The sequence below is a fragment of the Odontesthes bonariensis genome, chromosome 13 (genome assembly GCF_027942865.1).
Source record: "Odontesthes bonariensis isolate fOdoBon6 chromosome 13, fOdoBon6.hap1, whole genome shotgun sequence".
NCBI classification, from domain to species: domain Eukaryota; kingdom Metazoa; phylum Chordata; class Actinopteri; order Atheriniformes; family Atherinopsidae; genus Odontesthes; species Odontesthes bonariensis.
This window is the reverse complement of record NC_134518.1, coordinates 2,119,781-2,263,959: the sequence shown is the minus strand read 5'-3', so window position 1 is coordinate 2,263,959 and position 144,179 is coordinate 2,119,781. Positions and strand designations below refer to the sequence as shown.

The window sequence follows — 144,179 nt, the reverse complement described above, 5'->3', positions numbered from 1 at the left end:
ATGAAGTGGAGCTCCAGCAGGGTGCTGCTCAGCAGCTGGAAGTTCCCACCTGGTGCTGCTCCACCACCTGGTGCTGCTCCACCTGGTGCTGCTATCCTTTCACTCACACTTTTCCATGAAACAGAAAGTCAGATGAGTGCAGCAGAGCTTACGGTTTGCTGGAGACTGTCGGCTGTGCGGCAGCGGTGCAGCAGCAGCAGCAGGAGAGCCGCCAGGAGGAAGCTGCTGAACGGGGATCCTCCAACACGCCCGGATACCCGCCTCATGGTGCCTGGAACACGGCAGAGCCACACCAGCATCAGCCTGTCAGCAGCCACTGGCTAAAAGGTTACCGCGGCTGGGGCTGGAAACAGTTAACAAAGCGAGCCGTTAGCATCACATGTACGGCTGAGCAGAGAGGAGCCGACCGGTCATATGACAGGTAAACACGAACCCACCTGTGTCGCGAGGCAGCGCTGATCACACCTGAGATCTCACACCGCCTGAACGCAGCGAGCCCTTCCCTCTCGCCTCTCATTGGTCCACGTACAGCGTTCTCGCCTCTCATTGGTCCACGTACAGCGCTCTTCTTTTTGACGGCCCTTAGAAGACTGCTCACCAACACGCCTGCTCCGTACTGCCACCTGCTGGTGTGGGTGTTACCCGCCCGCGGACAGCCTGAATCAGGCTTCCACCTGGAGCTGACACTATATATTAACATTATATTAACGTTCTGTCTCGCTGTCATTACAAATACTTTGTACATATTTTTTAATTTTTTTACATTTATTACTTTATTCTATTATTATTACATTTTTTGTTCTTATGGCACCAAACAGACCAGGCCAAACTCCTCGTGATGTAAAAATTACTTGGCAATAAAACCTTTTGAGTCTCTGCTCTCAGCAGCCCGACGTGTTGCGGGCAGAGGCTCACTGAAGCAGTCTGCTGTTTCTCTCTCTATTCAGAGTCGGAGGAGCAATGATCCAGAACTCTTCTGGAGTGACAGGTGGAGCCCTGTGATACCAGCAGCCCTGCTGCTTCTCTCAATGGATGGTGTCTCCATGCCAAAACTTAACAAGATGTCTGAGCTTCGAAGAAATAAATGTGGATGTCCGAGTCTGGCAAAGTTTTAAAAAAGTATTACAGGGAGACTCAACTCCACTACCAACTGCACAGAGGATGAAGAGTCGTGTCAGCACATGGAAACATTTCCAGCTTTATTCAAAGTTCAATCACTGTTCATCCATTTGTGTTTGATTACTGAGTTCTTATTGTGTTACTTTGTTAAAACACAGAAAATAGAAAGAAACATATTTCTGAGAGCAAAGGCTGAGTAATTATAGAACATGAGGAGCAATCTTTGCTTTTCCACAAAATGAAACACCAAACCAGAACATGGAGTAGATCAGGTTATACAGGCACACACACACTCTCCCTACTGGGCTCTACTGCTGAGCACACTCCCTCTCCATGCTGGTGTTGGAGCCCACATGGATGGGCTCGACTGTTCTTGGCTTCCTTCTCCTCTCCTCTCCCTCCTTCTGTTTGGGCTCAGTCAGAGCAGAGCTGAGGGCACAGCAACAGAGACACAGTTACAGCTCACCTGGCAACGCTTTCTGAGTCCAGCTGTGGTGCTGAACGGAGTTCATACAGAAAAGAGCTTTCATCCTCATTCACACGAGACCTCTGTGGGTAACACTGACCTGAAGCGCGCACACACACACACACACACACACACACACACACACACACCTGGGGTGGGGAATCACAACAGGCTGGTCCTCACTGATCTTCACACACTTCGCAGGTCTCGGCGCTGCTTCTGAACCTGGGTGAATAAACAGTTCACATGAAGCCAGCTCTTTATCTTCTGCAGCCTGACAGCAGGGACTTAACTGAATGTTACTCACCGGCAGTGTCAGCAGCTTCTGCGGAGGCCTTGGCCTCATCTGCAGGGCAGCTGGGAGCCTCACAGTCTGCCGTCACCTCCAGCTTCACAGCAGCCAGCTGCCCACCCTCATCATGGGTGGTCTCCTCAGAGGAGATGAAGTCCACAGGAAGTTTCTCTTTCCTTCTCTTCTGAATGCAAGGATTCTTTAGCTCTGCAGACCAAGCAGCAGCAGTGTTAGGAAGAGGAGGCCCCGCAGACTCACAGCTGAAGTGTGCAGTTGGCCGGCTCGTTACCTTTGGGCTCATACTTGTGTTGCAGCTCCTCCACACGCAGCTGCAGCTTGATCTTGTCGCTCTGAGCCTGCAGGGTGAACAGAAAAGTTCAAGCAAACCCTAAATCCCAGCCTTCTGTCCAGGCCGGGCAGCGGTCTGAACTCATTCCAGGACAACTGCTGCCCACACACAGAGCTCTGTTTCTGGAACTTAGGTTTGGGTTTGCACAGAAAGCTTAGCACTGAAGAAGGGCTACAATGGACATATGCATCACCCAATCTCCTCTGTCACATACCACCTCTGAAAATGTGTTTCAAAGCGATTCAAGAAAAGAAGAGCCGGTGTTTAAGAAAAGAAGAGCCGGTGTTAAAGAAAAGAAGAGCCGGTGTTTAAGAAAATAAGAGCCGATGTTTAAGAAAAGAAGAGCCGATGTTTAAGAAAATAAGAGCCGGTGTTAAAGAAAAGAAGAGCCGATGTTTAAGAAAAGAAGAGCCGGTGTTTAAGAAAAGAAGAGCCGGTGTTTAAGAAAAGAAGAGCCGGTGTTTAAGAAAATAAGAGCCGATGTTAAAGAAAAGAAGAGCCGATGTTTAAGAAAAGAAGAGCCGGTGTTTAAGAAAAGAAGAGCCGATGTTAAAGAAAAGAAGAGCCGGTGTTTAAGAAAAGAAGAGCCGGTGTTAAAGAAAAGAAGAGCCGGTGTTAAAGAAAAGAAGAGCCGGTGTTTAAGAAAAGAAGAGCCGGTGTTAAAGAAAAGAAGAGCCGGTGTTAAAGAAAAGAAGAGCCGGTGTTAAAGAAAAGAAGAGCCGATGTTAAAGAAAAGAAGAGCCGGTGTTAAAGAAAATAAGAGCCGGTGTTAAAGAAAAGAAGAGCCGATGTTTAAGAAAAGAAGAGCCGGTGTTAAAGAAAAGAAGAGCCGATGTTTAAGAAAAGAAGAGCCGATGTTAAAGAAAAGAAGAGCCGATGTTAAAGAAAAGAAGAGCCGGTGTTAAAGAAAAGAAGAGCCGGTGTTAAAGAAAATAAGAGCCGGTGTTAAAGAAAAGAAGAGCCGATGTTTAAGAAAAGAAGAGCCGATGTTAAAGAAAAGAAGAGCCGGTGTTTAAGAAAAGAAGAGCCGGTGTTAAAGAAAAGAAGAGCCGATGTTAAAGAAAAGAAGAGCCGGTGTTAAAGAAAATAAGAGCCGGTGTTAAAGAAAAGAAGAGCCGATGTTTAAGAAAAGAAGAGCCGGTGTTAAAGAAAAGAAGAGCCGATGTTAAAGAAAAGAAGAGCCGGTGTTAAAGAAAAGAAGATCATCAGCATCTATAAAACGGACCATTCCCTGGAAAAGTTCAGAAATGACCGGGTCATGTGACAACGTGTCATGCAGCAGGCACACAGCTGTGCTCCAGAGGGAACAGGAACAGAAGATTGTGTTGAACCTGGTGACACACACACACTTCTCACAGCAGACGCTGATGTGTTGCAGTCTGTATTTTCTCACAATAAAATCATTTCTGAAGCTGGAACTCCTCCGTGGAGTCCAAGCTTTACACACATGCAGTCAGCACTCAGAGGAGTGCCTGAAACTTTTCCACAGTCCCATTCTTAATCCAGAGGGTCTAACATGACGTCGGCCCACCCTTTGCAGCTATAGCAGCTTCAGTTCTTCTGGCCAAGCTTTCCACAAGCTTTAGGAGTGTTTATGGGAGTTTTGACCATTCTTCCAGAAGCTCATTTGTGAGGTCAGACACAATGCAGCCAGACCAGTACCGTTCCCCTGGCAACCGCCAAACCCAGACTCCTCCATCAGGTTGCCAGATGGAGAAGCGTGATTGGTCCCTCCAGAGAAGGCGTCTCCACTACTCTGGAGTCCAGTGGCGTCGTGCTTTACACCGCTGCATCCGACGCTTTGCATTGCACTTGGTGATGTATGGCTTGGATGCAGTTGCCATGGAAACTTCATGCTTCAAGCCAATTGGAATTCAATTAATTGAATTCCAATTGGCTTGAATTGGACTTTATTATTTAAGTGCCTTGAGATGACATTTGTTGTATTTGGCGCTATATAAGAGAAAAAAAAGAAAGAAAAGAAACCCATTCTATGAAGCTCTCTGCTCTTGAGCTAATCTGAAGGCCACATGAAGGTTGGAGGTCTGCAGCCACTGACTCTGCAGAAAGTTGGCAGCCTCTGCACATTATGGGCCTCAGCATCCTCTGACCCCGCTCTGTCATGTCACATGACCTCCCACTCCTGGCTGAGTCGCTGTGGTTCCCAAACTGCCCAGAGACAGCAACAGAGGACAGTGTGTCTGAATGGACAGCCTTTTACCTGCTTCAGCAGCCGCTCAGACGTGAACAGCTTCCTCTCCAGCCCCAGGGCTCTCTGACTCTCTGACAGAGACTTCATCCTCTGCAGGGAAAGCTCATCTCCCAGACGCTCTGCATCCTTTCTGAGGACACGGACACACCACTGTTTCTGGCTCCTCTGAAGCACACTCAGACTAAGACTGATGAGGCTGGATGAAGCAGCTCAACTTACACGCTGTTGCTGAGCTGCATCTTAAGCAGGTCGGTGTAGTAAGTTTCATCTTGGCCGTCACCTCCCTCTGCCTTACTGGGATTGGCCGGCTGAGCCTTCAGCAACATCTGCACACAAAAGGACATCAGGTGTGAAACCAAGTTAAACACAGAAAGGGGGATGCATTGTTCATGTATTTATGAAGATAGTTCACTCCATCATTTATGCTGCTAAAAGGGCCAAACCAGTAAAAAGCAGTTGTGTGCGGAACTCTGAAGGCCTGGAGTCCAGTTTGTCCCTCTGAAGGGTTCTAGGTCAACTTAAAGAACTACAGTCAGAGATGATTTACATGAAGGAACTTGATTTGTTTGAACAGGACAGCAGAGGCCAGTGTACCTGAAACACCTTAAAGTGACCCTATGTAATATATTAAGTCATTTATTAGCTCAAATCAACATATTCATTCATAAATTAGTCCTCGTTGGTGTAAAATTATCTCTGTCAAAAATCTCACTTATCCTCCTGAGTGAAGAATAACTTGTCTGTATCTACATAGAGCGGGCAAGCTCTATGGAGGCTGCCATGTCCTTCCGGTCTATGAAAAACGACGAAGTGCCGAGAGGGACATAAAGCACTTCGAATCGCGTTTTCCCCAACGCCAGGCCTGCAAGCGGAAATGACGTCATGTCCACCGAATGGCTTATCACTGGCGCTAATGGTAAATAGATTTTATCTCATAAATTATCCCACTGATAATGCATTGAATGTTACCAAACTTCTGCCGTAGAACACATAGGCTCTTAACTCACAAAATGAGGCATTAGAAAGTTTGTAAGTTTACCGGGAGTTTATGTAAAAGAACACTTTCCAGATAGCAACTACACACTGCTGCTAACGCTACGTCGACGTCACTTCCGGTAACTCCCGGAATTTGACTAATTGCATTGGTTGCACACCAAAGGCTATGTCAACTTATGTTATCTGACATGTTATCTGTCATCTATATTTATAGTGTTGTTGTATGTGTGTTATGTAATCCTTTGTACTGTGTGTCTTGATGTCTTTTTGTTTGTATGGACCTTGAGTCTGAAGCTATAGCTTCTTGAATCTTGACACATACCGCCTGCCATAGTTCAAGAAGTTGCAGCGCACATTTGAAAACACGAGGCGCTAGAGAGCAAATTCATTCGACTTTGCAAAATAAAATTCCACCACTAGATGGGGGAATAAATTACATAGTGTCCCTTTAAGTAAGGAGTTTCATGATAGTTTCATGTGGCGCCACCCCCCGGCCAGCTGCCCCGGGTGGAAAACACGAGAACCACATTTGTGAGGTCAGACACTTGGCACAATGCAGTCATTCAAGGTAAACACAAGAAACTTGTGCTAAAGAAAAAATAAATAAATAAATAAAAGGACCAGACTCAGTGAATAATTCCCTATACTCCCTATATAGACCAGTGAGCAGTGCTGACCAACATATCATTGGGGTCATCAGGTGGGAACCTCCTTTCATCAGTGTGTCGTCTAGTTGGGCCCATGAGACCTCCAGGAGGCTAGACAATGACCACTGGCGTCCCAGAGTCACCCCCCTAATGCCAGCCAACACTGCTCCTCACACCACAACAACCATCTTTTACAGCCACAAGCTACCTCAGCCTCTCACCAACTGCACACCAGTCACAGCGGGGTGGGGATGCAAACCCTGGTTCGGGTAGGGGGTAATGAAAATATAGAGGGTGTCAGAGGTGGAGGCAGGACAAGACACACTAGCAGATTCAGCAGACAAACTCACCTAAACAGTCCTATAAATCAGCAAAAATGCCAGCAAAAACTAAGCCATACAACTCTCTCAAAGCCAACTCACCCAAAATGGCCGCCTGATTTCAAAAGGATCACATGGGCCAAACCCTCCACTTAAATATCCTGAATTTCTTCTTTGCTTTTTCAAAAGTCTGTTTACCCTAAGTGCTCCCCCTGCTGGGCCCCCAGCTACTATTGCTTCTTCTTATCCAAATCCACTGACTGGATTTTACTGCTTCATCTGACAGCTCTTTCACTATTTTCCTCACATTCTGTCCACTTACACCCAGCTCCCTTAACAATGAGACAACAGACTTTGCAACAAATCCTCTACATCCTACTTCCATTGGACATATTCTAACCTTCCATCCTCGCTGCTCTGCTTCTGCCCCCAACTCCACATACCTAAGCTTTTTCCTTTCATATGCTTCTGCTACTAATTCCTCCCAAGGAACAGTCAGCTCTATGAAACAGACTCTCATTCTACTCCTAGACCACAAAACTATATCAGGCCTTAGATTTGTAGAGGCTATCTCCTGGAGAACAACAAGCTTATTTCCTAAATCTACCTGCATCTCCCAATCACAAGCATCCTCTAAGCTGCCTGGCCTCCTTATCGTCTTATTAACTTTCTCCCCCTCTTGAACAAACTGAATTGCCACTCTCTTCACCTTAGACCCTCCTAAGTTTACCTGCCTTCGTTTATCTTCAATACCTGCAGCTAAGCTTCTTAATACTTGGTCATGTCGCCACGTATACCGGCCTTGTGACAGACTAACCTTACAACCTGACAAAATATGCCTTAGAGTTGCAGTACCTGAACATAACGGGTCTCCATTTACCCAGAGTTTTAGGTTCTGGGGAGTTGGCAATACATCATATGTTGCCCCTATCAAAAATCTAATACTCCTTTCCTCCATACTCCACAGTTCTTTCCAACTAAGCTTTTTCTTCTCTACACCTTCCCAATTCAACCACTGTCCCTGCTTAGCCTGAGCCACTGCCTTTGCACCCCTTAACATTTCCTCCTGTCTACGAACCTGCTCAACAGCTAGCTTTCTCTTCTCCTTGGGACCTGCTCTACTCCACACTGGTTTGCCTGGGCCAAGCCCCAAGCCTCCCCGGCCTATTTGAACATTACCCACAATCTCTGCATGTTTAAGAGTTGCTTCTGCCTCCTGAGCTTCCATTCTTGGTTTCCACTTCCTCCCCTTGGTTGGGTTTGGAACCACCTTACTAACTACCACATCTTTACTCCCAGCTAACAGGAGCTCTGTCCTAACTTTAGTACATTTAAACTCCTCTACTAGACTAGATACTGGGAGCTGAAGTATGCCTTTCCCATACAATGCCACAGTACTTAAACATCTAGGAACACCTAGCCACTTCCTAATATAAAAACTAACTAATCTTTCCATTTTCTCTACAACAGATAATGCAATCTCATACACAGACAGTGGCCACATCAACCTAGGAAACAATCCAAACTGCAGACACCACAGCTTCAACTTTCTGGAAGCTCTGATTTATCTATTCTATCCAGTCCCTCAGCAACATCTTTCCGAAACTGCACTGACTGCTTTCCATCATTCATGTCTGCCTGGTACCACCTGCCTAAACTCTTTACTGCCTTTTCCCCTAATTATTGGAATGTTTTCTTCATCTATTACAAACTTTCTATCACTTAATTTCCCTCTACTTATTGAGATACTTCTAGACTTAGTAGGTTTGATTTTCATACCAGCCCACTTTAGATTTTTATTAAGTCTCTCAAGTATTCTCTTCATACATGGCACTGTTGTAGTCACTAACATCATATCATCCATGTATGCTCTAATTGGCGTAAGGCGCATGCCATCCTGACGTCTCTCTCCACCTACAACCCACTTGGAAGCTCTAATAATTATCTCCATCGCCATTGTAAATGCTAATGGAGAAATCGTACACCCTGCCATAATGCCTATTTCTAGCCTCTGCCAACCTGTTGTGAAACCTGCTGTACTTAGGCACAGTCTAATATCCTGAAAATATGCTCTGACTAAGTTAACAACTACTACAGGCACTCTAAAATAATCAAATGCTTTCCAAATAAGGCTATGTGGCACTGAACCAAATGCATTTGCTAGATCAAGAAATATAACATGCAAGTCTTTTTTCTCAATCTTGGCTGTCTGAATCTGATGCCAAATCATGCTAGTGTGCTCTAAACACCCTGCGAAACCTGGTATTCCTGCCTTCTGCACAGTAGTATCTATTAAGCTATTCTTTTCTAAATAACTAGCTAATCTCTGTGCAACTAAAGCAAATCTTCCCCTCTACATTTAGGAGAGAGATCATCCGGAACTGACTCAGGTCCGAGGACTCTTTCTCCTTTGGAATAAGAACGCCTCCTGCCCTACGCCATGCTCTAGGAATAACCTGTTTCTCCCAAACTATTCTTAATTGCGTCCACAAAAACTTTAGGATATCAGGTGCACTTTTATAAACCTGGTAGGGGACTCCATTTGGCCCTGGGGCCGACGAAGCCTTTGCACGCCTGACTACCTCCTCAACCTCCTTCCACCTCGGTGGTCTAACATCCATATTATGAGCTGTCTCTCCTAATGGTGGCATGTCAGGTGGAAGGCCTACTACTCTACGCTGCTCAAGATCTGAATATGTATTTCTGAGATATTCTTCCACCTCTGACTTTGTTGCCTTAAGCTGCCCTCCCTTTTCCTGGTTAAACAATCCTTTAACAAACTTGAACGGGTCCCTGTAAAATGCCGTCCTTACATATTCGTCAGATAAGTACTGCCTGCATTCTCTGATTCTTTCAATCAGAGAAGCACTTTGATCATTTTCTTATGGAAGGACACCTTCTTAAGAAAGGCCCAGCTAAAGTGTCATTCCCCTATGCTGCTGTGCAACTGGGCCCAGATCATATTCAGAATACCATGTTCACCGTCCTGACGCGTGCTGTCCAATAAACCTGCTGATTAACTCATTGGCTGCCAGCCATTTTCAGTGCAGAGAGAGCCATACTGCCAAGTGTTTTACAGTATTTTGACTGATTTTCCAAGACCCACATAAAAAGTGTCTTATGACTATGTACACACCGAAATTACCAAACGAAAGAGTAGACTCTCTTCTTTCATCAGGAAAAAAAGTTTGTTTCTACCATTTTCAGTCCTTTAGTAATAACATAGGTTGGTTTCACCAAAAACAGCTGTTTGACCAAAAAAACGGAGAAAACAAGCTTCTTTTTTTTGTGCAAAGTGGCACTGCTGGCACCTTGCGGGTAATTTTGCCAGTATATTCTCTGTTTAGTGTTTACAAGCCTAAGATTTAGTGACAAACTCCGCTAGATTGTCCCCCAGCCCGCTCCGTTAAAAAACGCAATTGCACCGAAAGAGTTAACTGACACATCTTTCTGCAACTGACAGATCTTCACTCAGCCTTTTTTCACCTCCACCCTACAGCGCCCTCCCTCCACTGTGCAGGACGCTGTAGGTTGGAGGCGGTTGGGGGGGCTCACCTCCACCTTCTCCAGTCTCTGCAGTTTGGTTATCAGACTCTGGATCTCCCCATTCTTCTCAGAGAGCATGGACTGCAGCCTCTCCAACTGGGCAGGGTCAGCCCTGGAACCTTGCAGCTGCATCAGGGTGGCCATCTGGACCTGCACAGCACAAGCTGATCAGCATTGGTGATTACCAGCATGCTGAGAGGCAGTGAAGCACGCAGCCGTACCTTCATGCGCTGCATCTGCTGTTTGCTGAAAGCGTGGATTTTCTGCAGTGACTGGTACTGAACCTTCATGCTGATGAGCTGTCGTTCCATCTCAGCTCTCTTATCCTCCAGCTGCAAAATAACACAAACACCTGGAAAATGCTCTCTGCCAGCGTTGGGCCATAAAATCCACACCAGACTGTGCTGTGGAACATGCATGGGTGGGAATAGGAGCTTCTTTACCTCAGCAAACAGGGAGTTCCCTTTACTGTTCGGATCGTGGGCCTGTTGAAGAACCTGATCCAACTGGATCTGGAGGTCTCGGTTCAGCTCACGAGAATTCTGCGTCAGAGAGAAACAAATTATTTAAAAACAGATTTTGAAAGGGCGAAAGGATCAAATAAGTCCATTTCAGGTAGAAACTAGTCTTCTGAAAACTGATTCATATGGAGAACTACATTTTCTGTTTACATTTACTCTCAAGTATCATATATTTACATCAATGAATTCTGTCAGACATATTCATTTATCTTTGTCCGTACAATACATGACGGGCAGAATCAAGTCAACTGCAGATGCTTTTTCAGAACCTCAACTCCACCCACTTCTTCAGAATACATACATACATACATACATACAGATACATATGGGAAATGGGACTAAAGCTGGTGTCTGACAGTTGAGCACACAGCTGAAGTAACCACGCTCACCTCCAACGCATTGAACAAGGACACCGCTTCTTTCTGGCTTCCCTCCTTCTCCTCTGTAACTCGCTGTAGGTGGCGCTGTAGGCTGCTGGTGCTCAGCTCCAGCTGCTGCTCTCTGTACTGAGAGTCCTGCAGCGCCTGCTCCATCTCCACCTGGTGCACAAACACCTGGTGGTTCACCCCACTTACAAACAACTCCTGACTGCAAACAGCAAGGACGCTCCTGGGATTCAGCGCGCAAACACGCAGCATCATTGCTTAAAACCAGGTTCTCCAAAATAAAAGTCAGATGACAATCCCAGCCCAGCTTTGCTGAGATGCATAAATGAAGCCTTTGCCACCTCACCCTCATGTTCTCCAGCTCCATGATCCTCAACTGTACTTCCATCATCTCAGACGTCATGGAGCTTTGGGTGTTCTCATTCAAAGCTCGCAGCTCCTCCATCTTGTTGTGTAGGGTCTCCGTCTGCACCTCCAGTTTGTGTTTCAGCTGCTTTTCATTCAGCTGGGATTCCTCAAGAGCCGACTGTAGCCCCAGCACCTGAGTGAGGAGGAAGGGGAAAGAAGAAAGGCTTCTGTAGCTTCATGAGCATGGACGATTCCTGGCTGGATTCAACAACAATGAGGCTGAACACAAGAAGGGACAGAGCAGCCTGCTTCTTCAGGAAGCTGCAGCAGATGTCTGCTGTGCAGCACCAGAGCAGAAACTGATAGAGAAGGGGACTCCCTGGAGCTGAGTGCTGCACATGCTAATGAACAGAAGGAACAGCAGACCACCCTGCATGGAACATCAGGTTGAAACCAGAGTTTGTTCAGTTTGTTCATTCATGCTCATTTCATTCCATAGCTGTACAGACACAGCAAAGCTCCCATGATGCATCTCTTTCTGCTCATCTCCCAGCACGGCTGTGGCTACGCTGCAGCTGCAGCTACAGACGTCCATCCGTAGCAGCTACGTCACCTGCAGCTCTCTGGCAGGGTGGGTAGCTCTGGAGCGACTGAGCTGATCTCTCCTTAATTCTTTATTTCAGCAGAGATGAGATCACCAAATAAAAGTCATTTCTTTTTGCTCTGCTTCACTGATGAGGGTCTCAGGTTTAGACTCAGTAAAACTCATCTTGTTTGACTAAGAACCACCAGCAGAGCCCGTCCAGCTGGAAGGAGCTGGACCAGGTTTATAAAGACCCAACCCGTAGACTTCAGCTGGAGCTCTTATAGAAAGTGGCTCGACGGAGGAATGGTTTTTATTCCATCTTTTTAAAATCATTTCACTTCATCTACTTGTACCACTTTGTGCATGTGCCTGATATCCAACCCAACAACGTTCCCTTTTCAGGTCATACTGTAACACACAGATTACTGCGGCTTTGCCCTCATGACGCTGGGGAAAAGGCACTTTTTTTTTCAGTTTTCGGTCTAATGCAGAGGTTCTAAGACTCCTGACCTCGTATTCACTTTTACTCTCTGAGAAGGATGTCTGACTCTACAAATGCTCCAACTGTGTTCACACTGCAGTATGCTGGTTCATTAATACTGAACTGTGTGAGCTTCCCAACACTGAAATGCAGCCTCACAAGAGCTTTCAGAATAAACATCTTCATGTTCCTTCAAAACATCTGGATGGGTAAAAGGAAGCTATCCCTTTTCAAAGCAGTTCAAAAATATAAGCCAAGACAATAACGCACACTCGGCCCATTGAGTGCCACTTCAGCACAGCAGCATGAACCTGAACCTGAACGCAGTCAGTTCCAGCTGTTTTCCCCACATCTCCCTTTGTTCCCAGACTCTTTGTTCCACACGGCTCTACCTTGTTGTGAAGCTCACTGAGTGCCACGCTGTGGCTCCTTTCGAGGTTCTCTCGTTGTTCTTGAAGCCGTTGTTTCTGCTGGTTCTTCAAACAGTCATATTCTGACTGTAGTGACTCCAGTACCCGGGTCTTTAACTCCACGGCCTTCTGTAGTGAGTATTTGTCTTGTTCGAGGGCCTAAGACACACATCATAAGAAAACAGGTGGACAAGTTTGAAATGATGTCACACTTTGTCTTGAATTACATCCACAGGTTACACTGAAACTAAAGTAAACTGCCTGATATGGAGATTAGAGTGCAGAATATTCAGAAGCGAGCATCTCGGATTGAAAACAAAAGAATGAAACTTTCTACATGGTGCATTGTTGGCGCAGCTTCACACCTCGAGTGCGTTGGTCATCTCTACTCTTTGTTCATCCAGCCGACTTTGAAGCTCCACCTGCTGGCTGAGAAGATCCAAACCTGCTTGAGCAGCCCGGTGGACCTCCTCCTCCTTTTCCCTCAGCTGGCTCCTCAGCAGCTGGACCTCCTCCGCTGCCATCTGACACCAGAGGACAGACACATGTTTGCATCATGCCAACAACTCCGCCTTTTGTGTAATGGAATGCTTGCAATTAAAAAAAATGTCATATATCCTTCCATACAACTGTGAGAACACCATCATCATCAAAACATAATGAAGGAACATCTGATGATCTTATTACATGCTTTCTGGCTCTTGTGCTAAATGGGCTGTCTATGATTACTTACCTGGATCAGAACCAAATGCCTGCTCACATACTTTGTAATCAGTCACTTCTGCATCATTTACAGGGGACCACTGTGTTAACCCTTTCCACTGCACACTCCTGTCATGTGGTGCACCTGATAACATTTCAGAGCATGTTTCCAGGTACATGTGAGTATATAACCTCTCACATCGCTGTCATTTAGCTGCACTGACCGCAGCACAGCTCTTGGAGTTGGCCACTTGATGCCATAATCATGGACACGGTGTTAGTGGCAGGTCCACGTCTCTTAAAGGAAAGCCAAAACAGTTGCAGTTTCCCAGATTCACATTTTAGTTGAGTTCTCCATATTTACATCAACTGCTAACAGCTCAACAAAGCGAGCCCCAGGTAGGTTATTCTCTTCCAAAAATAGTTACACATTATCCATATTTAAAACCGCGTTCAACAGCAACACAGCAAACAACTGCTGCAGACAAAAAAACAGTAACAGTAACTATAAAAATAAAATCCATGTTTTAGCTAGCTAAAGCTAACGACGGTATCCAAACGGCTATCTATATACTCTCACTTAAAGCTTAAATGGAAAATTTCCCCTTGAGGCGAACAGTCGCATCATTGAAATGTTTTTAAAACAGTTGTCAAAATAAAACAATACAAACAAGGAGACATTTTGTACATACCTTTTCAGAAATCTGTCGTCTGTCACCGCCACCGTTTGAATCCAGTTCCCACGACTTATCGCGACAGCTTACGAGAGTTTAGACCGACCGTTGGCGTAGTGCGACGTCTCACAGGAAAGGTTCCGTTTCTTTTTACAGCGCTCTACTCTGGTGTGGCCGGCTCAGCATCACATAAGCTTTATGGTACGCATTACATGAATAGCCCCATCTCTCATTTTGCCGATTACCCACAGTATCACAAATTGCTGTGCATGTAGAGTTTTAGAAAGCAAAATGTCAAACGTTCCTGTCCCTGTTAAGCCCAGGTAGCACGAGACTTCCCGTTGTACTGTTTTCCGTGTCCAAAGTTGTAATATTTATGAATTTAAAGCATCCAAACACGTTTTACTGATCAATATTCAAATTCATGTATGGATTTTTTTTTTAATCACCTTATTACAAAGTACACACAGCTGTGAAAATAGCACCTTGGTAGAATTGAGACTCCTTTAAGTGAGGAGTGGCTGCTGAGATGAAATTCTACACTACTAAATGCTCTGCTTGTCCCTCATTAAAAGGATCCTTCACTTATATTACTGCCATGAGGGCTGACTTTCATTTGAAAGAAGGTGATTGTGTGACATTCTACATGCAAAAATAAGATATGGCCAGTTTACATCATTTCATTATAATTAATCCTTCAACACATTAAATTATTGTATTACACTTCACTCAAAGTCCCATACAGCTCATGTCAGATTCATACATGATTTTCACTGCAAAATGAGCAACATGTCATCACTTTAACTGACAGGAAACAAATGTCTCCTGAGCTCAATTTTACACAGCAATCAGACACAAATAGTGTTAATAATGACATCTGTGTGGAATCATACATCTAAAACAACATACACAATGCTGTTTTGTTCTCGTATTTACAGGAAAGTTTTATTTTCTCCTCAAGCTGCAGCAATGGAGGCGTCATCCAGCTGTCGACCCTGAGGCTGAACACAGAGAAACAGACTTGGGTTTAATATTTCCTCTTGCAGATAACACTGAGGGCTGGCTCAGAGTGTGCATCCAGCTGTTACCTTTACGAAGATGCGTTGTGGCAGGAAGCGTCTTAGTGCAGGTGTGTTGGAGGCGGGGCAGCGTGGCAGGCAGATGTTGAGCTGCGGTAGTGTTTGGTAACCAGCCATCAGAGGGTAATAATTGTACAGCATTTGTTGTTCTGTACCCGGAAGAATTCGGAGACGCACCTATATACACACACACACACACACACACACACACACACACACACACACACACAGAATTGAATGTGTATTTTCAGTTTGTGCCACTCTATAGTCTCAGATAAAGCCAGGCCAAGTTAGGCTTTGAATGATACAACTTTGGTGAGCATAAGCAGGAACACACAATGTGTTTGAGTGTTTGCTTGGAGCCGCAGCTTTATTCCAGGATGCTTATTCTGGACCATCTGAAGAACAGGGTCATGACCTCAAACACACTGCCATGGACATTTTCCTCAGTTTGAAAAATACTGCATCTCCATCCAGAGGAGGCATAGCAGAAAACTAAAAACCCACTGGGGCCAGCAGGTGGCGATAATGTCAACATTAATGATGTAAAAACACACAGGAAGAGCAGCCTGCGCATGCCGACCGAGCCGATTCTCTCCGGTGGAAACTTCAGAACCAAAACAGTGATTCATGCACTGACGAAGCTGAAAGACAACTGAGTGAAAAAGAGTTGTTGCTCACCGTGACCTTACAGCACAAGGATATAGAAGAAATCTGCCTGTATACATGCACTGTTGGTATGGTTTCCAGTGCATTGTCATTATACAAGGAATGAGGCATTTCTACCTCATTATGTAAATGAGGGGGCGGTCTTTCAAAGTCTGTCATGGGCTCAGCTATTGGTTGATTATCGGGCTGCTCAGACTGTTTAAAAAGCTTGTTCCTGAGACCAGAGGGGGCAACATGGAGCCTCCGGTACCGAAACTATGATAGAGATGGCTTGTTGATTAAAAGACCCAAACAGTCCCTGACCGGCCTGCTTAAAGGGACAGTTCGCCTCTTTGACATGAAGCTGTATGACATCCCATATCAGCACCATCATTTCTGAACATCTTCTTACCCCCTGCTGCGTCCTGTGAGCAGAGTTCCAGCCTCGTTTTGGTGTTGATGAAGGTAGTCCGGCTAGTTGGCTGAGGTTTAAAAAATAAAGCGTTTTGCTTCTCAAAACATTATGCTTTCAAAAGAGTAATACATTTGCATCACAAAATCGTTCTCCAGGAAAAAGTCAGACCTCACAATCGCTTGGCCCCATTTTCTCTCCCTTCATATCACTGCCTGCTGCCGCCTGCCAACAGCCGCGCCTGTTACGGTGTTTGCTGCTCGGAAGCAGGGCACTGCTCGGTCTGCACTTCGCTCTGCACGGTCTACACAGCACGCAAAACGAGGCTGGAACTCGGCTCACAGGACGCAGCAGGGGGTAAGTCAATGTTGATGCACGATATTGCTAGTATGGTATGTCATACAGCTTCATGTCAAAAGAGGCGAACTATCCCTTTAAAACATAGCAGTTGTTTTTAAAGTTTGAACAAAAACGGAGGCTGCATTTAGGCTGTTGTTCGGACTGAAAGAGCTAGCTGCTCGCCGTAATTAGCATAGGAAAATCGTACGGAGATGTGCAATGAAAACAAATGGGGGGAGAAAATGTGCTGCGGAAATAACAGAAGTAAATACATCTGGAAATAAAATTAATTTAAAAAATAAAGAAAAAAAATGTATGGTGACATCAAAATAAAGAAATAATGTAAAGGAAATAAAAGGATCAATTTAATGGAGGGGAAATAATAATAAAAACAATTAATTCCAATTAAATGAACAAATTAAATTTAAAAGTGAGAGTTAAAGTAAAAAATAGCTAAATTAACAAGCTTAAATGAATGAAGTTTAAAATGAAAGCAAAGCATGTATTTATTTTACATTCTATTCAATTATTTTAGCAGAAATTATTTTGTTACTCATTTCAGTCGCATTTATTATTCAATAAACTTATTGAATTAGTCATTTCTACATCTATTTCAGATTCTGAGCTCATAGAAAGAGAAGTGCAAACACAGAAGAAAAAGACCAGGACCTGAATCTGTTTCCAGGATAAGGGGGTTAGGGTTATGAGCAGAAATTCAGCATCTCATCAGCACTCTTTTCCATCATCTCTGTTAGAGACCCCACTGACCCCAAAGTGCTTCAAACCATTTGTGTTCGTTACTGTCTGATCCACAAGGAAGAGACTTTAAGCAGGTTTGTGATCCTTCCATTTTTTCCAATTACTTCCTCATTAAACTGTCAAATAAACCCAGATGACAAAGAAACCATTCACCTGTCCTTAAATGCTCCCCATACAAACTCTCGTTTCATCCTGGCTTGTCTCATCTATGCTCATTCCTGGATTATGGGGTCCAGATCGAGTCATTCTCCCATTTTTAGTACACAGGAATTAGTTCTGTTTAGGGATGCTGAAGCACTTTTCTCCTTAGCCTGTTAATGCTTTGGCATCGTTATATACATCTTCACGAAAATGCAGTTTATTTGTGCTATTTAAGGCACTAAATCCATACATTTCAGGGATCATGACCTATGAGGTGTCCATTATCAGGAATAATGAACGCTGGCAACATGGGCAGCAGCGTGCAGTTTTGCATGAGCCACAATGACATTTTCCTGCTGCTTTTTCCAGTCAATGAAACCCCCCCCAGAAGACTGGAATTCAATAGAGACGCTCCAGTGCTGTTGAGTGCTCCAAAAATTAAAAAAAACCCCGGTCGTGTTTTTGTCCACTTTGAGAAAATGTGAGCAGCTGTTCTTCTTCTGGAAAGGCAAAAATAAAGAGAATGGTCATACCTGTTTGAGTCCAGAGAACATGAAAGCATCTGACGGGTCAACGGCCATCTCCACCTCCTGCACCAGAGCCGTTCTGTTCTCAATGTGGTAACGGACCGGAAGGGACTCTCTGACCCGCCCAAATGATGGTAGATCTGCACCAAAGCCAAAGCAGGTCCAATGACTACAATACAACACACCTGGCTGAAAGAATGACTATAAACATAGTGAGATCAGGAAGAGGAACATAAAGCACCACATGCCACAAAAGGTCAACTCTAATGGCGCTTTTCCACCAGCTCGCTTCGGCTTGGCGCGCTATTGCGTGTTTCCACTAGCACGCCGTACCTGCAACCGGGACGATTTTCCGTATCACCTCAGCCCTGGTTCCAAGCGGGCCGAAGCGTTACTAAAACGTGCCGTCAGCCGACTGCCTTCCACTGATTGGGCGATGAGTGTCGTCACTGGAAGCGTCATAACGCGGATAATAAAAGCTAGCGTTAGCAACCGTTAGCTAACCTCCAAACGTCGTCTTTTTGAAGCTCGTAACAAAACTCTCCGGTACTTTTCAATACTGTTTTGTCTGGCGGCCAGGAGTCTTCTCTGGCTCTCTTCTCTTGCCTTCTGTGCGACAAAAAGCCACAGGGTGAGCAGCAACACGCGCAGCCGTGTTACGACGACCCCGCCCACGTCCAGGAGGCACGAAGTGTAATGGAAACACAACCGTGGCAGGCCGTGGTGAGCTGGTGGAAAAGCGCCATAATAGTCTGTACTGACCAGCGTATATGTAGAGAGGAACAGGTTCCAGGATGACGTGAGGTAGAGTGACCGTGGTCTGGATGAGAGGACTGTCAGAGCTGGAGGACTCTCTGTTGAACAGATAAAGACCTTCAGAAGCCTCTTCCTGTGTGTCTGTGTGAGTGGGAGTGTAAGTGTTAGGTGTGTGTGTGGCCCTACCTCCTCCATGAGATCAGGTACTGTCCTGTAGCCACAGTGTTGCTACTGTTGCTCACCGGTGGACATCGAAGACAAAAACACTCGCTGGCACACTCGCCTGTCTGCAGAACCACTGAACACACACACAAAATGTGATCACGTCCCAGCCTTTACCTCTCACTGGATTTCACAGCTATGTCACACAGGGGATCAGGCACCTTGTTGCAGCTGGGACTGAAGTTGTGGTGTGTTGCTGCTTATAGTGAGCAGCTGCAGAGAGGAGGAGGCCAACAGGAGGGGCCACGGAGAGGACGACAGGATGTCCGTCATCAGCAGGAAGGGAATGTCCACCGCCACCTGCTCCAAGGGCTCAAACTGCGGAGATGGTGGGCAGGATTACTACCCCCCCCACAGTGTGTGCTCCTGCTCCAACATCAACCAACAATGTAAATGTGTATGTGCCAACTACAACAGGGACAGGAGATTAAGTTTGGCTGTTTGAGAGCATTTGGTGCAGAAGGGAAGCATGAGAACTGGTATGAATCACTGGTACTGGAAGTGGAAGCAGAAAAGATGCACACCTTGGTGGAGACGAACTTGACTGACACCTCGAATGGGACGACTGTCTCTATAGTCACCGTCTCATCCTGGAAGACAAAAGAAAAAAACAGCTCCTCTTTAAACCGAGCAAACACCAAAATGTCAACATGAAAAGAGATGGTATGCAGCTGATCCTTCTACCTTGTGGCATTTACAGATGATCTGGCATCCTTCCACTACGGTGTCAATGCTGTAAGCCACGTGGAACAAGAAGACTCTGGGTCCGGTCGACACACACCTGACGTATACGCAGCTCTCAAACTGGAGCCCAAAACACAGCACAAAGACAGGAAGTGATCTTTCTGCTGCGGGGAAGCTGCAGATGATGAAAGTGTGTGTACCTTCTCCCCCGGCTTCAGGTCTCCCAGAGGTACGTCAGGGAGCAGAGCAGGTGCGCTGTCGTCACAAACCTCCGAGCCATCAAATGTCACGTGGGTGCTCTGGCCTAAGTTGGCATCCTGGCCTAAACAAACAAATCAGGATAAATACAGATGGAGATTTAAAAGAAAACCAATTTCTTCCAGACATCCACTTTCTATCCCCACTTCATCCCCTTCAGGGTCTTTGGGGGGGTGGTCTTAATCATGACTAAGCAGAATATAAACCAGAGAAGCCTCCACTGCATTTAAAGGTTATGAAGCGAAACGCTCTCTGTCCTCTCAGCAGGTGTCCTTGGCCTGGTGTTACGGTGTTTGTTGTCCCCTCCTTCCTGGCCTGGTGTTACAGTGCTTGTTGTCCCCTCCTTCCTGTCCTCTCAGCAGGGCTCCCTGGCCTGGTGTTACGGTGCTTGTTGTCCCCTCCTTCCTGTCCTCTCAGCAGGGCTCCCTGGCCTGGTGTTACGGTGCTTGTTGTCCCCTCCTTCCTGTCCTCTCAGCAGGGCTCCCTGGCCTGGTGTTACGGTGCTTGTTGTCCCCTCCTTCCTGTCCTCTCAGCAGGTGTCCTTGGCCTGGTGTTACGGTGTTTGTTGTCCCCTCCTTCCTGGCCTGGTGTTACGGTGCTTGTTGTCCCCTCCTTCCTGTCCTCTCAGCAGGGGTCTCTGGCCTGGTGTTACGGTGCTTGTTGTCCCCTCCTTCCTGTCCTCCCAGCCCCCAGCTGGTGGAGGCAGATGGCCGCCCTCCCTGCTTCTGATGGAGGTTTCTTCCTGCTCAAATAGAGTTTTTTCTTTCCACAGTCGCCTTGTGCAGCTCAAGATGGGAGATTGGAAATTTCGGCGCCACCTGTTTGTCTCCTGAGTTAGGCTACTTGTTTTTAATTGGCTCTGTGTTCATTCTTTCCGTGTAGAGTTTGAATGTTCTCCCCGTGTATGCGTGGGGTCTCTATGTGTTCTCCAGCTTCCTCCCACCGCCCAGAAACATGCATGTTAGGTTCATTGGTGCATTGGTGGTTGGTAAATAATTCTCCCGAGCAGTGAGTGTGTGGTTGTGTGTCTGGTGTGTCTCTGTGTGGCCCTGTGATGGACTGGCCTGTCCAGGGCTTTCCCCGCCTCAGGACAGGCTCCAGCCCCCCCCCTCCAGCCCCCTGCCACCCAGAGTTGGATAAAGCGGGGATAGAAGATGGATGGATTGTAATTGGCTGGAATTGAACTGTGCCTCTGTTGTGATTTGGCTCTTTATAAATAAATCTGAACTGAATTGAAGTGAAGTTGTGAAAAGCTTAAAAGAACATTTTCTCTGCGGGTTAAGTATAAAGATGGAGAGCTAATTAGCTGAGTATTAGCTGTATAAACAAAGTTTTTCCCCTGCCGTATCCGTTTGAGTGTACCTGGTTTGAGTCCCGCTGTCAGGCGGACATCTTTAGCCACAGCCTCCTCCTGTGATTGGACAGTGAGGCTGATCCGGTACATTTCGTTGCTGAGTGCAGGAGGCTGATGAATCAGCTGAACAGAGACCTTTGGGACTCTGGAGATGATCCTACACACAGCAGAAAGAAAAAGGAGATGTTTTGTTGCAGTGCTCACAGTAACTTCCCATGTAAAAAGCCATCCAATGAACTTACATGGTGCTGTGCTGCAGTGTCAGACTGTCCCAGTCCAGCTCCTGACGGGCCTCGATGCAACGCCCCCATCGGCGTGAGGACCTGCTGGCCTGCAAGGCTTCATGGGCCGAGGCGGCATCCCCACCCGCCCCTCTCCAGCTCAGGAACACACAGCGGCCAGTGTCGCTTCCCAACATCACCTCAATGCCCGTCATCTGCAGGAACACACTCAGTTAATCCCATTTCCTCTCTCTGCCCCTCTCTGCCCCTCTCACTAACACACACCCCAGCTTACCTCGATCTTCTTGCCAACGTCCTCCGTTTTGGCCACAAAGCTGAAGGTGTAGCATTTGGTTTTTCCTGGCATCAGGCTCATACTCTCCTGGCCGGGCGCTTCCACCACACACCACTGGTTGTATTCCTGAACACAAAAACAACCAAAGCTAACTCTTACAAAGTCTTTCAAAGTGGCTGGCAAATCCATCTCTGGCCACAGGAGTCATTTGCCCCAAATCCCAGCGAGCGCAAGGCAGGTCTGCATCAAACTGGACTAACACGGTACTAACACGGTACTAACACAGTACTAACACAGTACTAACACAGTACTAACATGATCAGATCACATTGTTACAGAACTTGGGCGTGAAAAGGAAGTTTTCAGCATGAGAACTAAACTACAGTTTACTGTGTTTACTGAGGGCCGTGGTTCCTAGTTCCTGTATGTGCAAATGCGGGAAAAAACGGCCCCGTGGATTAAAAGGTTATAGGAACTGCAGAAGGTTCCTACAGTCTGAATGGGCCTATAGTTTCTGGGGGAACTACTTTGCAACGCTCTCATCTTTCCCCTGTATTCCACTGCTGCAGAGTACCTGGTTGCTGAGGCTGACAGCCAGCTTGTGGAATGACACAGGATGAGGACAGTCGGCTCGGAGGAAGACCTGGACCTGGATGGGCTGGTCTACGTGGAAACTGGGAGCCTGGAATTTGGCCTTGCACTGGACTGAAGTCAGGAGGGAGAAAGGGATAATTAACACTCAATAATGCACAGGTGTATTGTGCCTGATAGATACATGTACTGATATACACTGTTACAGTACTTGGGGAACATGTGTCAAATATAGCAATGCAAGATAGTCCAGAAGTCACTGAACATTTTAGAAGAATGGAATTGCAATGATCAAAAAACTAGTTAATCATGGAAAGCCAGATGTATTAATATTCACTATATTTGGGGTCATGTGATGATCTTAAGCCAAACATCTTTATTTTTAATGTGTTTTCCTCCCTCTCATTGAAATGATGAAGCGTGTGTGTCCACTGACTGAATGGGATGTAGTCCTGTACTTCCACTGTCAGCTCATTTGATCCACACAGGGCCATGCGGTCGCTCCACAGCGACCTGGCAGCACTGACCGAAGACGGGTCGCACTCCGGCTCGCACTCAGGGACCTCATTCTGAAGAACACCAGGAGAAAGCAGATTAAAACAGAGCACACTGCATGCAGCTGGCTGATGCTGGGTGAGTAAACACTCTGGGATCAGCATGTGGGCCGGCCCAGGTTTATGATCTGTTCAAACATTGCTTCAAACTGTAATCTATGTTTTATCCATTTCAAGAACAGCCCAACGCCATCCATGCCACACAAACAGGATGATCTGATGTTGAACCGTTTGATGCTGTGTTGCATCAATATATGCTGTTACTGACCGACAGCACTTTGAAGAGATTCTTCTCAATCCTCGACTTTTGCTCCTCCTTCAAGGTAGAAGCTGGAAGACAAAAATAAATCCATTTGGTTTTCATGGCAGTATGCATCAGAAATGCTCCACTCTTATATGTACACAGAGGGAAATGCAGCCCTTCCCTGCATTCATACACTACTGAACATATTGGGAGCCCATCAGTGCCCCCCCGCCACCCTGCAGCTGGAGGATGATCGTGGTTACCTCTGCCCAGCAGCTCCATGCAGTAGATGATGTAGTCCTTCACACTGGCCATCAGATAAGCGCAGCGCAGGGCCGTGGTCAGTATGGCTGTCAGGAGAGCCCACCACCGCTCTGTGCGGTAGTCGCACATCACATAGTCCAGGAGTCTGACGAGGATACAGCCAACATGAATCAGAAAACTCTGAAGCTCACAAAGTCACTGATCAGTGCAGCATCTGACTTACTTCAGGGCTTTAGTGTAGTCTTTAGCATGGTAGTACTCCTCCCCCATCTGCACCACTGTGACACAGACATGAGGTGCAATTCAAACCTTCTGGGCAACAAAAATACAACTTTTCCAAAGTCATGATGTCATCATGGGACCACAGTTCTTATATCCTGCACGGGAAGCCAAGGCTTCACCGAAGAGTTTACCTCTCCCAGATAGAGAGAGACCCTGACAGTTTGAGAAAAACATCGAGCAACCATACGCACTCAGGTGACTCTTCATTCGAGGGCACTTGTACTTCTTAAACTGGGCAACAGCATTACTGAGGAGTGCGATTATCAGCTCCTGTGGGGCAGACACAGACAGAGAGCTGGAATACACAACCTGACAGCAGTCACAGACTGTTAATGAGCTGTTAGTAACATCTCACACACACACACACACACACTACAGAGCTACTTACTGAATGTGGCACATCTCTCTCCTTAAGATGCAGGGCCATAATCCCCGTCTTCTCCTTTTCTGTGTCTGGTGGATCAATACCTGGAAAAGCAACAGAGGTCAAGGCTTCCATGCACCTGCTTCTCATCCCATGCCAGCGGCTCCATTATCAACCACACATGAGCCACATTTCATCCGACTCTGAGGAAAAGTCTCATTCACTGGCACTGCAGTCAGTGCTATAACATCCTACCAACAGAAGTAAGAGAAGTCGGATGAAATGATGGAAAAACAAGGAGGAAGAATCTTATAGAGGCTCTATGGAAATATGGCTTTCTGTTTGAGGTTGGACACAATGTTCCAGTTACTAAACACTAAGTCTTTGTCTGTGTGTTCATGTGTGTGCATGTGTGCTTTCATCCTGTGTGTAATCTGTTCTGCTTCCAAATCAGGCATGTCCACATCCGGTCCTGGAGGGCCGCTGTCCTGCAGGTTTCAGATGTTCCCCTGCTCCAACACACCTGATTCAGATCAGTGCATCATTAGCAGGCTGCTGCAGGACTTAACAATCTTTGGAAGGGCTCCATTTCATCTGAATCAGGTGTGTTGGATCAGGGGAACATCTGAAACCTGCAGGACAGCATGTGGACATCCCTGTTCTACATCAACAAAACAAAGACATATCCATTTAGCTAAAGGGTGGTCCGAATAAATTCACAAGCAAGACTGATAGTTCACACTGATGTTAGTTAGTCATTGTAGCAAACCAATTCCTGAGAAAGATGGCCTGGAAGTGTGGCTGAGAGAGAACATACTCTGGTGTCCTTGTCTCCAGGGTCTCTGGCCGTAGAAATCCAGTCCTCCACATGTGGTGTCCAGTGGGTCGGGGGAGGGATAGCTCCCTTCAGCCTGGAACAGCCAACCAATCAAATCATTAAGCTTTTATTGGCAACACAAAACCTACAAATAGAAACTGCCCATTAGAAATCAGTGTGAAGACAGTAGCTGGGATTAATGCCCGATCATAAGACCATCAGCAGCCTCACCTGACAGAGCTGCTGGGCCAGCTGCTTCCTGTCCTGGCTGTAACAGGCAGCCTGCTGGTAGTAGAAACCAGGGTTCTGGGTCTGGATGGCCGTCAGACCCAGCTTTATGGCCTCATCAAACAGCTCCCCAAACGACTGGAACCTGTCAGGAGGTGAAAGGAACAAGTCACAATCTAGGATAGTCGAAGTAAAAGTACTATGGGGGTGCTCGGGTCATGAGCTGTAAGGAGCACGCCCCATGTTGGAACATTTGCTGTGTGTCTTTCTCCCTTTCCTGTCCCTTCCACTAACCTGCCCATTAAAGGCAAAAAATGCCACACAAAGTTCATCAGAGAAGAAAAAATCTACCTTTAGCACCTTTATAATGTGTGCTCCTTTGAGAAATGGCAAAGATTGCATGATGGTTAAAGTAAAAGCAAATGTCTCCTGATCCAGTTTCATTCCAAGTTCCAATCAGGCTCCTATTAGGTCTTAGAAACTGGGATAAATACAGCCTCAGAGGAAAGCAACACACCACATATTACACCGTGTGAGAAACTAAGTGAACCCCTGATCCAGCAGCTGGTAGCAGCAGTGAGTGAGAAACTAAGTGAACCCCTGATCCAGCAGCCGGTAGCAGCAGTGAGTGAGAAACTAAGTGAACCCCTGATCCAGCAGCCGGTAGCAGCAGTGAGTGAGAAACTAAGTGAACCCCTGATCCAGCAGCCGCTAGCAGCAGTGAGTGAGAAACTAAGTGAACCCCTGATCCAGCAGCCGGTAGCAGCAGTGAGTGAGAAACTAAGTGAACCCCTGATCCAGCAGCTGGTAGCAGCAGTGAGTGAGAAACTAAGTGAACCCCTGATCCAGCAGCCGCTAGCAGCAGTGAGTGAGAAACTAAGTGAACCCCTGATCCAGCAGCCGGTAGCAGCAGTGAGTGAGAAACTAAGTGAACCCCTGATCCAGCAGCCGGTAGCAGCAGTGAGTGAGAAACTAAGTGAACCCCTGATCCAGCAGCTGGTAGCAGCAGTGAGTGAGAAACTAAGTGAACCCCTGATCCAGCAGCTGGTAGCAGCAGTGTGTGAGAAACTAAGTGAACCCCTGATCCAGCAGCTGGTAGCAGCAGTGAGTGAGAAACTAAGTGAACCCCTGATCCAGCAGCTGGTAGCAGCAGTGAGTGAGAAACTAAGTGAACCCCTGATCCAGCAGCTGGTAGCAGCAGTGACTGAGAAACTAAGTGAACCCCTGATCCAGCAGCCGGTAGCAGCAGTGACTGAGAAACTAAGTGAACCCCTGATCCAGCAGCTGGTAGCAGCAGTGAGTGAGAAACTAAGTGAACCCCTATAATACGTTGTTGCATATCCTCATTGTTAAGACCTGCTAAGGAGGAGATTATCTTTTTATTTAATCCTAATATGTCAAACATTAGAGATGAAAGAGAGTATATTTCTTTTGCACAAGAAAGTGTGAAAGATTGGCTGACCCTGACACTTTAGCAAGTGATGCTACAAAATAAATGGAAGAGCAGGGGAAGGTCCAAATGTGTGAAAAACAGTCACGAGTTGGATGAAGGGATTCCAGCCCCCTGGAACTTCATTTTCAGCTATTCAGATTCAAAGTGATGCTGTATTTATTTCATTTGTAATCCTGTCTTCTGTCTGGGATGATATATCACTGGGACGTATGATGGATGTATCCGGGGACACTTGTGAGGCCATGTGAGAAACATACTGAAAAATCAAGACTGTAATCATATATATTAGATGGACAATGAACATTAATCAAACTGTGGGTCACTTGTTCTTCCTCTCGTGTCTCCTTTTTACACCCTGGGGTGTTGAGCCCAATAATATTGAGCCTTATGTGATGGGAGCTGGAATATGGCTGGGACTGGAAGGGACTCGAAGGTTTTGGTGAATAAAGGGAATTCTACTCTTTGTTCGAGTATTGAGAGCAAACATCCTGGCAGCAACTGATACAATGTCATACGCACTTTATATACGAGAGAATGGTTCATTAAAGATAATAAACTCATCAAAACTACATCACTAAGGTTATTGGAATTGATAAAAGTTGGTGTACACTGACAAAATGCACACAAACATTTAGAAAATGAAGTTAGAACTAAAGTGATGCAGACTAAAAGCTGCATAATGTTCATAATGCACACTCTGCTCATCTGTTCTCACCCTGGATTGTACTCCTTCAGGGATACACAGACACCATTCATTCACTAAATGCTTTATGGTGTGGGTCTCAGGAAAGAAATCAAACTGCCATCAGTCAGGGTTAGCAGAGTGATGCTTGTCCCCTCCCATCCCCAGCATCCAGGTGTGTTAACACCTGGATGCTGACAAACCTCGGCTTTTATAGAGGTGCTCACACCTACTGGTTAATCAGAGCATTGAGCAGCAGCTGCTGCTGCTTCAGGTTTTCTTCCATAAATACTGACATGTGGTGTTGTTGTTCATCTGAAGTTGGATTTACTGAATTTTGACACCTGCTGAGGACCTGATTCTTTTTTTTAAATGTCCCGATTAGTAAAACTTTAGAGTTGTTTTATTTGTAACATCTTTCATTAACACATTCATTCCTCATACAATATGTGTTTATTCGATTTTTTAGCTTCAGATGTGCTTTTAATGAGCTAAAAGTGTGTGTGAGCTACAGAATCTGCCATGTTATTTCAGAGTGTTGGGAGAAGAAGAGCGTCTCACTGTTTGGACATCCATGCAGAGTGTTCAAAGGCCAGTTCAGCGCTGCCGATCTTCTTTTTACACAAGTCAATGTGCTTCCGGAACTGAGCGATAGCATCCAGAGGAGTGTTGTGCTGGAAACACAGGCGGCAGATCTAAAGAGAAAAAACACATCCAGCCATGTGGCTTCGGGTTAACTTTCTCTGTAGAACTCTTACACAGAAAACATCTCAATCTTATCTCATCTTCAATTTCTGACTAATATTTGTGGATTTTAATCTACATGGGTGGATATCTTCAAGTTTTTCTTCTTTTGGTTAAATTCTTATACTGTAAAATTCCACTTTCAGGGGCAGTCCAAGCCCAGAGCGATAAGCATTACAACCCATACAGATGTGAGCCGCCACGCTGCTGAGCGATAGCTTCCTGTGAGCAGGGCACCCACAACACCTCCGGACCACCTGCTCCTTCTGCAGTATATAAGAGTTTGGAGAATCTACTACTTTGTTACAAGATCCATCTCCTTTTAAGCAGCGACTTTAACTCCACTGTATTTTGATGATTTGTGGCTTCGCCAAAGCGGACGTGAGTGAGGAACAAAGGCCAGTGGCACAGACTGCTTCCAGCCATTTGATGCTTCTTTACTGGTATTTACTGACCTAACACCGTGTTAGCTGAGCAACATCCCTGAGCTCACATGAGCGATGGAAGGAACGGCCGACACACACAGGGGGAAAGCGTTGATTTGGCTTTAGTTTTCCCTTTAAGGAATGGGAATGATAGCGAGACTGCAGCGTGAAGCTCAGCCCTGCAGCTGACCATCAGCACCGAGGTGCAGAGAAAGGATCCCATTTTTATTGGCTAGCAATTATTTGATCATTTATGAAAGCACTCTGAAAGAGATCCCAAAGACAGTGTTTGCCACAATCCCAGCTGTTCTAGTTGTGTTCAGGAAGCCATCAGCAGCTGGAAGCGGAGCAGTATCTGTTCATAGTGATGCTAATAGTTGTGCTGTGCTGTGGACGGCCTCGTCACCGTCTCCAAATGATTCATCCACTGGGACTGCATCAGAGAAACATTTTCACCAGACAACCACAGAGGGACGAGCAGAAATGTACCTTATAGTTGATGAATCCAGCCATAGTTTTGATCTCCAACATGTTGGTCTCGTGCGCTCGGAGCTCATGCACAAGGCTGTATGCAGTTCTGTAATATCTGCAGCCCCAAGAACACAGAGAGAAACAGCTCAGAACAAACTGGGGGGCTCTGCTCACTCACTTTCATCTTCTGGCCCTTTCACACAAGAGGAGCACTGCTAAACTACTGCAAGGACATCATCACAGAAAGGACATTTCCATGCTTTATTTGACCATTTCCTCTTTTCCTTTAACACACAGCAGCTGCTGGGCTCTGGAGTTTTTCTTACAATGTTTAACAGATTCCAAGCACAGCGAACAGCAAGCAGATTTAGCATGCAGTGTGAATGTGTGCACTCAGACTTACTTTAGGGCATTCTGGGTGTCCTGTTTCAGTTCACTGAAGAAAGCGATCTTAAACTGGTGTCTGACGAACAGCAGCTATCAGCACGAGGAGAAAAAAGACAAAGAGCAGCTTCAAAGTAAAGTCTTTGATCTGGAGCAGAAATACAGCAGCTGCAGTTAAACTGCATCAGCAACAGCACGAGATTAGACGACTGTGATGGTGGGGGCCTTTCTACCTGATGCGTGGTCTTGTTGAGGAACTCTTTGTGGGATTTCACACGACGGATCTCTGTGTAGTAGTACGTCTGAGCATGCTCATAGAAGGCATTCTCCAACCTTCAGAATCACATTGACAGCACATGACATGCAGGTCATATACCCACAGTTTCCCTTTCAAATCACACGCTGCGGCTTCGGTCAACAGGTTTACCTTATAATGTAGCCCACCAAGTGGTCCGTGTGTGGCAGAACAAAGAGGCTCTTGCCAGACAGATCACAGGCATTACAAAGGGCTGATGCTCTCTCGGATGCCACCAGGTCCTCTCCTGCACAAACATGTGGATGGCAGACGGGTAATAACAATAACAGTTAGAATAATACATTTTATTTATAGGCGCCTTTCAGGACACTCAAGGTCACAGTACAAAAGACGAGATAAAAAGAATCAATCATTTATTTATTATTAATCACTTTGTAAGGTGACCTTGAGTGTCCAGAAAGGCGCCTCTTTAAAAATAAAATTTATTATTATTATTATTTAGAAGAAAGGTCAGGAAAGACACATTCCAGGAAAGTCCAAATCTGGTCTGTCTTCTGTTGTAAAACAACAACTCCCGAAGCTGTGCGGCACACGCACTTCCTTTAACGGATAATATCCGGAAAAGGCTTTTACCTGGAGGCAGAGGGGTCTTCTTTTGGATTAAAACCACGGCCACTTTGGTGTTCCTGCCCTGAAGGCTGGTCCTGCAGGGAACCAAACAGCACACAAACAGCTGGGGATAAAACTGATAAGCGGAATGAACAGGTCCAAGCTGCACCAGATTCCATCACTCCTACTGGATGTTACAGTATTCCGACTTCACATAGTTTGGGTTAAGCAGAAGTAATCATGCTGCCATCACCTACCTGACTATTTCCACTTTGGTGGCACATTCAGACTGCTTCTCCTTCCACTGCGGGTCGTCCCAGTCCAGCTCGTAAAACAGCACCACCAGAGCAGGGACCAGGTTCAGATGCTTGTTCATCCAGCCTGTTTTCAGGACGCCTTTAGGAATGTACCATTCATAGGATGTTCGCTGGCGGAAAGGAAAAACTGAGTTTTCAAATGATAGCACTGATGTGGTTACTGCATCATCTACAAACATTATATTACGGTCATTCTGCAGACGCTTTTAACCAAAGCGACTTACAATAAGTGTGTTCCACATCGGTAGGCAAAAGAACTTCAGGTCACAAGAAATCACAAGTGCATTTCCTTCCAAAACCAAACAGCTAAGAACATAACTAGTGCTAGAGTAAGTGCGATAAGTCAGGTACCTAGACAGATGGGAAGACAGTTTAGCAAACAAATAAGTGCGTAAGGAACTAGGACGAAGCAGGTGATCTCCTAAGAGGGCGGATCAGGGTAGTGTTTCCTGAAGAGATGGGTTTTCAGCCTGCGGAGAAAGATGGGCAGCGACTCAGCTGTCCTGACGTCAGTCGCAAACGGTGCGTTTCAATCCTTGTGATCAGTCAGAAGTATGAGGAAACTAATTGTCTTGTGTAGGCTGAGAAAACTCAATCGCTCACCTTAGTGCGACATTTGGGATACTCGTGGTCTCCCGGGAGCACCTTGAAGGAGATGGGGACTCTGTCGGCGCGCCGGTTGGCACAGAAAGCGTCCCAGATGGCACGGTGCACTGCATTGTACACCACATCCAGACCAGTTAAAGCTACAAAAGCCATGGGCCGGCAGCAGAGCTCCGGAGGAAGCTCCCACTGGGAGCCTGCCATCATGCTGCTTCAAAGGGAACACCTGCACAGGAAAGAGCAACAGGACAGGCACTTTGGTTGTGCAAACACGCCTTTCCACATGGCGGTGGCAGTTTATTCTCACTCATGTAGCTTTTAAAGCTGCAGTCTGCAACTCTTTTTCAAGCATAATGCCTGGAACAGTTCTCATGTGTTTTGATGGGGCGGGACAGGAAGTTCAATAACTTTTTATTTTTCGGTTAAAAAATAAGCATTTCTTGCATTTTGCGACTACGGAGGTCACCGTTTTCAACTTCAAGCGTTCTGATAGATCATGTAAACTCTTAAAATGCCAAAAATTAGGACTTTACGTATGACAACAACAAATCCTGCAGACTGCAGCATTAAGAAACAACTAAAAACATGGCTTACAGATAACCAGGACTGTAAACATGAAGGGTGGTTTTATTTAACATGCAATACTAAAAATAAATTGGTAGTAATTCTGTAATTCTTAAAATTAGTTGGCACTTTATTCCGTGCACTTTAAAAATAGCACTCTACTCCATGCACTTTAAAAATAGCACTCTACTCCATGCACTTTAAAAATAGCACTTTAGGATAAATGCACTTTAATATAGTACCAGATGCACTTTAAATAAAGTTATACTTGTATAGGAGGGTAAAACATTATTTGCCAATCAGATGCATTTTAATGTCTGAAACTACTGTGCGACAAAATTGTGTTGATATGGTTTTTCAGTATGGTATTCGCACCATAACAGGTCATTTGTTGTATATCTTGTGATGTGGTTAAGTGATATGGAATGTTGTACGCTTTGTATTCTTCTTTCCTGTTTTTGTTTTTGTCTTTGTCTTGTCTTGATTTTAGTGTGAACAGCAGGACTGCAGATGGAAATTATAGCCTTGGAGAGAAATCTGGCATATTTACATTATGTGTTTATTAATATGCATAGTCCTGTCACAAATAAACAAATAACTAACTAAAATTAGCACACTTCTACACAAATGCGCACGTCTTGAGCCCATTTGGGCGTGAATCTACATGGAAAAAAAGGGTTTTCAAAACTAATTTCACTCGTTTACAAGAGAAAATTAATGCACTGGTGAAAAACCCAGCGGATATCAGAATTACAATGTCGAGGCAATCGGAAGACCGAGTATGATTAGTCAGAGTTTATCAGAAACAACTCACAGGTCACAAGACCTGAAGGTTAGCAGAGCTACGCGGATGCTAAAAGCAACACTTTGGTTGTGTACGCTGTCGCTCAACCAGCTGACTCCCGCTGTGTCTACATGTTTCAGGACATGGGGATGTCTGCCATTTATGTGGAAGTTTACACAACATTTAACAAGTCCCAAACTGACAATCATTCAAAAGCCCAAACGATCAGATGAAAGCGGAACTAAGTTAACCAGACTGGGCTGGAGTCAGGACTGCCATCTCGTTAGCATCCTAAATAAAGCCATAACAAACATATAGTCACATTTATCTCAGTATATATCTTTGAAGGGTGGCATACCTCAGCTGCATCACTTCAGGTGAACTTGTAAAGGCAATGCTTCAAGCTTGGGGGAATTCGCTAGCTGCAGTTCAGCTGTTAGCGGATCAGTGGTGACAGGCTCTAGCTAGCTAGTGGGCGAGGTTGCTAATTTCCTTTGCAAGTATATATGTCGAATCAGTTGTAATTTTAGACCTAACTAACTTCGTTCTTGCTAATTTTAGCTTTTGGTCGCCATCGGACAACTTGTCACCAATTTGTCAACCTGGACGAGACAAAAAAATTAAAGCTAATTTAGCAGCGGTTGCTAAAGCAACAACAAGCTGGTTAGCTGCCTCTAGTGGAACTGGAGGAATACATCCGGTTCAATTTTTCAAAATGGCAGAGCTATTGAGACACTACATGAGTATGGAAGTTTTTCTGTGCCATCAGTTTGAATACGAATTTCTAATATCGAATTTTTACAGCATCAAGATCAGACTTTGAATTTGAAAAACCAACAGTGGAAAAAAAAAAAATCAGTGGAAAAAAATTCAACTTCCAAAAATTCAGTGGAAAAAAATTCAACTTCCAAAAATTCAGTGGAAAAAAAATTCAACTTCCAAAAATTCTGTGGAAAAAAATTCAACTTCCAAAAATTCAGTGGGAAAAAAATCAACTTCCAAAAATTCAGTGGAAAAAAATTCAACTTAAAAAAGAACCAGACTTAACATCCAGGTAAACAGGGAGAAGCAATTCATCCAACGGCAGCCAATCAAGTTACGCTCCATTGGACAGATCAGCCATGTCCACCAACGCGGGTGATGGTGCTTCGGTGAGTAAGTTTACTTTATTTGCCATTTGTGTTAATAAAATTGAGTAATAGATATTACTCAATATCTATTGAGCTGATCTGATGAATTGACAGGGATCGATTGCTTCTCCCTGTTTACCCGAACGTTAAGGCTGTGTTCGAAACCGCCTACTACATACTACATACTACATACTTGCAAACTGCATACTCATCGATCAGACAGCATGCAGAGCGTTTACACACAGTGCACTTCACTCCTGCCCGAACCGAAATCAGCCGGCCTGAAAAGCTGATTTCGCTTAAGTTATAAACTCTGTAAATATATAACTTTAGCAAGATTTGAAACATTTTCAGGCAAGAAAGTAGTCGTTTAGACCCCCAAGGTGTTGAAAACGTGACAAAATACCGGCTATTTACAAGTTTTTTCCCACGAATTCGGCGCCACTAAAGCTAGCCGCAGTGAGCAACGCACTTCCGGTTATGCCGTTTTGACTGCTCTCGTCCCGTTAACGGAATTTCACCGTTCAAATGGCTATGGGCAACGTTACGTTGCATCTTGGGTAGTTTGAGTGTGACAAGTAACCTCATGATGAATACTCAACATTTCGGCGAATCTAGTATGCATCTAGTGTACATCCGGGAACTTAAAAAAGTATGACTAGTAGAAATAGTAGGAGAAGTAGGCGGTTTCGAACACAGCCTAAGTCTGGTTCTTTTTCCACTGAATTTTTTTCCATTGAATTTTTTTCTATTGAATTTTTGGAAGTTGAATTTTTTTCCACAGAATTTTTTTCCACAGAATTTTTGGAAGTTGAATTTTTTTTTTACACTGTTGGTTTTTCAAATTCAAAGTCTAATTTTGATGCTGTAAAAATTCGATATTAGAAATTCGTATTCAAACTGATGGCACAGGAAAAACTTCCATACATGTGTTTAAAAAGAGGAGCAAAATTATTAAATATATCCTTCATGGTATCAACATAAAGAGATACTATCTATTAACAGGAGAAATACAATGCGAAAGATGACTTACAAAGTTTGGAGGATGATATATTAAAAAAGAGACAATGTGCCTGCCTGTACTTCCATTGCGCTTTAATAGTTGGAGGATGGTTAAATGTAAGTTATTGACAACAATAATTCGGTCGCCGAAGTTAACAGAGACAAAATAGTAATAAAAATTGTGTATTTTTGTATTACTGACCATAAGACACATTCTACATCGACCTTACATTGACCCCGTTTAAAGACCTGCACTCTGCAAGGATTCTCCTCTCCTCTAGTTAGGGTTAAGGTTGGTTAGGGATGGTTAGGGATGGTTAGGGATGGTAAGGGATGGTAAGGGGTGGTTAGGGATGGTATGGGATGGTAAGGGGTGGTTAAGATGGTTAGGGATGGTTAGGATGGTTAGGGATGGTTAGTGATGGTAAGGGATGGTTAGGGGTGGTTAAGATGGTTAGGGATGGTAAGGGGTGGTTAGGGATGGTATGGGATGGTAAGGGGTGGTTAAGATGGTTAGGGATGGTTAGGATGGTTAGGGATCGTTAGGGGTGGTTAGGGGTGGTTAGGGATCGTTAGGGGTGGTTAGGGATGGTTAGGGATGGTTAAGATGGTTAGGGGTGGTTAGGAATGGTTAGGGATGGTTACGATGGTTAGGGATGGTTAGCGGTGGTTAGGGATGATTAGGATGGTAAGGGATGGTTAGGAATGGTTAAGATGGTTAGGGGTGGTTAGGATGGTATAGGATGGTTAGGATGGTAAGGGATGGTTAGGAATGGTTAAGATGGTTAGGCATGGTTAGGGATGGTAAGGGGTGGTTAGGGATGGTTAAGATGGTAAGGGATGGTTAGGAATGGTTAAGATGGTAAGGGATGGTTAGGAATGGTTAAGATGGTTAGGGGTGGTTAGGGATGGTAAGGGATGGTTAGGATGGTAAGGGATGGTTAGGATGGTAAGGGATGGTTAGGAATGGTTAAGATGGTTAGGGATGGTTAGGGATGGTAAGGGGTGGGTAAAAATAATAATAATAATAATAAATCAAATTTGTAACGCACTTTTCATTAGCAAAAATCTCAAAGTGCTACAAAGTACAACTAAAATCAGGGATAAAATCAACATCATAAAAATCATGTGGCGGCAGAATAGGCTTGCTTAAAAAGAAAAGTCTTTAAGCCTCTTTTGAAGTCGCCCAGTGGTTGCGGAGCTCTCAGATAGACCGGGAGAGAGTTCCAGAGACGGGGGGCTGCCACAGAGAATGCCCGATCTCCCATGGTCCTTAATCTGGATCGAGGAAGGTGGAGGATGTTGCAGTCTTGTGATCGTAGAGATCTGGTGGATGAATGTGGAATGAGAAGGTCCTTCAGATAATCTGGTGAGGTTCCGTTTAAGCATTGATGGGTGATGAGAGCAATTTTGTACTGAATTCTGTTAGGGATGGTTAAGATGGTTAGGGGTGGTTAGGGATGGTTAGGGGTGGTTAAGGGTGGTTAGGGATGGTAAGGGGTGGTTAGGGATGGTTAAGGGTGGTTAGGGATGTTAAGGGATGGTTAGGAATGGTTAGGGGTGGTTAGGGATGGTTAAGATGATTAGGGGTGGTTACGGATGGTAAGGGATGGTTAGGATGGTTAGGCATAGTAAGGAGTGGTTAGGGATGGTTAGGATGGTTAGGGATGGTAAAGGATGGTTAGGGGTGGTTAGGGATGGTTAGGGGTGGTTAGGGATGGTTAGGGATGGTTAAGGATGGTTAAGATGGTTAGGGATGGTTAAGATGGTTAGGGATGGTAAGGGATGGTTAGGGATGATAAAGGATGGTTAGGGATGGTATGGGATGGTTAAGATGGTTAGGGATGGTAAAGGATGGTTAGGGATGGTTAAGATGATTAGGGGTGGTTAAAGGATGGTTAGGGATGGTTAGGATGGTTAGGGATGGTTAGGATGGTTAGGCATGGTAAGGAGTGGTTAGGGATGGTTAGGGATGGTAAAGGATGGTAAGGGATGGTTAGGATGGTAAGGAGTGGTAAGGGATGGTTAGGATGGTTAGGGATGGTAAGGGATGGTTAGGATGGTTAGGCATGGTAAGGAGTGGTTAGGGATGGTTAGGATGGTTAGGGATGGTAAAGGATGGTTAGGATGGTAAAGGATGGTTAGGGATGGTTAGGGATGATAAAGGATGGTTAGGGATGGTAAAGGATGGTTAGGGGTGGTTAGGGATGGTAAAGGATGGTTAGGGATGTATGGGATGGTTATGGATGGTTAGGATGGTTAGGGATGGTAAAAGAAGGTTAGGGGTGGTTAGGGATGGCATGGGATGGTTAGGGATGATAAAGGATGGTTAGGGATGATAAAGGATGGTTTGGGATGGTATGGGATGGTTAGGGATGATAAAGGATGGTTAGGGATGGTAAGGGATGGTTAGGGATTATAAAGGATGGTTTGGGATGGTATGGGATGCTTAGGGATGATAAAGGATGGTTAGGGATGGTATGGGATGGTTAGGGATGATAAAGGATGGTTAGGGATGGTAAGGGATGGTTAGGGATTATAAAGGATGGTTTGGGATGGTATGGGATGGTTAGGGATGATAAAGGATGGTTAGGGATGGCAAGGGATGGTTAGGGATTATAAAGGATGGTTTGGGATGGTATGGGATGCTTAGGGATGATAAAGGATGGTTAGGGATGGTAAGGGATGGTAAGGGATGATAAAGGATGGTTAGGGATGGTATGGGATGGTTAGGGATGTTTAGGGATGGTAAAGGATGGTTAGGGATGGTATGGGATGGTTAGGGGCGGTAAGGGAAGGTAAAGGATGGTTAGGGATGGTATGGGATGGTTAGGGATGGTTAGGGATGATAAAGGATGGTTAGGGATGGTATGGGATGGTTAGGGATGGTAAAGGATGGTTAGTGATGGTATGGGATGGTTAGGGGCGGTAAGGGATGGTTAGGGGTGGTTAGGGATGGTTAAGGATGGTTAGGGATGGTTAGGGATGGTAAAGGATGGTTAGGGATGGTATGGGATGGTTAGGGGTGGTAAGGGATGGTTAGAAATGTTTAAGGATGGTTAGGGAAGGCAGCGTGTCAGCCAGTAACTGAACAAAAGATGTAGGCATGACAGTTGGAGCACTTGAAGCACTTGTCATAAACAAAACTTGAAATGTGCAACCAGGTGCAGCAGCTTTTTGTGTTTTCTGACATGACAGAAGAAGAGTGTTGCCTCAGATGGATAGATATTAGGGAGATTAAATAAACTCAAAATGTATGTGTTTGTTTTTTGTTTTGTTTATTTTATTAAACGGTGTCATCCACCAAAAAGGTGCCCAGCCCGCATGGGCTTACGAGACACACCACAAGCAACAAAAAGCAATCGTCAAAAGAACATCTTCATAATTGATAAACCAGCGTACACAGTCCTCAGTAAACAACAACCCCACTCAAACATAAAGCGCTCTCCTGCGCTGTTGGTAAGCTTCCAACACATATTGGGCTAAATAAAACACCTTCTCGCTAAACAAATATGTAAGTCTGCACTCATCAGACATAGAAAATAAATCATCACATTCCAAGGTCAATTTAAGGAGGAGCTTAAGTCTAAATACATGGTAAAAAGGACAGTAAAACACAAAATGCATCTCATTTTCCACCTCATTTAAGTCACACAGGTGACAATTTCTGTTCTCCTCTGGGATTGCATGGAAATGTCCAGTTTCAACCGCCAGAGGCAAGATACCACTTCTCAATTGGGCACAAACGGACCTCTGCGCTCTGCTAAGGTTCAGGGTGACATAGTGCTCTGGATGGTAGACAGACTTTATCAAACAATACATTCTAAGTTTAAGTTTGTACAGAATTTATTCTGCCCAATTTTATTTATAGTTTTCAAATAATATTATCTTAATTTGTTTAACACTACAGGATAATTTATTTCTATATATGTATTGGAGACCTACTTCATGAAATATACTGGAAAGTTCATTTGTCCAACGCCCATTTTTTGAGAGGTTCCACAAAAAAATTTGTTTGACAAGTCTGTTGTCAGACATGTTGATGAGTCTATTCCACAGTCGCACCATGTCACCCTTAATCCGCACTTTGTGCACTTTGGACCACAGATAGTCGCCAACAAAAAGAGGAGAAGAGGCAGCTGAAGAGCCTGTTAACAACAAAAGAAAGAGGAGTGTGGAAAGAAAAGCTGCCTGTTAACCTGCATAATCCTTGATTCATACTTCAAGACCTAGAAAATGCATTTCCTCAGAATGTAACTGTTCTGAGGAGAGGAAAGGAACAAGATGACTTTCTGCAGATGTAGGACATAAAAACTGCAGTTCAAAGCATCCTCCAAAAGTGTTTTCTAATTTGATCCATTGTTGGCCTCAAAGCAGTCGATGTGTCACAGGCCCTTAAATACACTTGTATATCTGGTAGCTTGTACTTTTTCTCCCGTCAAGACAGTCCTATAATGCATTTAGTAAATGCTGACTTTGAAAAGTGCCCTTTAGATGTCATTTGAGCAATGAAAAGCATTTATAAAAGCTTTATAAGAAAAACAAAATTTATATAACAACGTTATATAACAGATTTAATTTGAATTCAATTACTGACCCCAATAAATACCTTCATCATTATTGAGTTCATTATCCTACAGTCAATTCATCTAGAGACAAATGACCAATTATACAAACCAAATAACAACTACCCCACTGCAAAGTGTGGTAGTTGTTATTAGAATGAATAGAATAGAATAGAATAGAATGTATCTATCTAACTCTATGCAGGCAGGAAATGTGTATATAAAAAAACATTCTGGCTTTACATCTTTTATTTTTTATTTCCCCTGAAGTTATTGGTTATTGGTTGTGTGACCTAATGGTCACTGCTGGGAATGTTCCCTGAGGGTAGCAGACCATGAAACTTGTAGTGAATCTTCATCTCGGAAGATTATAAGGTGAGAAGTTTGTGGGACATTTAGAAAACTCTTGGGGAACTTTTAAAGACACAGACACAACATTCCATGAAGGTTTCTCGGTTTGAAACAGTTAAGGAGTCATGTTATTGTGAGCCGGGTCATTAAAGTGATCAACCATGCGGTTTCATCCTGCTCAGACATTAAGTGTGTGAGCTGAGCAGGCAGGCGCACCTGGTGGGTCGGAGGGTGAACACCCTTTCATGAAAAGACTGACGCAGCATATCTGATGGCGGTTTAGCTGACTCTGTCTGGATTCACAGAGGTTAAATTCAAACTTGCAGCAGGGTCAGATTGGAGCAAACAGATAGTTGCATTTCATCTTGCTGTCACTCTGCGCCCTTCAGCAGCCGCGCAGTTCCGGCCAGAGGACACGGAGAAGGCTGCAGCCATGGGAGTGGGACAGCCGCCCAGCAGCTGGAACACCAGGACGGAGCGGCCCGACTGAAGGTGAGCATCCAGGTGCTTGTTGCGGGGATCCGTCACCCTAATAACCGCATCCTTGTGTATTTAACCTTGACGATTAATTTTGACAAGCACGGCTGTGTGTCTGATGCTGTGTGCTGGCATGAGGCTGATGGGATGGAGAGCTCCGTTTGATGATGCAGCGAATCAGCGCAAACATATGATGATAGACACTGAAAGGGACCCGAAACGTCGTGTAGGCTATGATGAAGGGAAAGGGCAAAGCGAAAGAAATGAGCACGGTTAAGGGTTTCCGGTTGTGTGGAACACCCATTCACACGGATACAGTGCGAGTCGTTTAAGGGCGGGGGGACTTGCCTGATCAGCTCGGCTTGGTCTGATCCAGCACCGCCCGCTGAGGTGATGGATGGAGCCGGGAGGGGATCCGCGCCTCAGTCCTGCAGAGGAACGCACCTCGGCCTGCCTCAATCTGCGTCCCAAACCCTGCAGGAGTCACCGGTAACTAAAGGAATGGAGACGTTTTAATTAAAGCCAAACATCACTTCATTTTCCCGAAAGGGTAAAATATGTTTTTTTTTGTTTCTGTTTTTTCTTTTTTACTTATAATGACATTAACATCAGATAGAATTTCCAACTTTCCTACTGAGTCGTGTGAGATTCTGATGCAGCCACTTAAAGCGCGCCATGTCCAGAGCCTGAAGCAGCTCCAGACTTCATGATGTCAGGATGAGAGCTGTGTGAGACCCCAGTTTCTACTTAGTTTTTACTTAGTTTTTACTCAGTTTTTACTCAGTTTTTACTCAACTTTGGATGTGGTGGATGGGACCGTTTTCGTTGCAGATAGAATTCGCCTGTCCCAGAATGAAGATGAGGGAAAAAGTTCACGGCCTTCCCACAGGAAGTTAGAAAAATATTTATCAGATCGCCCTCATGTCAGTCCTGTTGATAAGATGCAGGCTGAATTGTATATTATTTAGCCTAATATGTGTTGGAAGCTTACCAACAGCGCAGGGGCGCGCTTTATGTTTGAGTGGGGTTGTTGTCTACTGAGGACCGTATACGCTGGATTTGCAATTATGAAGATGTTCTTTTGACTATTGCTTTTTGTTGCTTGTGGTGTGTCTTGTAGGCCCATGCGGGCTGGGCACCTTTTTGGTGTATGACACCGTTTAATAAAATAAACATAACAAACAAACAAACATGTATGTCACGTACAGACGTATTTCCAATATGAATGAATGTAAGAATCTATAGAAAACGGTTTATCCTACAGTCCTTTACTCTGTGTGTAAGTGTGTGTGTGTGTGTGTGTGTGTGTGTGTGTGGGTAAGGCCCACAGATGAACAATATTAAAATAAGATGAAGAATACTTTAGCCAGCACTTTATTAGGTGTACACTTCTTTATGTGTGCAGACTCTCTACTGTTGTGGTAGCAGAGCAGAATTTGATCTGAATCCAGAAATCTTTTGTGTGTGTATGTCTGTGTTGTGCTTATGCTCACTACATTTTTATCATTCAAAGTTTATGAAACCCTATAGGCTACAGGCCAGGCGTTATTTGAGACTGAAGACTGGCACAAACTGCAAGTACACATTCTGTACAGTACAAAGCATTTCTGACTGTACTAACCAGAGTGCCCATGATTTCAGCCATATGGCAACTGCAGCAGGTGGTGTTGGATGCATGATTCCTGCCTTGTCTGTGGTCCACGCTGGTGCTGTTGTGTGTGCACTTTTTCATTGACAAGGTCACTACTGCAAGGGCTCTCATCTCCACTCCTGCATCTGACCCCTCTGACCCTGTTCCTTGCTCGGCTGTGTTTGACTTGTTTGAGCCTGTGTCTCTGAAGGCCTTAGAGCAGGGGTTCTCAACCTTTTGCAAGCGGGGCCCCCCCTAAGACGGTTCATTGCAGTTGGGCCCACATTATTATTATTATTATTATCATTATTATTATTATTATTATTATTATTATTATTATTATCAGTAGGGGTAGGTAGGCCTATCATTATTACTAGGCTATTGTTATAACTGGCAGTAGCACCAGACTTCTAATGTGAGCTTGCAGGCATTATTATTATCATTATTGTTGTTGTTATTATTATTATTATGGTTATTGTTATTGTTATTATTATCATTATTATCAGTAGTAGTAGTAGTAGTAGGCCTATTATCATTACTAGGCTATAGCTATATGATATGAGGTTACATGCTCTTATTATTATTATTATTATTATTATTATTATTATTATTATTAGCAGTAGTAGTAGTAGTAGTAGGCCTATTATCATTACTAGGCTATAGCTATATGATATGAGGTTACATGCTCTTATTATTATTATTATCATCATCATCAGTAGGCCTATTAACATTACTAGGCTATTGCTATAACTGGGAATTGGCACTAGAACTCTGATATGAATTTATTCTTAATTATTATTATTACTAGGCCTAATAATAGGCATATCATCTGCATGTTTTACAGAAGCTTTAATGTGAGACCTGAGCCTGCTTTGCCTTGCAAAGATCCTCAATACTTGGTGCAGTGTTTGACAAACACAGCCTCAAATCATCCTCGATTTGTGCACGATTGCGGTATTTCGTCTTGAGTGCAGTCATTTTTGAGAATCCTGCCTCACACAAATATGTGGACGCGAAAGGGAGGAGAATCTTTAAGGCGACGTCACAGAGTTGAGGGTATTCCTGCATCAATGATGCCCAGAATGACGACAGAGGGCAGGAGGTAAAAAGTTCCCTCAGCCTACTGTCACTCTTCAGCTCAATAAGCTGTTCCTGCATATCAACTGGCAGCTCCTTTGCTGTGCACACAAATGGATCTCGAACCCACGCAAAAGAGCGATAATCCTCTTTAAAATGCGTTGCAAATTCTTTCCTCATTGCAGACAGGTGCTCCGACGCTGACTGAAACAGAGACGAGAAATTGTGTGACGTGCCTGCATCAGTGATGAAGTCTGCAAGGCTGGGGAACATGTCGCAGTTCCCTCGACTGATGCGGCCATGCCAGAGCTCAATTTTTTGTTTGAAGGCGTCCACTCTGTCTGCGAGGAGCAAAATATGAGTTTCGCGGCCTTGCAAAGACAGGTTGAGGCCATTCAAACGATCAAATATATCGACCAAATAGGACAGAGACGCAAGCCACATAGTGTCATCCAGATGCTTCGCCAGATCTGATTTGATATCTGTCAAAAAACACTTCACCTCCTCTCGCAACTCATACAACCGCTGTAACACCCGCCTCCTAGAGAGCCAGCGAACTTCAGTGTGCAGAAGCAGCTGTTCGTACCCTGAGCCCATCTCCTGGCAGAGGATCCCAAACAACCGAGAGTTTAGCGGCCGTGATTTAATAAGATTTATCATTTTCACGGCTTGGTTCAGCACGGAGTCAAAGAGAACAGGCATTTTTTTGGCAGCTAATGCTTCGCGATGGACCATACAATGTGTCCATTTCACAAGAGGTGCTACTTGCTGAACGCGAGCAGCTAGGCCACGCTCGCGGCCCGTCATTGCCCGTGCACCATCCGTGCATAGGCCAACGCATCGGTCCCAAGTCAAACCATTTTCACGGATAAAAATATCAAGAACATTGAAGATGGCTTCTCCTGTAGTGTGCGACTGAAGAGGCCGGCAAAACAGGACATCCTCCTCAATCGCCTTGTCCCGCAGATACCTGACATAGGTGAGGAGCTGTGCCTGCCCAGCAATGTCAGTGGATTCGTCCAGCTGCAGCGCGTAGTAGGGACTCTGTTTTACTAACTCTATGAGTTGCTCTCTGATGTCATTAGACATGTCTGAAATCCTCCTAGCTACTGTGTCATTGGACAGTGGTACTGCACCGAGTTTGGCAGCTGCACTATCTCCTATCATTATTCTGCACATGTCTTGCGCAGCCGGCAAAATGAGAGTCTCGGCAATTGTATGCGGTTTACCCAGTTTAGCTATTCTTTTAGCCACTACATACGATGCCTCCAAACACTGTTTAGACACAGTGCTCTGCACTGAAATGGTTGCCTGTTGCTGATGGAGCCCATCAAGCTTTCTTTTAAAATATTCTGCCGGTTTATCTTTAATGGCAGCATGTTTTGTTTCGAGGTGCCTTTTAAGTTTGCAAGGTTTCATGCTGTCGTTTGCCAGCACTTCGGCACACACGACACACTGAGGTCTCAGATCAGCCGTGACTGTAAATCCAAACTGCAAGTAAGCTTCGTCATACCTTCGAAGCTTTTTTGCAGCTGGTGGCGCGTCTGCCTTGTTGGCCCTCACTAGAAATCTCTCCATTTTTGTTAGGCTAATTTGGAAGTGTGGATATGTTGAGAATCTGGGACTACTCAGACGGAACTTTTGTACGTTCCTTAATGCAAGTGTTTAACAATTTTGCAGGCAATAAAGATTTTATTTTAAGATATAAGATTGTAGTGAGTGAGTGAGTGTATGAGTGTCTTTTGTCGCGTGTCATGTGTTGCAACACGGTTAAAAAGCCAGAGGGTATGGCTACCCTATTAGCTAAGTGCACGCCTAGCAGTTAAAAAAAATAGCTAGGGCTGCGATTTGGATCATTTTTACAAAGGCTATTTGTGGTATTAGTCTTTAAAAAGACTGTTTATGTTTAGTAAAGTATATCGATATCAAGACTGATAACAGATAGACTAGCGAGAGCTGGCACAAGTGAACTTGGCAAGAGACTAGACTAGAGTAGAGTGAAGCTTGACGTTTGTGTGCGGATGCTTATATAGGTTACGTTACGTGACGTCGCAGGCTCAAAATACTACCCCCTGGTAAATTTGAAATGAAACTAGTCAAACAATAGTCCAACTTCTTGCATTTTCGAGGAGGGAATTTTCGTGATTTATTATTTTTTTTTTCAGATTTTTTTTTTTTTTTCAGATTTTTTTTTTTGCCCTCATCCTGTAGTCTACTCGCGCCCCCCCGGGAGAGTGTCCGCGCCCCCCCAGGGGGGCGGGCCCCACCGGTTGAGAACCACTGCCTTAGAGGATGTGGTTGGCCAGATTAAGCCTTCAGGTTCTCCCTGTGACACTGTCCCGCCTCACTTTTTTAAAGAGGTCTTCCCTAGTATCGGGCAGTCGGTTCTGGACATTATTAACAGCAGTCTGTCTTCTGGTGTTGTCCCCCAAAGTTTTAAACATGCTGTGGTGCAACCCCTGCTTAAGAAACCCAGTCTTGATCCTGGTGTGCTTGACAATTTTAGACCCATCTCCAAACTTCCTTTTATTTAAAAATTTTTGGAAAAAGTTGTTTACACTCAACTAAAATCATTTCTGGATTAGCATGATGCCCAGGAGGTCTTCCAGTCCGGCTTTAAAACACTGCATAGCACAGAGTCAGCTTTATTAAGAGTTTTTAATGATATCCTCCTGGCGAATGACTCTGGAGACTATCTGACTCTTATCCTCCTGGACTTAAAGGGATAGTTCGCCTCTTTTGACATAAAGCTGTATGACATCCCATATTAGCAACATCATTTATGAACATCTTCTTACCCCCTGCTGCGTCCTGTGAGCGGAGTTCCAGCCTCGTTTTGGCGTTGACGAAGGTAGTCCAGCTAGTTGGCTGGGGTTTAAAAAATAAAGCGTTTTGCTTCTCAAAACAATATGCATTCAAAAGAGTAATACATTTGCATCACAAAATTGTTCTCCAGGAAAAAGTCAGACCTCACAATCACTTGGCGCTATTTTCTCTCCAGCCGCGCCTGTTTCACGGTGTTTACTGCTCGGAAGCAGGGGACTGCTCGGTCTGCACTTTGGTCTGCACGGTCTACACAGCAGGCAGTGATACGAATGTTTTCTCCCCAGAAATAGCCTTTAAGAACAGAAATGGTTCTATGGATACCTGGGTGGCAGGTGAACCTAGCGGTATGTGCCCAGTGGAGAACAGCGGAACGGTTGAGGGAACATATCGACGGTCAGGTGGACACATACCAGGGTTGGGTTAAGACTGCAGGGCCTGTTGGATCTGGTCCTCAATTTCCCAGGTAATGCTTCCAATGTTGCAGGTAGGTGGCAAAATGTCCGGTCCGGAGGTTTCGTTATCTGCAGAGAACTGTTGAGAGAGAGCATCAGGTTTAACATTGTGAGAACCAGGATGATAGGTAATTGAAAAGTTGAACCAACCAAAGAACCAGTGGGCCTGAGGGGAGTTAAATTTTTTTGCATTCTGTAGGTAGGTTGGGTTCTTGTGGTTGGTCCAAACCACAAAGAACTGCTGGAGCATTTGTGAGCCCAAATGGCATGACAAGGTATTCAAAATGACCCAGAGAAATGTTAAATGCCATTTTCCACTCATCTCCTTCCCTGATCCTGACTAGGTGATAGGCATTGTGTAGATCCAAATGACAAACATATAGTAGGCGGGGTGGTCGGTGGCGTAGTGGGTTGTGCAGGAGCCCCATGTACAGTCCTCAACACACCTTATTGAGATGAAATGGATCTCTTCCAAAGATTGTTAAGTTCTGCACAAGCATAGTAATGATGCATTGATCTGAATCAGGTGTGTTGAAGCAGGGAAACATCGAAAACCTGCAGGACAGCGGCTCTTGGGGACCGGATGTGGACATCCCTGGATTAAAGGTTCCAAAGAGATGTTGAGCTGGTTAGCCAATGCTAGCATCTAGCAGGTTCTGTTCTGCACCTGAGTCAACTAGTCTCAGAATATGGTTCAGGTGACGGTGAGGAGGCATCTAGGAAGACTGTGTCGCAGCATGACTGGAGAGAGGTATAGCTTGAGGTGTGGTGGCTGAGCTTGGCAGTGGCTTTTCTGAAGAGGAAGGAACAGAAAAACAGGCAAGGTGGACTCCAGCAGAACACCAGAAAAAACACCATTTGTAATCCTGTCTTCTGTCTGGGATGATATATCACTGGGACATATGATGGATGTATCCGGGGACACTTGTGAGGCCATGTGAGAAACATATGCTGAAAAATCAAGACTGTAATCATATATATTAGATGGACAATGAACATTAATCAAACTGTGGGTCACTTGTTCTTCCTCTCGTGTCTCCTTTTTACACCCTGGGGTGTTGAGCCCAATAATATTGAGCCTTATGTGATGGGAGCTGGAATATGGCTGGGACTGGAAGGGACTCGAAGGTTTTGGTGAATAAAGGGAATTCTACTCTTTGTTCGAGTATTGAGAGCAAACATCCTGGCAGCAACTGATACAATGTCATACACACTTTATATACGAGAGAATGGTTCATTAAAGATAATAAACTCATCAAAACTACATCACTAAGGTTATTGGAATTGATAACAGTTGGTGTACACTGACAAAATACACGCAAACATTTAGAAAATGAAGTTAGAACTAAAGTGATGCAGACTAAAAGCTGCATAATGTTCATAATGCACACTCTGCTCATCTGTTCTCACCCTGGATTGTACTCCTTCAGGGATACACAGACAGCATTCATTCACTAAATGCTTTATGGTGTGGGTCTCAGGAAAGAAATCAAACTGCCATCAGTCAGGGTTAGCAGAGTGATGCTTGTCCCCTCCACATGCCAAGGTATTAGAACTCCACAGGTACCCCTGAGTGTAGGCCAACACCTTGCATTGCAGCTCCACCCTCGCAGATATGTGTGAGTGTGTGTAAGGACAAGGCAGCAACACAGTAATCCACTCAGGAATCACAAGGGTTTTAAAAGTGCTTCGTCCATTTACCATGGTTGGCCTAAAACCTTCACTGTAATATGATCTATGACAGAATACTTTGTAAGGAAAATTTCTAATAAAAGATTTTGAAATCTTTAGGTCAAGAGGATTACAATTAAGGTAAAAAAAAACGTGACAGAAGGAGAAGTCTCAATTATGTGTTCTTAATACAAACAATTGCAGCAAGAAAGCCATAAAAGAGTGATACACCGTATCAAGTAGCATGTGATATGGACAAGCCGTACAGTCTTTGCATGATTGGGCAGATAATTGGAATAATTCATCACTATACAACTAGATCAGTGGTGATTTACACTGTAAAGGAAGGCTAAAAGTGATGCTGTTTGGAAGATGTTGTGTGTTGGTTGCTGATGATATGGGCTATCACTGCTTAACCACACATTTCAGAGGGAACAAGTGTGTGTGTGTGTGTGTGTGAGGGGCGTTATGAAATGCTGATAAGACAGCTGGAGGGCTACGCTGATAAGCTCTAACATGTTGACCCGTCTACACCATGTGTAAGCAGTTTTGCATTACGTGTTTACATTTATGAAGCACAAATATGTTTTTCCACATATCCTTGTTTACAGTAAGTGAGAGTAAAGCTCGAAGTTTGTATTCCACCTATCCAAAGGTCTACTGAAAATGTTTTCTTTGTTTGAAGGATGAACTTCCTCACTTCATTTTTTTCTGCCTCCCTCTCACACACTGTCTGCTTGTCTCTATCTTTCTGTAAAGATAGGCAGAAAAGGTGGGGCTGAGGGGAGCCCACACTGGAGGGACAAACACTGTCCCTGTCTGCTTTTAGTTTCCTATGCAGTGCACACATTTTTACATTTCGTTGACCAAATGTCATTGGATGTTGAGCTGTGTTTTATTGGCAGGCTTTATAGTGACCATGCAGACTTTAATGTGTGGATGTGTGGATATGTTCACTGTCGTCAAGCAGGAAACTGGTAAGATTTATTTTGCTTTGTACATGTGTAGATGATACTATTGATTTGGCAAATTATGAAAAATGCTTAGTTTCTTTGAAGCAATAAAGATGGAATGGGTTGTACAGTCATATAGATATATTCTAGCAATCTTGCCTAAAGGTTTTTATTGTAAACAAATGAAAGATTAAAGTTTAAGTTGAGCTTATAAGCAGCTCAGATGTCTGGAGGGGACCAGTTCCAGTCTACATAATATGAATCATTGTTATTGTCTTTTACAAGGTATGCTTCATAGATAATAAAGACAGGATTCCGACATTACTGTAGGATTGTATTATTATTGAATAGAAATAATAATAATGATAGCACAAGCCTATGGTTATTCGCTTCGTCATAGTAGCTGTTGAAAATTTGTATTTCAAACTATTTGCGGGCAATCATTCATTTTTTGAAGAATGTCTAATAGAGGCAGAATTTGTCAAAATGCTGCCCACCTCCCTCTTTATCGTTTGTGTCAACTTTTTAAGCGAGATTCTGATCTTCAGAGATCAAGTTAACCCCAAAGCCTGTATGTTTTCTCTCATTTTGCTCAGTCTCACAGAAAAATTTGAACAGAAAAATTTGTATTAGTGCCTTTATAAATTAAATCTGGTTTTCACTTTCAAAGTGATGTATTTCAACAGGACGTGTGGTTCATGTGTCTAACAATTTCTGTGTATTTAGCTGAGGGGTGGGACTCATAGATGGAAAGGATGTGTTATTAGAGCGTCACTTTTATTGTAAGCCATCATGTTTTCCTAACTTTAAGTGTCATGTTTTAAACATCTTCATTTGACCAAGTCAATGTGTAAAACAATGACAAAACAACAAATGGAAGTTCCAGAAAACAGTGACTGAAGGCAAAAAGGACATTTACAGTAAAGTTCCATGTGGTCAGGATGTGTCCTCCTCCAACCCTCCTGACCCCCAAATCCAGACTTTTTCTCTCATTCAATGTGAAGCAACATTTCACAAAATGCTGTGACATTGTTTTATTTTGTGTTATTTTCAAGTCAAACATGAAAAAACTGTGAAAATCGTGTCTGTGGACAGGGATCAATAGATTCACTTCAGGTGTCTGTCACGTTTTGCTGTGACAGACACGTATATTTACGCTCACGTTATATGCCTCTTGCTTTAATTGATGTGACAGTTGTTTCTGTAATAGCAACAAAAGCTGTCCATTTCATTCTCATTAGCGGTCTGCTTTGTTCCAATACTTTTTATTTTTCAGTTTTGCCTCCCAAAAATATTTGTTGAACAAAAACCACAAGACATGCAAACATGACACTTCATGACAGTCTTAAATATCTCCACTACACAGCCTCCAAAATTGAGAAACTACCCCAATGACAATCATCAAGTTTACACTTTCACAATTATCTTTTGGTGGTAAAAGCATTTTATTGTTTTAGTTTCTGAACTCATTTACATCTTTTCCAATTTGTATCCTGCTTGAAAGATACACTATTTTGCCAAAAGTATTCACTCACCCATCCCAATAATTAAATTCAGGTGTTCCAGTCACTTCCATGGCCACAGGTGTATGAATTCAAGCACCTCGGCATGCAGACTGCATCTACAAACATCTGTGAAAGAATGTTTCTCTCTCAGGAGCTCAGTGAGTTCCAGCATGGTACCATGATAGGATGCCACCTGTGCAACAAGTCCAGTGGTGAAATTTCCTTCCTTGCTAAATATTTCACAGTCAGCTGTCAGATATTTGTATTATAACAAAGTGGAAGTGATTGGGAATGAGTGAATCGCTACAGACCTCCAAACTTCATGTGGCCTTCAGATTAGCTCAAGAACAGTGCGTAGAGAGCTTCATGGAATGGGTTTCCATGGCAACTGCATCCAAGCCATACATCACCAAGTGCAATGCAAAGCGTCGGATGCAGCGGTGTAAAGCACGCCGCCGCTGGACTCTAGAGCAGTGGAGACGCGTTCTCTGGAGTGACCAATCAGGCTTCTCCATCTGGCAACCTGATGGAGGAGTCTGGGTTTGGCGGTTGCCAGGGTAACGGTACTTGTCTTACTGCATTGTGCCAAGTGTAAAGTTTGGTGGAGGGGGGATTATGGTGTGGGGCTGTTGTTCAGGAGCTGGGCTTGGCCCCTTAGTTCCAGTGAAAGGAACTCTGAATGCTTCAGCATACCAAGAGACTTTGGACCATTTCATGCTCCCAACTCTGTGGAAACAGTTTGGGGAGGGCCCCTTCCTGTTCCAACATGACTGCGCACCAGTGCACAAAGCAAGGTCCATAAAGACATGGAGGAGCCAGTTTGGTGTGGAAGAACCTGAATGGCCTGCACAGAGTCCTGACATCCACCCGATAGAACACCTTTGGGATGAATTAGAGCAGAGACTGTGACTCAAAAACTCCCATAAACACTCCTAAACCTTGTGGAAAGCTTGCCCAGAAGAGTTAAAGCTGTTATAGCTGCAAAGGGTGGGCCGACGTCATATTAAACCCTCTGGATTAAGAATGGGAGGTCACTTAAATTCATATGGGTGTAAAGGCAGATGAGCCAATACTTCTGGTAATATAGTGTATGAATTCTTTTATTTTCATTTACTTTTTTTCTCAGTTTGCTTGAATACTTACTTTAAGTTTAAAACACTAAACCCCATTCCATTTTACCTCGAGGAGGTGACACAAATGCGAAAAGTTTCTATTTTGTAATCGCTGCATTGATCTGCTTTTTGTTATCTGTGATCCAGGCTCATGACCCAGTCCATAAAACTCGATGGTGATGAATTAAAGGGGACGTGGCATATTCAAATTATTTCAATTTCTAAACAACAACATATTTAGCTATTTTGTTGGAACCCCTGTTGTCACTTATCAATACAGACTGTAGCTTTTAGCATCAGCTTTCAACAGGCCAGGTAAACATACTGAAACATTAGATTTCAACAGCATAATCTGATGCTCTGTATGATGGCCACAGTCTCCTCCTATGTATATGTACATAGAATCTGTAAATGGTAATCTGACACTGACAGCAGATTCATGCAGATCTGATCAAAGCCTGATCATTGCTGCTTGTGAATCTATTTTTATCCTCCTTTCCTGTGTACTCAGAGTTGGAAATGAGAATGTGTTGAAGGCATGAAACCCTCACAGCCTTTCTGCCCAGAGAACCATTAGATACACTGATAATTCACTCTGTATAGATTTGATCTGGGTAGAAATTCAATTCAGTTCAGTTTCATTTTTAAAGCACCAAATTACAGCAAATGTCATTTCAATGCACTTCAGTGATACAGTCCGATTCAAGCCAATTAGCCCAACTCATAATCCAGTAATCATAACCCAGTCAAATCCAAATAAAAAAACAATGTGTTGTGCATGGTATTGGCAGCACTGTGCACGTGTCATTCTCAATCACACAACATAGTGTTAAATGGCATTTTAGCAAATAAGACTTACATATAATATGACATCATGTTCCTTCCTTTTCTTTTAATCTAATGTCTTACTTAATTCTCTTTTAATAGTGACATGGGTTTCTTCATGTCAGCTTTATGTTGTGGCCTCTTCACGAAGTGCCAGGGACAAATTTACCTGACTCCCGCCCTCTGGTATTCGCATACCATCTGGGACGAGCCCACAACCGACATGATTTCAAATGGGGCTATTTTTTCTAAAACTCGTGCATGTGATTGGATGAAGAATCTGTCCGTCATCTTGACTGACACGCCACTTCAGCCACTCCCAATGACTCAACCCGTGACGTAGCTCAGAGCTTACCTGACTCCCGCCCTCTGGAGCATGAATGGGCGGCCATAACGCCGCCCATTCATCCAAAGTCCCACCCAGAGATTAATGATTGGCTCTGATTATTTTCTAATCGGACGAAACACATATGACTCCCAGGCTCCTCAGATGGCTGTGTGAGGAAAGGCAACGCCCCCGCGTGTAGTTGGTGAACGCAGCCAGATGATGTGAGTCAGGTTAGAGACAAATGGCCTCGGTTCCCAAACATTTATTCTGGACAAGTTGAAACCAAAAATGACAGAATTATAGTTTGACAACATTAACAATCCAAATTCTGTCTTACTCTCAGGTTAAAGCCACATTATGACTGAATTAGAAGCGTCAGGAGTAGGGGAGCCTCCGCCCTACATGATCTTTCTGGTGGTCTTCTTGTTCTTCCTGACTGGACTGCTGGGCTTTCTAATCTGCAAACTGCTGAAAGAGAAGGGCTACCGCTGCCGAACCGGAGACGTGGATGATGAGGAGGAGGAGGAGAAGCTCGGAGAAAATGAAGATGGTAGGTTGAGAAGAAAATCAATTCTGGGATCTGTAATTTAATTTATTAGTTTAAAAAAAACACTATTTAGCATAGAGTGCATAGGTGTGGTGGTTAACACCGTCGCCTCACAGAAAGAAGGTTCTAGGTTTAACTCCCGGCTGGGGCCTTTCTGTGTGGGGTCTGCATGTTCTCCCCGTGTATGCGTGGGTTCTCTCCGGGTACTCCGGCTTCCTCCCACCGTCCATAAAGGGAGGATGGTGAATTGGTGTCTCTAAAGTTGTCCCTAGGAGTGAGTGTGAGGGTGTGTGGTTGTTTGTCTCTGTGTGGCCCTGTGATGGACCGGCGGCCTGTCCAGGGTGTACCCCACCTCTCGCCCAATGACCGCAGGGATAGGCTCCAGCTCCCCCGCGACCCGACCGACGGATTCAGCGGGTATTGAAAATGGATGGAATATTTAGCATGTGAAGACAATGGTATAACAATACTCATGGACATCTGGGGGTCTCATATTGTCATCAGCTTTCTGAGAAATTTATCCCAGTTGTTACAATATAATATAATATAATATAATATAGGCAAGGCAAGGCAAGGCATCTTTATTTATATAGCGCATTTCATACCACAGGCAACTCAATGTGCTTTACATAAAGACAAGGCATTTAAAAGAACAGCATAAAAACAAGCAATTTAAAGAGAAAAAAATAGAATAAAAATTTAAAAACACAGTTAAAAGCAATCAAAGAAAAGGGGAAAAAGAAACTCAACCATAAGCATACAGAGAAGAGAAATGTTTTTAACCTGGATTTAAAAGTGCTTACTACAATATGATAGAAAATAATAGAATAGAAAAGAATAGAATAGAATAGAAAAGAATAGAAAAGAATAGAAATATGCAGTATTAAAGTGGACCAATAGCAGTTATTGAACAGATGTACAAATAAGCAGTATGTTTAACAGATGTGTAAAAATATGTCTAAAGTGCATATAGAGAAATAATGAGCAATGCTTTCAGCTTTTATTGTACAGAGTGATGGCATGTGGCAGGAATGGATTCCTGTATCCGACCCTTCTACTGAAGCGGCCGGTGTGAGAAGGTGCTCCGCTGTCTGACCACAGTGTGATGTTTATTATCCATAATGGACAACAGCTTATTCAGTGTCCTCCTCTCCACCACGGTCTCAAAAGACTCCAACCTGAGACCGAGTGCAGAGCCAGCTTTCTCAATGATTTTGTCCAGTCTGTTAGTGTCGCTGGCTCTGGTGCTGCTGCCCCAACACACGGCAGCAAAGAAGATGGTACCACTGCTAACGTATCTCCAACATCTTGCTGCACACGTTGAAGGATCTCAGCTTCCTCAGGAAATAGAGTCTGCTCATCCCCTTCTTGCACACAGCCTCAGTATTAGGTACCCAGTGGAGTCTGTTTCCGATCACCACTCCCAGTTATTTGTAGTTCTCCACCACCTCCACCACCTCCACCCCAATCCTTAGTGGCTGTGAAGGCGTCCTCTTCTTCCTTCTGAAGTCGATCACCATCTCTCTGGTCTTGCTGACGTTCAGCCTCAGGTGATTCTGTTCAGAGCACTCCACAAAGTTGTCCACCAGTGTCCTGTACTCCCCCTCCTCTCCATCTCCTATACACCCAACAACAGCTGAGTCATCAGAAAACTTCTGTAGGTGACATGACTCAGAGTTGTACTGGAAATCAGTGGTGTATAAGGTTAAGAGAATGGGAGAATCAGACAGGACACTGCCCAGTCAGACAAACTGCGGCCTGCCTGTCAAGTAGTCAGTAACCCAGGAGATCACTCAGTGGGGTCACATGGCACTGAAAGGATCGGATAATTGGCTAAATTACAATAAGACTGAGTTATTTAGTTCATGTAGACACCTTAATCTGACAAGAAACTGGATCGGATTGGATTCAGACCCCGAGATAACTGGGTTGAAACTAAGTCCCCAAAGTAGCTCAAGAAACACGCCATTAAAGGCAGCACAACTTTCCTTCTCCCCCACACATATATCTAGCCCAAAACTCCTTCCAGACCAAGAAAAGTCCAACCCACCAACTAATATATCTTCATCCCTCGGACAAATTGCTAGCCCATTACAAGCCCAATCTCCCTCAATTGCTGTAGCTGCTAGCCCAATACTTGACACCATGTTATTATCAACAAAAAGCCCCTCTTATACAGCAGCTGAGCCAAACCCACCATTCACAAGTTCACCCTGTCCTCCCATGAAGTTATCCATAACGGAACCAGCTTTAGGAGACACCATCCCAAAGACTGAAAAAAAGAGAGCTGGAATTCTAAAAACAGCTAAACTGTCAGCAGTTGCAACGGAAGAGTCCAGAAGTTCTGGCCTTTCCTCTCCCTCTGGTCAGCTTTTTAAAGATAGACCGAGCAGTTTATCACCTTCAAGCCCGTCATCCCCGTCCTCACCTCAAAGGAGCAGGATAACTAGTGTGACCATCGTTAAAGTCAGTCCTGACAGCAAGAGAGAGTTCCCTGTTGTCACTGTGGTCGAGAAAGAAGAACCATCTTCTCCAATGAAAGGTCAGAGAGGAGAGACTTCTGAGCATGTTTTTAAATTAGGAAAAGAGGAAAAGAGTCCAGCTGTTTGTGAACAAAGAGGCATCCCTGTTTTCAGTGTTGGACAGTCAGAGAGTCAGAGCAGAGAAAGCTCAGGTATAGAGATTAGCCCAACACTGAGTCAGGAGAAGGATGTCATGATGGAGATGGAGGATATTAAAGATTGCAGAGTGGCACAAGAGGATAGAGCAGAGGGGTCAGAAGAGGAGGGCACGAGGATGATGCCCACTCAGCCTGAACAGGACCAAGAGGTGAAGTCTGAAGATGGTAAAACCTTTAAGACGTTCTGTGATGAAAAAGAAAGAAGCGACACCACACAGTGAACTATAAGAAAAGATAAGTTACTAAACTAATGACCTATGATAATTATGATTACGCTTATAATCATTTAACCACAGCACTAAAGATGTTGCAAGGAGACTGGATCGGTTGGTTCACTCTAAACCTGCTGGTAGACGCTGAAGCTCGTGGTGAATCAGACTTTGCGTTCTGCGCATGCTCCAGATGTTTTCCCGGGGTCGTGACCCGGAAGTCAAAGGAGACGATATTCCTGTTGTTGTCGCCGTCAGAAAGAAACAAACAACGCGATGGAGAATGCTCCGTTGGGCATCGAGTTTGTGCAACAAGCAGCTCATCACAGACCAAATGTAGAGGGACGTAGCTTCATCTTGCTCTGCGTTCTCCATCTTTCTCCAATGCCTGAGTTTGTTGTTGTTGTTGGTGGTGAAGAGGTCAACAGGAAGTGGCTCTATTAGCAATAGTTGAAATGGGTACAGCGCCACCTATCATACCGGAGTATGACACGCTTTGTTCCTCTGATCCCATTCATTGGAAGGCACTGGAGAAATCAAAGAACGTGATTCTCACAGTGTTTCCTCCACCATTCAAGTGCATGTGGGCTCGCTGCAGCAGGTACATGACAGCGTTATAACCTAAATGTGGCAAATTGCAAGGGGACCAGAAGCGTCCTCACCTGTGGCCTCAGCTGGGTCAAGACCAGTCTCTCCATGACCTTCATCACATGAGATGTGAGGGCGACTGGTCTGTAGTCTGCTGGGTCGGATGGCCTCGACTTATTGGGGACTGGACTGGTTGTTAGAGCAACACTATAAATAATTTTGATCTATGTTTGTTTTTTTCTAATTAATGCTAAGTAGACTGCATTTGTTTTTCACTTTTCTAGTCTTGTTGACTACCAAGCCACATTCCCCTACTCACACACATGTTCAAATATAGTTATTTTATAAGGCACATATAAAGCAATCCCTGTTCAGCAAAGTGCTGCACAGAAGAGAACAAAAATAACAAAAAATGAAAACATATAAGCAGACAGATTGCAAAAGTAAGAAATGAAATAATAAAAATGCTTAAGAGTGATGGAATTACCGAGAGTGTTGATGCAGTTAAAGGCCAAGGGGAACAACTATGCCTTCAGCTGTGTTTTAAAGCTGTCAGAACAGGGGTGGTACTTTTCTGTTGTGAGTCCTGCCGCTAAATTCTGAACCAGCTGCAAACTTGCTCAAAGAGACTGACTGATGTCCAGGTACAAGCAGGTACAATAATCCAGCTTTGAGGTGATTAAAGCTCTAAGGACTGCCTTTAAGTGATTACAGGAAAGGATGGATTTCAGTTCAGCAACTTTTCTCATTTGGAAAAAAAAACATTTTTTACCACTGAATTTATCTGGGGAGACCAGATATTATCTATATCCAACATTTACCTCCTGAAGCCAGTTTTGGATAGAAGTGACAGCTGTGGAGTTCTCAGGATTTATGGGCAGGTCGATTTGTGTATTATCTGTATAGCAATAGAATGAGATGTTATATTTTTGGGAAATGTAGCCTCAGGGGAAGCAAACAGTGTGAAAAAGATTGGTCCCTAAATAGATCCTTGAGGAACTCCTCTAATGACTGGGGCTGTTGAGGAGGACTGATTTATCTTAACAGAGAAAGTCCTGCCTGTTAAATAAGAAGCAAACCAGTCCACCAGTTCCCAAGGACACTTAAATCTATGGAGAGGGAACGGTAGAGGTTGGGCCACGGACCCTCCAAATGGCAGACAAATACTCTTCCTCTTCACCTACAGCTTCCATATCACTACTGTTGGTCAAGTTACTTAGACATAGTAATTAGTTACTGATTGCTTCTTCGAGAAAGTAATCCAGTTACTTTACTGATTACTTATTTTCAAAAGTAATTAGTTACTTTAGTGATTACTTTACTTAGTTACTTTTCAAAAACATGATGCACAACCTGAGTAGCTATAAACAATAGACCTTTCAGCCTAATTCTATTCTCTCTGCATATTCCATCATATAGAATTGATATAATAGAAAGCTATTATTATTTATAAGCTATTATCATTTGCAGATTGTATCCTGCAAATGAATTTTTTTGCGGTATTTGACACCGCTTTTGGTCGGTATTTTTTCTATGATGGGTCGGAATGATTCAGAGTCTACAGTGGAAATGGGCAATATGTCCTCGACAATACAGCCAGCTACTAGCTTCTTCAGTTCAGCGGACTGTTTTCACCTGTTCAGCAGGAGAGCGGCCGTCGGCGGTTTGCCCGGTGGAGTTGGATGTGGTCGCCGCAGCGGTCATGTCAGCGGGGGGTTCAGGGGGTTTCTCAATGAGCTTCACATTCCTGTGCCGGCTTGCTAGGTGCTTGCTCAGACTTGAGGTGGAATTTTTTGTTGTAGATAAAAAAAATCTCCCCACGCAGTGTACAGCGGACGCTAATGTTTTTGTCACTTTTTACCGAGTCAAACTCAAAGTACTGTCGGTACTTCCAAGCATTAAACGCTGGTCCTGCTCTCTCCCGCTCCGTGTTATCTGATGTTCTACACGCACTGACGTTCATACGTGATGGTCACGAGACGCTCTCACAAACAAAATCAGGGTTTAGTAACGCAGCCTGCTTGCTGGAAAGTAACAGTAACAGTAACTTACTTTACTCGTTACTTGATAAAGTAATCGGATTACAGTAAGGGCTTACTTCTAACGCGTTACTACTCATCACTGCATATCAGCTTCTTTTTAACCAGTTCCTGCTAAAAATATTGCAGGCTTTTTAGCTGCAAAAACGTCCACTCTGTTCACAGTTGCTGTTTGATGCTGGTCAGATGGTGCACAGCGGCAACATCAAAGCTTTAAATTAAAAACAGCAGCCTTCTATTGAAATGAATATAATGCAAGAATAATATGTCGCCTAAGAAAACCAAAGCAATGAGAAGAAAATTACTTTATCAATCCTGGGAGGGAAAATATGTTCTTACAGTTTAACAAATGACTAATGCCTTGAATAAAAATGAACAGATTAAAAAATAATAAGAATATGAATGCATAATCAATATAAAGGGTTATTGTGTAAGGCTATTGCTATGGCTCCCCTAATGTCCTGTGAATGTGGAGGATGGTTAGTGTAGTTCTTTATGTTAGGGGGCTCCAGAGCAGTCCCCAGCACAGAGCCAGACTTCTTTATCAGTTTGTTCAGTTGCTTTGAGTCTCTGCTCTGATGCTGCAAAGCAGACTGCACTCTCCACAACAGACTTATAAAAGACATGCAACATCACATACAACATAAACTATCAGGTATCTGTAGACTTACACCCCACAATTGTGGAGTCATCGGAGTATTTTTGGAGATGACAGGGCACTGCAATGGTCCTGTTCTACCTAAATGAGGCTAAATGAAAAATTCTGTTCAGCGAGGTAAAACTTTAGAGTAATGATAAGTAATAATTCAGTTCATCACAAAGTAAAAAAAGCAAAAATGTATGCGTACTTGATCCTTTTTTACAATAAGAATATTCATCAGTGCAGCTTTAACATAAGGGGTCATGTGAATAATCTAGATTCAGCTGCTTTGGAATCTGTTTATGTTTTCCTCTTTCTTCATCTTCCTTTTCTTTCCATCCCACTCTGTTTTCCATCCACAGCACTTCCCCAGAAATACACAAACACTCACTAAAATATGTGGTCATCTTTGAAGTGTGTATTACAAGCACTCACATGCCAAAACGTACTCTCACTGTGATACATAGAACTGTCTATGAGAATGTAATGGCATCACACACATGTAAACACGCACATAGACATGCATAAAAAACTAAATATGCAGGACAAGATAGATTAATCTGAAATGCACAATGAACACTTGGAAAATCCCCCAAAGGACCATCTCAGGAAGTTATTTCTTTTATCAGCTGAAACTATGTAAAATTTAAGATCATAACAGCAAGATGTCTTTAAAGACATTACTATCCGGTACACTGATGTCACAGTCAACTGTTTCCACTCCAGCTATTCTGAACCAAAGAAAGTCCCTGATGGACACCAATGGAACTGTGGAGGTCCAAAGCAGTATCTAAAAGCTGTGCGTTTCATTTGTTTGTGTGCTTTGCTTTGCTGCGTTTCAGATGAGAATGAGGACAACCAGGATACAGTGGAGCAGATCCTCAAGTGCATCATAGAAAATGAAGGTAACAAGCATCAAAACAATCTTAAACAGTTGTTTGAATTTGATGCTGGGAAACTTGGCTTTGATTGTGTTTAGTTTAAAGCTCTAACAAGCTTCATTTATTCCAATCATATTTATGTCTGATAAATTATTATTGGCTGTTCTCTGTATTGTTGTGACTGTGATATATCTGGTTCAAATATTTCTGAAGGAAAGCTGTCGTTGTCATATTCAACTATCTTTGATTTGACCATTTTCATGCCACAGATACATAGATAGGTAGAAGGTCCACATATGTCGTCCTTTTGTTGTTATTAGAGGCAATCAGCATGTGTCAAAAAGTTAATTTAACTATAACTCAAATTTGGATTTCTCCTGACACCTCTAGCCAATATGGAAGCCTTCAATGAGATGTTGGGAAACCACAATGTCTGTGTGCGCCATGATCCCAGGTAAGATCATTCAGACAAGCCCATGTAACACATTCAGTCACCTTTGCCTGTATGTTAATGTCACAATGAAACAGGATCTGCTCTTCATTTGTGACTGAGATCTTTAAGAATATACAGTTTGTTGTAACAATGAGCTGCTAAATCAACAAAATCATTCCCATATTTGACCATACATTATTTTCAGTGTGATAGTCTTTGAAATGAAATCAAACAGTTCTGTAAACATTGATGCATTGTGTACTTTTTTTTATAAACATTGGCACATTTCAAGGTGTGGAATACATAAAGATATAAGTTCAGTCAGTCCTGGTAATCAGTGCGTTGGTAAAAGCTGGAAAATAGGCAGGTGTTAAGACTTGAGAGGCCAGATGAGGGGGTCAGTTTTGACTTCCTACCAAAGTGGTCCTAAAAGGAGCAAAACATGAACATGGTGTCTGGGAATGTTGCTCCATAGAGTACAGAGGTCTTCAGATGTTGGCGCCTTGGCAGATTGGAGCTCTTAGGACTGCATCCAATAACTAACAGCATATTTGTTAGGTGTGTTTGTGATGTTTTGCTAAACTGTATAAAAGTAGTTTAACTATGAAATGTAATCTAAAAATCTTGTTGCTATTGATGTCCAGGTTGCGTAAGGAGTCCATTGGTGGTGTTCCTCCACATCTCCATACAGTCCACTCAGGCACTGACCACAACTCCTGCCACCTCTGTGCCCAGGTTCGGTCTAAAAAGGGTCGCAGACAAAGCAGAACGCCTCGCTTCAAGCAGCGTCCTCGGGAGCAGACGGTCTTTTCTGTTGGAAGGTAACAGCTCACGATTTTGCTCTTTTGTAAAGTACAGTATAGATAGGCAATGTCAGCAAATGAAAGGGAAAGATCAAAATGCCATTTCAGCGTATCACTATCCCCACAGATTCCGGGTGATACATACTGATAAGAAGCTGCATGGAGGTCCTAATGCATTGGCTGTCTCAGGGGACCAGCTGGACGAGTCCCAGGACAGCGAGGACAGGAAGGAGGGAGGGTATAATCTGAGAAGCATGTTTAAAGAAGCCCGACCCCCTTCAGAAAATCCAAATGGAGTAGCTGCAAATGTGGGGAAGCGAAAGAAGAGTATAACTATATTTGGGGTGAGGCGGAGCAGTGACCCGATTGGACTAAAAGTAAAAGAGGGGACCAGGAGTGAGACCGGAGGGATAAAATTTGCTACTCAGCAGCCACCTCCAGTGCTGGAGGAACCTGTACAGGCAGAGAACATTGAACCTGATCCTGAATGTGATACAAAGTCCAGTTCCAAGCCTGAAACTGAGGCTGCTTTAGCTGTTAATTTGCCATGTGTCCAAAGTAAGAAACAGGCTTACGACTCCAGCCCAGGCCCTCTAGAAGACTTTAAACTTTCGCCAAGACCTGAACCCAAGCCTTCCAATGAGAGAGCAGCAGCTACTGCCCCCACTTCGCTTTCTGTTTCATCTGAGAGAACATTAAATGTTGATAAGATAAAAATGACTGAAGAGGTCTACAATCCAGGACCAATACAGACCTCAACACCCATCGCCCCCATAATGGCATCCATCTCAGGTGGCATAACTCCTGGTCAGTCTGAGTCCTATTCTCTCCAAGGCTTTTCAGTTGCCCAAACTCCCCCTGACCCAAGCTCCAGCCCAGATCTGGAGCCAGGAATTGGTGCTGGCCTAACTTTAATAAGTTTAGGTTCATCCCCTAGCTCAGCCATTGCAGAGTCACTAAGTCCCCAAAGTAGCTCAAGAAACACGCCATTAAAGGCAGCACAACTTTCCTTCTCCCCCACACATATATCTAGCCCAAAACTCCTTCCAGACCAAGAAAAGTCCAACCCACCAACTAATATATCTTCATCCCTCGGACAAATTGCTAGCCCATTACAAGCCCAATCTCCCTCAATTGCTGTAGCTGCTAGCCCAATACTTGACACCATGTTATTATCAACAAAAAGCCCCTCTTATACAGCAGCTGAGCCAAACCCACCATTCACAAGTTCACCCTGTCCTCCCATGAAGTTATCCATAACGGAACCAGCTTTAGGAGACACCATCCCAAAGACTGAAAAAAAGAGAGCTGGAATTCTAAAAACAGCTAAACTGTCAGCAGTTGCAACGGAAGAGTCCAGAAGTTCTGGCCTTTCCTCTCCCTCTGGTCAGCTTTTTAAAGATAGACCGAGCAGTTTATCACCTTCAAGCCCGTCATCCCCGTCCTCACCTCAAAGGAGCAGGATAACTAGTGTGACCATCGTTAAAGTCAGTCCTGACAGCAAGAGAGAGTTCCCTGTTGTCACTGTGGTCGAGAAAGAAGAACCATCTTCTCCAATGAAAGGTCAGAGAGGAGAGACTTCTGAGCATGTTTTTAAATTAGGAAAAGAGGAAAAGAGTCCAGCTGTTTGTGAACAAAGAGGCATCCCTGTTTTCAGTGTTGGACAGTCAGAGAGTCAGAGCAGAGAAAGCTCAGGTATAGAGATTAGCCCAACACTGAGTCAGGAGAAGGATGTCATGATGGAGATGGAGGATATTAAAGATTGCAGAGTGGCACAAGAGGATAGAGCAGAGGGGTCAGAAGAGGAGGGCACGAGGATGATGCCCACTCAGCCTGAACAGGACCAAGAGGTGAAGTCTGAAGATGGTAAAACCTTTAAGACGTTCTGTGATGAAAAAGAAAGAAGCGACACCACACAGTGAACTATAAGAAAAGATAAGTTACTAAACTAATGACCTATGATAATTATGATTACGCTTATAATCATTTAACCACAGCACTAAAGATGTTGCAAGGAGACTGGATCGGTTGGTTGACAGAACAGCCGATTGGAGAAACATTTTTTTCTAAACTTTTTTTTCATAATTACTATGCGACTACTCTATTATATTATACTATATTACTATATGATTTGCAAATTCCGAATTCTTTAAATGTGAGCAGTCCCTGACTTTGCTGCTAACACCACTGAGGTTTTCAACTGGTGTCACGATGTTTGGATATGTATGCATGAAAACGTTTGTTCAGACATTCCCCTCAAGATGAATCATTACACATATTAAAGACTGCTTTTCAACTGCAGTAGTGCTTAATAGTTTGTAACATTTCCTCTAGATTTGTGCATGAATATAATCTACAGGATCAGAAAATATTAAAGAGACGTTGCTGAACAGAGGCATTGAGAATATTAGACTTTTTTATTTGGATAAATGATCATTTATACATATCTTTGAGAGGAAAATGTATTTGGAGCTTTGTTTTCAGTATCATTTTGAGGGTATGACTCACTTGTGCAGCAATAGCAGCAGCTAAATCATTCTTCTAACTGTTGTAATGTCCTGTGCATCAATCTTCTTTATGAAACAGCTGCAACTGGGGTGTTCAGAAAGTTTCTCACATGAACTGTTTGTAAACTACCGTAATTGTTTAAATTGAGCTTCAGCAACTCTTTGCCTGAGAAACCTGCTTAGTTCCTGCTATGATACACTTCTGCAAACAGGATGTGGAGATCACTCAGATAAGATCCCTGTTCTTTAACAGGACACCACTCACACCTGATTATAATTCCACTGAACATAAACTTCTCACTCTGATTTAAATCAGTTGCTAATCATAAATGTTCACCTACTTTTGCCACTCACAGATATATAACATTTTCCCAAAAAAATAAATGATCAAATGTTGCATTTTCTGCTACTTTGTTTGACAAGGTTCTCTTCAACAGCTTCTCAAATTCTGAAAGCTTCACAGACTTTCAAACACTCTTATGTTTCCATCGTCAGGTCACAATAGTTGGCTACTTGACTTAACCTTTTTAATCACTGTCCCATTAGCCTTTACTTTAAAAATGGAACTAATTAATACATTTTAACACTCCACACTAAGTTATATACCCCATACCAGCCCACAGGTATATAATGATCTTCTTTTATCAATAAATACAATATTGATTACTGCGAAACATTACTATTTTCATGATAATGATAATTATTATTACTGTCTGTCTGATATTGACTGACTGAATGAGAGGCCAACAAACTGGACAAAATCTCTCCTTTTGCACACAACATCAATACTTGCTGTTTATTGTGAATAAAGATACGATCCCAGGCCATTTGAGGATTTCCCTGCTTCAAAAGAAATGCTTAAGAATGGATCAAAATCTGAATATATTGCTTTTCAATGTGGTCTACAAATTAGTAGTAATTATTTATTGTTAAGTAATTGTATGGATTCCCCCCACGCTGCAGTTGTAATTTTAGCAGATACATAAAAACATAACCAATTTTCTTCAGCTTGTCTGATATCCTGTTGGGGATTTCCTGCTGAAAGCAGAGAGAAGAGTTCCCTCTCAAATTAAGTGTACTGACATCAAAATGTTGCTCAGAAGTCAGAGATATGTCAGTCACCAGTTTGCAATCACTCCAAAAAAGAAGTAATATAGAATTGGATTTCCATTGAATGTTTGATAGTGATAGGCTCCAGCCCCCCGCGACCCGACAGCTGGATTAAGCGGGTATAGAAAATGGATAGAATGATGGATGTTTGATAGTGATGTTTGACTAGCTTCACAGTCAACTGGCTAATTGACAAGCTAAGTGCAAGGTGAGGTCTGACTTGCTTAAATGTGAATTGTTAACTGGAGCAGTGTTATCAATGTTTTGATTTGAAAACACTGCTTATCATTGATTGATGTTAAAGGCAAAAATGGATGGCAGTCTCTACTCAGATCTATTGATCTGTGTATTTGCAAATCAAGATTAACAGTAGAAACACACATTGAGAAAGAGTGGGCAGATGGACTAATGAAAACGTGGAGATCCATTTAATCAATGTTTTTGTCCAAAATGTATTAAAGGGGAACTCCGGGGCATTTGAAGCGCAATCCCATTGCTAGAGGTTGTCAAATACTGACAGTAGGACACAGACTGGTGCAAATCGGCGCTCCCTGTGCGGAGATTGCGCTGTTTGCGCAGCCTGTCATGCGAGGCTAATACGTGGTGGCCAAAGGGCAAGTGCTAAACCTTCCACGTAAAACAACAACTTGCACACTGCAGAAACGTCACACCACTTTATAACCCATCCGACAATAAAGTCACAAGCCTTACCATGAAAACCATATGCATGGTTCTCACATTACTGGCATGGGGACGTTACAAAACAACTTTATAAACAGCATGTCACTTACCGGTTGTTGGTATGCTCGCGCATGTGAAAGCCCAAAAGAGTCAATGGACGAAAATCCCATATACAAAACAATTATCTTCTCTAGAAAAACTGCGTTCAAGTATTTAAAACATTACAACAACAGCAAACAGCGCAATCGCCGCACAGGGATACATGCCCAACAATGCACAACAATACATGCCCAGTAATATTGTTGTAATGTTTTAAATACTTGAACGCAGTTTTTCTAGAGAAGATAATTGTTTTGTATATGGGAGTATCGTCCATTGACTCTTTTGGGCTTTCACATGCGCGAGCATACCAACAACCGGTGAGTTACATGCTATTTATAAAGTTGTTTTGTAACGTCCCCATGCCAGTAATGTGAGAACCATGCATATGGTTTTGATGGTAAGGCTTGTGACTTTATTGTCGGATGGTTTATAAAGTGGTGTGACGTTTCTGCAGTGTGCAAGTTGTTGTTTTACGTGGAAGGGTTAGCGCTTGCCCCTAGCCACCACGTATTAGCCTCGCATGACAGGCTGCGCAAACAGCGCAATCTCCGCACAGGGAGCGCCGATTTGCACCAGTCTGTGTCCTACTATCAGTATTTGACAACCTCTAGCAATGGGATTGCGCTTCAAATGCCCCGGAGTTCCCCTTTAACTTAGTGAATTTCCATCAAGGTCTTGGTAACACATGGTAAACACATTAGTAAAAATTGCCATTTCACTCATACTGCCATTGTTGCAACAGTTAAATCTGTGTGTGTGTGTGTGTGTGTGTGTGTGTGCGTGTGTGTGCGCGTGTGTGTGTGTGTGCCTGTGTGCGCGCGCGCGCGTGTGTGTGTGTGTGTGTGTGTGTGTGTGTGTGTGTGTGTGTGTGTGTGGGCAATTTTCATCATGATGAATTTCAAGTTTGCTTTGTTAATGTTTATGAATTTGGCAGCCGCTTTTATCCAAAGCGACTTACAAAGGAGGATATGACAATGCAGCTAACATCAAAGCTAACAATAAGCTACATAGATGGAATACCACTAGTCAGACTCTGTCAGAGTTGAATGCAGGCATAGAGGGAAGTACCGAAAGAGCAAGTGCAGTAGAGGGGGTAAGTACAGGGTAAGTGCTAGGGTAGGAGATGCTCTCTGTAGAGCTGGGACGCCCCTGTTCTGGTAGCGCTCGGGACATGTTTAGTAGCTGGTATGGGAATAATCACCTTGCATGCAAGACTTAACATGCAGTAGACAATGTGAGAGTGTTTAATTCAAGGCCGTCATTTTTACCAAATATAACTATATAGCCCAAATACTGAGAGAAAACAAATGTGAAATTTAAAATGATATGATATGTAACATCTACTAGGTTGGATAGGAGATGAACCCAAGTTACCTTCTATATAATCATGTGTCACTCCACCACCTTTCAGTTGGTAATGACACTCTGAAACATTTTATGAGATGAGTTAGCTCATTCCTGCTGGTCATACCTGTGAAACAAGTAGCATTGTTATACAGTTGCCTGTAGCTTCTTTCATAGTTACAGGGGAATTGTGTAAGAAACCTCACATTTCTGATCCATCATTATCGGGCCATTGTCAGGAAGAAAATCAGCAACTAAAAAGAAAAATAGTCACGAAGAAGGCTGTAAATAAATCGGTCTGATCTCAAGATATTTTGTTTCAGATGCGAGCGAGTTTATTTTTTCTTTATTTTTAACATATCCAGATTCTCAGTTGTCCATAAGTCTCAGTATGTATATGCATACTTAAGTTCACCATGAAAAGTGGTGACATGCCCCATTGACCTTGCAACTCTTGGACTTTTTCTGGTTAACCTTTCATGTCAAGGACCAATACAACTGACAAACAATTCAGCTGGCAGCAAATTGTGACCACGTTGAGAGACGAGTTGGGCATGTTAACAGCTCTGTGCACTGTATACATACAGTTCGCATAACCTTTTTTTCTACAAATGAGATTAATTGTTATTGAGTGGGGTTTTTCTCTGTTGGTCCTGGCTTCTTTTGTTACTTCTGGGTCAAAGCCTGGATTAGGAATTGTGGAGCTTGTGCAAAGTGCCATGGCCAGTGTGGGTCCAACCACATTCTGGATGTGTAAGTCTGACTTTGGAAAATTCCTCCCCAAAATGTGACATTAGTTCATGCAGGCAGATGCAGGCAATAATTTCATTCAAAGAATATGTGAACGCTAGTGGTTGTAAGAGCAACTGCACACCAAGGGTGAAAATTGTGGGCAGCCCGGTAGAGTCACATAGTACAAAGAATGTATTTTCATGTTAAACATGATTGTTTTCTAACCTTACCATAGTAATGTTCTTGCCTAAATCCAACCAAGAAGTGACCAAGGTGTTTTAGTAAAGTGTTGTTGTTTTATTGGCTGAACGTGTTTATCTTGATTTTCATGTCACACAAAGGACCATGGTTAAAAACTCAACATTTAGCTGCCCCACCAATCCCTCATTTTCCCTCCTTATGATGACTTTGTGGCTTTTTAAATGAAGGAGAGAGAAAAGAGAATGACATCAGCTCGGATGTGGAAATGCTCACATGAGCTGTGTTTCACTTCTGCTGCTTGTAGGGGCGTGGCTTTGCAGGGCGTGGCTTTGCAGGGCGCTGCTATGTGTCCTATTGAGGAGTACGAACAAATGACCATAGGACCATTTCAGTTTGAGAATTTGTATTTCTACCAGACTAGCTTGTTCACTTGAATCTTAAAAGTCTTATTTCAATCAGACTAACACAGTAATTGGATATTTTTAATTTTTATTTATTGTCATGTAAACCTTGTGACCTCATTCCCAATACATTTACATCTAAATCTGCCCAAAGAGAAAAAAACAGTGTAACATCTATAAGGACAATTCTTAAAGGGTAAACACTGGAACAAAAACAGACAGCCAAAAAGCATGATTTAAGTAATCACATTTTGAATTGTGATCAGCCACCACACAAACAACTGTAATAAAGTAATATTCTCATGAAAAAAAATGAACAAGTCCATATATAATTTGTAAACTGTACTGTTCAGAGTTGTGTTTCTGCTCAGAGTCTCATATCTTTTGGTCATAAGAGTTGGTGTTTATTTACTTTTTTTGGCACTAAGCCCAGTATACATTTGTGCCTCAGCCCCTGAAGACTGCTCCACCAGAGAGTAGGACAGAACAGAAAGAGTTTAGCAGACACAGTTCAGATTTCAGGTCAGAGCTCAACATTATTTCCTAGCCTCTATGGGAAACCAGCCATGAGGTCTGCAGCCCTTTTATTCAATTCAGCTAATTCTCTTCCCTCCATTTTCTCATGAATTCCCATTCCATCCATCTTCTGATTAGCTGATATAGAAGCATCTATTGTCTTTGTGAAATGTAAAACAAAACTCTGATTCTTTATCTATTTTCCATTTCTGTTGATATTTATTACTTAATATCGTTAATAAGCATATCACAAATTCACATGTTAAAGTGTTGAGCTGTATCACACACCTTCCACCATCACAAACTCCTGTGACATCTTAGGATTCTAATTTTCAGCACAACATGTGTTAACCTGCTGAAAAGAAAACACGATCTTGTAGAACTGACTCTAATAAAGAATGTTTGTACAACAGGGACCCTGTTTTTTGTTCTTTGTTACTTATGCTCTACATGGAATCCATTTAGACCCTAAACAAATGACTGAACAAAAGAGTGAATCTTACACAGTGCAAATTGTCCATTGCAAACACAAAATCATGTGTACAAAAGTAAATTAGATGTCCTAATGGTGCAGTTATAAGAAGCCATACTGTTGGACACTTTATGTGAATCTATATTTTTCTCTCTTCCAAAAAAGGGCAGCTTGCTGTGAACATTGCATTTACGTGTCTCCATCTTTTTTTTAAATTTCAATGACTGAGGTCAACAGGCTGTCCTGCCAGCTCGAGAGCATAGAGCTGTAAATAAGAGCAAATATCTGTCCTATTACTCCAAAGCAACTGGAAACAATTTGCAGAGATAATTACAAATTATTCTACTATGAACAGCAAGCAAGTGACTTTATGGGAGAAGTTAGTACATTTAGTACAGGATCAATGAATCATTTTAATTTTAATTTCAGTTTTTTTTTTGCAATATCAACAAGTCCATTTGCAACTTGTGCATCATGCAACTTAAGTTTTCTGTGGTAAAACTAGTTAATTTTCTTGTGTTTCTTGTGCTTGCTTTAAATTCAAATCTAGCCTAGCGAGTGATTGCTGTGAATAGGGCAGCTGACAGGAGGCAAAGACCCCAAAGGTGCTGCCATGGGCTAGCAATCCATGGTAGCAGTAGCGAGGCCTAGCAGCTTTGTTACAACCAGCATAAGCTACAACTAAATGAAGGAGAATACCCCTAGGGTCAGCGAGAGCAGGGGCGGAAGATGACTCACAGGCAGACTACATGGCAACTGACACTGGAACGAACATGACTATGAGCTGGAGATGTGACTCAGTGAAGGATAGGAGCACCGACATATTCTTTAGGGCTGGAACTGGGCAGAATAGTTCACAGAGCAAAGAGAGTGTAGCTGGAGAAAATAAAAGTGGTAGGCCAGAGGGAAATAAGCTCCAGGTTTGTCCTTGTGGCTGGCAGAAAGTAACATCAGTTAGAGGCCTTAAAATGCATCAGGGAAGAAAGAGATGTGTGGTAAAGGAAGGGCAGTGTGGCCGTATCGATCAATACTTTTCAGTCAATCGAGTAAGTCGGATGAAGTCCAGCGGCAGGTGGAAAACCACAGTCCAAAGGATATTACTAACACAGCTACAGAGGTGGAGAAGAAGATTCTAAGAAGGGCTGCGGCTGATACTGAGGTGAATAGGCCAGTTAGAGAGAGAAATATGGAGCAGAAAGCTAGAGTTAAGTGGCCTAGGGCAAATAACAACAAAGAATGGGAGGCAGTCAATAGAGATTTGTCGATAATATTAGGTAGGTTGGGAGGAAATGCAAGCGATAGGCTAGAGAAGATGGGAGATATAATTTACTCCTATGATGTAGAAAGAGTTGGGGTGCAAGATAGAAAGAGGGTTGAAAGAGTACATTTAGTTAAGTCTAGACGGCAAAGAGAGATGGAGGAAATGGTTAAGGGAAGAAGAAATTTAAGAAAGCAGTGGAAAAGAGCTACAGAGGAAGAGAGGGAGGTAATTAATTTTTTGCAGGAAGAATTGAGAAGCAGGCTAGCAATACTCAGAAGGGCTGAATGTCTTAGGAAAAAGAGAAAGAAAAAAGAATATGTAAGGACTGCGTTTTACAGGGACCCGTTCAAGTTTGTTAAAGGATTGTTTAACCAGGAAAAGGGAGGGCAGCTTAAGGCAACAATGGCAGAGGTGGAAGAGTATCTAAGAAATACATATTCAGATGTTGAGCAGCGTAGCTCATAAGATGGATGTTAGACCACCTAGGACCTAGATGGAAAGAGGTTGAGGAGGTAGTCAGGCGTGCAAAGGCTTCGTCGGCCCCAGGGCCAAATGGAGTCCCCTACCGGGTTTATAAAAGTGCACCTGATATCCTCAAGTTTTTGTGGAGGCAATTTAAGAATAGTTTGGGAGAAAAAGTTTATTCCTCGATCAGGGCGTAGGGCAGGAGGCGTTCTTATCCCAAAGGAGAAAGAGTCCTCGGACCTGAGTCGGTTCCGGATGATCTTTCTCCTAAATGTAGAGGGGAAGATTTTCTTTAGTTTAGTTGCACAGAGATTAGCTAGTTATTTAGAAATTAATAGCTTAAAAGATACTACTGTGCAGAAGGCAGGAATACCAGGTTTCGCAGGGTGTTTAGAGCACACTAGTCTAGCGAAATAAAGTGTGGAATTATACCAACTTAAACTTAAACCTTTGGAAGATCCAAACATTCCTGTGGGGGGATGCTTTTCTGGGTAGGGACCAGATGTGGGAAGTCTACACAAAGGAAAAGACTGAGAGACTAATTTACAACAACCTTATGAAATCTTTTGGGAGTGGATTCAGACATTTGCCATAAAACTTATATTGGGACGCATAAACAACAGTGCTAACTTAAGCTGAACACACGAAGGACCCTCTTAGGAGAAAATCGGAGGAAAACCAGAATAAATCACTCCCTACCTTATCAGGAACTAAATCATAGGTGACAGCTACTTTCATCAGCCAGATGGGAGACAGAGTGGAACTGGAAATGACTTTACTTAAATTCACTTTCAGCCGAAACTGTATTAAATGTGTTTGATATCTTTGTACAAGTTCTTTCAGGTTCTCAGCAAAATCACGAGCTGCATTTTAAGACTCTTTTCATGATCTGCTAGTGTGTCTTGTCCTGCCTTTACCTCTGGTACCCTCTATACTTTCATTACCCCCTACCCAAACCAGGGTTAGCTATGACTGGTGTGCAGTTGGTGAGGGGCTGGGGTAGCTTGTGGTTGTGGAAAGATGATTGTTGTGGTGTGAAGAGCAGTAATGGCTGGCATTAGGGGAGTGACTCTGGGATGCCACTGATCACTGTCTAGCCTCCTGGACACTGATGAAAGGAGGTTCCCACCTGATGACCCCAATGACATGTTGGTCAGCACTGTTCACTATGGATTAAAGGGATAAGGAGGTTCTGAGCCAGTATTAGAAGTTTAATTGATGAATTTAGGGAATTATTAACATAAAAATAATTTTTTTTTGTAACACAAGTTTCTTGTTTTTACTTTAAATTCCTACTGAAACACCACTAAAAGCTACAAAAGCAAATAAGGCCATAATCTCTACGGATACTAAAGTTGTAGATGGATGGATGTGTTGCACATATAAACTCAGCTGTTGGGATTTTAAATGTGCTGCTTGTAACAACATGCCGTACAAAATATGTCAAACTGAGATCTCGATATGAATATTCATAATGTTCCCATTTATCAAGCCTTTCAGAAATCTTGATTCTTCTTCAACAGTAAGAGTTGGGAAGTGCACACAGTACCAGAAAGAGACTTGATTCCTCAGCTGGCCAATAAGAAAGCCTGATTGTTATGCCATAAAAGGACACAAACCAGGGCTCTTTTGGCAAAATTAGGTACATGTTCCTGTGAACTTCAACAATCACTGGATTCCGCATCTCACAGCTGAGTTGAAGGTTTCTGTCTTGGAGGAGGAGGAGGAGGTGGCGCTCGACACTGAAATAATAAAAGGGGAGTTGGGAAGATTAGTCATCACTTTTCCCTGATAGCTCAGGTATTCAGATAAATCCTTTTTTCTGAAGACAGGCTCTTATTCTCAGAAATACAGACACTGCTCTTACCGGTTTTATTCGACCACCAGGGAGCTCCAGAGGAGTGTGGCTGCTAACTTCAGCCACTGATGGAACAACAAACAGCCAGCATTAGCTATTAGCACCTCAAATATCACATTTTAGAGAGGAAACACTGACACATCCCTGTATAAATAATCTCTTGCCTGCCAGCATTGACCCTCCCAGGGGAAGAGTCTCATGTTTGTCCTCCACACCACCAGTGGAAGTAGCACTACATGCTGAATTACCACCAGAGGCTGAGGATATTGCAGTGGGGGATGAAAAATGAGGCATTGTTGGAGTTTGAAGTGGCTGGAAAGAAAAATGTACGTAAGAAAATCAGTTACTTGGAGACAGTTTTACATCAGGAAGCTGTGGGGAAAATCTAGTCTCATCTCCTCTTCCTTTACCACCTCCTTTTCTTCATTATGGAGAAGCTCTACAACCAATGAGGGGAAGACACCAATCCGTCCATCTAGCTCTCCTTCCCAAAAGCCATCATCCACCTTAAAGACAGCATGCTTAGGGTGATAAGTCACACTAATTGTCAATGTAAAAACTGGAAAAACCAACAGACAAAACCCAAGACCACTAATTAGGCCCACTAGCATTTTTCAAAGCAAGGCCATGAGATCCATCTCACCAGAAACTGCAGTTTATGCCACCGTAATACTTCAGTTACATATTGACAACTTATCAAACTTTATCAAGAACTCTAAAGATCTACTCAAAGCCTGAGTGAAAAGCAAACAATCAAACCAAGACAGGATTATAGCAATTGTTGAGAATGTACTTTTCCAACTAGTCCTCATGTGTATCTTTGAGTTTGGGATCAGTGAAGAATGTTGTACATTTTGTATGAGGGCTGGAAAATCCTGAGCCAGAAAACTAAGGACAACTTGGGAAGATGGAATAGACTTAGTCTAGTTACACACCTGAGAGCTGAAGCTGATTTTAACATGTCAGGTGGGTTAGCTTTGCAATGTTTCCATGACATTACAAGCTAACTGGAATTAAGAGGATGGCTATGGAACAAGTTGTCTAATTTAAATCAATACAAGAAAGAAATCTTCACTCTAAGTAAATTTATTTGTTTGAGATCTACCCAGAGCCAAGTTTTAAATTTCAATACAGCATAATTATGTTATGAAATCTTGTTTTCCCGCATTAAGTCTTTGTAAAACAAAAAAACAAAAGCAGAAGTGCTCCTTTTGCCTTGTAAAGATGTTCTGTATTGCGTCCTGCTAAGAAATGTTGCTTCCAGTGAAGAGCTGTGCACCTGAAGACAGTGCCACGCATGCCTCAGCCTACTTTGTTCCCACTGTGCAGAGACGTCAGAAACGTGAAATCAGCTTTAAGGAAACATTGGATAGATATTCCAATACACACCTCCCCATGTTGACAGCGTATCAGGTTGATTAGCTCCCCCTCCTGGAATGAAAGCTCGTCTGCACTCTGAGCTTGGTATGAGTACAGAGCTCTGGCCACACCTTACACAAATAAGAGTGAATTATGAGCCCACACTTTTGTGTGTTTAGATCATCCTGTTAAAAAATTCAAATAAAAAAAGACAGAACAGCAGTATGAAAGTACTTCATGTGGGCATTAAACCTGTTTCATATAACCACAGGTTAAAGGCTACAGTGCAAACTGTTCCTCATATATTCACATGGGTGGCATGTTGAAGTTTCATTTACAACCTACATGATAAAAAACAACGAGCATAAAAGTGTGCACCCATGTCCTCATAGAAGGGTTTTCCTTTGATCTGAAAACATTGCTACAAACTGAACTTGAAATCTATCAATTATAGACAGCACTTACAGTAACCATCATGGACACTACAGCATCCTGCAGCATCTGCTTTGAGCTCAGTGGGACCATCTTAGCATGTTAGCAGGAGAAAGAGCCAAAAAAAAGAGAGGTGAGACGACTTAGGCCACAAAGTCAAAGAAAAACCAACAGCCACCAGCTAAGCTGAGCCCTACTCTTCTGTCTTTACATTTGTTCCTGTGATCGTTTTATTTTCTAGCTGTGATGTGTTGGTCTGGCAGTAGAAATGAGACAACACTGAATGAACATGCGTGCAAAGCTTAATTGAATTAAAAAAGATGAAAGTTTGCTGCAGGCTAAAGGTAGGCACATTTAATGCCCCCACTCTCCAGCAAAGCTTCTTCTTTGAGCTAGAAGACGCTGAGGACCACTTCATCTTGTCTTGTTTATCATTTGATGAGTTGAGGGAAAATTATTCTTCCTTTGGTTGGATGAAAACAGACTTCAGATTAGGACTGAAGGCTGTTTGTTCATTTCATGCCACTTGAAGTATATTTATTACTTTCAGAATATAGATTCATCTTATGAAGAAGAAATGGATGGGGTTGAGGGTCTGTGTAGTATTTAAGCTTAGCTGTATCAGAACTGTGTTCATCATCATATGCCCACGTCAGTTTTTGTCTGTGAAACTCTGAAAGTCTTCTAAAGTCAGCAGCTGATCCCTGAAATGAAGCTGCTTAAAAGTCATTAAATATTAATGAGTTAAATAAATAAATATGACTTACCCCAGAAATGTTCTGTGATGGTGCAGACTCTCTCTCTCTCACACACACACACACACACACACACACACGCACATGCACGCACACACACACACTGACCTCTGCTCCCTGCTGTTTCTTTATTCCCGGTGGATGAGGTGGAGCTGAATGAACCGTCCAGCGGAGGGCTGCCCTCTGCTGACAGACACAGGAACTGCACGTAACGCTCAGGAACATACCCCACCTGACCGCAGGAGTTACACACCTGCGATGACATGAGCACATGAGCACTGACACATCGACTGAACACTAGAAAAGGTAGAAATGAATGTCTGAACTGTTGGTAGCAGCAGCTGTAGGCCACATGCAGCCCACCCAGCCTACATTGAGGGACACTTTGTTCATGTGTTGTGTATTCAGAGACAAGTACACTTACCTTCAGCCAGTCCTCCACCTCTCCATCCTCAATCATTTGAAGCTCCTCGCCTTCTATGATTGAAAGCTCATCTGACTGGCTGGCCTGCACATGGGAAAACATTCTCACAAATAAATTCCACCTACAGGATGGTAAAGTGCAGATTACATCGTGAATGCATTATTTTTCTACCTGCTTTCTCCTCTTGACATTGACAAGTTGATGTGCCACAGATGAGGTTTGCTTTAAATGTTTAAACAATACAATTCAAAACAGAGATGAAAGAAATAAAGAATCAGAGGTTCAACAAATTATTTCTGAAAGATTGAACTGTTTTTGAGTTTACAGTGGTTTGTAGAACTACTGAATGACAGTGTAAGAGCCAATCAGGGAGTCATGCTAAAAATGGCAAAAATAGTGAAGATAATTTAATCAGAATTCATAGTGATTATGTTTGTTAAAAGATACATAAGTCAGCAATGTATGCGTTCTAAAAGGATTTCTCTACTTTGAGCATCTGGTAGATTCATCGCTAGTAACCAAGCGGATGTGGTTGTTTAGCTTTGAAGCCAGAGATGGTGGAAGCAACACAGTTTTTTACCAAGTCACTAAGAGTTCTACCCATGTATAATTTTGTGTTTTTTAGGTAAAAATTTAAAAAGAAGAATATCTGGTCTCAGTCGCGTTTCAAATACTGATTGTTAGACTGAGGTCAAAAGGTGGTGCAGAAGAATAAAACCGAGTGAACTCAGAGGGTGAGCCAGTTCCTGTCAGGCTGTGGTGAAAGGCTTGTCCATGTTTAGGTCAGCAAAGCTTCCAGCTGATCCACACCAGAGAAACCATCAGCTCAGGTGTTCCGGGGGATTTAGTGCTCGGATCTGGGAGCATCATGGTTAGGATCTTTATGAAGGTTAACCTCTGATACTTGAAACCCGCTTATGGCTCTGATGTGCCATCCTTTGCTAAAGTAATGAAACTTCACCTAAACTTTGAAAGAGTTTCATGTTTCCCAGTGCAGGTTTGACTGTTCCTTTAGCGCAATTTGGTGCTATGCTACCAAATATGTAATTCAATAACATTCAATTAGGATTCATTGAAAATAGCTCAAAAGGTTTCCTTGTGAACATGTGTCTCGTTTTTTGGAGCATTTAATAGTTTTCATGTCATCTCTGTAACTTTCCACCAATATTTGGTAATCTTTCTCAAGTGGCCATTCTGGAATGGATTTTACAGTTATTTCTTTCTCGTTTCTCTTCATTTTACTCAGCATTTCACAAGTGGCTGGTCTTTATTTGTGGCTAATCTTTTTTCTTTCTTCTCTTTGTTCATCACAAGTCCTTGATTTTCTGTAGAATTGAAAGTATTTGGAGAAAAGAACATTGAGTTTTTGGATAAATAGTACTGTTTGTGCCACCCAGCAGTTCCTTTTTCAGTTCCAACGTTACATACAGCGATCCAGTCCCCCCTATGTTCAGACAGGTAGCTCCAGCTCCAGAGTAACATCTACAAGAATTATTCTTGCACAGTTTTCCCCAAAAATGTTTGAAGTCGGCCCTCCAGGGCCTTGGTCCTCCAGGGCCGCTGTCCTGCAGGTTTTAGATGTTGCCCTGCTTCAACACACCTGATTCAGATCAAGACATCATTAGCAGGCTTGTGCAGAACTTAACAATCTGTTAAAGAGATCCATTTGATCTGAATCAGGAGTGTTGAAGCAGGGCAACATCTACAACCTGCAGGAACGTGGCCCTCCAGGACCGACTTTGGACATCCCTGGCTTAACCCTTCCTGACGCTGAGAGGCTCATCCATGCCTTACCTCCTCCAGACTGGACTACTGTAATGCAATTCCCATCAGGATCCCAAGTAAAAGCATCCAAAAGCTACAGCACACTCCAAACAGTGGTTCTGGTTAGGTTCCTGATGAGTGCTCATCAGGACTCCTGTTTGATATGTTAATGTGTAGAATGGGGATTCTGTGTGCTCGCACACATTTTTTATTTTCAAAAGCTCAGATGGTTGACATCTTTAACTGTGTTTAAATGGAACGTGGTGGTGTTTCCAACCTGATAGCTGTAGGTCACTCTGCAGGCTGCAGGGTAGACACACAGTCCAGAAGCTGACACTGGGTCTGTGAAAATGTCTCCATTCTCATCGTAGTCCTCAAAGTCAGTCAGCTCAAACTCATCCTCCTGAAAGAAACAGGACATACACAATAGTTCCCTTTCAGCAGAACAATGCCCATGAGAATTCTGCACAAACAACACTCGTATGGTTGCAGGGGAAACATTTCAGTCTGTTGGAATGGCCTAATCAAAATTCAGACCTGGATCTAAATAAGATTTTATGGTATGGTTTAAAGATTTCTTCACACCAGCAAAACCCACCCAACTTGAAGGAGCTAAAGCAGCTTGCAAGTGGCTAAATGTAACAGATTTGATGTGAGAACCTTTAGATTACAATGTGAGTACTTGCACAACAAAAATGAGTGAGGGTGCTGGAGATCGAGGCCTCGAGATATACATATATTTATATTTATTCAAACATCCATATACATATATACACACATTGTCACAACCCAGCTTAGCAGGCCGTAACAAAAAAACAGGGAAGGACACGGAAAATGCAAGCAATATCATTTATTGTATAAAAATATCGGTTTTATCCTGTTTAGGAACCAAGACACAAGGAGAAGACCAGCTGGATGAAGACGTTATAGCAATATCATTTCACAGTATATAATTAGGAAACATGCGGTAGAATCTTTGTTTAAGTGGCACCACATCCCCAACATCAATGGCATGGTCAATCCAATCAGTGCGTGAAGGAACGTCTCCAAGTAAACTAGGAAAGTGTTAATCAACTTAATGAACTCTTCTCGCTGAGAATCAGAGATATGAGACAGAAGCTTATCCATGTTAGGCAGAGATTCTGATGACAACAAAGGTTCTGGAACGCCATCATTCTCAGGTTCTGGAGAGACAGTGAGAGCAGGATGCTCAGCATCCTGAGCACACAAACAACTGTGCTGATAGTAACGTTTCAGCAGATTAACATGCTACAGCTGTTTTCCTTTTTCTGTTTTTATCATTTATGTAATCCAGGTCAGATACTTTTTCAGCCACATCATAAGGACCAATATATTTAGCCTAAAAAGGACATCTCACCACTGGCGTCAGCGAAGCACCTGATCGCCAGGGTTACATTCCTGATGCTCCATTCTACGATCATAAAGCCTTTTTATTTTCCTCTGAGCCTGACAGAGTTTCTCTTCGGCTGCAAGCAACAAACAAGCGATGTTAAAAAACATTTGAGTCTATCCCATTTTCTGATGGCTCAACCTATCCCACTTATCGTTTAGCGCAGACAAATGTCTCCTCACAGAATGACCAGACACTAATGCGTTGGGATTAAACCCTGTGCTTTCCACAGCCTCTGGCAGCCAACAGCAGCTATGGGAGTCCCTCCTCCCAGTCTCTGCCAAGCTCCTGCAACCTGCACGCAGGAGAGACTTCAGGCTCTGACTGAACCTTTCCAAGGCACCGTGACTTTGGGCATGATATGCAGCTGACTGATTATGGTTAATGTGGTTTATGGTTTACAACTGGTAAACATCTGAGAGGAGACATTATCAAAATAAGGGAAAAAATTGTTTAGAGTTAAAAGTTAAGAGTTCTTGACAATCTTTTTATAATATAACCCAATATTATTTATACTTCTTTGATTCTGTCCTCATGGTGCTTCCTTAGTAAAACAATTTAAAAATGAAAGGACCTCCGGCTGAAGGCTAGTATGTGTTCAAGTATATCTCGCTGTCTCTCTGGGATGGTAGTTTTCACTTTCAGTTTGAGTTGAACTATGTAGCCTGTCATGCACTCAAACATGCCTTAGATGTCATTTTCATGTCACTCACAGAGTTTTTTGCAGTCTGTTGCCTCAGAGCACCCCTGCAGACTTTCTTTAGCTTCCTGAGACAACCTCCTCAAAGTCTTTTTTGTCACAGGATGCTGCTGATCAAAGGGTGTGTAGGTGGAGCTGACGGTCAGGTTTTCCTCATACGAAACAGGCAGAGGATGTGGATATATCTCTTACATTTGCTTGCAATGAATACATTTTATTTTCTGTGAGGGAGCAATTTACAAATTGTTGGGAAGTTCAATAACTCGATTCTGCTCTCATGCATGTATAATCTTACAGTGACAGTGGTCCAGCCAAGCAATAACCATAGCTCTACTAAACTGTAACCAAGCAGAGTGGAAGTTTTGGATCTAAGTTGAACTAAAAACAAATTGGACACATGTTAGTTGCCATCAATAGGAAGCTCCATGCTGCAGCAGGTCAGGAGGAGAATCAAGGCTTCATTCTGATTGTTGGCACATTGATACCTGAGGGAAGAACTAACTTTAAAAGGTGGAGGAGTTGGTTTCAAGAATCACCAGCTTAACACCTACAAAGCAGCCTGAAAAAAGAAAAGAAAAAGATGATTCTTATGCCACCTGGCTTCCATTCATCACAAGCAGGTGACGTGAGTGAATTAGCCCCCTTTTGGCTTTGCATGCAGAATATCATGATTGTCAGTTCAGCTCCCATGAAAACAGATTAGAACATAAACCCTGGCACACAGGTGAGGGACATACATGCCTCAATAATGGATCAAACCGCTGCAGCAACATGCCATCCATAGCATGAGTTTCGTGTTTATCTTTCAAACGGGAGGGGAGCGTCAGGGCTTGGAAAGTTTTCATTCATGGCTCAGTTTCGGCTCTTGAAAAGCCTCTTTGCTGGAGTGCATGTGAGTGCATGTGAGTGTGTGTGTGTGTGTTTCCATACTGAAAAGTCTTCTGTTGACTTCCTCTGTTCACTAAGACGCCTCTCTCTCTCCAGCTCCTCCTCGGCCTGGTTCATGGCCTTGTGAAACCAGCGTTCAGTTCCTGTGACGCTCTCTGACAGCAGAGCCAGGCGAGCCTCAGCCTTCACCCTGCTGAGCTGTGGACCCAACATGTGTGGGGTTAGATGGACAGATAAGATATATTCAGGATATCGCATCACATAAACTCTTTAAAGTCTCCGTCAATTAAATACTGAGCTCTTTTTTCAAACTTACTTAATGAGCATTACATAACTTACACCAAGTTTAAAGATGAAAAAGCATATTTACTCTGAGTTATGAGACAATGAATCTGAACACAGAAACGTAACATGATTCATAAAGTAATTTAGATTCAGTTTGACTTCCATTTTCAGGGGATATCATAATCTCCAAACATCACGAACATGCAAAAAATAACACAATTGTAAACCACATAATTTACCTGTATTTTAATGAAACTAAAACTATTACAATGAAGAAATGCAAGAGAAGTTCGAGCTTTCAAACGTAATCTAGAAAATTTGGGGAAATATTTTCTCTTCTTTTTATTGTTGTAAATAGACAGTGTTGTGGATTTTTTTGATCAAAGTGGGTAAGAAGATTACTCAAATAATTAATAAGAGAAAATCCAGATTTTGTCTTTCTTTATATTTTATTCAAAGGCACATAGCGTTTGAATAGTCTCCTGTCTGCTCAAGTCAGGACAGAGAGCCTCGAACAGAATCAACACGTTCATTTTATACTGCAAACAGGGGGGTTATCTTTGGCCCCCTGTCTGTTCTGAATCTGAGATAACACAGTTTGCGAGGTGCCTCTTTACAACCCCCTTCAGCTAACCTCCCCAGAAAGTGTCAACCATAAACCTCCCCCTGATGGATTAAAAATCTGCTTTCCCTCAATGACCAACAGTTGGGTCATCAGGAAGTCAACAGACGTTTCAAGACAAAAGGGACAATTAAGAATTTTTCCATCTCAACAGACGTCCTAAATACAGGACTTCCAGCCATCCATTCATTTTCTATACTCGCTTAATCCAATTCAGGGTTGTGGGGGGGCTGGAGCCTATCCCAGCCATTATTGGGCAAGAGGCAGGGTACACCCTGTACTGGTCACCATACCATCACAGGACCACACAACCATGCACGCTCACACTCACTCCTAGGGACAATTTAGAGTCAGCAATTAACCTAACATGCATGTTTTTGGTTGGTGGGTGGAAGCCAGAGTACCCAGAGAGAACCCAGAGTACCCAGAGAGAACCCATGCATACACGGGGAGAACATGCAGACTCCACACAGAAAGGCCCCAGCTGAGAGTTGAACCTGGAACCCTCTCACTCTGAGGCAACAGAGCTAGCCACCACACCACCGTGCAACCAAACACTTCACATGAAACGATTGAATATTTTATTAATGAAATGATCCAACCAGTCAAGCATAAAATCCTGCAGATGCATGTCAGCAGCTCGGATTATTCAAGCACGTCAAAGATTAGAATGGAGGGGAAAAAAATGTGATCTCAGTGATTTTGTGGGTTAATCTCACTCCCATAACATTGGACAACTATAAGCTTCCCTCCTGTTCTTTGTACAATGGTCAGTGGATATAAATATTTAAGAAGACAGCAGTTACACCGTTGTCCTTTTTGTAAAACAAAAGATATGTTGAATGTAAAAGACAGCAAGTTAAAGTAGTCTCTGCTAACCTGCAACGTTTCAGTTGGTATGATAAATTGTTCAGACTGTGAGTCAGTGGGGTCACATGGCACTGAAAGGATCGGATAATTGGCTAAATTACAACAAGACTGAGTTATTAAGTGCATGTAGACAACTCCCAGATAGCAAACGGACTTGCACACTGGAATGGATCCGGAACAGATCCAGATCGCGGACCCTATCCGGATCCACACATGAAGTGCCACATCCGGCCCGGATCCGTTTTGGATCCGTTCATAGAACACATCATCCGGCCCGGATCCGTGTATGATACTTATAACGGAGGTGGACTCATTTGGTCCAGAACCTTTATTTATTATGAATTTATTAAGAAAAGTAGATACAGATAAAAACTTGCTTACCAACTAGAAATGACTCCATAAAAACCCCACCAGTTTAGCCTTATACATCTGAAAATGATTTATTGTGAAGCTGCTAAAGACCTAAAATTGGGTTATTATTACGAGTAAATCTACAGTTCTGAGGCTGCACAGTGGTGCAGTTGGTAGCACTGTTGCAGGTGTTAGAATCCAGCCAGGGGTCTCTCTGTATGTGCTTTGCATGTTCTCCCTGTACATGCATGGCTTCTCTCTGGGTACTTCATCTCATCTGCTATCCATTGTGCTGTACTGCTCTCCCTGCCTCCCTCATCCTCCATACCAGGACAGTAACCTCCACCAACCTCCCTGGAGATATATAGGACATTAGGCTTCTGCCATCAGACCTCTGGAGCTGGTTCAGAAAGCTGCTGCTCGTCTGGTGTTCAACCTCCCCAAGTTCTCCCACACCACTCCCCTTCTCCGCTCTCTACACTGGCTCTCTGTAGCTGCTCGTATCCAGTTTCAGACTCTGGTGCTGGCCTACAGGGCAGTGGAAGGAACAGCTCCTTCATACCTCCAGGCTATGGTCAAGCCCTACACCCCCGCCCGACCACTTCGCTCTGCGGCCACCAGGCGCCTGGCTGCCCCGTCACTCAGGGGTCCCTGCGCACGATCGACACGGTCACGGCTTTTCTCTGTTCTGGCCCCCCAATGGTGGAACGATCTCCCGACTGATATCAGGACAGCTGAGTCGCTGCCCATCTTTCGCCGCAGGCTGAAAACCCACCTCTTCAGGAAACACTACCCTGATCCGCCCTCTTAGGACATCACCTGCTCCGTCCTAGTTCCTTACACACTTATTGTTTCCTCCACCACTGGCACCCTCTATATTTTCATTACCCCTACCCGAACCAGGGTTTGAATCCCATTCCCGCTTATCTTACCTCTTTTATTTCTTCCCCTACCCGAACCAGGGTTTGCATCCCCACCCTGCTGTGACTGGTGTGCAGTTGGTGAGAGGCTGAGGTAGCTGACTTATCGCACTTACTCTAGCACTAGTTTTGCTCTTAGCTGTTTGGTTTTGGAAGGAAATGCACTTGTGATTTCTTGTGACCTGAAGTTCTTTTGCCTACCGATGTTGAACGCACTTATTGTAAGTCGCTTTGGTTAAAAGCGTCTGCAAAATGACCGTAATGTAATGTCATATTAGAGTATGATCCTTGTGATCATATGATTGGTTGGATACAACCAATTAAGTGGAACTGAGTTCACTTAAAAGACCTGGCACAAACACCAGATTGACCAACACATCACTACAAGTGGCTAATAAGATAATGGACACAAAAAAACATGAAAGAATGTGATGGAAATCACCGGAAGACGGAAGAGACGATGTTACTGTTGTTGTCGCCGTCAGAAAGAAACAAACGATGGAGAATGCGCCGTTGTGCACCAAAATGATATACCTAATTACGTTTTATTTGGTTGAGATTTTGAAAACCATAACATTTGATTTTCACTTGAGTCAGCAGAGGATTTCGTAAGACTTAACTCTCTGGTAGATTTGTAGTTTCTTTTCAATATTCTCTTTGAAAATGTAAAAATGAAAGGGAAATAGAAGCCTTCTCCCAAACACTTATGTTTTATCTTGTCCACATTAGCGTCAGTGAAGTACAGAAAAGTGTGAGCAGAATGATGTAAGACTGGACATTTAAGAATATCTACCTTGGCTTTACGGACACTCTCCTGAACATCTGCTATCTTCTGCTCCACACCGAGCCCCGTGTCCCCCGACAAGAGCTTCACTCGACTCTCTAACGTCTGTAAAGCCTGAGATAGAGAGACGCACAGACGGAGAAACAAAGACAGACAATGCATTCATCAGAATACAATAAAAATGTAAAAACTCATTTTGAGAGTGATAATTTGAAGACAAATTCATCAGAGAAGTAAAAATGTCTGATTTAAAGCAAATATAAGGACTTTAGCAACAGAGGCAAAACATTCCATCTCTATTGGCTTCAACTAGAGTAGATCAAAAGTATGGAGAACAGAAATGTCCATAAACCTATAACAACTATAATAATCTAATTTTCAACTATATTAATTTAATGTTATATCAATAGCCTTACTAACTTGCATCTTTAATGCAGCGATGTGTCAGTCAGCTGCTGCAGCCTCTCCTCTCTGTGTCACTGTGTTCTCAGAGTCTTCATTGAAATTTATAGACCTTTCTTGCAATGACCTCCTTTCTCCCCCCACCTTCTCTTCCTTTCTTCATACCAACAGTGGATCAGGTGAGCATGCAGCTTAGAAAGATCAGAGCCGAGAAGGTCACGGGTCCTGATGGCATCAGCTCCAGACTCCTCAAAGATTGTGCAGACCAGCTCTGTCAGGTGGTCTGCTACGTCTTCAATCTAAGCCTGAGATTGGAAAGAGTTCCTACCCTATGGAAGACTTCTTGTGTGGTCCCAATCCCAAAGACCTCGTGCACCAAGGAGCTATACCCCTTCAGACCCGTGGCTGTAACCTCTGACCTGATGAAGGCACTCGAGAGGATCATCTTGATGTCTTTCCCAGACACTGCCATCGTAGAATGTGTGTCAGGGGGAAACGACTGTGAGTACAGGAAGGCCATTTGTCGACTGGTGTGAGCAAAACCACCTGCAAATGAACGCCAGCGAGACAAAGTAGATGGTGGTCGACTTCCATAGGAAACCTTCGAACACTCCACCGCTGAACATCCAGGGACTTGACATCAAGAGAGTGAGGACATACAAGTACCTGGGTGTTCACCTAAATAACAAATTGTCCTCACTCTGTTGAGGTGGTGGGGAGAGGAGGGCTCTGGCCAAACTGTCTGCCATCATGAACAACACCTCCCACCCTCAGACTGTGAGTACCTTAAACAGTGCCTTCAGCAACAGACGTCTGTTCGAGTGGGTGTATGTAGCTCCTAAACTAAAATTGAATTGGTTAGTTTACTTCACCAGGTAAAGCAAACCCTAGCTAACTAAAAATGAGTATGCAGACTTTTAAACAGTCAAATCTGGTCGATATGTTTGTCAAAAAGAGTAGAAATGAAGCGAATGTTGTCGCTTCACCTACTCCTCCTCTGAATGTCACGGACACAGCAGCTGAACCGGTGTGCTTTTTTCATTTTTTTGTGCGCCATGCCATGTGGGTAAGATCCTGACCGTCAGGTGCGATGTTGCTGGTTTTGGGTGCCACGCGCATCGCGTGCCTGTGGCCCGTATTTGTGTGGGTCAGGTGCGATGTTGCTGTTTTTGGGTGCCCTGCACATGATGTGAGTTGGAGTTGTGTTTGTGTGGCTTAGGTGCGGTAATGGTTTTGTGCATACCCTCCGATAAAATTCTGCAGGCGTCCCTGACTGTAACCATTCATACCCACTTACATACCCAGTCTAGCTGACAACTCAAAGCGCTTCAACACTACATGCCTTCACACACATTCATAACTATGTGCTTCCTACTCATTCACACACATTCATACAGCGATGGATGCATCTGTAGGTGCATCAGTGTCTTGCCCAAGGACGCTTGGACATGTGGAAGCCGGAGTCGAACCCCCTTCTATTTGGTGGGCGATTGCTCTTCCTCCTGAGCTACAGCCGCTCCTATACGACTATAGTTCATTTAAAACCTTGAAAAGGAAATTTATTATGCCTTTCTGGCCCAGGTAAATCTTCCAAAGATCTCAGATGAACAAAATGTAAAATTAACATCTAAAATAACAAAGGAAGAAATTCAAACAGCGACTAGGAGAATGAAAGGGGGGAAGTCTCCAGGGACAGATGGTTTTCCCACAGAATGGTACAAAACAATGGAAGATCAACTAATTCCAACATTATTAAAAACATTCAACTGGGTTTTGGAGAACAAAAATATCCCCCCCTCATGGAAGGAAGCAACAATTTCGATCATACCTAAGGAAGGGAAAGATAAATTGGAGTGTGGAAATTACCGTCCCGTAAGTCTTTTAAATAATGACTATAAACTATTCACCTCTATATTATGCAAACGAATAGAAGTGATATTACCAGTATTAATACACAAGGACCAGACTGGCTTTGTCAGACAGAGACAGACCCAAGATAACATCAGGAAAACTCTGCACGTTATGAGACAAGTCACTCATCAAAAACTGGAGACACTGATATTAAGTTTGGACGCTGAGAAAGCATTTGACTCAGTGAGGTGGTCTTTCTTGTATAAAGTACTTTCGAAATTTGGCTTCCATACAACCATAATTGACACTTTTGCAGCACTATATAATCAACCAACAGCTAGAATCAAAATCAATGGAAACTTAACCAATTCATTTACTCTTGAAAGAGGAACGAGGCAGGGATGCTGTGCGTCACCACTCCTCTTCGCCTTGTTTATAGAACCCATGAGTCAACTAATCAGGCAGAGGACTGATATAAAGGGGGTAAAAATGGCATCTGGGGAGCAAAAACTAGCCCTATTCGCTGATGATTTATTGATAAGCATAACACAACCCACTCAGACACTCCCAAAAATGATGAAATTGCTTAAAGAATTTGGTTTAGTCTCTGGTTACAAAATTAATATTAATAAAACCCAGGCATTAACATTTAATTATGACCCCCCACCTTTATTTAGGACCATGTACAATTGGAAGTGGGATGCCGAATCCATTAAATATTTGGGTGTCTCACTACCTAGGGACTTAGGGAGACTGTATAACATCAATTACGACCCACTAAATTCAAAGATAAAAGCGGATATACAAAGATGGAACGTTATTCCCTTTTTAAGTTTAAGCTCCCGGATAGAGTCAATCAGGATGAATATTCTCCCACGGATGTTGTACCTTTTCCAATGTTTACCCGTTAAAATACCATCTAAACAGTTCTTAGAGTGGGACAGACTAATAGCGAGATATCTGTGGCAGGGGAAAAAGGCCAGAATCAAATTTAAAACGTTGCAATTAAGAAAAGAAAAAGGGGGAATGGGCCTTCCCTGCTTACAGGATTACTACCATGCAGCTCAATTGAGACCTTTAGTCTGCCTGTGCTCATCTACATACAGCGCAGCATGGAAGGAAATAGAAGGAACAATGATAAAGGGAATTCCAATAACAGCTTTATTAAGTGACAATAAACTACAAGAGGAACAGGAGATCCCAGAGGACTCTATAGTAAGCAGCTCCCTGAAGTCCTGGCAGGAAATAGTCAAAATTTGCAGACCAAAAGACACATTTAAGATTATGCGATGGTGTGCCTTTGATTCAGACTTCACGCCAAACAAAACAGATGACAGATTTAAGACGTGGATCACAAAAGGTTTAACTACCTATCATTCATTTGTCTACAAGGGGACATTTCAGAGCTTTGAGTCCCTACAAAAGGAACATGGTCTGGGGAGGGATGATTTCTTTAGGTACCTGCAAGTGAGACATTATTATAACAAAAATATTAAAGAGGTGTTGGATAAGGATGAGTCAGGGTTCAGGGAGACATTCTTATCATTAACTAAGTCCAGATCCTGCAACAAAATTATCTCCAAACTATATAAAGCTATACAATTATCCAAACGAGAGAATACAGAATACATAAAGAGGAAATGGGAAACGGAAATAATGATAATAATCACACAGGAGAGCTGGGAGAAAATATGCCAACTACAGTGGATCTCAACCGGGTCAAATACATGGCGGGAGTTCTGTTGGAAAAGTATAACAAGATTTTTCACTACACCCATTCAGAAACGTCATCAGGGCAGCGGGGACGCTTGTTGGAGACTCTGTGGGTCTAATGGAGCCAACCACTTCCATATCTTTTGGGACTGCCAAACAATAAAATCATACTGGGAAGAGATCCACAAACATATTGAAAATATATTTAATGTGAATATTCCATTAAAATGTGAAACTATGTTCTTGGGCAATATAAATTTTGAAACGTGGAACATAAAAGACAAAAGATTGTTGACTATGTTGTTGGCAGCTAGTAAGAAATGTGTCACTAGGAAATGGTTAAAAGTGGAACCTCCCACCATCGGCGAATGGATTGAAATTGTTTACGAGATTTATGTTATGGAGAAGATTTCTTTTTCCCTCAAGGTTGAGAAAGAAAATTTTTATAAGATCTGGACAAAGTGGACGGAGTATGTAAAACCAACCAGATCTGATTTTATCTGACTGTACTCGTGTTTTGTTTCAACCTACCCTCTTCTATTTTATTTATTTATTTTTTCTATTATATATATATATATATATATATATATATATATTTTTTTTTTTTTTTTTGTGTGTGTGTGTGTGATATATTGATTGCATATAGGGGTGCGCTCCCCAATTCTGTTGTTTTTGTTATTACTTCTACCTGAAATGGTTTGGGTCCGTGGGAGAAAGATCCAGAAGGGCAGCATGGACTACATCACTGAATCCTTGGCAAACTTTGTTAAGTTATCGTACATGTGTAGTGATGTATGTGATGGAGATGTGCCTTTTTGAATAAAAAGAGAATTTAAAAAAAGAAAAGGAAATTTATTAAAATGTTTGTTTAAAGAAGGAATATCTATCCATCCATCAGTTGGGTCACGGGGGGGCTGGAGCCTATCCCAGCGGTCATCGGGCAAGAGGTAGGGTACACCCTGGACAGGCTGCCAGTCCATCACAGGGCCACACAGAGACAAACAACCATACACGCTCACATTCACTCCTAAGGCCAATTTTTTTAGAGACACTAATTAACTTAACATGCATGTTTTTGGACAGTGGGAGGAAGCTGGAGTACCCAGAGAGAACCCGCTCATACACAGGGAGAACATGCAAACTCCACACAGAAAGGCCCCAGCCGGGAGTTGAACCTGGAACCTTCTTGCTGTGAGGTGACGGTGCTAACCAACACACCACCGCAATCCAAGGAAGAATATATTACAGTTAAAAAGATAAATACAAAGGAAAAAAATTTAAAAAATATATAAATAGTGCCTCATAAGCGTAAAATCTGTCCATGTTACAGTGTATATTGTGAGTTTAACATTCATGTTTGAGATGCTGAACATTGTGCATTTTGGTTAGACATGATAGATATTTTGAGTGTGATGATAAGATAGTAATATGTAGTTTCTTTTTCCCCCGGATTAGGTTTTGATCATTCTGAACCCTGTGGGTTCAGTGGCAAGCCAACCCAAGAAACGATTGACTGGGGACGGTCCGGGAACGCGGTGTGGCCAGCCTTGGGGTCCGCCTTCAGAGGACATTGGTCCATTGATACATTTCATGCACTCAGATAAGATCACAAAGTACTACCAGGATAGCCAGAGGAACAGTGTACACACACATCGGAATTAAAGGAACTGAACACTTTTATTTATTTTTCTGATTTTTAAAGAGCTCTATTTTTGGTTTTCTATATTTTTCCACTGTGATAATATTGCCACGTTGTTGCTGTGAGGCAATGAAAAAAAATCAACTTTATGAAATCTCTCCCTCTCAAGGAGTTGTTTGAATAATTAGTGGTATCCAGCTCTCCGAACCTAGGATGAACGAGGGAGTCATTAGTGTTGACTAAGACTAAGGGCGCAACATTTGTACAACTTGCCTCCTGTGGTTGCTGCAGCAGCAGATGAGCTGTTTCATATAAAAATCCAGGCTGGTAAAGAGGAGGAATCTTTAACCGGCTACTGTACCTCAGAGGTTTTTTGGTGGCCAATTGAAGGGCTAAATGACAACTACCATTTGATTTCAAAAGAAAAGGGACATCAGAACCTAGCCAGTAAAATGGAGGGGTATGACCAAGGAGGAGAACTGCGATTGGGCCTAGAATTAGAAAAGCTGCGAGCGTTTACTGCTTCTCCTGCTTCTCCTGTTTCTGTTAAACATATCAGCACGTCTCACCCTCTCCCCGTGGGCAACGATCTTGTAGTCCTTGGCAGCCTTGGTAGCCCATTTCTTGGCCTCCTTCGACAAGCAGTCTTCTCCCTCTGTTACACACATTTCCTGCAGAGCAGACACCTGTGTGCAAAGAAGAGGAACACCCTGATCCTTCATGTTTCAGTTTTGCTAATGACATATTTTTTCAGTTAAAAATCTGAATATAAAACTTCACACTAGTTGCTTGACTGAAACACAATTATTCTGTAAATCCTTCGTATAGGTTTGCTGGAGCTCAGTTTTGTTATCTTGGTTCATCAGTTAATCTCCACTGCAGCTGTCTGTCTGAATACAGTTTCACTGTTATTTTGCAGCGTTTATCTAAAAAGCCACCTATTGTGGGGAGGGGGTTCTGTTTTTGAGAGCATACATTTGGGTCTGTGGAGTGAATGCCAACTCAAAAACATTTCGGTCATCAAATAATAAGCCGCAGGCAAAAGTATGTCACAGCTCCCAGCTCAAAGTAGAACGATCCAACCTTCTTATCTTTGTAACCACTCATCTTCAAGTTCAGATCATGGTGACTTGGAAAAGTTGCACTCTTTCTCTTGCTCTCTGCTTCGCAATGAACCCAGTTCACTTCATTTATGAAAGGAATCAGCTAATAATGCTTTACCAGCAGTGTGTTCAATGTTATTTTGCTGAGTAGAAAATCTAACTAATTGGCAATCTCTACATTTTTATTTCACAGTTGGAAGTTTGAGATTCTGAATTGTAATTGGTCATTAAATACAAAACTCTTTGCCACTAGAAACACAAACTTCATTTGAAAGCAGCCGTTAGCCACAAAAAGCTGAGATCTCACAAATCTCAGAGGAACAGAGAGACTGTGAGCCCATATGTGACCCATATGAGGAATTACTGCATTTTGAATGTAGCACTAAGCTAGCTGCCAGTCGAGTAGCTCACTCCACACCTCAAAACCAGTTGCAAGGAGGTGTAAATGTATTGTTCTCACTTTGTTCTGATCAAAGCGTGTTACAGACATATTCATTTAGATGTCAGGAAAGTGTGTCAATCTGAAAATGAAAAGCATCACAGCAGCTTTAAAATCTTTACACTGGCTTCCAGTCAGTCACAGAATAGATTTTAAAAGCCTGCTGATGGTTTACAAATCCCAGAACGGTTTAGGCCCAAAATACATCTGTGATATGTTCAGAGAATATAAAGCCAGCAGAGCTCTTAGATCCAAGGACTCAGGTCAGCTGGTCCAGTCCAGAGTCCAGACTAAACATGGAGAAGCAGCATTTAGCTGTTATGCTGCAAACAAGTGGAACAAACTGCCAGTGGAGATTAAACTTTCACCAAATGGAGACATTTTTAAATCCAGGTTAAAGACATTTCTGTTCTCATGTGTCTATGCATGAAATCTGCACGATATCTTTGAATTTATCTGGACTGTTGTTTATTTTTAAATTCATTTAAATGATTTTATTTGTTTCTCTTTATATTCTTTTATGTATTTTTAATGCTTCTTCCACTCCCTGCTGCAATGCTTTTATTTTATGTAAAGCAGTTTTAACTGTTTGTACATGAAATGTGCTATATAAATAAATTTGATTTGATTTGTGTTGTAAGGTGCTTATTACCTTTTATTTAGTTTTTCTTGGCTTCAATAATAGAATTCTTTACCATGAAAAAAGATACACTTTCACATCATTTCAAAGTAAAGAGTGCAAGCTGTTAGAAAACTTTTTCTTCTTGTATTATGTATTCTTGTATTATTATGATTACAATGAATTGAATTCCAATTGGCTTGAATTGGACTATACTATTTAAGTGCCTTGAGAAGACATTTGTTGTATTTGGCGCTATATAAATAAAACTGAATTGAATTGAATTGTATACCCACTGTAACACAATCAAATTTAAACAACATTTGGGCCTCAACATAAGCTGTTAAATTGTGGAGAACACCATCTCAGTCCTCATAAAGCAGTCAGCCCATAAGTACCAGAGGCCTCCAGTTGTCAGACTCCACAAACGCATGAAAAGAAGAGCACATACACACCTTGTCCCGTGGAGCAGGCTGAAAGATGAAATCAGGTGATTTGCTGAAGCAAAGTGATTCTTGCAGAAACAGCTGAACACTTCTGTCTCTGGTTACCTGACAACAACAATATATCAGCGACAGAAAAACATTCAACCCCCCACCTAGACACGTAGACAAAAAATTCATCAATCCGTTCCACAGATTTTAGGAAACCAAGTTGAAATGTCCTTTGGGAGGGGACAAAACACACTGTATTTCCACAAATATTGGCTTTGGCTTGGCATGAAAAGGTGTTCACATGCCCACAAATTCCATGGAACAACTCTGAAAGTCTTCTTCTAAGATTGCACTCTGCTGTTACCTTGGAAATCTTGAGCATGTGTTGAATTTCTCTCAAGATTTCAGTTCCTACAAATACTTTGTAGTTCCACTAGCAATGTCAGACCTTTTTCTCTTCCTATCTCTGCAGTTGGAAAAATCTCCTGAGTCTGTTTATTTCACCCAGTCATCTCAGCTTTTCTCCATTTTTATGTTCTCTCTCCCCTTCTCTTCTGCCCCAGCCATGTAAAAGAAGAATGTCTCATGTTTGGAAATCAAAAGATTCAGTAGTTATTGTTCTATTCCATCCTTTTGAAAAATCATTACAGTGGTTGAAATAATTACTCTTTTCTCTCTTTTCTGTTAGTCAAATTAAGGGTGACGGGGGGCCGGAGTCTATCCTAGCTGCCATCAGGCGAGAGGCACGGTCCACCCTGGGCAGGTCACCAGTCCATCCGGGGATTCCCAGAGACTAAAGAGACTATGCACTAAGTGTACATTTCGAATCACCAGCTGACCTGACATGCATGTTTTTGGATGGTGGAAGGAAGCCGGAGAGAAGACATGCGTACATGGAAGAACATGTGTTTGTATCCCCAGCTGGGATGCAAACCAGGAGGTGAATTTGCTAACCATCAGCCCACCATCGAAATTAAAACCCCTTGAAATAATCAGAACGCTTTTTTTCCATTTCACACTTTCACAGGCTGGCAAGCACTACATTAAAAGTTTAAAGAAGCACGAAATTGATAACCATAAAGGTTTTTGTTATAAGCTGTTGTTACATACCGCTCTTTTTTTTTTACATTGCACAGCATTCTACCTGCATCCACGGTCTGTTATTTGTATTTATATATTTTATACTTATAGTTTACTGTTTATGCTACCTTTTTGCAACTAATAGCACATACTTCATATTTTACTTTTTCTCCTTATACTTCTTTTAATATTTTCTTATGTAAAGACTTTTTTTATTCAGTTTTTACTGTTTTTTTTTTCATTTTTACTGTGTTGTTAGGGAGACCGAGAGTCACGTAATTTCAACTCCGAATATGTCTGAGTATGTATTACAGAATTGACAATAAAGCTGACTTTGACTTTGATTTTTGTCATCATCCCTAGAACTCCTTAGCTGTTATACTTTTGTCCAGGGGCGAGGCTAGGGTATTTTTAGTGGTGCCAAGGCACCACCGTCAGATAGCTCGGCACCCCCTGGCTCAGCACATTTATTTTTGTTTTAACTCTTTACTCCCAAAATAAATGTTGAGTTATCTTCAATATTTGTCTCAGGCTCTCTGTTACCCCTGTCAAGCCACAGTCTTTTGAAATGAAGAGGTCAAAATTGAATGTTGTAGAGGAAAACACTACTCAAAGCAAAACTAATATGGCTCCAAAATTTATAAATGTACTAGTTCGCCTCAATTAGTGAGAAATAATGTGCCTCTGTGAGCACTGGGGGCTGGGCCCCCCTAAAGACCAGATCCTAAAATTGCCCCTGCTTTTGTCCCCTTTTTTCACACCCATCTCCTGTTATCATCATCTCAAGCAGCTGGTCAAAGGGAACATTTGCTCCTCCCTCCCTTCCTGACGTGCTGGACCCTCTTCCATTTGCAGTCAGAAGGAGCAGGGCAGGGACAATGCCCTCACCCATCTCGAAAAAGGAAATGTATGTATGTGAGAATGCTCTTCATGAATTCAACATGATCATTCCCTCAAAACTCATCTCCAAACTTGATGACCTTGGGCCAGGGACGTCCTTCAGCAGGTCGATTTTCACCTTTTTCACAGGCAGGCCCCAGGTGGTGAGAGACACCAGCCCATCCATAGCAGCGGTGTAAAGGTTGTGATATTCACACCTCTGACCTGTCCTGGACCCTTCGCACAGCTGCTGTGGTTAGGAAAGCTCATCAGCAGCTCTACTTCCTGAGGAGGCGCAGGAAGTTTGGCATGAACACCAACATCTCCTCAAACTTCTTCAGGTTGAGTCCATCAGCATCTTCAGCCTGCTGATGGACTTCATCCCAGTTTAACATGGGAGCTGCTCTGCAGACATCCGGTGCCTCCATCCCTGCAGAGGGTGGTGCAGGCAGCAGAGCACATTACTGGCAGCATTCAGGACCACGGTGCAGGAGCATAGCTGCACGGACCACTCAACACCTGAACAAATCCCACGGCACTTCTTTATAACACCACTAACCAGGAGAGAGTTCTGTGCCTTGCACAACACTGCAGTTAACCTGCAATTACAGATATGCACTACACTTTACTCAATGTACAGCTGTTACCGGAAAACAATGTACTATTCTGTTTTACATGACCGATCATTCATTAATACTACAGCTAATATTCTGTTACACTGGGCTACATCTCCGCCCCTGAGTGCAAAGATGCAGGAGGTCCTTCCTGCCAGCAGCAATAACTCTTCATAATGAAAGCTTATGATGATTGCTAAAAATTAAAAGTAAAAATCATAAAATCGTCGCAGCCACAGCTGCTACTCCAGGGCCCTCTTAATGTTTGCTTTCTTTTCCTGGTTTTCCTTCTGCCAGCAGGAGGAGGGGACGCCGTGCTGCCCTGACACACCAGTTTTCTATTGTTTCTTTATTATGTTTCATGTATAAATACTTTGTTTGCTTCCTCATTTCTTTGCCAGATAGTTAGCATTGTCAGTTTTATTCCCTTTGTCTTGTGTTTTTTTTTGGGTTACGTCTTGGATTCCGCTTTACATTTTGGATATATACTTCCGTATTTGTTTGGATTACCTGTGCCTGAGCTCACCTGTGAGTTTTGTTGGCGACCTGCTTCAGTCCACTCCACAGGTGATGTTGTGAGTGCAAGTTCCCAATAAAGATAATCTTTGGAATACCATCTACTTCACCCGTTTCTGTGTCCACGCTTTCATCAAAACGTGACGAAAAACAATATCATTTCCTTTTAGGATAAATAAAGTGTTTTTCATTTAATTTAATCTTATTCATTTCTGGAAGTGTCTTCTGTCAGTCTTTTATGCAACAAATTCAGGTCTATTGCTGCACACATGCCAGGCTCAGACAAGGGTTTGGTTTTACGACAGTGACATTACATCCAACAACTGCACAGCGAGTGAAAGAGCAACAAAAAATCCAAATTCTCCAGGGATGCCCTAAGGTCTAAGTTAAGCTAATTTAGAGAAATGCATGAAAACGTGTCGCATGTGTTAACACATGTGTGTTCTTGTTTGCATTAAACATATTAACAGGTTGTAAACTGTGTTCGAACCAATTCTGCACATCTTTTCACAAATCTTCTGATCAGGATTCTATGATGCATTAACCTGGTAACTAGCTAGCTAAATGATTTGCTTTTATCACAGAACTGCATCTTCCCTGGTTGTTAGAGCTTTGTTGTCTACTTATAGTAGAATCTATTATTTGCTCATGCAGGTTTTTATAGTTCTGTAAAATCTTTAATCAAGATTAAATTAAAAATCTTGTTTTATTTGTTTTCACATGTAGACATTATACTGTTCTCCCTCTGGTCAGGTTGAGCTGTAACTGTAGCTGTGCATGAAAATGTACTGTTTTTCATTCTTCAATAGACTTTTCATTTGCCTAATCTATCCCGTACTATGGACTGCAGTGGAAATGTACGCTCAGACCTGAAAGAAAAGCTTAGCTCCCCGCTAGATCCCCTGTGCATTAAAGCTGCAGTGTACAATGTATTCCCAAAGCTGGAGAAATCCAGAATTTGAAACCACCCAATCAAAAAACTCCTGGAAAACATGTGCAGGAGCAGCGCCTAAATCAGCTGGAGGAGCAGCAAGAGAGTGCTGCCTCAAGCCCAGTATGACCAGTAAGAAAAGAATTCTCTTACATATTATCTTACTTATATCCTCATAAAAAAGGGATTCTACTTGTATGGACAGTTCTTGAGTTAGACTATTGTCAAATCAAAAGTTTGTTGGAAAATGTTTGATGTAGAAGTTATCAGCCAACTGACAGTAAAAGCATTTTTTTCTCTCTTTTTGTAGTACTTCATTGATAGCTGTCGGCATGTGAAGAGAATGTGAAAAGGGATCAGATGCTGTGCCTTTCAAGTATTCCAATTTTTTAAAAGCATGAATTTCTAAAAATATTTGCTTGCACCAAGAGATGATAATTCACAAAGAATGAGAAGGCTGTAAGAAAGGTTATTCCAATATCTCTTTCATATATGCTGAGTAAACAAATGCATATTGCCCCATTGGGATTGTTGTTGTGTCCTTTTGATTCCTTGTTGAATTTTTTTCTACCCTATCACCAAAAACTCCATTGCAGTATATTGCCTAAATGAGTATATTTCATAAACTGTTTCTTTGTTTTGATTTCTTCGATTAGGAGGATGGCAATTGCTTGTTGTTGTTTTTTATTTGTGCCCTTTTTTAACGTGGACGTCTTTGCTTACCATGGTCGCCTTCAAGGCCAGCTACAAAATAGATGCTTTTATCATTGTTCTCCCTCTGTGTACACTGTACATGTAGAGGGGATTAATGCATTGTTTTAAATATGGAACAGCACAGACCTTGGCAACACTGTCCCATATTCTGCTGTACTGTTTATATGAGGCCAAACAGATATCCATCTCTGTCCCACACAGCAGAGTGAAGTGGTTTCTTAAGTCATTGTAAACATCTCCATCCATCTGCTGAAAAGGAAAGCAGAGAACAAGAATAAGTTTTCATAGGTTCAAATGGTTCCACTTCCATTTTCAACACCATAGCTTACACTCATTTCACACAAAATGTTGATGCTGGAGTTCTATTGTACTCTCAAACCTGAACAGTTTAACTGTGACTGTGACTGCTGTGGCATGTCATAGGAGTTACGTCGAGTGCTGCCGCGAGCACTGATACACAGCCATGCAAAGCAGCGCACATGTGACCACATCGACTATGAGTTGGGATGAAGTTCCCGTTCGTGGTTGTCAGTTTTTAATAAATAAGTTGAAAAATGTATGTTTTGATCAGTGAGACGCCTACCTACGTACATGCGAGGCTATCTTCCTATTTGCTTGTTGTTTTGTTGTTTTGTGAATACAAAGAGCCTAAACTTATGATAATATTCCTACATTTAACACCTTTGTTTTGAAAGGACAATGGAGGTATCCTTCCTGTTTGTGTCAGCAGGTGGCACAGTTGTAGACAACAACTGGTAAAATTGAATATAAACATTAATTATAAAACATAATTATTTGTACGTCACAAAAACTATTTGTATTAATAAAATGTTTAAGATAAAAAGGTTAAACTTTTGTTTGGCTGCACACTCCCTTAACTTGGTAAAGAGCAGGAGTTCTGACAGGATTGGATGAAAGCATTGTGGTTTGTATAGCTTCACTTATTTCTCAGCCTAAATAATAAATCTCTCCTCATCAGTTTTACAAAGAAATTTGATACATGAAAGTGTATAAAAATAAAAATATAAATATATACAAATATAAATATATAAAAATGGATTTCAGGAAGTTGTGTTTGGAAGTGCATCCTTTGTGTGTGTGTTTTGGTGAGTGGCAGTTCAGTGCTGGTGTGTTCTGACCTCAACACTAATCATGTACTGACACTGGTTGAGTTTTTCGCATCAGTTCTGCACAGTGAACCCCTTTACCTTAAGTTTCCAATGCACCGGAAATGTCTGCAGTTGTTCAGCTGCATTTTGCCAGTTATCCATCTGTGGTAGTGGATCTGTGGAACAGGCTGCACTCAGAGGTGCACACAGAAGGAAAAGACCACATTGTGCTGGCTGTGGATAGACATCTGACTTCCAGTGTTTGAGTACAACCTTTCAACCGCTGACTTTCACTTTTTGTCTGTCTTTAAGTTGACTTGTTGTACAACTGCACGACTTCATTACACATCAAAATGACTCAAATCTTGTTGCTCTGAAAGTAAACTCCGAGAGATGAGGTCCATACACCGAGTGCTCCATATAAAGCCTCGTTTCCACTATGCAGTCCGGTACGGGTCGGTTCAGAACGGTTCGCTTATTTCAGTGTCACTACCACCAAAGCGTACCGGTCCCATGGAACCCGTTACCATGGAACCCGTTACCATGTCTGTAACCCTTCTGCTTGGGGTACCAGGCACCCAGGACCGGTTCCAGGCTCTGTGTCAGACAGTTAGTCAGGTGGGATGCATTACTGCAGGTTTTATATTTGTTTTTATTGTGTGCCATATTTTACTTGCATGTTTTGTTTAATTCATTTTAGGTATGTTTTCTATTTATTCGTGTGGTTAATTCCTTTTAATTAAGTTTTACTGCATGTGTTGGAATGGCCGTTTTATGATTTTTAGGCAGTAATGCATCCTCTGACCAAAGGCTGCACCAGCCAATCGGTGTTCAAGCATCCATCCATCCATCCATCCATTATCTTCCGCTGGTCCGGGGATCGGGTTGCGGGGGCAGCAGCTTGAGCAAAGAGACCCAGACGTCCCTGTCCCCGGCCACTTCCTCCAGCTCTTCTGGGGGGACCCCGAGGCGTTCCCAGGCCAGCCGAGAGACATAGTCTCTCCAACGTGTCCTGGGTCTTCCCCGGGGTCTCCTCCCAGTGGGACGGGCCCGGAACACCTCACCGGGGAGGCGTCCAGGAGGCATTCTCACCAGATGCCCGAGCCACCTCATCTGACTCCTCTCGATGCGGAGGAGCAGCGGTTCTACTCCGAGCCCCTCCCGGATGACCGAGCTTCTCACCCTATCTCTAAGGGAGAGCCCAGACACCCTGCGGAGGAAACTCATTTCGGCCGCTTGTATTCGCGATCTCGTTCTTTCGGTCACTACCCACAGCTCGTGACCATAGGTGAGGGTAGGAACATAGATTGACCGGTAAATCGAGAGCTTCGCCTTCTGGCTCAGCTCCTTCTTCACCACGACGGGCCGGTGCAGAGCCCGCATCACTGCAGACGCCGCACCAATCTGTCTGTCAATCTCCTGTTCCATTCGTCCCTCACTCGTGAACAAGACCCCGAGATACTTGAACTCCTCCACTTGGGGAAGGATCTCATTCCCGACCCGAAGAGAGCATTCCACCCTTTTCCGGCCGAAGACCATGGTCTCAGTGTTCAAGCATACAACTTCTAAAAACCTTTCAACTTTGCTTCCCTCACAGGGCCACAGTTTGTGTGTGTGTGTGCGTGCGTGCGTGCGTGCGTGCGTGCGTGCGTGGGTGTGTGTGTGTGTGTGCGTGCGTGCGTGTGTGTGTGTTTGTGTGTGCGTGCGTGTGCGTGTGTGTGTGCGTTACCTCCATAATGATTGGTAAGGCATCAGTGTTGTAATGCTGATGATGGGCGTTGACTGCTGCTAACGTCAGCAGATACTCATTCCGAACTTCAGTCAAACGGTCGTCACACTCTGTCAGCCTGGCACTGACCTGCAAACAAACACGTCATTTACTGTGTTCTTCACTTCAAGAGAGAAATGAAAGAAACATCACAAATTATACCACCAATTTTGAACCAATTTTGACTTAATATTATTTTTCATTGTGACTAAATTATGTGTACTTAAAATTGTACATTCAATTCAATTCCAATTCAATTCAATTCAATAATACTTTATCAATCCTTATATTGCTACAGTATAAATCATTATTAAAGATATGCTATTGTATAGATAGGTAAATGGTGAATGGACTGTACTTGTATAGCGTTTTTTTAGTCTAGCTGACCACTAAAAGTGCTTTCACACTACATGCCACATTCACCCATTCACTCACAAACTCATACAGCACGTCTTAGTCCATATAGGCTACACAGTGATTTCTTCTACATATTCACACACATTCAAACACTGTTGGATGCACCGCTAAGCTACGTGGGATTGCTTCGACATGTGGCCCGGAGAAGCCGGGAGTCAAATCACCAACATTTCCGATTGGTGGGGGACTGCGCTTCTTCATAAGCTACAGCCGCCCGATCGAAATAACAAAGATTACAAAATGAAAAAACAATCAGCCAACAATCATCTAGAAAGTTGAAGTGTAGCAGAGTGAGTTGTGGAAGAAATCTTCAGAGGGAACTATGGATGAACTGGGATGCTGTTTTTGTACTTTGGAGCCCTGTCCATGAAGAAGAAAATGACATTGCCCTCCTGATTTGCCTGGTGGGTTGTCATCAGGTCCATTCATTTAACCTGCCCGTGATCTCACAATTCCCATGACGATGAAGAGAGAAAATAGTTTAAACTCTCTCCCCATTTTTGTCTCTGCTCTGCTTCTTACCCATCTCCTCCTAAACTCTTCTGCATTTGGTGTCTTATTCTAGGCTTTCATTCATTCAGCTGCTCCCAAATGTAAACAACTTTCATCTTTCCATGGCTATGCATTATAACTGATTAAATCAAATTGAACTAAAAAACTTTATTTATCCTAAAGGGAAATTTTCCTTAATTTTCTGCTCTGATCAAACATGATTTTTACTGTAGGACTAATCTACTGCTGCATTCTGTGTTACCACAGAGCTGAAGAAGCCTCTTACTGAACACAGTGCTGTGCAGAGGGTGGGCTGTGTTGTTCTTATATTCATCAACCTGTGCAGCATTCATCTTTGTACAATCAGCTCCAGAAGCTCCAGAGCAGTCCCCAGCACAGAGCCAGCCTTCTTTATCAGTTTGTTCAGTTGCTTTGAGTCTCTGGCTCTGTTGCTCCTGCCCCAACAGACTTATGGAAGGTATACAGTTTCTGGGTTCACACATGGAAAGACCTATGCTTCCTTAAAAAATACTGTTATGTCCCTTCTGGTAGACGGTCTCAGTGTTGCATTTGTTCTTCCTTTAATATCAATTAAAGAAAAAAATTACAATCCATGTGTTTGGATTTTGGATATTTCGTATATTCCAGTTTTCCTTTTGGTCTTCAGTTTATTTCTTGCTCCTTAGTTAATTTACTTCCTGTTTTATTTTGTTGGGTGTTCCTCTTGTGATTGACATTGAGTTTATTTCCTCTCTTGTTCACAACAGGTCCTCTGTTGTTGATTGTCTCACCGGTTTTCCAACTCCTCATCATTCACTCTGTGTTTCCTTTTTTCATTGTTGGATCATTTTTTCCCTTGCTGCTGCCACCTGTGTTCTCTGTGCTGTTTGTGTTTTTTGGTTCTATTAAATCTCTCTTCAGTCTGCATTTGGGTCCACCTCTTTCGCATCACATACACATTATGGAAAAAATAACAGAACAGTTAGTATTTCAGCACTTCATCCCACTATCTTTGAGTAAGCACAAATTCTAACCAACGTTAATTACAACGTTTCTCGAGAAAATGTGCAAAAAATAACATTGAAAATCCCACTCAATGACATTTAAGTATTGAATGGCCAAACAAAATATTATTTTGAAAAATACATTTCCTGCTATGGAATTTGACTGCCACCTATTGGATATTTGCTGAAGCTGCAGCTGCAGGCTATTCGTGTCAGGTTCAGGGCAAAGTAAATGCAATATCAGGTAAACATCAGTTACTGCCATTGGTTTATGTTATCCTTTCTGCCGATGGGTCAATTGCAGTCAACAAGCTAAATATAGACGTATACCGATGGCCAATATATCTGCGCATCTTTAAATTAAAGCACTGGAGTAATCAAAGAACATGATCCTCACAGTGCTGCCTCCTTGGTCCAGATAGGAGTAGGCTCCTTGCAGGTATCTTCAACACAGAATCCAGGATGATTAGCAAACTGTAGTGGGTCCTGAAAGTTGGAATACGGTACAGGCCATTTTTCTTGTTTATTTATCCAATATTCACATCAAGATCAGGAACTAACCAATTTTTCACAAAGCACAGTCAGCACTTAGCAGCAGCCTCCCTAGCATCTCTCCTCCTCTGTACAAGCAGGCTGCTCTTTATCTAACATGATTCTGCTTTCTCTGCTGTACCAAAGTGGTGATATTCCCAGTGAGCACAGACTCACTCACTATTTCTGTAGTGTAGAAGGCCCTCTGCAGTGCTGTGTAGATCTTGAATTTCCTCAGCCATCTGAAGTAATACAGGCGCTTCCTCGCCTTCTTCACAAGGAAGGAGATGTGGGTGTTCCATGTCAGGTCCTCAGAAATGTGCCCACTGAGGTACCTGCAGCTGTGTATTCTCTCCACCTGAATCCCATTAATCCTGAGAGGAGTTTGATCCCTCCTCTGCTTCTCCTTCCTGCAGTCCACAGCCATCTCCTTCGTCTTGGAGACGTTCAGGTCCAGGTTGCTGTCTTCGCACCATGACGACAATGCATCCACCTCCTCCAGATAGGCTGTCTCCCTGCTGTTGGAGATCAGGCCTACCACCACTGTATCATCTGTGAACTTAACGATAATGTTGGAGGTGTGAGTGCCATGCAGTCATGAGTGTAGAGTGCTCAGACACAGCCTTGGGTTGTGCCAATGATGAGGGTGTGGAAACTGGAGGTGCACTTTCCTATCTCTCACCACCTGTGGTCTGTCTGTCAGAAAGCTCTGGGCCCAGGAGCAGAGTGAGGAGTTCAGCCCCAGATCCTTCAGCTCTTAGACAAGTCTATGAGGAACTATGGTGTTGAATGCAGAGCTGTAGTCAATAAACAGCAGGTGCACATTGTTCCCTTTCCTGCTGTCCAGGTGGGTGAGGGTGGAGTGGAGGACGTGGTTGACGGCGTCATGGGTACTCCTATTTGGAAGAAAGGCAAACTGTAGGGGGTCGAATGAGGTGGGCAATGAAGCGCAGATGTCCTTGATCAGTTTCTCAAAGCACTTCATTACCCCAGAGTGCTACTGGGCTGAAGTCATTATGACAGATAGGGCTGGTATTTTTGGGGACAGGGGTGATTGTAGAAGCAGGCAGGGACAACAAAGTGAGCAAGGGACAGGTTGAAGATAGTGGTTAACCGAGGGGCGAGCTGCACAGCACATGATTTCAGTACCTGCCCAGGGATGCCATTGTCATGTCTGTGGCTTCTTGCCATGTTTTTAGTTTGTGTTTAGTTCTTAGTTTTTACCATGTCTTTGTTTTAGGTCCAGGTTGTCATTTTAGTTCTATTTCATCCTTACTGACCGCCAGAGGCGGTGCTTTCAAGCACTGGATGATACATCTTGCGAATGCGCAGGTCGAGTGTTAATACCAACAACGTCACTCGTGACCCCCTGCTGACCCCGGAGAGCCTATATACTTCCGGCAACATCAGCAGGTCAGTCCTTTTTCATCTTCTCGCTGCGCAAGGTAAGTACTGCGTCTGCATATGAGACGAATTCTAAAACCAATTCTACTTCATCGTTCGCTGCTGGTGATCTCGCGACGTCCCGTCGAGGCTGCGAGCTGCTCGCCCTTCAGAGACCGCGGCGAACTGCCGAGAGGTATGTAACCTTTTTTTCCCTCGGCTGATGAAGTTTACTGACCAGCTGTTACAAGCGCCGTTCTAGGTAGCATGCTCGCTCCTTCTCCCGGTGCTGTGCGCTGCACGTGAGTAACAGTCTGTTTATAGTTGCATTGTCGGTGAAGCTGCATTGCTAGCCCTCTCCCGGCATCTGTAACCTACTTATGTTAAGCGGCCAACTCGGTTGTGCCGGTTCTTTGATTTTGTTGCTGCTATTTGTTCTGCCCCTCTCCTGGTGTAAGGCGGCGTTTGCGCCCCCCGCTCCCAGCACAGGTGGCCTATAGTGGTTGTCGGTGAAGGCTCCGTTTGCGGCTCCCGCTCCCGGCATCCACCTATAGCTAATAGAACTTGCACTAGCCCCTCTCCTGGTGTAAGGCGGCGTGTGCGCCCCCCGCTCCCAGCACAGGCGGCCTATGGTGGTTGTCGGCGAAGGCACCGTTTGTGGCTCCCGCTCCCGGCATCCACCTATAGACGGTGTATAAATACAGCAATAGCCCCTCTCCTGGTGTAAGGCGGCGTGTGCGCCCCCCGCTCCCAGCACAGGCGGCCTATAGTGGTTGTCGGTGAAGGCACCGTTTGCGGCTCCCGCTCCCGGCATCCGCCTATAGATAAGTGTTTAAATATACAATTGCCCCTCTCCTGGTGTACGGCGGCGTGTGCGCCCCCCGCTCCCAGCACAGGCGGCATATAGTGGTTGTCGGTGAAGGCACCGTTTGCGGCTCCCGCTCCCGGCATCCGCCTATAGATAAGTGTTTAAATATACAATTGCCCCTCTCCTGGTGTACGGCGGCGTGTGTGCCCCGCGCTCCCAGAACAGGTGGCCTATAGTTGATTGTCGGTGAAGGCACCGTTTGCGGCTCCCGCTCCCAGCATTCATCTATAAGTAAAGAATTTTCTTCTGAAAAAAAAAAAAAAAAAGAAGAAATATATGAATAAGAATTAGTACATACATACTATCGGCAAATATATATATATATATATATTAGAGCTAGAGGTGGTCCCGACATGGATCACAACCACTCCTGCTCGGCCTGTATGGCTCCTCTACAGCTTGAGGATGGCCATGATCTGTGTCCTTCGTGCCTCGGCCTCGGACATCTGAGGCAGGGTCTCTCAGACGAGTCCTGCATGAATTGTGGCATTTTGCCTCATGCTGTCAGGGCCGCGAGGCTGGCCGAGGTAGAGCGCCTGTTGGGCCCTCCCTTGTCTCCCCAGTTGACCCCTGACCAGCGGCTGGCCCCGTCTCGGTCTACCCGACCACGGCGTCGGCCTGCTGAGACTGCAGGCCCCACCTCCGGGAAGAGGGCCAAGGGGTCCGGGCTTACTTCTAGAGTGGATCAGCTGACAGCGGAGCTTGACAGCATGAAGTCCCTCCTCCTGGCTTTCCAGCCTGGGGCTGGAGCAACCCTGCCAGGTGCCCTTGTTCCTCCAGCGGCCTCCTTCGGGCCGGAGGAGGATGCGTTTTCCATAGCAGCTTCGGCTACTATGTTTCAGGACTACGCTCCGGACGTGCTCCTGGGGGACGAAGCCTCCCGTCCTTCTGCAGCGGGCTCCCTTTCTTCAGCCCGTGGCTCTGCGGGTGGTAGTGAGGACGGCTCTGTGGGAGCCGCCATCCGTACGGCTCTAGCCAGGCTACAGCTGGACGTGCCGCAGGCTCAGCCAGCTTCGGCCAGTGCCTTTTTCAGGCGCTCCTCAACCCCCCCTGAACTAACTGTACCTCCATCAGAAGAGTATCTGAGGGAATTACAGAAGTTCTGGAGGGACCCTAGGGCCCCTGCCCGTCCGACAGCTGATGCTCGGACCCTGGCAGCCATGCAGGACGCCTCCAAGTTCGGCCTGGACCGCATGCCAGCGGCTGAGCCCACTATCGCCGCCCTGATCGTCTCACCCAATGAGGCTCTGAGACAGGAGGCGAGGTGTCCTCGCCCCCAGTGCCGGGTTACGGACGAATTGCTGTCGAAGGCCTATGAGGCGGCAGCACGTATGGCTCGCATGGGTAATTCCATGTCCCACCTGCTGCTCGCCCTGTCGTCATCCCTGCAGGAGACTGAGCTGGACACTTCTGTCCACGGTATTACTGACGCCTCTCTACAGGCCTTTGCACTGATGTCCAGGGAGTTGGGACGAGTAATGGCTACTCTCGTACAGGCTCGCCGCCAGGTTTGGTTGGCGCAGTCCCCTCTCTCGGAGGCCTGCAGGAGAACCCTCCGCAGCGTTCCGGTGGAACCGGGGGAGCTGTTTGGTTCTGCGGCTCTGGAAGCCCTCGAGCGCACGGTCCAAGCTGGGAAGACCCGACAGCAGCTGTCTGAGCTTCACAGAAGCGCTCCGCCGCCTGGCGACCCTAGGGGCCGTCCAGCTGCCTCGCAGCGCGGCACCCACTCACGGGCCAGGGGCCTCCCTCGGCCCCAGTACTCACGCCCACAGCCTGCTCAGCGGCAGGCACAGTCCTTTCGGGCGCCTGAGCGACTGCCCCCTGGGCAACCTCATGTCTCACGTACTGCCCGTCGTGCCCCTGGAGCCCCTAGAGGTCGGGGGGCCCGACGCTGAGGCCACGGGGCCGACCGTCGGCCTTTTTTCCCAGCAGCAGCTCAGCTACTGGGCTGCTTCCACCAGGGACCCGTGGGTTCTTTCCACCTTGACCCACGGGTACAAACTTCAGTTCCGACGTCGGCCCCCGACCCATGGCCGAGTCAGGATGACTGTCATCCACGACCCGGCGAAAGCCCGAGCCCTCGCCCAGGGGCTGTTCGTCCTCCTGGGCAAGGGTGCCATCGAACCGGTAGACCCCCTGTTGCACCCCGGGGGGTTCTACTCGACTTACTTTCTGGTAGCAAAGAAAGATGGCGGATTTCGACCTATCCTCGACCTCAGGAACCTCAACAGGTTCCTGAAGGTCTTGAGGTTCCATATGTTGACCACTGCAGAGGTTCTGCGTACGGTCTCCAGAGGGGAGTGGTTTACCTCCATAGACCTGGAGGATGCCTACTTTCACGTTCCTGTGGCGCCACACCATCGGCAGTTTCTGCGATTCGCCTTTCAGGGGCATCATTTCCAGTTCAGGGTGCTCCCGTTTGGTCTCTCCCTCTCCCCACGGGTGTTCACCAGGTGTGTGACGGCAGCCCTCTCGCACCTACAGTCGCGGGGCATGAAGATCTTGCCGTATCTGGACGACTGGCTCGTCTGTGCGCCGTCCCAGTCTCAGGTGGCCCTCGACACGACGTGTCTTCTTTCCCATGTGGCCCGTTTGGGCCTCAGGGTGAATTTTACAAAGAGTGGCCTGGTCCCATCACAGAGCACAGTTTTTCTTGGGGTGACCCTCGATGCGGTCACCATGATGGCCTGCCCGTCGCCACGGCGGGTGAACGACATCCTCCGCCACCTCCTCCCGTTTCGGGAAGGCAGGCGGTTCCACTACGTGGAGTTCTTACGCGTCCTGGGGAAACTGACAGCTGCGGCTGCTGTGGTCCCCTTAGGATTGCTGTCGCTGCGTCCCCTCCAGAGGTGGTTGCACAGCTTTCACCTGGATGCCAGGAGACACCGGCACAGGAGGCTTGCGGTGTCCCACCGTTGCCTTCTTGCTCTGGCCCTGTGAAGGAAGCGTTCGTTTCTCCTCCAGGGCATGCCCATGGGCTCCATTGCATCCCGTCACGAGGCAGTCACGACGGACGCCTCCCTCTCGGGGTGGGGCGCCGTGTGGCAGAACCGGACGGCTCAGGGGCTGTGGCCGGCGCGGGACCGCTCACAGCACATCAACGCACTAGAGCTGCGGGCTGTACACAGAGCGTTGCAGGCTTTCCTCCCTTTCTTGAGGGGCCGACATGTACTCGTGCGGTCGGACAATGTTTCGGCCGTCTCCCACATAAACCACCAAGGTGGCACCAGGTCTGCACTGCTACTGCAGGCATCCCGGGACCTCCTGCTGTGGGCAGCACCACGCTTAGCCAGCCTAAAGGCAATGTATTTGCCCGGGGAGCGTAACCAGACGGCGGACTTGCTCTCCCGTGGCAAGCCTCCGCCGGGGGATTGGCAGCTCCATCCGGAGGTGGTGCTCAATATCTGGGCCACCTTCGGCAGAGCAAACGTGGACCTCTTTGCCTCAGAAGAGTCGACCCATTGCCCCCTCTGGTTCTCCCTGACAGAGGAGAGCAGTCCCCTGGGACAGGATGCTCTGGCCCACGACTGGCCAGAGGTTCTCCTCTATGCTTTCCCGCCGATCCCTCTGATAGTCCCTACGCTACAGAGGGTCCTCCAGCAGGGCCACAGGCTGCTGTTGGTAGCCCCCCTTTGGCCAGGGAGGACGTGGTTTCCACTGCTGCACAGGCTCTGCAGGGGTTCCCCATGGCGCCTCCCCGACAGGAGGGATCTCCTGTCTCAGTGGCAGGGTCGGATCTGGCATCCCGACCCGTCCCGCCTGCAGCTGTGGGTCTGGCCACTGCAGGGCCCGACCCGATGCTGACTGAGTGCTCTGGCGAGGTATGCCATACCATCCTAAACGCGAGGGCGCCTTCTACCCGGGCGCTTTATGAACAGAGGTGGCGGCTGTTCACTACATGGTGCTTGGACAGGGGTGAGGACCCTGTGCACTGTCCTGTCCCTAGGATTCTGGAGTTCCTCCAGTCACTCCTGGATGACGGCCGGTCCCCCGCTACCCTGAGGGTGTATGTGGCGGCCATTTCCTCTCGGCATGCTCGAGTGGATAACGGCACGGTGGGAAGCCACAGGTTGGTGTCCCTTTTCCTGAAAGGTGCGCGGCGGCTGCGCCCCCCACGAGTGCGGCGCACCCCGCCATGGGATCTGCACCTGGTGCTCGGCGCCCTGTGCGCGCCTCCCTTTGAACCCCTTGCTCAGGCAGGGCTGAGGTGGGTCTCCGCTAAGACCGCCTTTCTATTCGCTATCGCGTCAGCGAAGCGCGTCGGGGAGCTGCATGCTCTGTCGGTGAGCGACTCCTGCATGAGGTGGAACTCGGATGGCTCAGGGGTTTCCCTATGGCCGAACCCCGCTTTTCTCCCGAAGGTGCTGTCTTCATCTAACAGACCTATCCACCTGGCACAGTTTGTTCCCCCGGAGGGGGAGGACAGGTTACGCCTACTGTGCCCTGTGCGGGCTCTGAGAGCCTACGTGGCCGCGACTGCCGGTATCAGGCAGTCGGACCAGCTCTTCCTCTGCTACGGTGGCCCTCGGAGAGGCTGTGCGCTCTCTAAACAGCGACTGTCTCACTGGGTGGTGGACGCCATCACCCAGGCATATGAGGGAAGTGGGCGCCCCCAGCCAGCTGGGGTGAGCTGCCACTCCACCAGAGCTGTCTCGACCTCATGGGCAGCCCTACGGGGCGTTCCCCTGGAAGACATCTGTGAGGCAGCGTCATGGGCATCACCGAGTACCTTCTCCAGGTTCTATCGGGTGAATGTTGCCACTCCCAACCCGTTGGCTGTGGTCCTGCTGCCCGACTCTGCTGCTTCCTCTCAATAAAGTGAGTAAGTGCCGGATTCCTCGTGACTCTTCTGGTATTAGTCATCCAGTGCTTGAAAGCACCGCCTCTGGCGGTCAGTAAGGATGAAATAGAACGAAAGTTACGTATGTAACTACGGTTCTATGAATCCTGGATGACCGCCAGAGCGTTCTGTCACTCAGAATCCTCGTATACTCGCGAGAAGATTCTGTAAGGACTGACCTGCTGATGTTGCCGGAAGTATATAGGCTCTCCGGGGTCAGCAGGGGGTCACGAGTGACGTTGTTGGTATTAACACTCGACCTGCGCATGCGCAAGATGTATCATCCAGTGCTTGAAAGCACCGCCTCTGGCGGTCATCCAGGATTCATAGAACCGTAGTTACATACGTAACTTTCGTTCTGCCTTGCCATGCCATCAGCCTCACTTCCCTCACCTGTGTTTTCCCCATCAGCTGCACTCAATCCTTAATCACCCTCCACAGTATTTAGTTTCCAGGTTCCCTCATTGTTTTGCGAGATCCTAACCTGTCAACGTCCTCTATCCCTTGTAGCTGCCGTTTAGCAGCTTTCACCTTCCGATGGCACTCAAAGGACACCGCTTTGTATGGGACCATGTCACTGGAGATTAGTCCTTCATTGTAGGCCATGGTTCATACCTTCACAGACTCGCAACTAGTTCTATCAACCCATGGTTTCTGATTAGGGAAGTCCTTCAAAGTCACCATGGGGACAGTATCATCTATAAGCTTGACAGTGAAGTCCGTTTCCACTTCTGTGAATAGACTTACATCATCACCGGAGCTCTCTTGAAACATGTCCCAGTCCATGTCTTGCAGCGTGACTTCCAATTGGGCAGACCAATATCTGAACTCCCTCGTTGCAGGGGCTACCTCTTTAGCCTTTATTTGTATTCCAGCATGAGGAAGATGGCAGCGTGGTTTGCTTTGCCGAAGGCCAATAGTGATGTGGCTTTGTAGCTGTCATTGTATTGTGATCCAGCATGTTAACACCTCTGGTTGGGCATGTCACATGCTGGAAAAAGTTCGGCATCACCTTTGTCAAATTGAAATCCCCAACCACAGTGAGGACAGTGTCCAGGTGCTCAGTGTGGTGTTTGCTCATAATGTTGTGCAGTGAGGCCAGAGAAATGTCCGGATCTGCTTGTGGTGGAATGTAAACGGCAACGATGGTGACCAATATGAACTCTCAGAGCGGGTAGAAGGGACAACAGAGAAACACCAGGTGTTCAAGCTGTAGAAACCAGGCGCAAAAGGACTGAGATATTCCCCGGATTACACAGGTTATTGTTCATCATGAAACATACACCTCCCCCTTAGTTTTCTCAGATTCCTCGGTCCTGTCAATGAAAAACACGGAGAAAGTCTCTGTTGGAAGAATGACGTGATCTGGCACTACGGGGTTCAGCTGTCTCTTGTAACAAATAATGGTACAGTCCTGTATGCCCCTTTGGCAACGCACTCTGGCCATGATCTCATCCAGTTTGTTGTCCAGGAACTGAACAACATCGGCCAGCAGGATACCGGGCAGTGGTGGAAGGGGTGCACTCGCTCGCAGTCTGTTGTGTATCCCAGCCCTTTTCCCCGCGTTTTTTCCTCCTGCTTTTCAGCAGAGGCATATGTTCATTGTTAGAGTCCACGTCCCAGTGGATCTCCTTTGGCCAGGTGGAGCAGGCATACATGACTCCAGAAAAAATGTGTGGAAATGACATTGCAATGTGCAAACGAATGCTACCGTCATACGTGATGAGTGCGGGAGACAGTGATGAAAGAGGACACATTACAACGACATGAATAACCAATAAAAAGCACAGATTTAAGGGAGCAGTTGCGACAACATCTGGTCTTACCCGCACCATCTTGACAATGGATCAACTACTAGATGGATAATCTCAGTGATGTGGGTATAATCTCAATATTTTCCCAGATTTTTTGTTCAAACGCATGTTGTATTGCTTTATATAACAGACCCAAAAATGAGTACTTTAGTGTTTCCATATTGTCACTTAACTGCTGCCATTGTTTGTTTGTTTTAACGAGCCACAGATGATGCACATTTCAATTTTTTTGCAACACAGCAGGTATTTATGGTCCAGTACTATATGGTGTTTTGTGTCTCCTTGTCCTGTTCCCTCATCATTACCATTTAGCTATTCCCAGAAACAGAATTTTGTACTAGAGTTGTCCAGTCTTTTACATTGCACCGAATGGTTTACTCAGTTACCTAAAGTCTTTTGCTAGTTCATAAGTAACTAGTAACTTTATATGAAAAATTTTGAACGTGAGCTGATGAAGCTGAATACTTTTCAAGCATCACTCTTCTGCCCTCAGCTATGTGGTGCTACACAGCCTAGACAGCGAGCTAAACAAACTGGTCGAGGAGTCTGAAGAGGCTTTCAGAGTGTTTACTTGACACAGAATTCTTTTTGTGAAACTGCAAAAATACAAAAATACAAAATAAAGATATGTTTCAACCCACTTTCATTGTTTACCTATTCTAACATTACGCTTTTTACTTTACGCAAAACAAAGGTCCAGTTCAATGCTTAGCTTCACAGAATTGCTAGCTAGCACAACATGTTTCAAAACTAACTGCACAATTACACTTCACACATTGCAAACATGAATATATACGCTTAAATTAACCTAAGCACATATAGTTGACCTAGTTGCAAGATAACTACTTACAGATTGTCCTGTATTGAGTGCATTCGCGAGCAACAGAAACAGCACGTTGTTCTCCCTCTTTCACCATTTGCACACTGACTGCACAAAACGAAACTTACCGACAATTAAAAACGATACCTAACTTGGTCACTAGATGGCAGTATTAGCAACAAACTTAGGGACAGAATACTCCCCGCCTGACATCTTAAGGATGTCACCCAAACAAACTTATCGTAAAATATTTGAAAAGGATATCAACTTAGTCCACAGTCTCTTAAGCAGTGTCCTTAGAAACCAGAAGGACGACTTCACTTATAGGCCGTAAGAAGAGTCTCTGTTCGCCCTTCCGCATGACTTTGACCTCTATTTTCCTGACTCTGCCATCCTCACTGGAAAAGGTTTTGTTGACGAGTCCGATGGGCCAGTCATTCCTCTTCTCCTGACTATCCTTCAGCATGACCACGTCTCCTTCTTGTAGGTTTGGTCTCGGTGTCCGCCATTTCCGTCGGTCTTGGAGCCCACTGATGTATTCTTTTCGCCATCGTGTCCAGAAGACCTCAGCCATGTACTGCACGCGCCGCCATTGCCCTCTGAAGAGGTCACGGCTTTCAAACTGGCCTGGTGGTACTGGTGGCGTGCCATACTTTTGTGTGAGCAGCATGGCAGGGGTGAGAATCACAGGGTGCTCTGGATCTGTGGAAACTGTTGTAAGGGGCCTTGCGTTCACTATTGCTGTTACTTCAGCCATGAATGTTACTAACACCTCGTGAGATAGCTTTGCATGCCCATGTTGCAGTAGCATCGCATCCAGGATTCGGCGGGCAACTCCAATCATGCGTTCCCAGGATCCGGCCATGTGTGACGCATGAGGAGGATTAAACAGCCACTGGCAACCGTTGTCTTCAAGGTAAGTGTCAATGTTTTTGTTGTGGCATCCGTTCTTGTCAATCTGCAGCTCTTTGCAGGCGCTCACAAAGTTGGTCCCACAATCAGATCTGAGCAGCTTCGCAGCACCTCTGATCGCTAGGAACCGGCACAGAGCATTTATGAATGATGATGTGTGCATTGATTCTATGATTTCAATATGTATGGCACGTATACTCATACAAACGAAGATGACCGCCCACCTTTTGGCCTCTGCGTAACCACCCCTTGTCTTCCTTGCTGTGACGGTCCATGGCCCGAACACATCCAGACCCACATATGTGAATGGAGGGTCTGAACATAGTCTGTCCTTAGGCAGGTAAGCCATGAGCTGCTCTTCTTGCTTGCCTCTTAGCCTGCGGCATGTGACGCAATTGAAGATTGTGCTGCTCACCGCTCTCTTTCCTCCCACAATCCAAAATCCAGCGGCTCTGACCGCCCCTTCAGTGAAATGTCTGCCCTGGTGGTACACTTTTTCATGGAAGTGCCTGACTATTAGCTCAGTCACATGATGTCTTCCTGGAATAAGAAGAGGATGTGTTTCATCCAAAGTCAGCTGTGCTCTTGTTAGCCGACCTCCCACTCTAAGAAGTCCACTAGTGTCCACAAATGGGCTGAGTTTGCTAAGCGGGCTTGCTTTTTTTACAGGCTCATGCCGCTCCAAACATTTTAACTCATCAGTGAATATCTCTCTCTGAACGGTGCGAATGACTGTGACTTTGGCCTGATGAAACTGTTCTTCACCAAACTTCAAGCTACATTCATGCCAGCCGTGACAGACATTCTCTTGCCTGTCTTTGAAGCACTTGGCAATGTGTTGCAGTCTCGCAATGGCTTTTAGCAGAATGTTCCAACTAGAAAATCTTTCAAATCTAGCACTTCCTAGTTTACCTTCTGACAGAGTGGTGGTACAGGTCACAACCTCTGGCCGCAGTTCTGGATCCGCGTCGGGTTCGACAAGGCTGAAGGGCTCCCCCTTTCCTTGACTTTGCTTTCCGTTTGTGAGGAAAGCAGGTCCACTCAGCCATGAAGAGAGAGAGAGCTGTTCAGCAGGTAGTGCTCTCGTGGCATGATCAGCTGGATTCAGATGAGTTGGCACAAAATGCCACTGATGCACCTGTGTGGATCGCCTGGTACGTTCTACTCTGTTATGGACGTAGACATAAAACCGTCTCTTCTCATTAGAGATGTAGCCCAGCACCACTTTTGAGTCTGTGAAAAAGTTCACTTCATCCAAATCAATGTCTAGCTCTTCTTGAACTAATTCTGCTACTTCCACAGCCAGCACTGCAGCGCAGAGCTCCAGTCTCGGGATGGTGATGTCTGGTTTTGGAGCGAGTTTCGCTCTACCGAAGAAGAAGCCGACTTCACTGTCACCATCAGTGTTGGTAAGCTTCAAATAAGCAACAGCACCCACTGCTTTTATGGATGCATCACAGAAAATGATTACCTCTTTCCTCTGTGCTGCGGACGAAGGGATTAAGGTGTACATCCTTGGGATGCTCAGCTGCTGTAAGTGCTTTAAAGAACCTTTCCATCTTTCCCACATACCCTGCTTTTCTTCAGGCAGCTGTTCGTCCCAGTCACAGACGTCAGAAGAGATGTCTCTCAGAATGACACGACCTTCAATGCTGACAGGCACCGCAAAGCCGAGGGGGTCGAACAGGCTGTTGATGACTGACAGCACTCCACGCTTTGTAAATGGCTTCTCATTGGTGGTCACCTGAAACATGAACAGGTCTGTGGACAAGTCCCATCCTAATCCTAGGGTACGCTGCATAGATGGTGTACTTTGTCCAAGATCCAGGCCCTGTAGCCCGGTGGCCAGATCTTCATCTGGAAAGGCGCTTGTGATAGTCGAACTGTTGGATGAGATCTTGTGCAGGCGTATATTTGCTTGTGCCAGCATTTTCTGAGTTCTGCGCATCACATCTATAGCCTCAGTCTCTGAAGAGAAGGATTTTAATCCATCATCCACATAAAAATGGCGTTCGATGAACATCCTTGCATCACTTCCATAGTCTTCCTCGCCTTCGACGGCAGTCCTTTTTAGCCCATAGATGGCGACTGATGGTGATGGACAATTTCCAAATACATGGACCCTCATTCGAAACTCTGCAATGTCTCCATCCAAGTTGTGGTTCTGAAACCACAAGAACCGAAGGTAATCCCGGTGTTCCTCTTTGACGATGAAGTTGTGGAACATTTGCTCCACATCTGCTATCACTGCATAAGGTTCGAGTCTGAATCGGATGAGCACACCGACCAAGGTGTTGTTGAGATCTGGGCCCTTGAGCAGCACATCATTAAGGGATACGTTATTGCATTGAGCGCTGGAGTCGAAGACTATCCGGATTTTTCCAGGCTTTTGCGGATGGTAAATGCCAAAGCTCGGGAGATACCAGCATTCTTGATCAGCACTAATGGGAGGAGCATGTTCTGCATGGTTCTTTTTAAACATATTCTCCATAAACTCCACATAATGATCTCTGTGTTCTTTTTCAGCGTCCGACGGAGGGACATTAGACGCTGGACAGCTTGACCTCTGTTGTTGGGCAGGCGCTGCCGAGTAGAACGAAAGGGGAGAGGAGCCATCCAGCTATTGGCCTCGTCTTTGTGGAATTCTCTGTTCATGATATCCAGAAATGTCTGGTCTTCTACAGAAAGTGCCAGCTTGTCATCATCAACTGTTTGCTTGAACATGAGTTTGCCTACATTCTCCTTAGTCTGCGTCTTTTCACTTAGGGGCCAGGTGTCTGTGTACCTCTCCCTGACATGAATTCTGCTCTCACAGGGGGTGAGAAAACTGGGTCGCCCATTTTCAAGTATGCTTGTCTTGAAAGAACTCACAGTGGGTTTGTGAGCTCCTCTGAGGCAAACGTCCCCTATGATCACCCACCCTAGATCAAGACATTGAGCGTAAGGTGCGTCGTGTGGGCCGTTCACCTGACTGCGTACCTTGTGTGCCCTGATGACATCCCTCCCTAGGAGGAGAAGGATCTCTGCAGAGGGATCCAGTGGAGGTATCAAAGACGCGATGGACTTCAGATGAGGGTGATGAGCTGCAGCCCCAGGAGTAGGTATTTCTTTCCTATTATCAGGAAGCTGGTTACATTCAGTGAGTGTCGGTAATGGCATGGGTGCTTTCCCATCCATCCCCTCAATGATGAAGCCGTTGACTCTTCTTCCGCTGGTGTTCGTTATGCCAGAGCATGTCTTCATTGTATATGGTAGAGCTTCACTTTGTACGTCAAACATATCAAAAAAGGAAGACCTTGCCAGTGATACATTGCTCTGGTCATCTAACATTGCATACATTTTCTTCTTCTTTTCAGGGAACTTGGTTGGATAAACATAGACCAGGCAAATCTTCGAGCATGACTTTCCTTGTAGCCCCTTTCCACATACCTCTGTGCAACTGGACAAGGTTTCAATGGAGTTTGGGTTGTCTGGCTCCCCGCCTTGACCCTCTGTAGGTGTCTTTGGATCTTTGACTGACCAGGGCAGTGGGCCAGCATGCAGTGCTGACACGTGACTGTTGCTGTTGCACTCTGAACAGTGAATCACTGCTTTGCAGTCTTTTGCCCTGTGCCTTGTCGATATGCAACATTTGTAGCAGATGGAATGCTCTTTGAGTAAACCTTTTCTCTCATCCAACGTCTTCATTCTAAGGCCCAATCCCAATTCTATTTCCCTACCTCTTCGCCTACCCCTCACCCCTACCCCTCGCCCCTTCAAACGAAGGCGTAGGCGAAGGGCTTTAAAACATACCCCTACGTATTGGGACACCCCTTCACACTCACGTACGTCATAAGTCCGCGCCGTCAGTTGTTACGTAACAAAAAGCGACAGCTCTAGCCAGACGAAAACAAACATGCCTGCTGTAGTGGTGTTCGCGCTCTCCTGGGCTATTCGGATATTTTTAGAAATATCTGCGTCGAATCGACGGAGTGCCATCAGGCGAAGGCGTCTTCGACATGTGGGAGCATTGCTGGATCTTGTTACGGTATGTAGAATGATAAATTAATGCAAATAACGCGTGTGAGTGAGCAGTTGGTAGCTTCCAGAGCCGGCGTGTTAATATGATAATGTGTGTGTGTATATGAAAGTGCTTCTAACTGTACATTTGTGATATCGTGTAATATAGAAACAATTTGCTTGTCTCGTTGGATTTGCTGATTTGCTGATTGGAGTAGTATTCTAACCTGGCTAACCTAGCTGAAAGCATAAGCTAACGTTTAGCCTTTTGTTACTCGCCTCGTTCCGTTTGGGATAAACAATGCGTTTTTGAAGCGGCTTTCTTTGTACCAGGTTCAGATTTGATGACATAAATAAATGCACTGCATTGTGTGTGCTGTCAATGTATTGGTTTGGGAGGATGAAAGCCTGATCTTTCCATGTTTTTCTTTCCAGCAGACGGGTCATCCTACAAATTATTGCAGATTGGACCAAAACATGCCTGTTCTAAGGTTGTGGTTCAATGTTGAAGCGGACTTAAAGCAGGACTTTCGCCTCAGCAGAAGAGCCGTACAAGCTGTCCAAAGGCTATTACAGAGAGAGCAGGACCATGGTTGGGGCGGGCAACTGGAGGTCCTGATCTATATATACTGGTTGGCACATGGACTCTCTTACATCGTGGTGGCTCGTGTGTTTAACGTTCCCAAATCCACGGTGCACCGCGTCGTCCACAAAGTGGCAAATTACATATGCCAAAATCTACGGAGTGCCATTGTATTCCCGCAGGCTGGAGAGCTGGATGCAGTTGGCCAAGGATTTGTCCTGCTATCTGGGAGCCCTGCATTCAGAAATGTTGTGGGTGCAATAGACGGTAGCCACATTAGAATCAAGCCACCAACACTGCACCGAATTGACTACCTTAACTACAAAGGCTTTTATTCGATCAACATGCAGGCAATTTGTGATTCCACTGGAAGATTCCTGGACATCTTTGTTGGTTACCCGGGTTCCGTTCATGACACGAGGGTCATGAAAAACAGCACCTGCTACAAGGCGAGGCGGTACCCTCCACCAGGCTACGTTCTCCTTGGGGATGGTGGCTACCCATGTTTAGACACACCCATCAGCCTCATGTCTCCGTACAAGGAACCAGTCAATGGACCAATACAGGGCCGCTACAACTACTACCATGCCAAGGGTCGTAGTATAATTGAGCGAGCCTTTGGGGTAATGAAGACCAGGTGGCGGTGTACCCTTTTCAAGGCACTGGAAGTGAGGCCAGTATTTGCACCTCAGGTTATTGCATCCTGTGCATTTCTCCACAATGTGTGTCTGGATAATGGGGACCTGCTTGAGCCAGATGAGGATGTGGCAGAGGACAACATGGATCCCCAACCTCCCAGAGAGGCCCTAGCAGTTAATGAGGCGAGTGGAAATGCAATGCGGGACAGATTGGCAGCCCTGGTGTCACAGTATTGATCTGCAATACATTTCAGTTTTGGTGGCTTTTTTTATTACTGGCTTTTTTTTTTTATATATATATTTTTTATGCTGGGCCTGGAACACGGGACAGATTAGCAGCCCAGGTCCCACTGTAGAGCTGTGCGATGTATAATTTTTTTGTGACTTAAATGCTGAACTGTCAAGATGTTAATTTTTTGTTTGAGAATGTACCCCAATTTTTTTTTTATCCCTTTTGTAATAAATCTCTTCATACCAATATCCGTTCCAGTCGTTCATATGTTGATGTGATAATCATGCTCACAAACCTTTTGTCTTTAAATTATTTTATTAGGTATAGTGCAAATAAAAGCTTAAAGTGTCTGGTTGTGCAAATATGGAATGAAAACAAGAATAAAATAAAAATATAAACGGGCAACAGTGCAAACATGGAAGATGGTGGGGAGAACGAGATGATGGTGGGGTGACCGAAGCAGGAACGGAGAAGGTGCATGGCACATCGACGGTGCTGGACTCAGTGATGTTCTGGGGGGACAAGACACAACATGACATTATAGCATGCACTTTCATCCATTGTAAAAAAATAAAAAAAGGTGTTTCAGAATGCGGTAGTGGTGGCTGTGTATACAATAGGTGCAGGGGGCATCAACTCACCTTAAAGTTTCTCAACCATGCGCTCAAACAGAGCTAAGAAGCGCTCGGTCTTCTGCTCTGTTTGGTCGTGGCGCTGCTGCTCCTTAACGCTCTCCTGAAGCAGGAAGTCCAGTACAGGATTGGACTTCCTGCTCCTTTTTGGGGATGGTGATGGTGATGGGATGGTGGAGAACGACGACACAACGGTGAGGTGACCGCAGCAGGCATGGCGGAGGTGCTGGGCTTAGCATCGTTCTGGGGGAACAAGACACAACATGACATTATAGCATGCACTTTCATCCATTGACAAAAAAGGTGTTATAGAATTAGGTAGTGGTGGCTGTGTGTACAATACATGTATGTATTTTTAAAAAAACATACCATGCACATTCATTTTTAAAGACCAATAGATACATAAATAATACATGGCTGTATGTTTACCAAAGCATACAAACATACATCCTTCTCTGCACAGGCTTCCACCAAGAGCGGAGGGTCCATCGCTGGTCTTGCTCCCAGCACTGCGTGCATATCCTCATAATACTGCCACGTCGTGGCGGTCTCCTGGCCATCCTTAGTTCCACCCCCAGTGGAGGGAGTTCTCAGCTGCTGCAGGAAGCAAAACAATTAAAACTCAATGGCAATTATAAATGCATTTCATTGCTCACTGACGATATTTCAAGAGCACACAGTATTCATCTACTTAAAGGACATTACTTCCTGTTTACCTTGTATTTTTTTTTCAGATTCTCCCATTTTTTGGAGACCTGTTGGGAGGAGACCTTACCCTGCAACCCCAGCTCCTTTATCAGCTTCCTGTGTTGTAAATACGAGGGAGAACGTGAGTTAACGCCTTAAATGCACTAAAACAAACCATTGTGAGCGACCTATTACTTAAAATAAATTACTCACTCCCACTGTTGTTTGGCCGACGCTTTCGACCTCAGAAAGCAGCTTTCATTTTCGGCGCGAAACTCAATAAGGACCTTTGTTTCAGCTTGAGTCCCTGTGAATCACAGTCACGTTGAATACTTGTGATAATAGGTAGCAAAATGACGCTCAAAATTAACTTCTCTATGGTTAACCAACTACATTGTTTGTACTCGAGTTACAATTTCAAAAACGACAACTTTTTTGCGACTGTCGCAGCACATGCATTGACCGATTACTCCATAGTAATATCGACTTTTCCCATGTGCGTTTATAACAGAAAATAACTACACATTGCCACCATGTTAAACTCACACAACACACAAGTTATCACAATCTAAAACGGTTAAAACAGTTAAATTATGGCAAAAAAATAGAGGAGCTTACATTTGTGTGGTGCTCTTGTTTCTTCCATTTTTAAAAGACTCGCGATCTCCCGGTAGTCGCGTTGTATTCTGGGAAATATATCATACCCCTTCAAACGGAGTCTGCCTGGCCGAAGCCCTCCGTTTCAAGGGCTACAACGGAGGGGTAGGGCTAAGGGGAACGGCTTTGGAAGAGTATTGGGACAACACTACCCCTTCACGTGAACGCGCAAAACGGAGGGGAAGGGGTAAGGGGTAGGGCCAAGGGGTGAATTGGGATTGGGCCTATAGCCCAGACATTTAGCAAGAGAATGTGGCTTCTTATGAATGGTACATTGTTTATCTGGATCAAGAGGTGGTGTATTAGCACTTGCATCAGGCGTGTCAATTTCTATTTTGTTTGCTGTGATGGGTGTTCTAATCTTTGTCTGCTTCACTGATGCTTTTTCTGCTTTGGGATGTGGCGTGTTGTAGCCTTGTAACATAAAGCTGGGGTCTGTTTTCATTTCAGCATGACTGTTCAGAAACTCAACAAAATAAGAAAAAGGTGGATATAAAGCATTATGTTCTTTCTTATATCTTGTTCCTTGCTTGATCCAAGCCTCTTGGAGATTATTCGGTAGCTTTTCAACTATGGGATTTATTCCTCTCGACGTATCAAGAAAACTGAGGCCTGGTAGATAGCCTTCGTTCTTTGCTGCTTGTAGCTCAAGAAGGAGGTCAGCGAGCTCCTGCAGTAGGTGGTTGTCTTTGTAGAAGATCCGGGGGAAACTTTCCAGACGTTTAAACAGGGACGCCTCAATGGCTTCTGGTGAGCCGTAATTCTTGTCCAGCCGCTGCCACAGACGCCAGAGGCCTGTCTCTGGATTGTTCACATGAACTGCTCTAATCCTCAAGGCATGTTGAAGCGACTCTCCGTCCAGCCACTTTGTGAGTAGATTGAGCTCCTCGCTGGCATTGAGGTTTAGTCCTTCGATGCCATTGCAAAACATAGACTTCCAGGACATATAAGTCTCAGGTTTGTTGTCAAAGACCTTGAACCCGGTGGTAAGAAGATCACGGCGCGCAAGGTGAGTGGCGAGATCTGAGATTTCTGTTGTTCTGGACATTGATCTGCTTTGTGAATGTGTGTTGTCTGTTCTGGTACCCATGTTAAAGACAGGTGGGGCTCGATGAGGATGCCATCCAGCTGGGGTCCCTGTAGCCCACCCAGGTGTGTACTGAGTGACTGGTTGTGGCACACTGTACCTACGCTGAGATTCTCGCTGAGGCCTTTCTTCCATCTCAGGTTCAGGCTCATCTTTAAAGTGAGTTTTGATGTATTCTGCAACGCGTTTGACTGGCTCATGCGTTGTTACTGGGATAGCTGGAGTGGTCAACTCACGGTCATCTGGGCCTTCAGCTGCCGCCTCAAGGACTCTTGCTGCAGCGAGGGCTGCTTCAGCCTCACCCTCCTGCTTTAGAGCATTCAGCCTTGCTTCAATCCGTGCCTTCTCGACCTCCATATCGATTTGGCGTTTGGCAAACTCGGCTTTGGCGCGGAAAGCTTCAGCTACAGCCCGTGCTTGGACTGCAGCCAGGCTTGCACTTGACTTGCTTGACCGGTGTGAAGCTGACGTTTTTGCTGATCCACATTCTGACCTAACTTCCAATTGGGAGACGGGAGAGGTGCTATCTGCATTGGACATCTTGCCTGGTTCGAGATGTAGCTCTTGGCTTATAACTTGATGTGTTGACTAATCTTTTCACTCTTCTGCCCTCAGCTATGTGGTGCTACACAGCCTAGACAGCGAGCTAAACAAACTGGTCGAGGAGTCTGAAGAGGCTTTCAGAGTGTTTACTTGACACAGAATTCTTTTTGTGAAACTGCAAAAATACAAAATAAAGATATGTTTCAACCCACTTTCATTGTTTACCTATTCTAACATTACGCTTTTTACTTTACGCAAAACAAAGGTCCAGTTCAATGCTTAGCTTCACAGAATTGCTAGCTAGCACAACATGTTTCAAAACTAACTGCACAATTACACTTCACACATTGCAAACATGAATATATACGCTTAAATTAACCTAAGCACATATAGTTGACCTAGTTGCAAGATAACTACTTACAGATTGTCCTGTATCGAGTGCATTCGCGAGCAACAGAAACAGCACGTTGTTCTCCCTCTTTCACCATTTGCACACTGACTGCACAAAACGAAACTTACCGACAATTAAAAACGATACCTAACTTGGTCACTAGATGGCAGTATTAGCAACAAACTTAGGGACAGAATAATGACACTTTGAAAATGGTAACCTACTGTTGTGGCCACAGCTGGGGAGAAGGCGGGAGTCGTCATATCTTCTAAAAAGTGACAGGAACTCTAAAAGTCTTATTTTAGTTCAGAATCAGAACCGCTTCATCTGGAAGCGTCACCTCGTCTTTCCACATGAGATATATCTACCAACATAGTGCTGACTTGACCTAGGCCCATACCTTAGCAGTCACCTTATGTACTCCAGTTTTGAAGTGAAAAATCCCATGTTCCGACTTTCTGGCTCTGGAATACAAAGCAAAACATTTGTATTATATGAGCAAAAGTTGGTACTACTGTCATCACAGTTAAACCTGCCTGTAGCCACCAGAATAGGATGCTCATAGACAAAGAATTGGGATTTGGCCACAAACTTGTACTCAGAGATCAGCAACACGAAAAGCACTAGAAAAGAAAATACCTCATTACAATATAACACAGCAATTCACTACATGAAGAAAATACAGCATGAACAAACAAAACAATTGGCTAACACAGCAGGGGGCTGGGATGGTGGGAGGGCTAGACTGAAACCAGGAGTGAAGTATTCTAATGCAATAGCAATGTGAAGTATTGAAAGAATGTGGCCCTGGTTATAAAAGCCCAGCCTGGAACAGACTGAAGTCAGGGATGATTGGACAGGAAGGGACCTGTGAGTAGTCTATTGGCCGGAGCTGAGCTAATGCAAGGCTCCACACCTGTGACAGGGAGGAAGATCTTAACTCACACACCAACCTGCTCTGTGCATCAGCAGCTTTCTCTCTGGCAGCACTGGCAACGTGACTGAGTTGGTGGTATCTCTTCTTGATCTTGTGCAGTTCCCGCAGTGCGTCCACCACTTCGCCCTGTACCCTCTGGAGTTGCTCTAGACCCTGAGCCACAGACACTCCAAAATGATTCACTCAGCCATCTGTGTCTTTATCATTCAGCAAATAACTTCCTGGGTGTATTGATTGTTTGATCTTTGTGTACGACTCACTCTCTTCGTTCGAATTTCCCTTGCATTGTGAAGACTTTTGGAGGCTTGTCCAATAAGTCTGCGATACTCTTCAGCAGCATCAAGTCGTGAGGCAGAACTCTGAGCAGTAGCATCTACCACAGACCGCCACACACCAAACACACTCCTGACAACACACACACTGTTTCTAAACATTTTGTGTACATACTTTTAAGGACTTTTCTGGAATGAAAGAGAGTCTGTTTGGCAAAAACTGTTATTCTTTGAAGCCAGAATGAATTACACTTGTTAGATTGTATGGGTGTGTGTATGTGTGTGTGTGTGTGTGTGTGTGTGTGTGTGTGTGTGCGTGCGTGTTGTTACCCTGAAGTGGAAGTATCTGTATTTCTTCTTTGCCAGTCTCTCTTTTGAAATTGGACTGCTAACCTCTGAAGAGCCTGAAAACAATCCACCCACGTTCCAACATATATAGATAGAGTTTATCCCCAAAAGGAAATGACAGTGTTCCAATATGATTATTCAAGGTCTTTTTAAAATAAAATGACTTCATAAAACATATGCATTCATCTTTGATAATGTAATAAGCACTTATTTGACTCTATATGATATGATATAGAGTAAAACATCTTTGTGTATTCATCTCATTTTATGCTTGTGTCTAAACTTACTTTAAAGGTCCTGTGTGCTGGATGCAGTGGCTAATGGCACACTGTGATTAGCTTGTCCCCTGACATAAGGGTGGAACACAGCAGCAGAGGTGCAAGGATATAAACTGCTCTTTCCAGATTGATAGAAATGCTTTTATTATTTTCACATGATTCTATAATGTTGAATTGTTATAAATATTGTTTAATTTTTGCAAATGAATTAGTGTAAATGCTACACATTGTCTCATTAAGCTGTGTTTAAGCTGTCTTCCAGAAGATGTGAGACAGGCCTCAACTCTGACAATGTTTAAATCCAGGCTGAAAACAGTTCTGTTTAGCTGTGCATATGACACCTGAAAGTATTTTATCTGCACTCTTCACTTTTAAATTAATTAATGATTATTTTTAATGTTTTTTTTAATTTTTTAAAATTGTTATTATTATTATTATTATTATTATTATTATTGTTATTTATTTATTTTTTTAATGATTTTATTGCCTTCTTGTGATTTTATGTAGCTGTGAAGCACTTTGAATTGCCTTGTGTACGAATTGTGCTCTATAAATAAAATTGCCTTGCCTTGCCTTTACTCAGTCCATATTTCCTTTCAAGAAAGATTGGTGAAAGCGCTCCATTCTTTTTTTTTGTCTTTGATATTTAGTCAAACCTGCAGCCACAGATTAGATCTTTAGGCTATGAAATATATTTATTTCATATATTTATAGTGTGAATGATTTCAGAGGACATTTTCATCAGCTTTTCTGGAATGGGACGTCTGCCCTGTCTTTATTCCTCCACCATATAGCCGGCATGTTCACGCAGAAACACACATCCACGTTTAGAAGACGTTTACATACACTTATGTGAGAAATTCTTCACCAATCTACCAAAACACATAAAGCTGTCACAAATGTTTTCCTGAAAAGCTAAAAGCTTGGAACAAAGTGGCCTCACTTTGGTTTCCATGATCAATCCGTGTATATCTGTAGGATAAGATGTTTTTGATAAATCTAATAAAGCAAAACATTATTTTGGGTACTCTGCTGAGTACTCTTACTCTGCGGTGGTAAGATGATATTGCATTAAGAATGATTAACATTTTACATCATGGAGACACTCCCACACCAACAGCTGTACACGTTTCCCTTCTGGTCATGGCATGCACATATGAGGGTTCACACCTGATGTTGGTGCTCATGCCAGCATTTGCTCTTCTGACAGAGGCTTTTTATTTACAATGGACATTTGATTTTGTTTGTAATTTCTTGCACATTGTCTATATCTAAGCACTATTGGGTGTATCATCATTGTTAAAGGTTTATCTTGTATTGTTTTGGAGGTCACTGGATGGTAATGTGACCCCATGAGGTGGTGGTATTTCTAAGGAAATATCTCTGATTGTCCTGTTTGTCTGATGTGGAGCATTTGCCCTTAAACATCACTGTAGTGAGATAGTAATTCAATAATTATTCCTGGGGGCATTCATCAGTGTGCAGACTTTGTGCCAGTCCACCACATGAAGTTTGAGTGGTGAATGTACGTGCTTATGTAGGCCTGATTAGATAGAAACATTTACATTCAGGCCTGACTTAACCACCTTACCTTTTTGTGTCAACAATTACTCTTGTCACCAAAATAGTTATGAACCCTCACACAGCTCTCATGTACTAACATGGGTCTTCAAATCAATAGATTATGCACATTTCCAGTAGACAATAAAAGCTGCCAGTTACAGAGCCAACAGCGGAGCAAAGCAGATTATGTGCACTCACCTGACCGTACTCTTTCTCTATAGCTGCTCTTTGCTTGGTGAAGGACCTTGGGGGAACACAGAAAAGCACATCCCATGGCAGCAAACCCCAGCTCTGGTGGTCTAACACCCCTTTTATTATGCATTCCTGTATTGATCTGCCTGCCTCTCAGGTCAGTGAGGATTTTATGCTGATAGCCAGAGTCTGGTGGGGCGCAGCATATTCTAGCTCACCTGATCTCTTCCAGCAGTTCAGTGTCCTGATGCTGTTTGGCCTGCAGTTTGCTGAGCTGCTCTGAGAACACCACTTTCATCTGTTGGCTCTCCTTCACCTGTGTCAAGTTTAGAAATACCAACAAAGCATTTTATCACGTCAGCTAAACTTACAGTACTTTAGAAGGGAGGTAGCAAATAGTCTGCACTCACAGTATATGCATACATGTGCCAGCTGAATATCAATCAATCAATCAATCTTTATTTATATAGCTCATTTCATACTACAGGCAACTCAATGTGCTTTATTATATAGAATATAGTATTTTCTATTCTACAACACCATTCAAACACCTCTGCACTGGGATCTCAATGCAACGAGGTTGAATAATTTCGCTGTTGACTGGAGATGAAACTATGACAGACAGCAGACCATCTCGACAACAGGCTTTCTGCTTCCTTTATGTAAAAATGACAGATAAGAATGGTTGTGTTTGGAAAATTAGGTACACAGAAAGCTGCACCACTGTGTCTGATGAGGCACATCAGGTAAGTATGGTGATAAAATGATTTTCAATTTGTGGAAAAAACAAAGTTAGATATAAGAGGTGCCAAAAGACAGAGGCATTTCAGACTTGAAGCTGTTAGAGAGGTGTTGGAATTGTTTCTGCTGCCTACTACCTTCCATATTCCTGCTGCATCCCCGTCATTATATCATTTCCCTTTGGGATAAATAAAGTATTTCTCAACAGGCCTATCTCCCATGATGATCAAGGAAAGAAATGGTTTTAGCTTCTTCCTTCTATCTCCGTTTTTTTTGTTCCTGCTCTGTTTCATGAAGTTGGGTTCTTACTCCAGGTATTATACCTGGGGTTTGAAAAGCTCAATTAGCTGTTCCCACATGAAAACTACTTTTGCGTTGCCATGGAAATCATCACAACAGATTTAAAAAAAAACAGTGGCAGTTAGCTGCAGAAGTCATTCCACAGCATGTCCAGAGCTTTGGCAGTGGGCCGACACTGGTGCAGCCCTTCTTGAATGGAGTTGTACTAAAAAGTTGCAGCTATGTAGAACGCTCATGCAGCAGCACCAGGAAGGTTGTTCTGGCTCTCCTGCAATACTTTGCTAATGAGACATCAAGACCATCCTGATTTTCTGATACAAGATGATAATTGGCTCATGCATTGCCTCATTTCATTGGGCTGCTGTATGAGGAACTTGTTCCATCATAGCCCTGATGTTGTCTGTATGTGAGGGAATGCACCTTTTCACCTTTCCTTCGTAATTCCATCATTTTTTTGTTACCTGCAGCTTCCTGCAGCTCGGAACTTAAAGTCAGTGTTTCTGGTACTTTCTCACTTAGCAGCATTTGATTGCAGATCTGAAAGCATCAAATCTACTTCTCTCTACTTCACCAATAAAGTATCTCAGGTTCAGATGAAGTGAAATTGCACTTCTCCTTTGTTGTTGCGTTCATTGTCATGCTAATTTATTCCAGGCGCAAAACAATGTTTTTATATGGAAATGGATTATTGGGGGAGTGTTGACACCCATTTATGCCTAAAGATGTGGAAACCTGGCTTATGCACAGCTATTTTATTTGACAAAGATTGAGAATAGAAAAATAAAACCACATGTACCAAAGGCTTTGTTAATCTGACATAAGAATGCATATGCAGATATAAGTCTTTTTGCAAACATGACCCATGCTGATTAGCATGAAGACTGTCCCAGTATAAACAGATCTGCCAAATTTGCCAAAAATATCTTGCATGTAACCTTCATTTGGCACTGGAAGAGCAGTTGTCCTGCAAGGTATTCCCACTAAAAGCAACTGGGGGTTCAGCATCTTCCCCATAAACACTGTGGCTCGTGGAAGATGGAGGTGCTGAATCACAGCTGCATAGAAGCAGTGCACCACCATGATGTTTTGTATTTTCATGATGAAATGACATGAAAGAATGAGAGTATAACATCTGTAAGTGCCTTCCTCTGTGAATGAAGCTATGCAAACATCTAGAAAAAAGTAGCCCGTCATGAACCTTTACAATGTTTTACAGTAGTTTGGTTTGGTAACATTATGGTATCATCACATTGTAATGTAAGCATGTTAAATTCTAAAGTTTCAAACACTGCAGCTGGTGTTGCTTGTTCCTATTGAATCATGTTTGTGGTAGACGATAAGAGTAGGGTTAGGGTTCGTGTGTTTCAAATCCATGGGCCAGAGGTGGCCATCACACAGGCCAGGGGGATCAGGCACACATAGAGGTCGCTCAAATCAAATTCTTTTCATGGCAGTAAGTTGGTTAGCTTGCTGACTCTGTCAAGTTTATCCAGACACATTTCAACAACCTTTCAAACAGGCAGTTTGAAAGGTTGATGAATCCCTTCCACAGCAGTTACTGGAACAGTATCTCGTTTTTTCCCTCTGGGATATTTGAAATGCTATCAGCTAAAAAGACCACTTTTAAGACCTTTTACAGCAGAAAGTTTGTCCAAAAATGACAGCTGATTTTACAAATGCCATTAATCCACACCTCTTTAATTTGGATGTAAAATACACAGGACTGGGACCTGGAATGGGTTAATGGAGTGTAATCTTCAGGGTCAATATTTACAACTAAATACTGTCTTGATACTTTTGGTTAGATTTCTGCTTTGTCCAAAGCTTTATTACTTCATTAAGGAAAAGGAGTTCAGTTGACCAGATTTACACATCACAGATGAGCTATCCCCAAGGCTTTTCTAAAGCCTGTGCAAATCCCAGTGTTAAAATGTACAGTTTATGTTAAAGCCTTTTAAAGATTCCAACAGTGCTACTGGATTTGAATGGCAAAAATGCTCAACAATAGAACAACTGAGCTGAATATCTGCGAAAATATCTAATACTACAAGTTAATTTTTTTTTAATTTCCCCCATTGGGGGATGAATAAAGTATTTTTCTATTTCTATTCTATTCTATTCTAATCAAGTACAAAAGGTATTGTCTAAAACGTCTAAGGTTTCAAATAGCTTTCAGTACACACAGCAAATGACATGTATGTGACAGTTTTTCTTCATCTTTTAACAACCCTGAGAAGTCAGCTGCTGTAATTATCACACATTCAATACAAATGAAAATCCAGCTGTAGATAGACTTTGTGTGGAAGCAATAAGTACTTTCTAAATGACAATCCGCTCTTCCTCCACATCAGTTTTAGAGATCACTTACCTTTCTGGGTGGTGGCTGCATGTTAGATGCTTAATAGTGGACTTTTTCCCCGTTGCTTTCAGCTCGGCTGGTTTCACACATGCTCATGTGCAATCCTCTCTCTGTGTATCTCCTTCCTTCGGTCTCATTCTCTCTGTGTGTCTCTATGGTTGTGTTTCCTGGAAAAAGAACCTTAAGAGGGCAGCAGAGTCCAGGCGTCACTTATTTTGAAGTTCATAGTAAATGATGTATAAAATGTTTATTATTTCAGGCAAGCTCACATTAGGTCTGGGCTACAAAGAATATTAAAGCTTTGTATTCATTTCAGCTGAATTTGTACAAGGGTTGCTTTTTCCTCCACATTAACTTGAAACTTTACTTAAAGGGATACGCCACCCCCAGGCCAAATTAAGTGTATCCCCGCATTCCCGAGACATAAATAAGTGTGTGGGAGCGTTTTCCTGGTGACCCAGGCATTGTCCGAATCTCACAGCACTGACCACTGCTTGGTTGCACGTAATACCTCCATACTAGCGTCGCCAATCGAAATATTTCGCCCAACGTGAATTAATTTACTTGATTTACCTTCTAATTACTGTGTGAGTGGTGTACTTTCACATCGAGTGCAAATGACTGTGTAAATCTACACGGAAGGCTTGGTTTTCTCATGTCGGTTTGGGAACTAGTTTCCGGTGCGGAAAACACAGCCGATACACACTCCCCGCCAGAGGCACGGGAACACATTTTCGGCAGGGGGTGCTGTTGGTGGGTGGCGAACCTTTTAACGGGGGTCTGGGGGCCCTCCCCCTGAAAATTTTTTTTTTTTTAGACTCAATTTCCTGCATTCTAATCAATTTTAGGGCATGGCAAATCCCATCTGACTCACTCCTTCAGAATCCACCAAAGAGTTGGTACACACAACACAATCATTTCTGTAGCAATCAGAATCAATGGTAGCAACTCATGAACTCGCTCTTGCCAGCACTACCTACGGCACTGAAAATAGCAATTAAACACAAAGCACTCGGCGGTGCTATACTCTCCTCAGTATCCTGCGAAGGGCTGGCAGCAGTGCTAACAGGGATCACATCAGTATCAGCGGCAGCTACCTTGTCCTGACGCTCCAGTGCTTGGTATTCTTCGTCCGATGCGTTGGGCTGTGGATTACTGATCTTCAAAAGTTTGGGATTGGGGAGGCTTTGAAAAAAAGATGAAATTCTCTTCTGCGACATGTTTGCTACTCTTATTGAAACGTTATACTCAGCGGGCTCGCGGGTTTTGTTTCGAGGAATCTCAATCACGTCAGGACAAAAGAAAATCTGATTGGCCACACAACAAATTTTATTTATTTAAATATTTATTTATTATTTTAAGAGCTAAGATATTGCCATCCCACTTCATGAACACAATATATAATATCAGCAGAGCGGAAAACAACAGTTTGAAATAAATAAATAAATAAATAGCCGTAGCTTTATTTTCATGTCAGTTTCGAAGCTCCGCCACCAGGGGGTGCTGCCGCACCTCCCGCACCCCCAGTTCCCGCGCCACTGCTCCCCGCTACGTCATTGGGAATCCCCCCCCCCACTGTCCCATCTGTGTTCGAAACAGAGGTTGAGCAGAGTAATATTTCGATTGGCGACGCTAGCATGGAGGTATTACGCGAAACCAAGCAGTGGTCAGTGCTGTGAGATTCGGACAATGCCTGGGTCGCCAGGAAAACACTCCCACACACTTATTTATGTTTCGGGAATGCGGGGATACACTTAATTTGGCCTGGGGGTGGCGTATCCCTTTAAACTGCCTCTTCTTGCAGGTGCTGTGGACAGGATTCCATCAATCAATCGCTTTCTTGGTGTACATATGGTGAACACTGTATTTGTTACAAGCCAGGGCTTTAGGAGGAGGAGAAATAGAACCCAAGATCAAGAAAGTGAGACTTTATTTCGACAAAACATTTTAAAAAAGGTACTGCTGAGGCAGGAAATACTGGATACCAAACTTAAAAGAAACAAAAAGTGAAACAGTGGCGTGAATGCTGATAAGCTGAATGAATGCAATTCAATTAGCTGAAAAAACTGTCAAAAATGCGTCATGTTGGTGAAGCAACTTTTTAAAAATTATTTAAAGACAAAAAAAAATCTATGAAAAATGAGATAGTACACACGCAGTAGAAAAATGCTATCTAAGCTGGGCCTCCTGCACACAAGCAGCTTAGCCATTTGTTGAACGGTATGCTATACATATGGAACTGTGCACCTGTCACAGCCTCTGACGAGCTGTAACCACTTTCACCTGTCCCTCATGCCATCAATCACCAGCTGCTACTACATAAGGGCGGGGTTCCATCTGCACGTTGTCAGGAACGGATGGCTCTGGTGACTGAGTTGTGTTTGGGCTTCGGAGGTGAGACGGACACGGACGGAGACACCGGAGAGAGCCAGGGGCGTAGCACCAAATTTGGGGCCCCAGGAGCAACCACTACCATGGATATTTGAACCAACATCGACCCTATGTTAGGCTTTTGGGACACTTGTATAGGCTAATAGTTATTATGAAAATAAATACATTTAAGACAAATATGGCTTCTATTTCACAATTATGTGGTAGCCAACAAAATGAGAGATTATTTTTTAATTATTTGATTTCGGCTGCTATCAGGGCCGTAGCCAGGATTTAGGAATAGGCGAGGTCCATGATGCGCGCGCCGAAATTTTTACAATATATATATATATATATATATATATATATATATTTTAAATTATATAGTTTTTAATATATAGCAGTGTTGCACATTGAGGCTAGTAGCAAAATAAACCATTATAATGTAACAAGAACCCATAGCTAAAAAGAACCTGATTATTTCCCAATGCAAGCCTATATAAATGTTTGGTACAAGCAAAGGCCATTTGGCCAGGCATAGAGTAAGGCTAACTAACCAATATAAAAAATAGAGTTAAATATAGATGGATAGATGCATATTGTAGGCTATAGCTGTTGCTAAACAACCTATAAAGATTTATGGGCTATATTGAATTCATTACTAAATTAGATGTGAAAAATTGTCTCCAGCCTACATAAATGTGCATTGCTATAACAAGGTGCTGTCTTCTTTATTCACGAACCATACATGACATCGATATAACAATCATATCATTCTAAAGAGCTCGAGCTGAGCTTTCCGTCAGTATATAGCAATCGCCGCTGCACTGCAGAGTGGCCGAGGAAATCGTTCGTCAAATTCGTCTAATTTTTCTATTACTGATTACTGGTATGCAGCTACTATGTTGACGGTACTTTTCTCACCGACTACGGAGCGCACACACGTGTTATACACACCGTTGGAAAGGGCAGAAACAGACCTTTCAAATGGTACCACGCAGTCACACATTCACGAAAGTGATGTCAACACAAACGTCAATTGAAACGTGTATGCGAAAACCGAGATTAAAAAAATAAATAAATGAAAAATCCCTGAAAATTACCGAGGTCCAGACCTCACTTTCCTCATAGCTGGCTACGGCCATGGCTGGTATCACAGTGGTATGCAACGGAATGTGAATGGGATAATCAGTTACTGTAGGCTGTAATTTTGACATTTGGGCTCACCTTTCTTGGGAAAGAAATCAGTAAGCAGTTGCTTTCCTTCATTTTGTCTCTCTTGCCTTTCTTTTCTTTTCTGAAAGCCTGATTTTTTTTTTTTGGATGACATCTTTCATGTGCCGGCTGCAGCGTTTAGTGCCTAATAATGAAATGAGTGAAATTTATGGCGCATGTACAATCAAAAGTCCGCCAGAGGGCGGACTAAACCAATGCGCACTGATAATGGGGGTGTCTGATATAGATTATAGCCTATTTGCAGGCTGGGATATACATTTCAACAGATGTATTTCCAGAGAACATTGGGTTTTTATAAATTACCAACATATATTGATATTATTTAAAAATTGATTTTTAAAAAACGAAAGAAGAAGAAAATTTCCCTTAGGGCCACCCCTGTAGGCTGGACCCTGTGAATCAGTCTGACTTTTCCCCCCTGTTCGACGCTGCTGGAGAGAGCTGCACTGTGTCGAGACTGACAGAAAGAGAAAGAGAACGAGGAAAAAGCTACACAGTGAATGTGAGTGATCATGGGGGAAAAGTCTGGCGGGCTTCTTGGTCTTAGTGATGAGGATGAAATGATTATGGATCAAAGTGGTCGAGTGAGGAAGTTGTCTGACAGGGATAGCAGTAGTAGTGATTCAATGGCGTCAGTGATAAGCTGCAGCAAAAAGTCTAGGACTAGAGTTGGTGGAGAACGGTCCAGTGCTAATGGAGGTAGCGTGACAGACACATGGAAAGTAATTATCTCCTTTGAAACTAAAGGTGGACCAGACCTTCATCCCATTCATATCACTAAGGCCATTCAGAAAGAGATAGGGAAGATCCACCGCGCCACATTCTTGGGGAATGGTAGGCTGTTGATATATGCCCACTCAGAAGAGCAATGCAAACTCATACTACAGAAAAACACACTTAATAATCTCAAGATGTCTGCGCATGTTCCTGGTACAATGTCTAGAACAAGAGGGGTCATATCAGGAATCCCTACCTCGGTCTCTGTGGAAGAGATTAAAGAGAATCTGTCCCAGTATGGAATAACTGAGGCCAAACGTCTGACAAAAGGCAAAGAGAAAATTGACAGTATGTCAATTTTGCTAACTTTCGCTAAAGACTTGCCAGTGTGAGTTCAAATAGGATATATGTCTTACACGGTGCGCGAATATATTCCTCCCCCGATAAGATGTTTCCAATGCCAAAGATTTGGTCATGTTGCAAGCCAATGCAAAGGGAAAATAAGGTGTGCGAAATGTGGTGGGGACCATGAGTATGATAAATGCAAAGCAGAAGCGTTAAAATGCTGCAACTGTGGTGGCCCGCATAGTGCTGCGTATGGTGGCTGTGAAAAACAGAAAGAGGCAAAGGAAGTGCAGAAATGCAGAGTTATGCATAAAATGTCTTATGCGAATGCCCTTAAGACGGGGCCAATAACGCCCCTCCGTCCCTACCCCGACCTAGCATTGCAGGAAGCCAATATAACAGAGCAAATCAAATGAATGAGCAGGGTCCACTGAATGGAAGTCAGTACTTGACTAGGCCGATGTCAGAACCAGGGAAATGTGACTGCAACAAATACATAACAAAGGACACACTATTGGTGAAGAAAAATGAATTTATTGCATTCTTGTGTACAGTACTGAATACAACCATGAAAATCAAAAGGAAACGTGATAGGATTAGTTCTGTTGTGGAAATTGCCAATGGTTTCTTGGGGTCCGCTACTACAATGGATGAGATCCATCTAATAATTAATCGCAAATATGGCCAGAGTCAAGACAGTGCTTGAATGGATTATGGTGTTTTTCATTTTACAATGGAACGCAAGAAGCTTGATAGCTAATGGTCAGGAACTTAAAAGATATATTCATGAACTAACAGATAAACCTGAGGTGATTTGTATTCAGGAGACCTGGTTGAAATCACACCTGCAATTTGTCTTTAAGGGCTATAGTGCGATTAGGTATGATAGGGGTAATGAAAGAGGTGGTGGATACGTAACCTTCATCAAAGAAGGCATTCCTTATAAGTGTATTAAAGTGAGCGGGGAACATGAATGTATTGTCACAGAAATTTTTAATGGGTCCAAGGAAACCTATACCATCATCAATTATTATAACCCATGCAAAGCCTTAACGAGTGATATCCTAAATAGTATTACTAAGAGGAGTCACACAGAGATCTGGTGTGGCGATTTTAATGCCCACAATAGCTTGTGGGGTAGCAAGCATACAGATATGAATGGCATGGTGGTTGAGGACATTATTGACAGAATGCTAGTGTGTGTAAATGATGGCTCTGGCACTAGACTCAATATCCTTAAGAATGAAACCTCATGCATTGACTTAACCTTAGTTGACAGAAGATTAGCTTACAGATGTCAATGGTGTACTGACCAAACAACTACTATTGGCAGTGATCATTTCCCTATATGGTGTAAAGTGGATGTGGAAATCAGGACCGATCCAAATTATGTTCACCATAAGTGGCTTTTTAGGAAGGCTAAATGGGAGGAATTCCAGAACATGTCTACAGAATTGGCGGAACGTGCACCAGGTTCTGAGCAGAATGTTAATGACATGAATGATAGCATAAGCCCATCTCTCTATTCTATAGCAAGACAGTCTATACCAATGAGTAAGGGGAAAAGTAATATGAAGAATGTTCCCTGGTGGGATGATAAATGTACCAAAGCAATAACAGACCGAAACAAGGCTTTAAGGCTACTACGTAAAACTTTAACCACTGATAATTTACTGGACTATCAAAACAAGAAGGCACTAGCTAGACGTACTATTAAAGAGGCGAAAAGAGAATCCTGGAGAGACTTTTGCTCATCAATAGGTAGAGAAACTTCACTCAATCAAGTGTGGATGATGATTAAAAAGATGACTGGTAGATATGTACCCCCTCATATTCCTGTCCTAACTGACAAGGATAGGTATTATATTACAGATGTAGATAAAGCTAATATATTGGCTAAAACTTTTTCAGATGTTCATAAAGGCCACCACCTGGAAGACTGCTTCAAAAAAAAGGAAAGAGGAAATCTTGAGTATGAATGAGGACCTCCTAATTAAGAGGGAAGCGAACAAGTCTAGTATAGATCTTGATTTTAGCATGACTGAGCTAAAAATGGCCCTAAAGAACACAGGCTACTACCCAGATAGCATGCGGATGTGGGCCACTTGAGGCAACGATCCGGCACTGTAGGCATTCTTCTGGCCCGGACAAAACAGATGTGAGCCTAAAGTGGCCCATGTACTAAATGCTACATTTGGGCCAAATATTACAAAACGGATACGGCCCAGCTTTGGCTGATATATGGCAAGTTAGCAACGACTAATCCGGGTGTGAGCCTAAAGTGGCCCACAAATGAAGAAACATACTTGGCCCACCTTTGTTGAAACATATTTGGGCCAGTTTTGGCAGAAATACGGCAAGTGAGCATCAAGTAATCCGGATGTGAGCCTAAAGTGGCCCACATATAAAGAAACACACTTGGCCCACCTATGTTGAAACATATTTGGGCCAGTTTTGGCCAAAACATGGCAAATAAGAAAAGAGTAATCCGGATGTGAGCCTAAAGTGGTCCACATATAAACTTGGCCCACCTTTGTTGAAACTATGGGTAAAAGTGGGTTTACTGTGAGCTGGGCAAACACATTCTTATTCCACAAAAAAACTGCAAGTTTTACCTGAAGAGAAGTTAGACTGTTTTTTTTTTCACTACCACGCCCCCTCAGTGTGATTTGTTCCAAATTTGCGGGGGAGTTTGGAACACAACCGTTAACATTTGAATCGGTCAACGCCACTCTGATTGGCTGAGGCAGCACTTCATCGTGACCCAGCTACCTTGCAGATGAAACTGGCCATATTCAGCCTGCTGGGATCCACAGAAAAGTTGAAGGTAAGTTCGGCTCAGCTTATTTAATTTTATGTGTGAGATGTGTTAGCTTTGTTTCTCTTAAACTATACAAAGCTGCTGTGTCTACAAGTGGCATTGTACCTCTTCAGATAGCGTTAGCTGAAATTGGCTATAGTTGAAATGTAATTACTTTTCAAAACGACCAGTACTGTAAGCTTGATGCTGCGACCAAAATACAGCCACGAGTGAGGTTGATGCCATTTTTCAAAAAGAAACACTGCTTGTTCTATGGTCATTAGTAGTCTGAAGTTGTTCCCAGACCGCTGGGACTGGAGGGTTTGCTTTCTTTTGTTTTTGCGACCGAGGACTTTCGTTGTGTTAGCTTAGCATGCTATGTTATTGATGCACGTGTACGGGAACTTTTTTTCTGTTCGGTTATGATTAAGCAATATCGAAACCTTATCAAAAAACAATCCAATTGAACTGTAACTGTACAGAGATGTTGAGGACTGTTCTAAAGTAAAGGGTGTATGGTTTGTACATCTGTGGGTAACAAAACTCCTCATGCACAGCAAAAATGAAGCTCAGTTGGGACACCTCGGGTGAAAAATAAAGAAACCACAGTACACTGATTTCATTTACTGAAATTGATTATTTAGTCTAAACATTTTCTCTAAAACTGTAGTACTAATACTGCCTTTTTTTTCTCTTTTTTCCCCCTGAGATTACTGCTTTGAGTGTCATCGGTGGGGTCGACATTAAAGATGCGGTCTGGAGAATCATGAGATACTGCTGGCCAAGCAGCTCAACTGGCGGGGCGTAAATGGAAAACGGCTTTCCACAGCCTCCAAATAAAAGATGTCATTACTGGTAAGTGTTAATTGTGTTATATTTCATTGTGATGCGTTTTATGACTGGGTTAGGGTTTTCCTTTTCTTTCATGATTCTGAGTAGTTGCTAGGGGTGCTGAAATTAATCATAATCGCTTTATCAATATGCATCAGTGTGGTAGCAGACAATATTCTATTCTGTTGCAATATAATGGCATTGATTGTTGATTAATCAATCAGTTCATCAGGTGAAGGGCAGTTTTCCTCCAATTTTAGTAATGGGCTGGTCACGGGCATGGCTAAACTGTTTTCAAACTACATTCATCATTGCTGCCCAGCTATGGACAGGATATAGCATGCCATGCATTTCTCACCATTGTGTGTAATCTGTCTAAAACTTTACTGTTTTCTCATTTTTTAGGAACGGTCAGAAACAACCAACTAACGGCCACTGCCACTGACCAGGAGGTGGAGGCCTACATAAAAAGGTGGCTTCATCTCGCCGGAGACCGGGATGGTGGGAGGAGAGAAGGAGTTCCTCACAGCACGCACGTAAGTCGGCTACGATACCTATTTTGCAATATGTGATGCTGTTCGACAGCAGAAATCAAGATGAAGCTGCCAGCATGTGTGCGGGGTGTGTGCAGCTCCTGAGTTTAATTTCAATATATTCCAAAATATCAAAAGCAAAAAAATCACCTTTAACATAAACATGAGTTATTACTGTAACTTAAATGTTGAGGTTAAATGTGAAGTTGGTCTGAGTGTTTGAAGCTGCTTTACTCCAGTTCACATTGCCTGTTACCCAACTTTCATTGTCTGAACAGAATGAGGTTGAGCAAGCAGATATTGGGTTTAGCTTCAGATTAATTGTAATTAAAAACAGACTAGGTTTTGAAGTTTTCTAAGGCATGAACACAATATTATAATAACTTTATAGCATTTCACACAGCCTTTTTTGTTTATCCTGATGAGGTTTTGTGTTTTGCAATTCACTGCCACCTTATACTGAATATACTTTACTGAATCAACTAAATTTGTTCTTTTGTGTATTTCTTAAAGGGACGGAAGACGGATTTGGATTTTTGTAGGTCGCCAACTCTTTTCCTTTTTTTTTTTTTTTTTTTGCCATTATGTTTTAAAATAAAATAAAAAAAAAATCACACCCACTTCTCGTGTTTGGTCATTTCTTCAGTTTCCTCATCATTGACGCCAAGATGAGTCCCACTGCATGCCATCATTCAAACGGTATCTGGGGTTACCATAATGGCATGTAGCCACAAATTGAGACCATTCTGTGTTTTCATATTTGACATACTATTTTAATCATGGTTGTGACTCCCCAAGTGTGCAGGTTAGTCAAGGTCATAGTGTGTAAACCAGTTCTGACCAGAATTAAAGTGTACAGTGGCCCACATCCGGTTGAGTGCTGGTTTATTTTGGCTGACATCTGGCATCGTGATGGCTTGGTTGCGGCCCACTTCTGGCAAACGTGTGCGGACCGCCCAAGTGCCATCATTCCATACCGTATGTGGGCCGGATGAACATGTCAGGTGTGGGCCGGATACGGGCCAAAAGAGTTTTGTACAGTGGCCCACATCCGGTTGAGTGCTGGTTCATTTGGGCTGATTTTGGCTGACATCTGGCATTGTGATGGCTTGGTTGCGGCCCACTTCTGGCAAACGTGTGCGGACCGCCCAAGTGCCATCATTCCATACCGTATGTGGGCCGGATGAACATGTCAGGTGTGGGCCGGATACGGGCCAAAAGAGTTTTGCTATCTGGGTATGCTCCTGGCAATGATGGCCTTTGCTATGCCATGTTTAGACAAGGTTTTAGAAATTATCCTTACACTTTTTAACAAAGTATGGGAGGAGGACACAATACCAGCAGCATGGAAAAGATCAACAATTCTCCCATTTCACAAACCTGGTAAAGATAAATGTGATCCAGGTAACTATAGACCAATTGCCCTCACTTCTCACCTGGGCAAACTTATGGAAAAAATGGTTGTGGCTAGACTGAACTACTATCTGAAATGTAATAATCTACTCCATAGCTATCAAACTGGATTTAGAAAACAAAGATCAACTACTGATGCACTGGTTAAACTCACCAATGAAATTGAGAAAACGCTGACTATGAAGGAAACAATGGTGGCAATCTTCCTAGATATTGAAAAAGCATATGACACAATGTGGAGAGAAGGACTCTTAATCAAACTAAATAAAATGGGCATTGAAGGGAAGATGTACAACTATATCTTAAATTTCCTGTCGCAGCGCACACTGAGGGTTAGGGTTGGCGAGGCCCTCTCAAATGAATTCTTTGTGGAAGGGGGAATTCCGCAGGGTAGTGTGATTAGCCCAATTTTGTTTAATATGATGATTAATGATATCTTTGAGAAACTGAACAAAATGAATAATGGCTTACTGTATGCCGATGATGCTGTCATCTGGAGGAGGGGGAATAATATCCCGTACATCACTAAAATAATACAGAAGGAACTGCATATTCTAGAACAATGGGGAATGGGTTGGGGTTTTAAGTTTTCTGTGCAAAAATCACAAGTGACATACTTTACAAAGAAGAAGGTGTCAGAAACCTATGAAATTTTGCTTTATGACCAGCCACTCAAAAGAGGAGATGGCTTCAAGTACCTGGGTCTTTGGTTGGACAATAAACTCACCTGGAAACGACATACTGAGTATGTAGAAACAAAATGCAAAAAGGTTCTGAACCTAATGCGTATGGTCTCTGGTCTCTGTTGGGGTGCAGATAGACAATCTTTACTCAATATCTATAAAGCGTTGATAAGGTCAAATATTGAATATGGTTGCATAGTTTATGGATCTGCCTGTAAAACATCCATCATGAAACTTGAAAGAGTACACTCAAGGGCCCTGAGAATAGCCCTGGGTGCCATTAAGACAACTCCCATCAGTGCCCTGCAAGTGGAGGCAGAGGAAACTCCTATTCAGCTGCGTTTTAAAAAATTGGCTCTGACCTATTGGGTCAGACTACAGTGTAACACTGACAGTCCTGCCATGTCAGTGCTCAAAGACTGTTGGGAATATTATAAAGAAGAAAAGGGATTTGGTTGGACTATTGAAGAGGCTGCAAGTGTGTTTGGTTTAAAAAGCCTTAAATTTAACTCTGCATTGGCTATGAGTAATGTACCCCCATGGATCCTTCCTGCCCCAGATGTTAACACAGAGCTACTGAAAGTGAAGGAAGACCACCCTGATGATAATGGATTTGCAATACATTGTAAAACTTATTTGAATTCTGCATTTTATGGGTACATACAGATAATTACGGATGGCTCAAAAAACCCTCTAACTGGCCAATGTAGTATTGGAATCTATATACCTGAATTCCAAAAGACGTATGGATACCGACTGAATAACTTCTTATCCATATACTCAGTAGAACTAACTGCTATAATCACTGCATTGAGATGGATTGAAGAAGTCAAGCCTTTTAAATCAGTCATCTGCACAGATTCACTCTCAGTATTGCAAAGCTTTATCTCTGGAAATGCAGTGAGAGATGACTTGGTTATCGAAACAAGGCAGCTTTTAGCCCAACTCAGTAATCTGGGGCTCATTGTCCAATTTTGCTGGGTGCCAGCTCATAAGGGCCTCAAGGGTAACGAAACTGCAGATAAAGCTGCCAAGGGCGCATTAAGTCTCCACTGTATCTTAATCCATGTTCCACTAGGAAAAGGGGAAGCTAAATCTCATATTAAGGCAGAAATTATGAATAGGTGGCAGGATGAACGGGAGTCAGACCCAAAAGGCAGGACATACTTTAATGTGCAACAGCAGGTTGGGGGGAGAAGAATCACATCAGTGGGGCTTGGAAAAAGGGAGGAAGTGGTATACACAAGGCTGAGATTGGGACATGCTGGCATCAATGCCACATTACATGTGTTGGGTAAAACTGATGGGCTTTGCACTGAATGCCAGGTCAAAGAAGATGTAGAGCACATTCTTTTTCAATGCAAGAAACACACTGACCACAGGTCACGCTGGAGAGAACAGGGAGATGATGATATACAAAACATCTTGAAGGAAGAGGGAATGCAGGGCAATAGAATTGAAGGTCTTATGATGTACCTAAATAATGCAGAATTGATGAGCAGAATATAGGCTGTGTCACATTTCTTTCTTTATTTCTTTATTTTATTTTCTATTTTCATTTTATTTTATTATTATTATTTTTATTTTTTATTTTACCTGTTCGCCTGGCTCTGTTCCCCGGTCTGTCCGACCCCAAGCACTCTGCAGCTCCCCTACAGGAACTCACCCTGGCCCGTTTGTCCCGAACCTTGCAGTTCTTAACACTGCACGAAAAGAGGGATTTGTGTCACTGTGGACGGCAGTGAACTTCCGCGAATTTGCCTAATTTTCGGACGCACCTGGGCGCTTGCAGGCAGACAAACTTTAAGTTTGTTGAGCGAGAAAATCGTCGGAAACGAACCCGACTCGCGGCGGGCTCTCACAGCGGGGTGCTAATGGCCCAGCGATTAGCACCCCGCTGTGAGAGTGCCTGGACCTCTCATTGGCCTCGCTGGTATTGGACGAAAAAGGCACGTGATTACATGAAAAAGCTCCTGCAAAGCTGTCCGCCCATTGGCCAATAAGGTTAATATATGCATACTTTATATGGACATATCATTCAGCAATTATGATTAATAATTGTGATTATGATTACTAATATTCCTGGGATGTTTGTGTACTTCATATATTCACGTCATTCTTATAAGCTGCACTATGACTGGGCTATGAATGCAGGCATGAATGACGTGAATCTATTGAGAATGAAAAAGGAAACTTTTTTTTTTTTTTTTAAAGCGCTTTTATTGCCACACCACACAATGTACATAGCTTACATTGTAATAAGAACCATGTTGATAATAAAGAATTGAAAACTATATACACACACACTGCTGTAGCCTACAATATACACAATAAGCCTAAACGCCGCCGTTTGGAATCCGCATTCTTCGCATTACTCCGGTCCCTGCAGGGTCTGCAGGAGTTGTCAGACGTCCTCATCCTGGATCAGAAGCTGGCTTCTGGGAGCTGTTGGAATAACCAATAAATAATCCATGCACAGCATATTGACAACTTGTCTATAAAGTAACGAAAGTCATATTGACAGCGTATATGTTCTTACTCTCTTTTACTCTTCTGTGGTGAGACTGTGAGTATTTCGGGTTGGCTTCAAGACGCGCCTGTAGCACAGCACACAGGTCCGTCACGCAGCTAAAAACAAACAAACAAGAGGAATGAATAAAATGACCAGTGCTTAAAAGTATCAGTGCCAGCCGTGGTATAAGTCAGCGCCGCTCACCCTCGATAGTGTCCCCGTCTGCCTCTCTGAAGTTCGGACTGTTTGACACCGCCTCCTTCAAGCGACTCGTTACATCCATATTGTGAGGTGACAGTAGCCTGTAAAAACAACAGGCCTATGGTTAATAAAAAAAACTGCATTAAAGTAACGTAACATCGGGTCCAACTCAACTAGATATTGGGAGAACACTCACTTATTCTTACCCTTGACCTGGATTATAATGGCACGGTGAGTTATGCAGGCGGCGAGCTGCTTCCTATAAATTGAAAACACGAAATTCATTTTTTAAATAAAGCAACTCACACTGGTTTTCACGTGATGGACACAATTAAGTTGAGTTTAGCCTAAAGCCACAGTCAATAACCTACTCTTACCGCGATTTTCGGATTCTGTATCCGCCTTCTCTTGGGGGTGCGCTCTTCAACTTCTCTGGAATGTAACTCCAGTGCGTTCTCGACGGCCATCTTGCCTCCAACCTAGCGAATCTCTGGTCGATTCCCTCCAGAACCCTCTCCACGACCGTCCGTATCCACAGTGCTGGCCACCATACGAGACATCCCGGTCATAGCATTCAACAGGACTTTCATTTTATCTGCCTGTAAGTAAGTGAGTAAGTAAGTTTAATACACAGCACATTTAAAATCAGCGAGAACTGTCCCAAGTGCTGTACAGTGTCAACAAGACTAAAATTAAACAATCAAATGGTCATGTGCAAGTAGAAAAAAACACACAAACCTGTAGACCCGCAGAGAGTTGCTGGGGAGTTGAAAGCTAGTCGTCTTCCAGCCACAAACCAGGGCAGTTTTCACAGCACGGGACTCTGTCTGCCTTTCTGCCGCCAGATCTGCTCCTTAAACTTTTTGTTTACACTGCACGACA

General features: G+C 43.7%; 5 protein-coding genes across 9 annotated transcripts in view; 1 reads left to right on the top strand and 4 right to left on the bottom strand.

Annotated features, from left to right (window-relative positions):
• The window catches only part of sil1 (SIL1 nucleotide exchange factor), a 16,736-nt gene extending 16,221 nt beyond the window's left edge, over positions 1-515 (bottom strand). The window contains exons 1-2 of one of the 2 annotated variants that reach the window (XM_075480802.1): positions 438-515; positions 153-343 (exon numbers count right to left, since the gene is read on the bottom strand). In XM_075480802.1, the coding sequence (XP_075336917.1) occupies positions 153-299 (147 nt within the window). In that variant the 5' untranslated portion in view covers positions 300-343; positions 438-515. Of the gene's footprint in view, positions 128-152; positions 344-437 lie in introns of those variants that run through there. The other variant, XM_075480803.1, reaches the window with a different exon arrangement.
• A 664-nt stretch (positions 516-1,179) lies between these two features.
• Positions 1,180-14,349, bottom strand: spdl1 (spindle apparatus coiled-coil protein 1). The gene is made up of 14 exons (XM_075480456.1): positions 14,074-14,349; positions 13,045-13,203; positions 12,662-12,838; positions 11,201-11,395; positions 10,858-11,007; positions 10,391-10,489; positions 10,169-10,279; positions 9,957-10,097; positions 4,658-4,764; positions 4,448-4,568; positions 2,167-2,233; positions 1,893-2,084; positions 1,735-1,810; positions 1,180-1,548 (listed from the first exon to the last, which is right to left on the bottom strand). The coding sequence occupies exons 2-14, from the start codon at positions 13,201-13,203 to the stop codon at positions 1,428-1,430; spliced, it is 1,716 nt and encodes a 571-aa protein (XP_075336571.1). The 5' UTR covers positions 14,074-14,349; the 3' UTR covers positions 1,180-1,427.
• A 127-nt stretch (positions 14,350-14,476) lies between these two features.
• On the bottom strand, positions 14,477-33,075 carry trappc11 (trafficking protein particle complex subunit 11). The gene is made up of 30 exons (XM_075480801.1): positions 32,745-33,075; positions 31,039-31,264; positions 30,376-30,545; positions 30,143-30,213; positions 29,681-29,795; positions 29,487-29,586; positions 29,273-29,346; positions 28,888-28,984; positions 27,791-27,924; positions 25,098-25,239; positions 24,867-24,960; positions 24,074-24,153; positions 23,877-23,955; positions 23,627-23,681; positions 23,403-23,548; positions 23,164-23,225; positions 22,778-22,910; positions 22,325-22,455; positions 21,751-21,876; positions 21,477-21,670; positions 21,243-21,391; positions 19,823-19,944; positions 19,623-19,742; positions 19,463-19,528; positions 19,100-19,256; positions 18,903-19,014; positions 18,723-18,814; positions 17,967-18,100; positions 15,144-15,311; positions 14,477-15,056 (listed from the first exon to the last, which is right to left on the bottom strand). The coding sequence occupies exons 2-30, from the start codon at positions 31,243-31,245 to the stop codon at positions 15,012-15,014; spliced, it is 3,375 nt and encodes a 1,124-aa protein (XP_075336916.1). The 5' UTR covers positions 31,246-31,264; positions 32,745-33,075; the 3' UTR covers positions 14,477-15,011.
• Positions 33,076-39,713: 6,638 nt separating this feature from the next.
• On the top strand, positions 39,714-65,217 carry rell2 (RELT like 2). 4 transcript variants are annotated; one of them, XM_075480800.1, is made up of 7 exons: positions 48,266-48,544; positions 52,444-52,511; positions 52,634-52,840; positions 59,836-59,898; positions 60,265-60,328; positions 60,952-61,128; positions 61,238-65,217. In XM_075480800.1, exons 3-7 carry the CDS (start codon positions 52,648-52,650, stop codon positions 63,030-63,032), a joined length of 2,292 nt encoding a protein of 763 aa, XP_075336915.1. In that variant the 5' UTR covers positions 48,266-48,544; positions 52,444-52,511; positions 52,634-52,647; the 3' UTR covers positions 63,033-65,217. The 4 variants fall into 4 exon arrangements, with proteins under 4 accessions (XP_075336914.1, XP_075336915.1, XP_075336913.1 ...); XM_075480798.1 differs by having other exon boundaries at positions 52,444-52,520; XM_075480799.1 differs by lacking the exons at positions 48,266-48,544; positions 52,444-52,511 and adding an exon at positions 39,714-39,926.
• Positions 65,218-72,587: 7,370 nt separating this feature from the next.
• LOC142398135 (F-BAR and double SH3 domains protein 1-like) lies at positions 72,588-129,686 on the bottom strand. The gene is made up of 21 exons (XM_075482113.1): positions 129,666-129,686; positions 126,475-126,572; positions 126,263-126,308; positions 124,206-124,279; positions 123,864-124,008; positions 123,620-123,756; positions 123,067-123,130; positions 100,098-100,226; positions 97,386-97,508; positions 92,547-92,642; positions 90,500-90,616; positions 84,335-84,439; positions 80,536-80,691; positions 77,772-77,897; positions 75,731-75,814; positions 75,415-75,559; positions 74,150-74,250; positions 73,174-73,266; positions 72,925-73,072; positions 72,770-72,825; positions 72,588-72,644 (listed from the first exon to the last, which is right to left on the bottom strand). The coding sequence occupies exons 1-21, from the start codon at positions 129,684-129,686 to the stop codon at positions 72,588-72,590; spliced, it is 2,121 nt and encodes a 706-aa protein (XP_075338228.1).
• Between the last annotated feature and the right edge of the window lie 14,493 nt (positions 129,687-144,179).

Bases quoted from the DNA above. Each gene is read 5' to 3' on its own strand.
- LOC142398135 (XM_075482113.1), bottom strand. From the start codon at position 129,686: ATGCAGCCACCACCCAGAAAG. The intron at 90,617-92,546 runs GTGTGTATGTGC...CTTTGCACACAG, and splicing joins AGCCTGCTCCACGGGACAAG to GTGTCTGCTCTGCAGGAAAT. The intron at 75,560-75,730 runs GTAAGTGTACTT...ATGTCATCGCAG, and splicing joins AGGTGGAGGACTGGCTGAAG to GTGTGTAACTCCTGCGGTCA.
- trappc11 (XM_075480801.1), bottom strand. From the start codon at position 31,245: ATGATGGCAGGCTCCCAGTGGGAGCTTCCTCCGGAGCTCTGCTGCCGG. The intron at 29,796-30,142 runs GTAAAAGCCTTT...ATGTTTGTGCAG, and splicing joins GAAGACCCCTCTGCCTCCAG to GAGAGGACCTGGTGGCATCC. The intron at 19,015-19,099 runs GTGCCTGATCCC...GTGTGTGTTCAG, and splicing joins TCAGTCCCAGCTGCAACAAG to TGGTTCTGCAGACAGGCGAG.
- rell2 (XM_075480799.1), top strand. From the start codon at position 52,648: ATGACTGAATTAGAAGCGTCAGGAGTAGGGGAGCCTCCGCCCTACATG. The intron at 52,841-59,835 runs GTAGGTTGAGAA...GCTGCGTTTCAG, and splicing joins GCTCGGAGAAAATGAAGATG to ATGAGAATGAGGACAACCAG. The intron at 60,329-60,951 runs GTAAGATCATTC...ATTGATGTCCAG, and splicing joins TGTGTGCGCCATGATCCCAG to GTTGCGTAAGGAGTCCATTG.
- spdl1 (XM_075480456.1), bottom strand. From the start codon at position 13,203: ATGGCAGCGGAGGAGGTCCAGCTGCTGAGGAGCCAGCTGAGGGAAAAG. The intron at 11,396-12,661 runs GTAGAGCCGTGT...CTCCTCACTCAG, and splicing joins TCAGTGAGCTTCACAACAAG to GTGCTGGGGCTACAGTCGGC. The intron at 11,008-11,200 runs GTGAGGTGGCAA...TTTGTGCACCAG, and splicing joins TGGAGCTGGAGAACATGAGG to GTGGAGATGGAGCAGGCGCT.